The sequence below is a fragment of the Oncorhynchus clarkii genome, chromosome 13 (assembly GCF_045791955.1).
Source record: "Oncorhynchus clarkii lewisi isolate Uvic-CL-2024 chromosome 13, UVic_Ocla_1.0, whole genome shotgun sequence".
Taxonomy (NCBI): Eukaryota; Metazoa; Chordata; class Actinopteri; order Salmoniformes; family Salmonidae; genus Oncorhynchus; species Oncorhynchus clarkii.
This window is the reverse complement of record NC_092159.1, coordinates 50,510,295-50,632,793: the sequence shown is the minus strand read 5'-3', so window position 1 is coordinate 50,632,793 and position 122,499 is coordinate 50,510,295. Positions and strand designations below refer to the sequence as shown.

The window sequence follows — 122,499 nt, the reverse complement described above, 5'->3', positions numbered from 1 at the left end:
TCGCTCTCTCTCTCTCTCTCTCTCTCTCTCTCTCTCTCTCTCTCTCTCTCTCTCTCTCTCTCTCTCTTCTCTCTCTCTCTCTCTCTCTCTCTCTCTCTCTCTCTCTCTCTCTCTTCTCTCTCTCTCTCTCTCTCTCTCTCTGAGTGTTTTATTCCCAGTCTGCCAATTCCCCGTCTTTCATTCTGTCTGTCTTCCTCCACATAGCCCCCCGTTTGTTTATGTGTTCATCCCGGCCTGTTTTTCTGCCACACCTCTCATCGACAAAAACACACACGCACCCATATTCCCTGTCTTCCGTTCCCTCCCCCTGCCCTGTTGGCATTTTGTCAGGGTCTGTTTGGTTCGGTTGCCCTCAGTCTCCCCCACCACCGTATCCCCTCTTTAATCTGTTTTAGAAAAACCTCTGGAGGTTAATTCCTTTCTCAGAGCAGAGTGCTTTACTGGCATGGCAGCCAAATCCATACAGAAAGAGTGCATCAAGCTTTAAAACGGACATCTCAACAGCGGAGCAGTTTAGCCAAAGTGACGTGATATATAGAGCATACTGTATCACCGTGGAGGAAAAACGCCTCTATCAACAGAAAGACTGCTGCTGCCAATGCTACTGTGGGTGTCTCCAGGGGATGAGACGTGCGTGTAGAGAAATATGACTTTGATTACACAATCTCACAGACACACACACACCCGTCTCACCGCACATGTGCCCAGGCACACACTCACTCACACATGCAAACATCCAGGAATCTGAACCTACGATAATGAGTGTGATAATGAAGTTTAGCCATTGGTATGGAATGAGCTAAATTACAAGTTAGGAGTCTGTTCTGTCCTAAGGACTGGTCATAGAGCTTCACTGGCCTCTCTCTTGCCAGTCTTCAAACACGTCTGTCAGGGACACGTCTGTCAGGGACAGGTCTGTCAGGGACACGACTGTCAGGGACACATCTGTCAGGGACACGTCTGTCAGGGACAGGTCTGTCAGGGACAGGTCTGTCAGGGACACGTCTGTCAGGGACAGGTCTGTCAGGGACAGGTCTGTCAGGGACACGTCTGTCAGGGACACGTCTGTCAGGGACAGGTCTGTCAGGGACAGGTCTGTCAGGGACACGTCTGTCAGGGACAGGTCTGTCAGGGACACGTCTGTCAGGGACACGACTGTCAGGGACACGTCTGTCAGGGACAGGTCTGTCAGGGACAGGTCTGTCAGGGACACGTCTGTCAGGGACACGTCTGTCAGGGACACGACTGTCAGGGACACGTCTGTCAGGGACACGTCTGTCAGGGACAGGTCTGTCAGGGACACGTCTGTCAGGGACACGTCTGTCAGGGACACGTCTGTCAGGGACACGACTGTCAGGGACACGTCTGTCAGGGACACGTCTGTCAGGGACACGTCTGTCAGGGACACTGTCAGGGACACTGTCAGGGACACGACTGTCAGGGACACGTCTGTCAGGGACAGGTCTGTCAGGGACACGACTGTCAGGGACACGTCTGTCAGGGACACGTCTGTCAGGGACAGGTCTGTCAGGGACACGTCTGTCAGGGACAGGTCTGTCAGGGACACGTCTGTCAGGGACACGTCTGTCAGGGACACGTCTGTCAGGGACAGGTCTGTCAGGGACAGGTCATTTACGTTTCCTTCCATTTAACACCTTCATTTGAAAATGTACATCTATATTTGTAATGTGACTTTGATGATGACACATGACTTCTAATGACATGAAGGAATGAGAAAGTAATGACCAGGTACAGAGATGGATAGAATGGAAGGATGAAGGAAGAAAGAGGCAGAGTAAGAAGCTAAACAGGGAGAGAGAGAGTAAAGGGGGTTGACGACTAAAGAGAGAGAACATAATAGAGGGAAAGGGAGTAGGAGGCAGAGGGGGGAGTCACATCAAGGAAATGAAAAGCAAGGGAAGGAGAAAGAGAGGTGTGGGCGACTCGCCCTGAGAGACGGTAGTCATGGTAACATATGAAAATGAAGGGATGAAAGATGAATAGAGACTTTTGGTAAGAGAGGGCAAATACATAAAAACAAGCTGCTAATTAAATGTCACACTAAAAGTAAATGCAGAGCAGTTACTACACGAACACAAACTCAAAGGATGGTGAGGACTCTCCCTCTCTCCTATCTCCCTCTCTCCTATCTCTTTATATGGTGGCATGTCTGACCTGTAGTCAGCTGGGGTCACACACCATCTAGGGTCAAGGTGACAGGGTCAGGGATCAACATGACAGATCCCTCCCAAATCTTGAATATGTCAATAAACAGATCTTGAGAAAAGGAATTAACAGGAAGATCCTTAAAGACGAGTGTGTATGTGTGGGTGTGCGATCAATAAGGCCAGTATTTCATGGTAAGTGTGTGTTTGTGTGCGTGTGCTCTTAAAGGGGAAGATAAGTGTCATGTCAGTGCTTGTTCTAAAAGCGACACAGTCTCAGTTTGGACAGTGGCTGCTGCTGTAGGCCAGTCTTTTAGTTTCTCTCATCTCAATCCCATTTGCCTCTCTTCTACTCTACTTGTCCTCTTCCTATCTCACTTTTATATCCACTCTGTCTGTTTCTGACCTGTCCTTTCACATTCTGTCTCTCTCCTCCCCTCTCTCGCACTGTATCATCCCTGTCCTCTTTCATCCTCTCTCAGCCTCTCTCTCGCTCTGTGCTCTGCAGTGACAGTTAACAGAGGCAGCTGTTTACCGTCATTTATACATCAGTCATCCCTCGCTCTGGGGGTTCTCCACTCGGACACTCTCTCTCTCCGTTCCCCATCACCCTCTTTTCCTCTATGTGATCAGATGATCAGGAGAGAAGTAATTATGACTTATTATGACGGTCTGTGATCAGATGATCAGGAGAGAAGTAATTATGACTTATTATGACGGTCTGTGATCAGATGATCAGGAGAGAAGTAATTATGACTTATTATGACTGTCTGGGATCAGATGATCAGGAGAGAAGTAATTATGACTTATTATGACTGTCTGGGATCAGATGATCAGGAGAGAAGTAATTATGACTTATTATGACTGTCTGTGATCAGATGATCAGGAGAGAAGTAATTATGACTTATTATGACTGTCTGGGATCAGATGATCAGGAGAGAAGTAATTATGACTTATTATGACGGTCTGTGATCAGATGATCAGGAGAGAAGTAATTATGACTTATTATGACTGTCTGGGATCAGATGATCAGGATAGAAGTAATTATGACTTATTATGACTGTCTGGGATCAGATGATCAGGAGGGAAGTAATTATGACTTATTATGACGGTCTGTGATCACTTGGAAGTATTAATTCCACACATATAATTATGGTAGAAATGTGAGAATTGCCCTGTTAATACTAGACTATTTACTGTACATAACATAGGATATCAGTATGGCCAGTAAGACGCCATTACTCAGCTATTTTCAGCTATAGTGATCAAAGAGGGTTATCATTATCAGTGTTAGTCAAGCCAAAGTCTCTTGTCCCAAAAACAACCATTCTCATTGAGGAGTATCTACATAAAGTCATGCAGCATCATATCTCATGTCAGCCCAAGAAGTTGGCATGTACCTTCAGTCCATCATGGCTCCTGGCTGAGTATTCTGATTATTTGACCTAAAAAACATTATGTCCCTTGATAGCTTGAAATGATGAGAACTGCTTAAAATCCCTATTTGGACCGTGGGCTGGGCCATCCTAGAGGAAATCAGACCTTATATAGCCTGGCCTACACTATATTTCAACTACCTGTATAAATAATGTGTAGATACATTTATTTGAGACAGCAGGCATTGCCATCTAGGCAGCTTCTACGGCCTAGTCCAGCCAAAGGACAAGGCAGTTGTAATTTTCTACAGTAAACACATTTGCAACTGTAAATGAAATCAAGAGGAAAGGGTAATCATAAATATAATGCAGTCTACAATTAACACGGTAGGTAGTAACCCCATAATAAGCCTACCATGAATAACTTGCAAATGAGAGAGATGACTTGACTTAATACAGAACTTGAAATGGCCGGTAGCCTACGTAATGAGGCGTAGTCACTCACAGCCTCAAATTATGCGATGTCTAAACTCATTCTAGTAAAATATCATGGGCTGCCCACGGGTTGACAAAGATTAGCAATATAGGCTGCAATGGAATGCTTCCCATCACAGTTGCCAACATTGCTACAGTTTTCAATTATTTTTGTGTTGGTGTTTTGTCACGTCGTTATATATGCCTACAGTACACACATGAAGGGAAATTATATCATCACGAAACCATGATTTGATCCTAACGATGTGCTGCGCGCTATCACTCGTCCGGACACCATGGCACATACGCCGTGTCCCTTTGGCGGTGGGCCGAGACACAGTGGTCTGTCCCCATCGCACCACGCGTCTCCTCGCCTCCAGCAACACCCCCTCTCCTCCTCACACACTGCCTCTACCTTCCCCTCCCATCCCGGGCTCTGCTCGGCTCTCTCTCCCCTCTCTATCACACATATACATCAGTATGTCTTTAGCACGGGTAGCGCTATACAGTCAGCGAGCGGAGAAGCCCGTTTAGTATTCCGAGCACAGGGGAAGAGAGGGAGGGAGGGGAGAGTGAAATACAAAGAAAAAAACAGGGTGAGAAGACAGAAAACACATTCCAAGACAAGAAAATAGGAAAGGATGAGAGGGGAGCGGAGAGATACCATATTGTTCATTTCTCCCTCTCAGTCTACCCCTCCGCCTTATTCTTCAATCCCAGGTGCAGTATTTGAGCCCATTTTCCTGTCTTGGGGTAGAGGGCGGAATGTTGATTTTTAACGCGTCGCATCTGAAAAATAGGCTAGTGTTTGGATGAAAAGGGCAGGTAGGAGAAAGAGCAGTCTCGGATACAACATAGAGGTATGATGATATTTCATTGTTGTCATTTTAATACACGCCTATGTGTCGTTATATAGGTTAGGCTACTGACCATAATATCCTGTGTGATCTTGTGTCACCGTATGTGTTATAGTCTATCTATACTGTAGCTATGTGCCACCTAACTGACTGTATGTCTGTCCGGTTCAAAGATACATTTTATGCATATTTTGTGCAGTGATGTGCGAATGTAATCTATTCTAATTTAATGTATAGCCCATTGGTTCGAGCGTTATGGCATGCTTATAGTAGCCTATGTAGCCCACACTGTAGGTTATCTCTCGCGCAAGTGTGCAGTGTGCATAGCATGTATGTGGGTTTATATGTCTGTCGGGATGTAAGCCATTGCTCTCAGATAAATCCAACTTTTGAATACATGTATAGGTGTATAGGGCGAAACACACACGCAAGCACGCACACACACACACACACACACACACACACACACACACACACACACACACACACACACACACACACACACACACACACACACACGCACACACACACACACACACACACACACACACACACATCATGAATAAGACAGGGGAAACATGTAGGAGCTGAAACAAGTGTTATTCCCCTCCACCCACACCCCCTTCACCCCACCCCACCCCTCTCCCTTCTCCCCTCTCCCCCCATCAAAGGCACAGTGGCTCTGGCTTTATGAGATAGACTTCCATAATTATGCAAATATGAATACGCTCATATGTAACCAAAGTCACAAGGATATGGCTCACTGACTTTGACGTAAATGTAAGTGAAGTATGAAGCGAGGGCTATCCACGTGCACTGTGTTGCCATCTTAGTATTGGACCAGTGAGCTGCTCTGCATATATGGATGTGCAGCTTCTTCCACCGGCTCTAGTCTGCACAGGAAGAGAGCGGAACCAGTATCCCAGGGTTTCTCACTGGCCTCTCGCTCAGCTTGGTGCTCGCGCTGTGTTTCCTGTGTGATGTTATAGATAATTTAGACACTCGCCGGAGCAGGCCTGGAGCAGCAGAGAGCCCTGCATGCAGCACAGAAGACTTCAGTGTGTGTGTGTGTGTGTGTGTGTGTGTGTGTGTGTGTGTGTGTGTGTGTGTGTGTGTGTGTGTGTGTGTGTGTGTGTGTGTGTGTGTGTGTGTGTGTGTTTATGTGATGATGTATGGACATAAACAGAATATTGAAACCTCCAACGTCGGATAGTTGTACTAAAAGCTTGCCTATGGGCTGTTACAGGCCAGCCTGGAGTAACCTAAAGGCTGAGTCGCAGGCAGCAAAGCTATTACCTTTAGTCAATAGACATTAATACAAGGTCTTCAATCTTGGCCTTGTATTTCTAGTGCCATCTCACAGCCAAATACAGGAGGCAGTCCTCTTTTGTAGCGGTAAAGGTATTTGGTAGTATCTATTTACACTAGTGCATCAGTTTGACACAGTTGGATGAGCAGAGAGCACAGATGATATTGACCCAGACAGACATGACGCTGTGATGCACTGGCCTCGATAGGTAGGAAGTGATGCAAAGGTCCATGCCAGTGCTAGTGAGAAAAGGTCATGACCTCTGTGTGAGTCACGGAGGGCCCTGCATCCAGTGACTTCATCTCTTAAAGGATGAGTCTTGAGGTCGGAAGTGATAGTGCGCTTATAACACAAGTCCATGGAATACAGTAGAACAGACAGCACAGAACTGAGGAGAGGATGGTAGAGTAGAGGAGAGGATGGTAGAGTAGAGGATGGTAGAGTAGAGTAGAGGATGGTAGAGGAGAGGATGGTAGAGTAGAGTAGAGGATGGTAGAGTAGAGTAGAGGATGGTAGAGGAGAGGATGGTAGAGTAGAGTAGAGGATGGTAGAGGAGAGGATGGTAGAGTAGAGGAGAGGATGGTAGAGTAGAGTAGTGGATGGTAGAGTAGAGTAGAGGATGGTAGAGTAGAGTAGAGGATGGTAGAGTAGAGTAGAGGATGGTAGAGTAGAGGATGGTAGAGTAGAGTAGAGGATGGTAGAGTAGAGTAGAGGATGGTAGAGGAGAGGATGGTAGAGTAGAGTAGAGGATGGTAGAGGAGAGGATGGTAGAGTAGAGTAGAGGATGGTAGAGTAGAGTAGAGTAGAGGATGGTAGAGTAGAGTAGAGGATGGTAGAGTAGAGTAGAGGAGGATGGTAGAGTAGAGTAGAGGATGGTAGAGTAGAGGAGGGGAGAGTAGAGAGGATGGTAGAGGAGAGTAGAGGATGGTAGAGTAGAGGATGGTAGAGTAGAGTAGAGGATGGTAGAGTAGAGGATGGTAGAGTAGAGTAGAGGATGGTAGAGGAGAGTAGTGGATGGTAGAGGAGAGGAGAGGATGGTAGAGTAGAGTAGAGGATGGTAGAGTAGAGGAGAGGATGGTAGAGTAGAGGAGAGGATGGTAGAGTAGAGGATGGTAGAGTAGAGTAGAGGATGGTAGAGTAGAGTAGTGGATGGTAGAGGAGAGGAGAGGATGGTAGAGTAGAGGAGAGGATGGTAGAGTAGAGTAGAGGATGGTAGAGTAGAGTAGAGGATGGTAGAGTAGAGTAGAGGATGGTAGAGGAGAGGATGGTAGAGTAGAGTAGAGGATGGTAGAGTAGAGGATGGTAGAGTAGAGTAGTGGATGGTAGAGTAGAGTAGAGGATGGTAGAGTAGAGTAGAGGATGGTAGAGTAGAGTAGAGGATGGTAGAGTAGAGTAGAGGATGGTAGAGTAGAGTAGTGGATGGTAGAGTAGAGTAGAGGATGGTAGAGGAGAGGATGGTAGAGTAGAGTAGAGGATAGAGTAGAGGAGAGGATGGTAGAGTAGAGTAGAGGATGGTAGAGGAGAGGATGGTAGAGTAGAGGATGGTAGAGGAGAGGATGGTAGAGTAGAGTAGAGGATGGTAGAGGAGAGGATGGTAGAGTAGAGTAGAGGATGGTAGAGTAGAGTAGTGGATGGTAGAGTAGAGTAGAGGATGGTAGAGTAGAGTAGAGGATGGTAGAGGAGAGGATGGTAGAGTAGAGTAGAAGATGGTAGAGGAGAGGATGGTAGAGTAGAGGATGGTAGAGTAGAGTAGAGGATGGTAGAGTAGAGGATGGTAGAGTAGAGGAGAGGATGGTAGAGTAGAGTAGAGGATGGTAGAGGAGAGGATGGTAGAGTAGAGTAGAGGAGAGGATGGTAGAGAGGATGGTAGAGGAGAGGATGGTAGAGTAGAGTAGAGGATGGTAGAGTAGAGGAGAGGAGTAGTAGAGGAGAGAGTAGAGGAGGGGATGGTAGAGTAGAGTAGAGGATGGTAGAGTAGAGAGGAGTAGAGTAGAGGATGGTAGAGTAGAGTAGAGGATGGTAGAGGAGAGGATGGTAGAGTAGAGTAGAGGATGGTAGAGTAGAGTAGAGGATGGTAGAGGAGAGGATGGTAGAGTAGAGTAGAGGATGGTAGAGGAGAGGATGGTAGAGTAGAGTAGAGGATGGTAGAGTAGAGTAGAGGATGGTAGAGTAGAGTAGAGGATGGTATAGTAGAGTAGAGGAGAGGATGGTAGAGTAGAGGAGAGGATGGTAGAGTAGAGTATGGTAGATTAGAGTAGAGGAGAGGATGGTAGAGTAGAGGAGAGGATGGTAGAGTAGAGGAGAGGATGGTAGAGTAGAGTAGAGGAGAGGATGGTAGAGGAGAGGATGGTAGAGTAGAGGAGAGGATGGTAGAGTAGAGGAGAGGATGGTAGAGTAGAGTAGAGGATGGTAGAGTAGAGGAGAGGATGGTAGAGTAGAGTAGAGGAGAGGATGGTAGAGTAGAGGAGAGGATGGTAGAGTAGAGTAGAGGATGGTAGAGTAGTAGAGGATGGTAGAGTAGAGGAGAGGATGGTAGAGTAGAGGAGAGGATGGTAGAGTAGAGGAGAGGATGGTAGAGTAGAGTAGAGGAGAGGATGGTAGAGGAGAGGATGGTAGAGTAGAGGAGAGGATGGTAGAGGAGGGGATGGTAGAGGAGAGTAGAGTAGAGTAGTGGATGGTAGAGTAGAGTAGAGGAGAGGATGGTAGAGTAGAGGAGAGGATGGTAGAGTAGAGTAAAGGATGATAGAGTAGAGGAGAAGATGGTAGAGTAGAGGAGAAGATGGTAGAGTAGAGTAAAGAATGGTAGATTAGAGGAGAGGATGGTAGAGTAGAGTAAAAGATGGTAGAGTAGATGAGAGGATGGTAGAGTAGAGTAAAGGATGGTAGAGTAGAGGAGAAGATGGTAGAGTAGAGGAGAGGATGGTAGAGTAGAGTAAAGGATGGTAGAGTAGAGGAGAAGATGGGAGAGTAGAGGAGAGGATGGTAGATTAGAGGAGAGGATGGTAGAGTAGAGGAGAAGATGGTAGAGTAGAGTAGAGGATGGTAGAGTAGAGGAGAGGATGGTAGAGTAGAGTAGAGGAGAGGATGGTGGGGTACAGTAGAGGAGAGGATGGTAGAGTAGAGGAGAAGATGGTAGAGGAGAGGAGAGGATGGTAGAGTAGAGGAGAGGATGGTAGAGTAGAGTAAAGGATGGTAGAGTAGAGGAGAGGATGGTAGAGTAGAGTAGAGGATGGTAGAGTAGAGGATGGTAGAGTAGAGGAGAAGATGGTAGAGTAGAGGATGGTCGAGTAGAGGAGAGGATGGTAGAGTAGAGTAGAGGATGGTAGAGTAGAGGAGAGGATGGTAGAGTAGAGGATAGGATGGTAGAGTAGAGGAGAGGATGGTAGAGTAGAGGAGAGGATGGTAGAGTAGAGGAGAGGAGAGGATGGTAGAGTAGAGGATAGGATGGTAGAGTATGGTAGATTAGAGTAGAGGAGAGGATGGTAGAGTAGAGGAGAGGATGGTAGAGTAGAGGAGAGGATGGTAGAGTAGAGGAGAGGAGAGGATGGTAGAGGAGAGGATGGTAGAGTAGAGGAGAGGATGGTAGAGGAGGGGATGGTAGAGGAGAGTAGAGTAGAGTAGTGGATGGTAGCGTAGAGGAGAGGATGGTAGAGTAGAGGAGAGGATGGTAGAGTAGAGTAAAGGATGATAGAGTAGAGGAGAAGATGGTAGAGTAGAGGAGAAGATGGTAGAGTAGAGGAGAAGATGGTAGAGTAGAGTAAATAATGGTAGAGGAGAGGATGGTAGAGTAGAGTAGAGGATGGTAGAGTGGAGTAGAAGATGGTAGAGTAGAGGAGAGGATGGTAGAGTAGAGTAGAGGATGGTTGAGTAGAGTAGAGGATGGTAGAGTAGAGGAGAGGATGGTAGAGTAGAGGAGAGGATGGTAGATTAGAGTAGAGGAGAGGATGGTAGAGTAGAGGAGAGGATGGTAGAGTAGAGGAGAGGATGGTAGAGGAGAGGATGGTAGAGTAGAGGAGAGGATGGTAGAGGAGGGGATGGTAGAGGAGAGCAGAGTAGAGTAGTGGATGGTAGAGTAGAGGAGAGGATGGTAGAGTAGAGGAGAGGATGGTAGAGTAGAGTAAAGGATGATAGAATAGAGGAGAAGATGGTAGAGTAGAGGAGAAGATGGTAGAGTAGAGTAAAGAATGGTAGATTAGAGGAGAGGATGGTAGAGTAGAGTAAAAGATGGTAGAGTAGATGAGAGGATGGTAGAGTAGAGTAAAGGATGGTAGAGTAGAGGAGAAGATGGGAGAGTAGAGGAGAGGATGGTAGATTAGAGGAGAGGATGGTAGAGTAGAGGAGAAGATGGTAGAGTAAAGTAGAGGATGGTAGAGTAGAGGAGAGGATGGTAGAGTAGAGGAGAGGATGGTAGAGTAGAAGAGAGGGTGGTAGAGTAGAGGAGAGGATGGTAGAGTAGAGTAAAGGATGGTAGAGTAGAGGAGAAGATGGTAGAGTAGAGGAGAAGATGGTAGAGTAGAGTAAAGGATGGTAGAGTAGAGGAGAGGATGGTAGAGTAGAGGAGAAGATGGTAGATTAGATGAGAGGATGGTAGAGTAGAGTAAAGGATGGTAGAGCAGAGGAGAAGATGGTAGAGTAGAGGAGAGGATGGTAGAGTAGAGTAAAGGAGGATGATAGAGTAGAGGAGAAGATGGTAGAGTAGAGGAGAAGATGGTAGAGGAGGGGAGAGGATGGTAGAGTAGAGGAGAAGATGGTAGAGTAGAGGAGAAGATGGTAGAGTAGAGGATGGTAGAGTAGAGGAGAGGATGGTAGAGTAGAGTAGAGGATGGTAGAGTAGAGGAGAGGATGGTAGAGTAGAGGATGGTAGAGTAGAGGAGAAGATGGTAGAGTAGAGGATGGTAGAGTAGAGGAGAAGATGGTAGAGTAGAGGATGGTAGAGTAGAGGAGAAGATGGTAGAGTAGAGTAGTGGATGGTAAAGTAGAGTAGTGGATGGTAGAGTAGAGTAGAGGATGGTAGAGGAGAGGATGGTAGAGTAGAGTAGAGGATGGAAGAGGAGAGGATGGTAGAGTAGAGGAGAGGATGGTAGAGGAGAGGATGGTAGAGTAGAGGATGGTAGAGGAGAGGATGGTAGAGTAGAGTAGTGGATGGTAGAGTAGAGTAGAGGATGGTAGAGTAGAGTAGAGGATGGTAGAGTAGAGGAGAGGATGGTAGAGTAGAGTAGAGGATGGTAGAGTAGAGGAGAGGATGGTAGAGTAGAGTAGTGGATGGTAGAGTAGAGTAGAGGATGGTAGAGTAGAGGAGAGGATGGTAGAGTAGAGTAGTGGATGGTAGAGTAGAGTAGAGGATGGTAGAGTAGAGTAGAGGATGGTAGAGTAGAGTAGAGGATGGTAGAGTAGAGGATGGTAGAGTAGAGTAGAGGAGAGGAGAAGATGGTAGAGGAGAGGAGAAGATGGTAGAGTAGAGGAGAGGATGGTAGAGGAGAGGAGAAGATGGTAGAGTAGAGGAGAAGATGGTAGAGTAGAGGATGGTAGAGTAGAGGAGAGGATGGTAGAGGAGAGGAGAAGATGGTAGAGTAGAGGAGAAGATGGTAGAGTAGAGGAGAGGATGGTAGAGGAGAGGAGAAGATGGTAGAGTAGAGGAGAAGATGGTAGAGTAGAGGAGAAGATGGTAGAGTAGAGTAGAGGATGGTAGATGGTAGAGGAGTAGAGGAGAGGATGGTAGAGTAGAGGAGAGGATGGTAGAGTAGAGGAGAGGATGGTAGAGTAGAGTAAAGGATGGTAGAGTAGAGTAAAGGATGGTAGAGGAGAGGAGAAGATGGTAGAGTAGAGGAGAAGATGGTAGAGTAGAGGAGAGGATGGTAGAGTAGAGTAAAGGATGGTAGAGCAGAGGAGAAGATGGTAGAGTAGAGGATGGTAGAGTGGAGGAGAAGATGGTAGAGTAGAGGAGAGGATGGTAGAGTAGAGTAAAGGATGGTAGAGTAGAGGAGAAGATGGTAGAGCAGAGGAGAAGATGGTAGAGTAGAGTAGAGGATGGTAGAGTAGAGGAGAGGATGGTAGAGTAGAGGAGAAGATGGTAGAGTAGAGGATGGTAGAGTAGAGGAGAAGATGGTAGAGTAGAGGAGAAGATGGTAGAGTAGAGGATGGTAGAGTAGAGGAGAGGATGATGGTAGAGGAGAGGATGGTAGAGTAGAGGAGAAGATGGTAGAGTAGAGGAGAGGATGGTAGAGTAGAGGATGGTAGAGTAGAGGAGAGGATGATAGAGTAGAGGAGAAGATGGTAGAGTAGAGGAGAAGATGGTAGAGTAGAGTAGAGGAGAGGATGGTAGAGTAGAGTAGAGGATGGTAGAGTAGAGGAGAAGATGGTAGAGTAGAGGAGAGGATGGTAGAGGAGAGGATGGTAGAGTAGAGGAGAAGATGGTAGAGTAGAGGAGAAGATGGTAGAGGAGAGGAGAGGATGGTAGAGTAGAGTAGAGGATGGTAGAGTAGAGGAGAAGATGGTAGAGTAGAGGAGAAGATGGTAGAGTAGAGGATGGTAGAGTAGAGGAGAAGATGGTAGAGTAGAGGAGAAGATGGTAGAGTAGAGGAGAGGATGGTAGAGTAGAGTAAAGGATGGTAGAGTAGAGGAGAGATGGTAGAGTAGAGGAGAAGATGGTAGAGTAGAGGATGGTAGAGTAGAGGAGAAGATGGTAGAGTAGAGGATGGTAGAGTAGAGTAGAGGAGAGGATGGTAGAGTAGAGTAAAGGATGGTAGAGTAGAGGAGAGATGGTAGAGTAGAGGAGAAGATGGTAGAGTAGAGGATGGTAGAGTAGAGTAGAGGATGGTAGAGTAGAGTAGAGGATGGTAGAGTAGAGTAGAGGATGGTAGAGTAGAGTAGAGGATGGTAGAGGAGAGGAGAAGATGGTAGAGTAGAGGAGAAGATAGTAGAGTAGAGTAGAGGATGGTAGAGTAGAGTAAATGATGGTAGAGTAGAGTAGAGGATGGTAGAGTAGAGGAGAAGATGGTAGATTAGAGGAGAAGATGGTAGAAGAGAAGATGGTAGAGTAGAGGAGAAGATGGTAGAGTAGAGGAGAAGATGGTAGAGTAGAGGATGGTAGAGTAGAGGAGAAGATGGTAGAGTAGAGGATGGTAGAGTAGAGGATGGTAGAGTAGAGGAGAAGATGGTAGAGTAAAGGATGGTAGAGTAGAGGAGAAGATGGTAGAGTAGAGGAGAAGATGGTAGAAGAGAAGATGGTAGAGTAGAGGAGAAGATGGTAGAGTAGAGGAGAAGATGGTAGAGTAGAGGATGGTAGAGTAGAGGAGAAGATGGTAGAGTAGAGGATGGTAGAGTAGAGGATGGTAGAGTAGAGGAGAAGATGGTAGAGTAAAGGATGGTAGAGTAGAGGAGAAGATGGTAGAGTAGAGGAGAAGATGGTAGAGTAGAGGAGAAGATGGTAGAGTAGAGTAGAGGATGGTAGAGGAGAGGAGAAGATGGTAGAGTAGAGTAGAGAAGGGCAGTATCCTAAAGAACTCAAGAGAAGAGGACAGAGCTGTGCTTTTTAAAGTGAGGTATTGAAATAGAAAACTATATAATCATATTGTTATGAAAATGCATTATGTGAAATGAATCAAACACTCTGCATACGGTGGAATATCCTGTTGCTTTTTAAGCTACTAGATGTGTAACATCATAATAGGTCATCTTTCCTCAGGAGAAAACAAAACGTTCCTGAAAGTAATGAGAGGTAGATTTGAGATGACTCTACAGGTAAAAGAAACCAAAACGTTCCTGAAAGTAATGAGAGGTAGATTTGAGATGACTCTACAGGTAAAAGATAACAAAAAGAAGAGGGAGCTAATAGAAAATAATCCCATCAGCTTCATTGAGATGCGTCTGAAACATCCCATGTAGCTCATGGATTACCTCTCTGTCTCTTCTTGCATTGTGCAAATTTCCACCCAACCTGTCTTTGCTCATTTACATTTTCTCTATCAAACACATAGGTTGTCGTTTTTCAGACAGAGCGTTACTTCGAATAGCAAAGGAATTCTGTTCAAAGGTAACAGTTGCTGAGCCTGTAGAGTGAAAGTCAGCCGTGCAAATGAGAAGGAGACGATGAAATCTTCTAAACCCATCCAAGTGTTTGATTTGTCTCTGAAAGTAATCCAAACTGCTTCGCCCTTTGGTCGAATTCACCATTTCTGTTGCGGTGAAAGGAAAAGTGAAGTCCCTCAAGAAAGACTGACGTCTGATGTGAAATAATGTGCAATATTTCAAAGGACGTGCTGACATGACCATAATCTCTGCATAATAGTCGCTACACAGCAGGTAATGTGATATTATACTAATTTTGACATAATGCAAAGCTGTGATGTTGAACGTATTCTGTATGAGAGACATACTGTGTCAGGCTCAGGTGTGATGCCTTCCTCTGAAGAGGAAACCCAGTGAATGAGCTGAGATTTACGCTCCTATGATCCCCTGTGTGTGAAATACGTACTTTTTGGGTTTCAATGTGTCACAGTACACACCTCTCCTCCTCTTCTGCCTTTTCGGCTTTTCTTAACAAACTGGCACAACCTCAGAGATTCATCACACTCTAGAGAGAGAGAAGGCCCCGAGAGCATGCCCAGAATCAGTTGTCCCAAAGCAAATACAAGCCTCACCCATTATAGGCCCAAAGAAACATCTGGCCTAAAACCAGTGCTTAGGTGCACTTTCAGTCAACATCATTCATCACATGTTAAATGTGTTTAGCTGGAGGGGGTCTCTGATTGGACAGTGACGTTATTAACCATCTGTTTCTTGCCTTGGTTCTCCGTCTCTGACCTTAGTGGGCGCCTGCCTGGCTGCTCTCTGTTACATGATTGGACAGTGACCTTACTGGTGCCAGATTAATGTTTTGTGATTGGAACGTGACCTTCCTGGTTACCGAGTCCATGTTGGGTGTTTGAGCAGTGAATTTACTTGCAATGCAGCCACCATTTTGAGATTGGACAGTGACCTCACACCGCTTACCTATTCACTGTTGCTTGATTGGACAGTGACCTTCCTGGTTGCCTTGTCTGTCTATTGTGATTGGACAGAGCACGTCCTTGGTTTTCCAGTCTCTGTAGTGTGATTAGACAAATACCTTCCCTGCTGTCCCGTCGCTGTAGTGCGATTGGACAGTGACCTTCCTGGTTGACCGGTCTCTGTTGTTGTATTGGTTGCCTAAGGTTATTGATTTAAAACAGGGCAGCAGTCAATGGAATGTCTGTGGGAGGTTTGTGTTCCTTTGTGTCTGTGAGCGTCTCAGTATAGAGTGTTGTATGGAGGAAGAGATGAGTCTCTACGTGTCTGAAGGCATATTTATCAGTAAATAATGAGGCTCTGTAAATATTTTTATTTTAGTAAATTGCACAGCCAGACCTTGATTACTATTGTTGCTATGTCACCAACACTGCCTCCTGCTCCATTCCATTCCTTTCTACTTACCTTTCATCTCCTCCTCTCCCTCCTTTCATCTAATGTCCATATCGCTCCTTTCTCTCCCCTCTTTCTCATACCATCTCCTTCTCTCTCACAGACACATCCATACACATTCTCTTTCTCATACCATCTCATTCTCTCTCACAGACACATCCATACACATTCTCTTTCTCATACCATCTCATTCTCTCTCACAGACACATCCATACACATTCTCTTTCTCATACCATCTCATTCTCTCTCACAGACACATCCATACACATTCTCTTTCTCATACCATCTCATTCTCTTTCACAGACACATCCATACACATTCTCTTTCTCATACCATCTCATTCTCTCTCACATACACATCCATACACATTCCCTTTCTCATACCATCTCATTCTCTCTCACAGACACATCCATACACATTCTCTTTCTCATACCATCTCATTCTCTCTCACAGACACATCCATACACATTATCTTTCTCATACCATCTCATTCTCTCTCACAGACACATCCATACACATTCTCTTTCTCATACCATCTCATTCTCTCTCACATACACATCCATACACATCCTCTTTCTCATACCATCTCATTCTCTCTCACAGACACATCCATACACATTCTCTTTCTCATACCATCTCATTCTCTCTCACAGACACATCCATACACATTCTCTTTCTCATACCATCTCATTCTCTCTCACAGACACATCCATACACATTCTCTTTCTCATACCATCTCCTTCTCTTTCTCATACCATCTCATTCTCTCTCACAGACACATCCATACACATTCTCTTTCTCATACCATCTCATTCTCTTTCTCATACCATCTCATTCTCTCTCACATACACATCCATACACATTCTCTTTCTCATACCACCTCATTCTCTCTCACAGACACATCCATACACATTCTCTTTCTCATACCATCTCATTCTCTCTCACAGACACATCCATACACATTCTCTTTCTCATACCATCTCATTCTCTTTCACAGACACATCCATACACATTCTCTTTCTCATACCATCTCATTCTCTCTCACATACACATCCATACACATTCTCTTTCTCATACCATCTCATTCTCTCTCACAGACACATCCATACACATTCTCTTTCTCATACCATCTCATTCTCTCTCACAGACACATCCATACACATTATCTTTCTCATACCATCTCATTCTCTCTCACAGACACATCCATACACATTCTCTTTCTCATACCATGTCATTCTCTCTCACAGACACATCCATACACATTCTCTTTCTCATACCATCTCATTCTCTCTCACAGACACATCCATACACATTCTCTTTCTCATACCATCTCATTCTCTCTCACAGACACATCCATACACATTCTCTTTCTCATACCATCTCATTCTCTCTCACAGACACATCCATACACATTCTCTTTCTCTCCCCTCTCTTTTCCTGCCTCCCCCTGATGTTCTTGCTGCCATTTGAGAGGACCAGTTTTGTGCCAGACAGCCATTCCTCAGATTGAGATATGCTGGGTTTTAAAGTCACACTCAGAAAGATTTACTATATCAGTCTGGATGGAGGGGAGTGGAGCGGGGATACAGACTGGGGTGTTGGGTTGGGGGTAGCGTTTTAATACGCTAATCTCAGGCTCATTTTTTTACAATGGAGCGAGCTGAGATGGACAGATAAATGGACCTTGTTGAGTCTGAGATTCCTTTCTGAACCTGTTCCAGATGAATTAGCCTAATATGCCTATCAGAAGTTTTCAGATAGAGAGAAAGAGTGTGTTTGAGAGTGAGAGAGAGAGGGAGAGAGAGAGAAAGAGAAAGAGAGAAAGAGTGTGTTTGAGAGAGAGTGAGAGAGAGAGATGAGGAAGGAGAAATGGCACCAGCATGTCTTGTTCTGATTGAAATGTGTCTCTTCTTAATGCTGTGATGGATTGATGGATTGATGGCCAGGGAGATAGATGGACATATAAGCAACACTTTGCTAGGGAGGTTGTCAGTCACTGCACAAAGACTGATGCTGACATTTCACAGAACCAGAATCATCAAATGATAAATAGATGTTCCTTTGGCCGAACCGGTTCTCATTGGACAAGTGGGCCTACCTCTCGCTGATACGACGTCTCATTGGACGTTCTGGCAGCAGACACCTCTTATTACATCTTATTACAGTATGCCAGCTATTACTGTGAATGTAGACATTCATTCATTTATGTATTTTTAGACATAGTTCTACCATATATCCCTGTAGACACACAGACTGTGAGAAAGGGAGAGAGCTATAGAGAAAGAGAAAGTTGGGGCATTGACCTGCTTTTTGGAGACAGAATGAGTTCAAAACAAAGGGAGAATGTTAAGGAGCTCTGGAAATAGAGTTCTCTGAGAAAAGGACAAAGAGGACACAACGTCTGTCTGTATGTGCACTGAAACACTAACAGTCCTGGGATTTTACAGTCTGTGTACTACTGAGAGCATCCAAACAACAAGAGACAAATGCAATGTAATACCCTTGTGGAACCATTGTAATAGAATCTCTATCACAATCTCTGTGGATTTTGTTCTTGACCTCATTCAGCAATGTGTTGTCATTGTCTTTCAGGTGATGTTGGAGCCATTTTTAAGACATTCTATGAATCTAGGTTGGAGGAAAACCAGGAAAACTACTGCATTCCATTGAATCCTCTTGGAACTACATTACCCAGAGCTGAACCGTGCTCTAAATGTTGTTAGAGCTATCCCTAGCTCTGTGACATTAGAAGAAGAAGAACACAAACTAGTATAAGGTTTTGAATTTGTTGGAAGCATAACCAAGTGTTGTTCAGCTGTATCTTGGTGGAGAAGACATTTCAAACATGACAGGGACTCCTAGGCTTTACAAACAACTGTAATACAGGTATGTTGACATAAAACAGAAATAAAAATGTACCATAAACCAGGTTTCCATCCAACCATTAAACGCAGATGAATTACCTGACGTAAAAAAAAAGAAAAGGCTGATGGAAACAGGAAATGTCCGACAGACAATTTGTTCATTCGACATGTTGGGATCTTTTGTGTCTGTAAAACTAGTTATCTGAGAAATGGTAACGGGAACGTCTTCATGCACAAATATTGATATAATAACCATCATATCGAAAATAAACTTGGAGTCACACGATGACCTCCCACCACGACATGGAAGAGCAGGAAAGGTCTACAGGCAGATCATGAACTTCACATGGTGGTTAAGTGCACGTTGGTCATGCAAATTTCCAAGAAGATAAATATCGAGGGTAGGCTATTATTTGAATTCTGGGGATATGATGATCGGTGCTTGGCTGCCAATTATCATATCAGTGAACTTGTCTAGAGAGCATGCGCCAAAACCTGATTGGCCAAGAATGCTATTTATCGCAACAGTTTTTGTGACAAAACCATCGGTACCGCATTTCATTTACATGTTTTATCCGGTACATGGGAATTTAACCACAAAAGTGATTTTTACCACACACAGACGTTTATCCACAATGGGTTAGTTTGATGGAAACTCACCTCTGGTGGGAAAATGCACATATTGTTTTATGCAGATTTGAGAATATTTGCATGAAAATCTGTCACCAATTGGTACAATGATAACAGTACCTATTTATACATCGTCTTTCATCTTCTTTTTCCTAATCTTTTCCATTCATTCCTCTCAGGAAAAGACAAAGGGGTGGGTTTGGCTCACACATTTATTGGCGTGTCAGTCATGGAGGGTCTCTGCTAGACTCCGCCTAAGTAAACACCGCCTGACAGAGCCCCTCCCCTTATTCCTGGATTGGTCCAATCTCCACCGTCCCCACCCATTTCTCCAGACCATCCAAGGAACGTGGCCGGATCGAACCTCTTCTCACCCAGGTGCCGTCCGTTTGGTGAGGGCGGCGAGGGCTGTGCTGTGATTGGTTGACTGCGGGTGGGAGTGCAATGCGGATTGGAGGATGTCGGGGGACTGGGATGAAGACCACCTGTGTAAGAAGGCTCTCACTCTGGTGGAGGAGTTGTGCTTACACTCCTCAGCGAAGGACAGCCATGAAGCCAGCTGCCGAGACTTTGTCTACATGATGAGGGGACAGCAGCACGAAACAGGTAACAACATAGTTACATACACTAACATACAGGAATCATTCACATACACTAACATACAGTAACATACAGGAATCATTCACACACACTAACATACAGTAACATACAGGAATCATTAACAACACAGTAACATACAGGAATCATTCACATACACTAACATACAGTAACATACAGGAATCATTCACATACACTAACATACACTAATATACAGGAATCATTCACATACACTAACATACAGTAACATACAGGAATCATTCACATACACTAACATACACTAACATACAGTAATCGTTCACATACACTAACATACACTAACATGCAGGAATAATTCGCATACACTAGCATACAGGAATCATTCACATACACTAACATACAGTAACATACAGGAATAATTCACATACACTAACATACAGTAACATACAGGAATCATTCACACACTAACATACAGGAATCATTCACATACACTAACATACACTAACATACAGTAACATACAGGAATCATTCACATACACTAACATACAGTAACATACAGGAATCATTCACATACACTAACAAACAGGAATCATTCACATACACTAACATACAGTAACATACAGGAATCATTAACAACCCAGTAGCACACAGTAACATACACTAACATACAGGAATCATTAACAACACAGTAACAAACAGTAACATACAAGAATCATTATCAACACAGTGACATACAGAAACATACAGGAATCATTAACAACACAGTAACATACAGTAACATACAGGAATCATTAACAACACAGTAACATACAGTAACATACAAGAATCATTAATAACACAGTAACATACAGGAATCATTAATAACACAGTAACATACAGTAACATACAAGAATAATTAACAACACAGTAACATACAGGAATCATTAACAACACAGTAACATACAGTAACATACAAGAATCATTAACAACACACTAACATACAGGAATCATTATAAACACAGTAACATACAGTAACATACAAGAATCATTAACAACACAGTAACATACAGGAATCATTAACAACACAGTAACATACAGTAACATACAGGAATCATTAACAACACAGTAACATACAGTAACATACAGTAACATACAATAATCATTAATAACACACTAACATACAGGAATCATTATAAACACAGTAACATACAGTAACATACAAGAATCATTAACAACACAGTAACATACAGGAATCATTAACAACACAGTAACATACAGTAACATACAAGAATCATTAACAACACACTAACATACAAGAATCATTAACAACACAGTGACATACAGAAACATACAGGAATCATTAACAACACACTAACATACAGGAATCATTAGCCATGTATAGGACATGGAGGTGTTTCTGTCCAAGTGACATTAGCAGGAAAAAATCCCAGGAAAAACTCCTGGCCGTAGTAGTGTGTATTGCGGGATAGAGCAGAATATCCTGAAGAAGAGTTATTATCTGGGTTCTGATGCCAGGGTTGCCCTGAGGGGCTGGCTAGCACCCCCACAACAAATCAGGGCACCTCCGGAACACTTTGAAATATTCATGAGACATTTCCAAATTGATAAGGAAGGTCCAGCCCTCTGTTTATAGGGCAAACCAAAGAGTCCAAGTGCAATCCCAACCTGGCAAATGTAAATATGGAGCATCGTCCCAGATCCCTTTGAATGAATTCTACACAGCAGAGTGGATGAGTGGTGGCGCTAGCTAGCTACAGTCCCAGCAGCATTCTGGTCCTGTGTGGATTCTCATGGAGAGGTTTTGGAGCGGTGGCAGAAATGTGCAGTAGTGTAGATTAGAGGGGATGCGTGTGGATCAGTGTGCTGTAGTGTAGATTAGGCTGGATCTGCTGCATGGAGCACCTAGAGATTTGTGTGACACAGTGCAGGATGTCATCATGCAGTGGGTTTGGTGGGAGGCGTTAGCGGATAGCCTCTGGGTAATGACGTGATAAACCAAAGCAAGGGCCTCTGGGCAGTACAGGATCCGCCATCCGTCTCCTGTCTGTCAATCAATGGCTTGTGTAAGCAGGGTGGGTGTGAGCTGTTTGATGTTCTGCCTGAAAAACTCCCAGTCGGATACATCACTTACTGATTGACAGCCGGTGTCAATCTGCCCCATGCTGGGTTTCTGTCTCAGAAGAACCACCCCCGCCTGCCTCCGCCAAGCTACCCCCCTCATACACGCACGCACGCACGCACACGTTAATACTATGGGGCTGCCACACACACAAAAAAACATGCACAAACACATGTATGTAGAGACACACACACACTGTTATTCTCTCTCTCTACTGTCGTAAACCTCTCCCCTCTTTAGTTCTCTCTCTAAATCCTCGTGGTCTTGTTTGTCCTCCATCTCTCTCCATCATTCATTCTCTCGTTCTTTCTCTCTCCATCATTATCTCTTTTTGTCTTCTTCTGTGGCGTGGCATGTTGGTAGATGGTGACTATATTAACCTGGCTGTATCCTTCTGGGTGGACTGGAGGTGTAGATGGAGAGGCTGAATGTGACCAGTCAGCCAATATGTCTGTTTCAACATGGTTACCAATCTGTCTCTATCTGGCCCGCCCCTAGAGCCTCTCTCCTCTCCTCTCCCCCCTCTCTTCTCTCAGAATCTCCCTCTCTCTCTTATCATGCTCTACACCTATTCCCTCTGTCCTTATCTCTTCTTCCCTTTTTCCTTTCTCGCTCCCCCGCTCATTTTCTTTCCCACCATCTCTTTCGTTCCACCTCTCTTCTCTCCCTTAGGGCCCCTCTCCCCTTTCTCTCTCTCGCTCTCTCTCTCGCTCTCTGTCTCGCTCTCTCTCTCTCCATCTGTGTCATGTTCTCCACAGTGATATATCAATGCCCTCCCACCTCTCTCACTTTCTCTCCCTCTTGCTCTCCCCCTCTCCCTCTTTCTCTCTGATCATATCCTTTGAACAAGTGCTGATTAATGTCATACATAGACTGATGAATAATTGATGGAGGAGAGAGAGGCAATTGATGGAGGAGAGAGAGGCAAAATAAGACAGCACGGAAAAAGGAGAGCAATGGAGGATGTGAGAAGACTAAAGAAAGGGGGAAGAGATGGAGAGAGAGAGACAGAAGGAAGGCGTAGAGAATTCCAGGAGATGCACCCTAGGGGTAGAGGAGTGTCTCGCACTGGCTGCTGTTGTCTCATTTACTCATTTACTCTCAGTCTCGTTGTCAGTGAGTTATAGATATAGTTTCAATATCTTTTGAATGATTGAACAATGTTTGTGTCTTTGTCATGCCCACAAAGCCACTTCGGATTGAATCGAGGAAAGACAGAGCCAGGGAAAGGAAGGGAGAGGGTGAAGAAAAGATAGATAAACAGATACACAAAAAAGAGAGACGGAGATAGGAAGAGAGGGGGAGAGAGAGGGGTAAGGAAAGATGGGGAGACCTCGAGACCGAATGATTAAGAGGGATAAGAAGAGATAGAGAGGGTGATAGAAAGAGAGGGATGGGGAAGGAAAAATAGAGAGATGGACAGACAAAAAGAGAGAGAGCGATAGAAAGACAGATAAAGAGAGACATACTCCAGGTCCAACACTGATCGCTCTACACCCAGGCAATGGCCTCAGGTGATTGGCAGGCCTCTGGTCTGTGTATTGGATAGGGCTGGAGGAGCTGTCCACCAGACTGGTGCTGAAACCAAGCTTTTTTACTTATTTTTTTCTCACCAGGATGACTCACCCCCCCCCCGTTTCCCCTCAGACAAAATATTTTAGCCGCCAGTAATTAAAAGCTCATAACCACGAGCACAGACCTAATCACATCACAGGAAATATCATTGTGGGTGTTAGTATTTTTATTGTGGTGTTATCAGTCCACCAATGTTTGTTCATGTTTAAGCTGCCATATTCAAAATGGGGATATTAGCATTTGAAGCGGCGTATCACATTACACTCACAGTGTGTTGTCCTTCTGCTCTGATGATGTGGAATTTAGTGGATTTTGGGCTGATAGGGGCTATTTGTGATGACGAGTGGGAAAAGGAGGCTTAATTGAGAGAATAAACTATGTGAAGGATACTGATTAATGTGACATGAGGCCTTTTGGTATTTTAGATGATGAGGCTGAAGTATTGAGTCTTCATCCATCATTGCCTGAAACAAACTCACCCTCTGTCTCTCTTCTCTCCATCCTTCCCTTTCCCCTCTCGTCCTCCAGAGATCTCTGTCAGCCTGTTGTCGGTGATCGTGACGTTCTGCGGGATCGTCCTTCTCTCAGTCTCTCTCTTTGTCTCCTGGAAGCTCTGTTGGTTGCCATGGAGAGACAAGGAGGGTGGGGGCCTGAGCTTGACATCGGGGCTGATGCCCGGGGGTGTGGGTGGGATGGGCGGCAGTGGGGGGGCCTCCCTCCTACCTCCTGTCATGCAGAGGAAGGCGTCCCACTCCTCACTCTACCCCTCCCTGGCCCAGTCCCAGCAACATCACCCCCATTTCTCTGACCTGGTGGGGGTGGAGAGTGGCCAGGGGGTGGGGGGCGTGGTGGGAGGCCCGGAGCAGACCCAGGAACACTCCTACCTGGACATGGACTCCTACCCCAACAACGCTGGTGAGAAGGAACGCCTGATCTCACCCACTGATACTGAAGTGGCTTTATTATAGCATGTGTACAGAGTTTGCGTCATATAATGCCTTGGTCGATGTTTTAAGTCTTGTACTATAGCAACATATCATATTTATATCTACAAAATGTTCTGTACTATATTACATTTTAACTCCACTGACGGTATGTCTAGCCAGAGTATTATTAACACATCTTGAAATGGTGCGGCACATTGCTAAATGCACTACAACCCCCCCATAAACTGAAGAAATAAGACACAACAATCTCTTTACAGTAGAACCAGCTTCACTTTCTATACAAACACCTCTTTTCTTCTCTCTATCCCCCTTCTATTCTCTGCACTCCTTTTCCTGTATTGTCCTCTCTCTCTCTCTCTCTCTGTCTCTCTCTCTCTCTCTCTGTCTCTCTCTCTCTCTCTCTCTCTCTCTCTCTCTCTCTCTCTCTCTCTCTCTCTCTCTCTCTCTCTGTCTCTCTCTCTCTCTCTCTGTCTCTCTCTCTGTCTCTGTCTCTCTCTCTCTGTGTCTCTCTCTCTCACTCTCTCTCTCTCTCTCTCTCTCTCCCTTTCTCTCTGGTCTGTGGTCTAGGGAATCTTAAATTGAGCCAGACGTCTCCAGAGTTGCCCCCCACCACTGAGGGGGGAGCCGCCCCACCCCACAAAGACATGCCCAACGCCCACTCCCAGCAGCAGGTCACTGCACGGTCAGTACTGTACTGTGTGTGAGCGCTTGTTTGTTTGTGTGTGTTCTCTGTGTCAGTGATTACAAAGAGGTTATGGTATGCAGGATGTGATATATCTATATATAAACTCAGCAAAAAGAAAGGTCCTCTCACTGTCAACTGCGTTAATTTTCAGCAAACTTAACATGTGTAAATATTTGTATGAACATAACAAGATTCAACAACTGAGACATAAACTGAACAAGTTCCACAGACATGTAATTAACATAAATTGAATAATATGTCCCTGAACAAAGGGGGTGTGGGGGCAAAATCAAAAGTGACAGTCAGTATCTGCATTAAGTACTGCAGTGCATCTCCTCTTCATGGACTGCACCAGATTTGCCAGTTCTTGCTGTGAGATGTTACCCCACTCTTCCACCAAGGCACCTGCAAGTTCCCGGACATTTCTGGGGGAATGGCCCTAGCCCTCACCCTCTGATCCAACAGGTCCCAGACGTTCTCAATGGGATTGAGATCCGGGCTCTTCGCTGGCCATGGCAGAACACTAACATTCCTGTCTTGCAGGAAATCGCACACAAGACGAGCAGTATGGCTGGTGGCATTGTCATGCTGGAGGGTCATGTCAGGATGAGCCTGTCAGGATGAGCCTGCAGGAACGCTGTAACGCACAGCGTTGCCTGCGATGACAACAACCTCAGTCCGATGATGCTGTGACACACCGCCCCAGACCATGACGGACCCTCCCCCTCCAAATCGATCCCTCTCCAGAGTACAGGCCTCGGTGTAACGCTCATTCCTTCGACGATAAAACGCTTATCTGACCATCACCCCTGGTGAGACAAAACCGTGACTCGTCAGTGAATTGCACTTTTTTCCAGTCCTGTCTGGTCCAGTGACGGTGGGTTTGTGCCCATAGGCGACGTTATTGCCGGTGATGTCTGATGAGGACCTGCCTTACAACAGGCCTACAAGCCCTCAGTCCAGCCTCTCTCAGCCTATTGGGGACAGTCTGAGCACTGATGGAGGGATTGTGCGTTCCTGGTGTAACTCGGGCAGTTGCTGTTACCATCCTGTACCTGTCCCGCAAGTGTGATGTTCGGATATTGTCCTGGCCACATCTGCAGTCCTCATGCCTCCTTGCAGCATGCCTAAGGCACATTCACGCAGATGAGCAGGGACCCTGGGCATCTTTCTTTTGGTGTTTTTCAGAGACAGTAGAAAGGCCTCTTTAGTGTCCTAAGTTTTCAGAACTGTGACCTTAATTGCCTGTTAGTGTCTTAATGACCGTTCCACAGGTGCATGTTCATTAATTGTTTATGGTTCCTTGAACAAGCATGGGAAACAGTGTTTAAACCCTTTACAATGATGATCTGTGAATTTTTACAAAATATATTTGAAAGACAGGGTCCTGAAAAAGGGATGTTTCATTTTTTTCTGAGTTTATATCTATCTATACATTGCCTTTGGAAAGTATTCAGACCCCTTGACTTTTTCCACATTTTGTTATGCTACATCCTTATTCTAAAATGTATTAAATATTTTTTTGCCCTCATAAATCTAAACACAATTCCCCATAATGACAAAGCAAAAACAGGTTTTTAGAAATGTTTGCTAATGTTTTAAAAATAATAAACAGAAATACCTTATTTACATAAGTATTCAGACCCTTTGCTGAGCTTCGAAAATGAGATCAGGTGCATCCTGTTTCCATTGATCATCCTTGAGATGTTTCTACAACTTGATTAGAGTCCACCTGTGGTAAATTCAATTGAATGTACATGATTTGGAAAGGCACACACCTGTCTCTATAAGGTCCCACACTTGACAGTGCATGTCAGAGCAAAAACCAAACCATGAGGTCGAAGGAATTGTCTGTAGAGCTCCGAGAGCTCCGTGTCCAGGCACAGATCTGAGGAATGGTACAAAATAATTTCTGCAGCATTGAAGGTCATCAAGAACACAGTTTCCTCCATCATTTTTAATGGAAGAAGTTTGGAACCACCAAGACTCTTCCTAGAGCTGGCTTCCTGGCCAAACTGAGCAATTGGGGAAGAAGGGCCTTGGTCAGGGAGGTGATGTGGGAGAACCTTTCAGAAGGAAAACCATCTCTCCAGCACTCCACCAATCCGAGTGGCCAGACGGAAGCCACTCCTCAGTAAAAGGCACATGACAGCCCACTTGGAGTTTGCCAAAAGACACCTAAAGACTCACAGACTATGATAAACAAGATTCTCTGGTCTGGTGAAACCAAGATTGAACTCTTTGGCCTGAATGCCAAGTGTCACGTCTGAAGGAAACCTGGAACCATGTAAAGCATGGTGGTGGCAGCATCATGCTGTGGGAATGTTTTTCAGCAGCAGGGACTGGGAGACTAGTCAGGATCGAGGAAAAGATGAAGAGAGATCCTTGATGAAAACCTGCTCCAGAGCGCTCAGGACCTCAGACTGGGGCGATGGTTCACCTTCCAACCTTAAGCACACAGTCAAGACAATGCAGGAGTGGCTTCGGGACAAGTCTTTGAATGTCCTTGAGTAGCCCAGTCAGTGCCCAGACTTGAACTCGATCGAACATCTCTGGAGAGACCTGAAAATAGCTGTGCAGTAAAGCTGCCCATCCAACCTGACAGAGCTTGAGGATCTGCAGAGAAGAATGGGAGATACTCCCCAGATACAGGAGTGCCAAGCTTGTAGCATCATACCTTGGAAGACTTGAGGCTGTAATCTCTGCCAAAGATGCTTCAACAAAGTATTGAGTAAAGGGTCTGAATACTAGTTTTTCTTTTTTTATACATTTGAAAAAATGTCTAAACCTGTTTTTGCTTTCGAATTATGGGGTATTGTGTGTAGATTGATGAGGGGGGAAAAAACAATTGAATACATTTTTGAATAAGGCTGTAAAGTAACAAAATGTGGGGGAAAAATCAAGGGGTCTGAATACGTTCCGAATGCACTGTGTATACAGTACCAGTCAAATGTTTCGACACACCTACTCATTCGAGGGTTTTTCTATATTTTTACATTGTAGAATAGTAGTGAAGGCATCAAAACTATGAGATAACTCATATGGAATCATGTAGTAACCACAAATCAAAATATATTTTATATTTGATATTCGTCAAAGTAGCCACCCTTTGCCTTGATGACAGCTTTGCACACTCTTGGCATTCTCTCAATCAGATTAAAAGCTGTCAATTATATGCATAGTCGAGCATCTTTTCAAAATAACTATGATGAAACTGGCTCTCATGAGTACCGCCACAGGAAAGGAAGACCCAGAGTTACCTCTGCTGCAAAGGATAAGTTCATTAGAGTTACCAGCCTCAGAAATTGTAGCCCAAATAAACGCTTCAGAGTTCAAGTAACAGACACATTTCAACATCAACTGTTCAGAGGAGACTGTGTGAATCAGGCCTTCATGGTTGAATTGCTGCACAGAAACCACTACTAAAGGACACCAATAAGAAGAGACTTACTTGGGCCAAGAAACACGAGCAATTAGACTGGTGGAAATCTGTCCTTTGGTCTGATGAGTCCAAATTTTAGATTTTTGGTTCCAACCGCCGTGTCTTTGTGAGACGCAAAGTAGGTGAACAGATGATCTCCACATGTGTGGTTCCCAACGTGAAGCATGGAGGAGGAGTTGTGATGGTGTGGGGTGCTTTGCAGGTGACACTTGTCTGTATTTAGAATTCAAGGCACACTTAACCATGGCATGGCTACCACAGCATTCTGCAGCGATACGCCATCCCATCTGGTTTACGCTTAGTGGGACTATCATTTATTTTTCATCAGGACAATGACCCAACACAGCTCCAAGCTGTGTAAGGGCTATTTGACCAAGAAGGTGAGTGATGGAGTGCTGTATCAGATGACCTGGCCTCCACAGTCACCCGATCTCAACCCACTTGAGATGGTTTGGGATGAGTTGGACCGCAGAGTGAAGGAAAAGCAGCCAACAAGTGCTCAGCATATGTGTGAACTCCTTCAAGACTGTTGGAAAAGCATTCCTCATGAAGCTGGTTGAGAGAATGCCAAAAGTGTACAATGCTGTCATCAAGGAAAAGGGTGGCTACTTTGAAGAATCTGAAATCTAAAATATATTTTGATTTGTTAACACTTTTTTTGGTTACTACATGATTCCCTATGTGATATTCCATAGTTTTTATGTCTTCACTAGTATTCTACAATGTAGAAAATAGTACAAAATAAAGAAAAACCCTTGAATGAGTAGGTGTGTCCAAATTATCAACTGGTACTGTATATATTATTAAGTATGTGATAATTATACTATAGATTATATTATATTATTTAAAGGTCATCACATTTCCGTGATTGGTTGTCTAGTGTATACATTTTCTGAGTGTTATTCTGAGTATTAACCCTGTCTGTCTCTCCAGTGAATGTATGTCTGTGAATGAACCCTATCGATATTTTTAGTGTGTGTTAGTTTTCTTTTTTACAACCCTGTTTCTATTTTTGATGTAAATGCCATGTTATAGAAGGGTCCAGACACCTTTTTTGTGATTTCACTTGTTTTTGGGAAATTTACCCCAAACATGCAAATCACTTCCTCATCCTGGTTGTGCAGTACGGGGGCCCTGAAATACATGAAAAAAAGGCTCCAAAAACACCCAAATACATCCTTTTAGAAACGGCAAAGCTCTCAGTATAGTGATGCAGGTCTTTAGATGTGGTACACATGAAAATGGGTCTTCAAAAATGTAGATTTGGTTGTAAAAAAGAGAACTTCTCCTTTAACCCTGTCTGTCTCTCCAGTGTGTTAATGTGTCTATTAAGCCCTTCTCTCTCCCCAGGCCCAAGCCCATGACTCACCAGTTGTCCAGCCCTGATTTCCATGGTGAGGAGAAGAGCGAGCAGGTGACCAGCATTGGCCAAATCAAACCGGAACTCTACAGACTGCGTGGGGGCGACCAGGGGGAAGGGAAAACAGGGGACAATTGCGGCAAGATCAGCTTCCTCCTGCGCTACGCCTTCAAGTGAGTGAACCGATTCACTTAATTAATCCTCTTCACACCTCGGTCTGAGTGCACTGTTAAATATACATTACATTAAGGCTTAGAAAGAGGATCAACAGCTGCTCTGTCATCACAGCTGAGTTAAGGTACTTGCCCTAGAAACTCTATCATTGCAGTGTCAAGTATCACACAGTGGGCAGTTTTTATCACCCATATATATCTTTACATTATGGACTAAATAGTGTACACAAGATAGATAGATAGATAGATAGATAGATAGATAGATAGATAGATAGATAGACAGTGTTATTGTAATTGTCTAATTTTCCATACCTTGAGTGCATTAGTCATGCAGGTTTTCTGCAACACTGGCTCTGTTTATGTAAATGGTGGATGTGCCCCCCTCCGGAGGGTTGAAGATGGGAAGATGGAGGGAGAGATCAGGGGCAGTGTAGTACAGTCTGCTAGGTCTCAGTCTCAGTCTATCTGTGGCTCTGTGGCTGCCTGGTGGGGTCCTTTCTTTCTGCTGTCACACAAAGAAACATTACAATGGAGAAAGAAAGTGCTGATGTTTGAAAAACAAGGGAGAGAGAGGCAGTTAGGGTCATGAATTATATATGGTGAGCTACTTTAAACAGCAGACCCTGTCAACACATAATAACATCACACTGTTATAGCACGAATTACAGACTCACAGAATTAGAGGGAGAGGGAGGGAGGGAGGGAGGGAGGATGCTGTTGGTGTATCTCTACCTGTACCTACATGTATTTCTACCTCACGTCACAAGATCATTTGTTCTGCTCTGCTTTCTGACACACTGTGAATCCTTGTTAGAAAATCTAGAGAGAGAGGAGACAGACAGAGAGAGGGGGAGAGAGATAATGTGTCACCTTCTCTTCACACTGTTAGCACTGTGTGGGATAATTGTAATGTATTTACCATACATCAATGTTAACGTGCTAGACCCGAGCACATTTGGGGAATAGCAGTCAGGACAACAATGTCAATTTTCCCTCGGCCCTTTGGGAAATGTATTTTCTATTGACACTGTAGTTAAAAGCTGACACTAGTGCTGTGGGAATAGGGCGGTTTCCAGCCATTGAGGAATAGTATAGCGACTTTCCCTCTGACACATCAGTAATAGGTGTATTTTCTGCCGAGTGCTTCTGGGACCGTGTTAGTAGGCCGTCATTGTAAATAAGAATTTGTTCTTAACTGACTTGCCTAGTTAAATAAAGGTTGTCTTTTGTTCCTGCTTTTTGTTGTCTTGATGTTCAAACGGACATGTGAGAGTAGGAACACTACAGTGTTTGTTGTTGTAATGTGGTAATGTTGTTGAATGTGACATGCCATCAGGGCCAGCTTTTATACAGGACTCACCTGGCATTTTCAATTATGCTTTATAAAACTACACTGCTCATAGTCATAAGGACTACAGTTCCCAACACGTACTGACAGTGTGTATCGACTTCCAAGCGGAGATGATACTGGACTTAAAGTAAGTAGATAGACTTAAGAAATACTAATTGGGCATGTTTCTCTGATTAACGTGTTTATCCAATTTAAATATAACTTCCTAATTTACTAATGACGGTATTAATCTTATCCCTGATTTGATGTGATTGTAGGATTGGCATGTTTACCTGATTTCCTTAATTGGACGTGATTGCATGATAAACATGAAACCTGATTGGATGCAATCATGTCGTCAACAGGCTTATCTCAGTCCTGATTGGGCCAGATGATTAAACAGTGTGTTTGTCTGAGCTGCTATTGGCTATGGCCTGGTGGTGCTCTCTTCCCCAGAGTTCACGCTGTGCTCCTAAAGGCCCGTAATGAAGTGATGACACGCTCGTTAACGCAGAAAGACAGGGTATAATGAGGTCTGATTAAAGGCCTGCCAGCCATCTTCACTCTCTTAATTAAATCCCTCATAAGTAGTTCTGCAGACAGACCACTGGACGTAGGCGGTTTAGATGGACGTCTTCGCGTGTGTGTGTATGCATGTGTATATGTGCACGACTGTGTGTGTGTGTGTGTGTGTGTGTGTGTGTGTGTGTGTGTGTGTGTGTGTGTGTGTGTGTGTGTGTGTGTGTGTGTGTGTGTGTGTGTGTGTGTGTGTGTGTGTGTGTGTGTGTGTGTGTGTCTGTGTCTGTATCTGTGTGTGTGTGTGTGTGTGTGTGTGTGACCCAGACTGACCATAACACAGTGGAATAGCCTACTATGTGGAGTATTAATGGCTTGGCTTCTCTCCCTGGAACTGCTGGAGCCAATCTGTAGCTATGTAGCAATGGATTATGCTACTTGTAGAAGTTGCTCTCATTCACAGATCTACCTTCCTCACATTCCCCATTAGTAGGGAGTAAACCTTTAAATCAGTGTCACGGGCTGCTTCATCCTAGACCTCAATGGATCCCCATCGACCCACTCCATAGATACAACATACTCTCCTAACCACTCCACTGTCTCTCTATCTACTCTGTCGCCCTATGTCTGTCCAGCTAAGTTTGACATATAGATCGTGTTGTGTGTGTGTGTCCCAGACGGTGAGTCTAACTAACATAGATTGTATATGTGTGTCCTCGTCTGCAGTACAGAGCAGCTAGTGGTGAAGATCCTGAAGGCTGTAGACCTGGCTGCCAAGGACGCCAACGGCTTCTCAGACCCCTACGTCAAGATCTACCTTCTGCCAGACAGGAAGAAGAAGTTCCAGACCAAGGTAACACGTTTATCAAGCCTGATCCCAGATCTGTTTGTGCTGTCTTGCCAATGACCATAAATACCTTGGAAGAGTGCAAACAGATCTGGGATCAGGCTGTCATTTATTACACTTGTCAGTTTTCACACAAATTGAGCTGGTTTTCAGTCCAGTTTGAAGGCACAGTAAAATACTAACCTGCTAAATGTGTAGTTTCACTCTGATGCCAATTGAGAAATGTTCTATGTGAATCATCCATTGATGTCACTCAGAGATTTGTGTATGCATTACCACGAGAGATTTGTGCGGAGTTTCATTGCCGTTTCTCAAGTTGGGATTTTATTCTAATTTACTGTCAGTAATTTATTATAATTTATAAATGCGTAGTCTCCTCCCTTACTCATTGGAATGATCTGATTTTAGTTCAGCCTAATCTGAGTAAATATGTTAGACTGTCTAGAAGACTCTCTTGCAGACTCTCTTGCAGACTCTCTTGCAGACTCTTTTTGTCACGTTCTGACCCTAATTATTGTGTTAATTGTTTGTTTTAGTTGGTCAGGACGTGAGTTGGGTGGGCATTCTATGTTTTGTGTGTCTAGGTTGTTTTTCTGTGTTCGGCCTAGTGTGGTTCTCAATCAGAGGCAGGTGTCGTTAGGTAGCCTGGGTTTGTAAGGGTTTTCCTGTGGTGAAGGAGAAGCGGACCAAAATGCAGCGTGGTGGTTATTCATGTTTTTAATAAAGACAACTATACATGAACAGACTAAACAAAACAAGAAAAGTGAAAACCTAAACAGTCCTATCTGGTGCAAACACAGAGACAGGAACAATCACCCACAAACACACAGTGAAACCCAGGCTACCTAAGTATGATTCTCAATCAGAGACAACTAATGACACCTCTGACGCCTCTGATTGAGAACCATACTAGGCCGAAACATAGAAATACCCCAAAACATAGAAAAACAAACATAGACTGCCCACCCAACTCACGCCCTGACCATACTAACTAAATACAAAACAAAGGAAATAAAGGTCAGAACGTGACAGGGTTTCACTGTTGTTTTGTGGGTGATTGTTTCCGTGTCTGTGTTTTACACCACACGGTACTGTTTTCGGTTTAGGTTGTTCACGTTACGTTTATTGTTTTTGTATGGAGTGTTCAGTTTATGTGTTTAAGTAAACAACCATGGACACTTACCACGCCGCATATTGGTCCCCCGATCCTTCTCGCCTCTCCTCTTCAGACGAAGAGGAGGAAAACCATTACAGATTCACCCACCAAACAAGGACCAAGCGGCGTGGAAATGAGCAGCAACAGCGGCCGAAGACACAAGACTCCTGGACGTGGGTGGAAATCCTCGACGGGAGAGGACCCTGGGCAAAGCCAGGGGAGTGTCGCCGTCCCAAGGTGCACCAGGAGAAGCAGCAGCAGCAGGAGCAAAAGCAGCAGCAGGAGAAGCAACAGAAGCAGCAGAAGAAGCAGCAGCAGAAATGTCAGGATTCCAGGACATGGGAGGATGTTTTGAATGGCAAGGGTTGCTACACATGGGAGGAGATCCAGGCTGGTAGGGATTGCCTACCATGGGAACCGGTGGAGGCATTGAGGAGAGCAGAGGCAGCCGGAGAGAGGAGCCATCGATACGAGAGAACGCGACTGGCAAGGAAGCCCGAGAGGCAGCCCCAAAAATGTATTGGGGGGAGGCACTTGGAGCTGTCGGCGAAGCTGAGGGCTGAGTCTGAGAGGGTCGAGGAGTTATTGGACAGATTGGAGGAGAGTGAACGGATGAGAGATGAGGAGACACTCGAGGAATTGTTAATAGAATTGGAGGAGTGAAGAGAGAGAGCTGTTGATTTGGCGTAGTATGCAAGGCATTCGCCCTGAGGTGCGTGTCCCCAGACGAAGAGGAGGAAAACCATTACACTTTTGTTGACTCTTGTTCTCTCTCTCCCTCTCCTTCCCCTTTCTCTCCCCTTCACCTCTATACCTCTATACCGCTCTCCCTCCTCAATTCCCCCCTCTCCTCTCTCCCACAGGTCCACAGAAAGACCCTAAACCCTATCTTCAACGAGACGTTCCAGTTCGGTGTCCCCCTGGCAGAGCTGCACTCCCGGAAGCTACACTTCTCTGTCTACGACTTTGACCGCTTCTCCAGACACGACTTGATTGGCCAGGTGGTTGTGGACAACCTTCTGGACTTCAGCGAGGGCACAGGAGAAAAGCCTGTCTGGAGGGACATAGTGGAGGGCACTGCGGTGAGAGAGAGAGCCCATGCCTGACACCATAATGCCAACGCAATGCCACCACTATGTTACTATGATGACACCACTATACCACTATAGTATCACCACTATGCCACTATAATGCCACCACTATGCCACTATAATGCTACCACAATACCACCACTATGCCACAATAATGCCACCGAAATGCCACTATAATGCCACCACTATGGCACTATAATGCCACCACTATGCCACTACAATGATACCACTATACCATCACTATACCACCACTATAATGCCACTATAATGCCACCAGTACACCACCACAATGCCACTATAATGCCACTATAATGTCACCACTATACCACCACTATGCCACCAATTTACCACTATAATGTCACCACTATACCATCACTATGCCACCAATATGCCACTATAATGCCACCACTGTACCGCCACTATAATGCCTCCACTATGCCACTATAATGCCGCCACTATAATGCCTCCACTATACCACCACTATGCCACTATAATGTCACCACTATACCACCACTATGCCACTATAATGCCACTATAATGTCACCACTATACCACCACTATGCCACCAATATACCACTATAATGCCACCACTATACCACCACTATGCCACTATAATTCCACCACTATGCCATTATACTGCTACCACTATACCACCACTATGCCACTATAATGTCACTGTAATGCCACCACTATACCACCACTATGCCACTATAATGCCACCACTATGCCATTATACTGCTACCACTATACCACCACTATGCCACTATAATGCCACCACTATGCCACTATAATGCCACTATAATGTCACCACTATACCACCACTATGCCACCAATATACCACTATAATGCCACCACTATACCACCACTATACCACTATAATTCCACCACTATGCCATTATACTGCTACCACTATACCACCACTATGCCACTATAATGTCACTGTAATGCCACCACTATACCACCACTATGCCACTATAATGCCACCACTATGCCACTATACTGCTACCACTATACCACCACTATGCCACTATAATGCCACCGCTATGCCACTATAATTATACCACCACTATAATGCCACTATAATGGCACCGCTATGCCATTATAATGCCACTATAACGCAACCGCTTTGCCACTATAATGCCGCCGTTATGCCACTATAATGCCGCTGCTATGACACTATAATGCCACTGCTATGTCACCTTATGCCACCATATGACCCTATAATGCCACTATAATGCCACTTCTATGCCACTATAATGCCACTATAATGCCGCCGCTATGCCACTATAATGCCACTGCTATGCCACTATAATGCCACTGCTATGCCACTATAATGCCATTGCTATGCCACCTTATGCCACCATATGCCACTACTATCCCACTATAATGCCATTGCTATGCCACCTTATGCCACCATATGCCAATATAATGCCACTATAATGCCATTGCTATGCCACTATAATGCAACCGCTTTGCCACTATAATGCCACTGCTATGCCACTATAATGCCACCATATGACACTATAATGCCATTGCTATGCCACTATAATGCCACCGCTATGCCATTATAATGCCACTATAATGCAACCGCTATGCCACTATAATGCCACTGCTATGCCACTATAATGCCATTGCTATGCCACTATAATGCCATTGCTATGCCACCTTATGCCACTATAATGCCACTATAATGCCATTGCTATGCCACTATAATGCCACCGCTATGCCATTATAATGCAACCGCTTTGCCACTATAATGCCACCATATGACACTATAATGCCACTATAATGCCATTGCTATGCCACTATAATGCCACTGCTATGCCACTATACTGCCACCATATGACACTATAATGCCACTATAATGCCACTGCTATGCCACTATAATGCAGCTGCTATGACACTATAATGCCATTGCTATGCCACTATAATGCCACTGCTATGCCACTATAATGCCGCTGCTATGACACTATAATGCCACTGCTATGCCACTATAATGCCACTGCTATGCCACTATAATGCCACTGCTATGCCACTATAATGCCATTGCTATGCCACTATAATGCCATTGCTATGCCACTATAATGCCATTGCTATGCCACTATAATGCCATCGCTATGCCACTATAATGCCATTGCCATGCCACTATAATGCCACTGCTATGCCACCGCTATGCCACTATAATGCCACTGCTATGCCACTATGCCACCACCATGACCACTGGCTGTGCCGAGTTAGAAGGAAGCAGGAGAGAGTGTTTAAATAGCCTTTAAATCTAGCTCAATTGAACTTTTATCTTCTTGGGGACATTGAAAGATTGACATTTCATTAATGTACTGTGATGACAGTTGCCTTCAGTTTGAATATGCTGCCTGTTTAGATTGTGACACCTGTCATGTCTCTGTGGCAATTATCACTGATGCCTGCTTCATGGTTTAGCAAACCAAATGCAAGATGGTGGCCTCTTTTACAGACCCTTTGCTCTCAGCCTGTGGCTCTTTGGGTATTACTGAGTGTTTACCACACGTTTGCTGGGATCTGTGTTTGAACCCTGACCTCTGACCTCTGTGTGTTGTACAGGAGAAGGCTGACCTCGGGGAGCTGAACTTCTCTCTGTGTTACCTGCCCACGGCAGGTCGGCTCACCGCCACTGTCATCAAGGCCACCAACCTCAAAGCCATGGACCTCACCGGCTTCTCAGGTGACTTACCTATTGACCGCAGCACACTGACAACAGCACACTGATCACAGCACTGGGGGTCGTCTCTTCTGTTAGAAACAGCCTGACAAGACTCACATCACACATTTTGTATTTCAACTATTATTTGAATGCAATTAGGCTGCATAAACAGATGGAGCAAACACATCAATTGACTGAATTCATGAATATTTGAATATTGATGTTACATTCTGTAAATATTTCCCAAATAAATACTGTTCAACTGTTCCAAACATAATGAAGTGCCAACAATCTGTTTTGTGGCAATGTTGGAAACACAAGCAAATAGCAAAAATCATAAACGTTGGAGTGCTAAAAACCGCAGCCAACAAACAACCAAACGCTTTAAACACAATCATGTCCTGGCCTGATTGATGGCTGGGACTTAGGTAGCTGATGATGATTTAATTAATGAACGCCTAACGAAATTAATTGAGTTATTAATCCTGCCTGTGAGGATGTGATGATCCTGCATTACCACGGTAACAGTTACTATACTGACGAAATGACACGCTAAATTATGAGGCCACACCGTTATTATTGCTTTTATGATTAGGAGATTATTAGAATGCCTAACGAAGGTATAAAACAATCCACCATAAAATCAAATGGTAACTCTCAGTGTTCTGTAAGTGCTACAATGGACTAGAGCGGCAGTTTGCATTCTGTGGTAATTGACGTGAATCCACCCGTTTTACTTTGGCCTTAATCCGCCTCGTCCAAGGGGCCTTGATTTGGATGTCTTTTATGTGCTAAAGACAGATGCCTGGACGTGGGAGTATAATTTGTTAATAGCCTGCTCAAGGGTTGTCTCTTATCTTTGTCCCCCTCTTTCTCTTTCTTCCCTTCTCTTCCTCTATTTCTTTCTCTCTCTCTTTTTCTCTCTCCCTCCCTCTTTCTCCTTCTCTCAGACCCATACGTGAAGGCTTCTCTGATATGTGACGGCCGCAGGCTAAAGAAGAGGAAGACCTCCATTAAGAAGAATACGTTGAACCCCACCTACAACGAGGCTCTAGTCTTTGACATCCCTCATGAGGACATCGACAGGGTGTCCATCATCATCGCTGTCATGGACTATGACTGGTAAGAAGAGACCTGGGCTGTTATTACTGGACAATGGGAGTTTTATAAGTTTGTGTGGGATGTGGATGTAATTGATACCATTATAATACTGACTATGTATTTGGATGGTTGCTGCATAAAGGTATGTCTGTTGTTAATTGTTAGAAAAGGGCATGTCTGTTGTTAATTGTTAGAAAAGGGTATGTTTGTTGTTAATTGTTAGATAAGGGTAGGTCTGTTGTTAATTGTTAGATAAGGGTAGGTCTATTGTTAATTGTTAGATAAGGGTATGTCTGTTGTTAATTGTTAGATAAGGGTATGTCTGTTGTTAATTGTTAGATAAGGGCATGTCTGTTGTTAATTGTTAGATAAGGGCATGTCTGTTGTTAATTGTTAGATAAGGGTATGTCTGTTGTTAATTGTTAGATAAGGGTATGTCTGTTAATTGTTAGATAAGGGTATGTCTGTTGTTAATTGTTAGATAAGGGTATGTCTGTTGTTAATTGTTAGATAAGGGCATGTCTGTTGTTAATTGTTAGATAAGGGTATGTCTGTTAATTGTTAGATAAGGGTAGGTCTGTTGTTAATAGTTAGATAAGGGTAGGTCTGTTAATTGTTAGATCAGGGTATGTCTGTTAATTGTTAGATAAGGGTAGGTCTGTTAATTGTTAGATAAGGGTATGTCTGTTAATTGTTAGATAAGGGTAGGTCTGTTGTTAATAGTTAGATAAGGGTAGGTCTGTTAATTGTTAGATCAGGGTATGTCTGTTAATTGTTAGATCAGGGTATGTCTGTTGTTAATTGTTAGATAAGGGTAGGTCTGTTGTTAATTGTTAGATAAGGGCATGTCTGTTAATTGTTAGATAAGGGCATGTCTGTTGTTAATTGTTAGATAAGGGCATGTCTGTTAATTGTTAGATCAGGGTATGTCTGTTAATTGTTAAATAAGGGTAGGTCTGTTGTTAATTGTTAGATAAGGGCAGGTCTGTTGTTAATTGTTAGATAAGGGCATGTCTGTTGTTGTTAGATAAGGGTATGTCTGTTGTTAATTGTTAGATAAGGGCATGTCTGTTGTTGTTAGATAAGGGCATGTCTGTTGTTGTTAGATAAGGGTATGTCTGTGGTTGGTAGTTATTATTTTTATGGTGTGTAGCAAAGTTATTATAGCAAACTAAAACTAATTATGACTAATCATCACTCAAAACCATTTAGTAAATGTAATTTAAAAAAATAACCCGTTTGAAGAATTAAAACTGTACTGCCTCCAAAACTAAATAGAATAACAACCATCATGAATTATTGTAACGGTTGTCATAGGTGGAAGGTAAAGAGGACCAAGGTGCAGCGTAGTACGTGTTCATGGTAGATTTAATTAAGAAACTGAACACTAGAACAAAAAAACAACAAAGCGGAACAAACTAAACAGTTCTGTCTGGTGCAGACACACAAAGACAGAAAACAACTACCCACAAACACAGGTGGGAACAGGCTACCTAAGTAGGTTCTCAATCAGAGACAATGATTGCCAGCTGCCTCTAATTGGGAACCATACCAGGCCAAACACATAGAAATACAAAACCTAGACTACAAAACATAGAATGCCAACCCCAACTCACGCCCTGACCAAACTAAAACAGAGACATAAAAAAGGATCTAAGGTCAGGACGTGACAGTACCCCCCCCCCAAAAGGTGCTGACTCCGGCCGCAAAACCTAAACCCATAGGGGAGGGTCTGGGTGGGCATCTGTCCGCGGTGGCGGCTCTGGCGCGGGACGTGGACCACTCCACCTTAGTCTGGGCCCACTTAGGTGGCGCCTTTGGAGCGGCGACCCTCGCCGCCGACCATGGACTGGGGACCCTTTCAGCGGGCTCCGAATAGATGGGAGACTCTGACAGCGCCGGAGTGAAGGGCGACTCTGGCAGCTCCCGGAGTGAAGGGCGGCTCTGGAGCGCCTGACTGACGGGCGGCTCTGGAAGCGCCGGACAGGAGGGAGGCTCTGGAAGCGCCGGACAGGCGGGAGGCTCTGGAAGCGCCGGACAGGCGGGAGGCTCTGGAAGCGCCGGACAGGCGGGAGGCTCTGGAAGCGCCAGACAGGCGGGAGGCTCTGGAAGCGCCAGACAGGCGGGAGGCTCAGGAAGCGCCGGACAGGCGGGAGGCTCTGGAAGCGCCGGACAGGCGGGAGAAGCGCCGGACAGGCGGGAGACTCTGGAAGCGCCGGACAGGCGGGAGACTCTGGAGGGAGGAGACGGAGAGACAGACTGGTGCGTGGGGCTGCCACAGGAGGCCTGGTGTGTGGAGGAGGCACCGGATGGACCGGACTGTGGAGGCGCACTGGAGGCCTCGAGCACCGAGCCTGCACAACCTGTCCTGGCTGGATACTCCCTGTAGCCCGGCAAGTGTGGCGGGGTGGAACAGACCGCACTGGGCTGTGCTGGCGAACCGGGGACACCATGCGTAGGGCTGGTGCCATATAACCCGGGCCGAGGAGACGCACTGGAGACCAGATGCGCTGAGCCGGCTTCATTATTCCTGGCTCGATGCCCACTCTAGCCCGGCCGATACGAGGAGCTGCGATGTAGCGCAATGGGCTATGCCTGCGCACTGGGGACACCGTGCGCCTCACGGCATAAGACGGTGCCTGCCCGGTCAACCTCTCGCCACGGTAAGCACAGGGAGTTGCCTCAGGTCTCCTACCTGACTTAGCCACACTCCCCGTGTGCCCCCCCCCCCAAGACATTTTTGGGGCTGCCTCTCGGGCTTCCTTGCCAGCCGTGTTCCCTCAAAGCGCTGGCTCCCTTTACCTGCTGCCTCTGCTCTCCTGGCTGCCTCCACCTGTTCCCATGGGAGGCGATCCCTTCCAGCCAGGATCTCCTCCCATGTGTAGGAACCCTTCCAGTCCAGAATGTCCTCCCATGTCCATGAGTCCATTCCACACTGCTCCTGGTGACCACGCTGCTTGGTCCTTTTTTGGTGGATAGTTCTGTAACAGTTGTCATAGGTGGAAGAAGGTGAAGAGGAACAAGGGGCAGCGTGGTACGTGTTCATGGTAGATTTAATAAAGAAACTGAACACTAGAACAAAAAAACAACAAAGCGGAACAAACTAAACAGTTCTGTCTGGTGCAGACACACAAAGACAGAAAACAACTACCCACAAACACAGGTGGGAACAGGCTACCTAAGTATGGTTCTCAATCAGAGACAATGATTGCCAGCTGCCTCTGATTGGGAACCATACCAGGCCAAACACATAGAAACACTACAAAATACTACAAAACATAGAATGCCCACCCCAACTCACGCCCTGACCAAACTAAAACAGAGACATAAAAAAGGAGTCTACGGTCAGGACGTGACAATTATGTTTTTGGGGGGCAAAAATCGAACAGGGTTTTCAAGCTAAACTGATGATTGGTTGACAATAGGGCCTCCCACAATGCAGGTGATGACTGCAGGATGAAGTTAGTGAAGAGCAACTGCAGAAAGTTGCAGTCGACTGCAGTCAAAACTTCATGACCTTTGATCACATGATTTTTGTAAAGTTCATGTAATTGACATGTAGGCTCCCGTCTGACAGTTTTTATCACCAGAATGCAACACCTTAAAAGGCGGTGACCAACGATGGAGCTTCAACGCTCCTGGTTGTTGTGGAAATTGACCCACCACTACTGTTTACTTTGTGCATCTACGTCATCTCCCTGAGTCTACCTTTAAACCTAACCTAACCTATGACCTGACCCATCACCTTATGCATTACTGCACCACAGTGGCAAGATGTGACTTTCCAAAAAACACAAAAAACTATATGCATGTTGTTATGAAAAGTAAACTAAATAAAAAATTAGGTAAAGTAGATCTGAAAACTAACTGAAACAAAACTGAATTTCGAATAAAAATCTTAAAACTAATAGGAATATAAACAATAATAACCTTGTAGTTAGCACTCTGTTACATTGATAGACATTGTTATTGGGTTGGTATGTAGTTAGTACTGGATCATGTGTAACGTAGGTTGATGGTGGTTATTATTTGGTTGGTGTGTAGTTAGCACTGTGTGGGTCTATTACGTTGATAGATGTTGGTGTGTAGTAGGAGGGGTCATTCTGTTACCTTCAAATAACTGTCCAGTGTTAAATATGACCTATTATTACTGAAAACATGAGTGAAATAGATTTCCTTCCAATTTTTTTTAAATGATGTATGTTAAGAAGCTTTTCTGTGTTGGAATAGTGTGGGCGTACCCCAACAGAATGATGTGGGCGTATACCGGTCGTTAAAAATATCCTCCTCTAGACCGCTGATTGGCCAGCTCATCCTCCTCAGGAGTATGACACCATACTGTATGAGGAAGTAGCATGCATTTTGAAACGGTCTGTATGAGATACAAGTTTAAAGTGTTTTTTCTCCAATTCATGCTTTGGCCACTAATATGAGTACAGGATGAATAAACACAATTATTTGGGTATGAGTTAGCAGATTATGAACTTTGAAAAGTGTAATTTTCACTGGACAGTTACTTTAATAGACATTGTTGTGTACTAGCATGGGTCAGTCTAAAACATTGATAGACGTTATTTGGTTGGTGTGTAGTTAGTACTATGTGGGTCTGTACCGTTGATAGACGTTGTTATTTGGTTGGCGTGTAGCAGTGGTCTGTTGAACACATAGCTGATTGTCCCTGTGAGTCAGACTCCTGGTGGATTCCTCCTGTTTTACATGAGGATGGGCGCCTCATGAATAAACATGGTTTATGCTAATGCTAATGGAAATAGTGTCTGGTGGTGAGACACTGTGTAACCATGCCAATGTTTCTCTATCTGGCACTCACACCCTCCATCATCACACCATCGCATGGCTGGTGTGTGTTTGTGTTTTCTTTATCTATTATTAAACCCATGTTGTAGGTTATAGTATCTCTATAGTTCTGTGTGTGTGTGTGTGTGTGTGTTATTTTTTATGCATTTAAAACCCAGGTTATAGCATCTCTATAGTTCGATGCTTGTGTGTGTGTGTTTGTGTGTGTGCATGCATGCGTGTGTGTGTTTGTGTATGATAAGAATGTGCTCTCCATTTGTATTGAAACCTTTGTAATAGTCTCTGTATATTGTGCGCTCACTATTGATTATCCAATCTCTGTGGCCGCATTCATTTTCCCCGCATTCATTTTCCCCGCACTCAAGGTTGATAAATGAGGCCTACTTTGCCTGCTTGTCACAGTCTCTCTCTCTCTCTCTCTCTCTCTCTCTCTCTCTCTCTCTCTCTCTCTCTGTACCTGGCGGTGTGTTGGTCAGTATTGGTCATAATGAGGTCATAGGAATGTGTCGTGTGGGCAGTGACGTTGAGGGTCCTGGGAGGGAGCACTGGACTGCCATGTTGGCCAACCCCCGCAAGCCCATAGACCACTGGCACCAGCTCGTCGAGGTAATTATGTGCATGATGTGATGTGTCTGTGTACCGTTGAGTGTGTGTGTGTGTGAGTGAGTGCGTGACTATAGTGCTTTTTTGTGCAGGCCTGTGCTCTCATTCTATTTTCCTACTTCATGTATGTAATTGTACTTGGCCTTCTTTTCCCCTGTTCTAACTAGTCTTTGTTTTTCTATTCAGTCATTGTAAGTGACCACACATACATACAGTAGTCTGGGGGCTGTATGTATTAAGCGTCTCAGAGTAGGAGTGCTGATCAGTTTTTCCTTTTAGATCACATTGAATAAGATGACACGGACAGGGGGGACCTGATCCTAGATCAGTACTCCTACTCTGAGATGCTTGAAACATACTGTACAACAACTGGTCTGTCTATTCATCCACTCACCATATTGTTTATTAGTAATGAAATATCTATTTTAGCAGACATTTACCATTGTTATCTACAGTGTCTGTGTTGGTGATACTAACTCTGCTTTAATATATTTCTCCAGGAAAAACTTGTGGCCTCATTTGTGTCAAAGAGTCCCGCAGCCTCTCCCAAGCCTCACATCGTGGTGGACAGTCCTCACTCTGAGTAGAACTGTGAGTAGAACTCTTGGTTCAATGCTCTCACATGCAGTGCCAGGACCAGTGTTGGAGTCCTTTCCATTTCAACTCAGATAAATGAGTTGTATGATTTAGAAAACATCGTCATTACAATGGACGGGCAATTTCTGCTTCATGAATTAGATTGAATTGATTTCCTGCATTGCCTTTATTGAAGTGGACCCCAACCCTGACACACAATTGTTCAATATCCATAGCTTTTTTTGGAGGGATCTATATAACCACATCTTTGTGATTATAACCTTGGTGAATGTGATCCAGCTGAGACTCAGAGGCTGTTAGATTAACGAGCTGTGAGGCAAGAGTATCTGTACCATCTAGATGTTATGTACCTCACCCCCTGACTTACTGTACTCTAAGGCTCTGTTCTCTGTTTATGTATCTTCTCATCCGCACTGTCTCTCCTGCTTTATCTCTCTCTTTTTCCTCTTCTCCCCAGGTTATTATCATCTTTCCAGTTCCAGACTTTCCTTTCTTTCTGCTCATCTGTGAATAATTATCTCCATCAAACAAAGAGAGATAAGGAGACACATCGACTGCTATTCTACTGCTACTGCTGAATATTCCAACTCCTGTCCTGTCGCAACGAAGCAAAGGAAAACAGAATCTACATTCTATACAAGCAACACTTAGAACGCTGACACACACACACACACACACACACACACACACACACACACACACACACACACACACACACACAGTGCTTCAGGTTAGTGCCAGTAATTCATCCAGGAGGAGTGTGATGATGCACATTTCTCCCTCCAATCAAACCTGGTCCTAAGGTTTCTGCTCTGTATGGACTTCAAAAGACAAACTGTGTCAATGCTTTACTTTAGGCCATTACTATACACGTGTAGGAGTTAGGAAACATCCATGTAGTGTTTCCAGCAGGACAAACATCAGTTGTGGAGACTCTAGTGGTTTGGGCCTACCCTCTGGATCTGGGCTTTTCTGGCTTCTTTTAGCTGGAGGAAGGAACCTTTGCCGGTCGTTATTATTGATGTCAGGGGAGGGAGAAATGTGGATGAACCCATCTGCTGAGGCATGTTACGTAACCTTGAAATGTGTCCCTTCGCCTCATTATTTTGTCACCTTCTTCATGGTGCTCATTAATGTGAATTTGCTTTTATTTTTCTATTTGTTTGGTTTTGGGGGTTTGTGTAAAATAATCATCCAGAAAGGAATTTATCCATAGCATTTTTTTACGATCCACTAAGGATGTGATCGTGAGTACTTGAAGACCTGAACTATTTGAGCGCCTTGGGATGTTACAGGAATAGTGTTCCCCTGTTTGGACATACTGGCAGACTTTACCCCAGAGGACTCTACAGGGGAACTGTGATGAGGACGGACCTGCTCGGCTTGGAGTGCACTTACTGGAAATGTATCCTACAGGGAAGGATTTCACCATTATATCGATTTTTTTCTATCATTCCAAGATTTTGTTTTTCGGAAAGACATTATTTAATTTGAAAATATAAAAATTGTCTGCAGTTCATCATGTCTCCGACTGGACGACAACATTAGAAGGACACACACATTTGTGTTGCTTTGATTTGTGTGTATTTCTGTGTTTGTGTGTGTGTTTTGTATTTGTGTGCGTCTGTGTGTGTATGCCTGTATGTTTGTGTGTGTGTCACTGTGACCTTCTGTGTGACACGTTTCTGTGCTCATGACGTCCCTATCTTCTACCCGTCCTCGCGGCCCCACACCATTCCTAGCATCCACAGACTGAAACTCCTGTCTTTGAACAAAATGTGTCTTCTGTCCTGTGTGTCTTAGAGGAACCATTTGTGTGTAGGACCCATTGCACTTGGTGGGGAGTGGGAAACTAGGACCCATTGCACTTGGTGGGGAGTGGGATCCCTGATGAACAGTCGGTCTCTCACAGAGATTAGAGTGTATTGTGTGTGTTGTTTCCCAGATCAGCTGTCCGTCAATCAAAAGTGCCCCCCCCCCCTGCCTGATCTAAGTAACTGTGTTGGTTGTGTACTTCTTTTAGTAAATGTGTACTGTGTGTCTGAGGGGAAACCAGTTGGCACCGTGATGTTAGATACGTTTTGATTACTTGAGGTAGAATTTTGGGCTGAGTAATGACTCTTTTATGTCCCCTAGCAGTCCCTCCAAACGGGGAGACAGAGAGGGGGTAGTCATGTCCTTTATCTTTAGTGAAATACGATGACCCCCTGTTTACGCTCTGCACTTCCTCTTTAAGCACCATGTGGCTACTGCCATGAGAGAACCATGTCTACCACCACTTCTGCTACTATAACCTCAACTAACAGTTAGCACTACTAATGCTATGGCTGCCATTTCCCCTTAAACGCATTCAGGGGGATCCAGTTACTATTCCAACTTCAGGCCAAGGAAGTGCAGGGATGCTTACTGGTATGCTTGGAATGTACACTGATTAAAGCCGTATATCCCATATCATAGCCAGAAGTTTTCCATCTGGAACTGTGTGTCTGCTCAGGTTGTTCTGGGAGGTCATTGATCTGCCTGTATAAGTAGATACTATAGTATTGATCCATTGGCCTATCTCCAGGCTCTGTCTCTATCCCTCGCAGTCCACATGATTCTCTGCCCCATAACACTGTGGTGTTAGCACTCACTCAGCACTGGAGGTTGCTAGTGTGCTCTCAGTATTACCCTCCACCTCTCTCTCTCTCTCTCTCTCTAAATATACCTTTCTCTTGCTCCTTTATCTCTTTCTATGCCTGCCTGCCTGCCACTCTCTCTCTCTCTCTCTCTCTCTCTCTCTCTCTCTCTCTCTCTCTCTCTCTCTCTCAATATACCTTTCTCTTTCCCCTTTATCTCTTTCTATGCCTGCCTGCCGCTCTCTCTCTCTCTCTCAATATACATTTCTCTTTCCCCTTTCTCTTTCTATGCCTGCCTGCCGCTCTCTCTCTCTCTCTCTCAATATACCTTTCTCTTTCCCCTTTCTCTTTCTATGCCTGCCTGCCGCTCTCTCTCTCTCTCTCAATATACATTTCTCTTTCCCCTTTCTCTTTCTATGCCTGCCTGCCGCTCTCTCTCTCTCTCTCTCTCAATATACCTTTCTCTTTCCCCTTTATCTCTTTCTATGCCTGCCTGCCGCTCTCTCTCTCTCTCTCAATATACCTTTCTCTTTCCCCTTTATCTCTTTCTATGCCTGCCTGCCACTCTCTCTCTCTCTCTCTCTCTCTCTCTCTCTCTCTCTCTCTCTCTCTCTCTCTCTCTCTCTCTCAATATACCTTTCTCTTTCCCCTTTATCTCTTTCTATGCCTGCCTGCCACTCTCTCTCTCTCTCAATATACCTTTCTCTTTTCCCTTTATCTCTTTCTATACCTGTCTCTCGCTCTCTTTGATTGCTTGTTCTCCCACTCTATTTCTGAAAACTCCCTTTTCCCCACTTCCCTCTCTCTCCACACAGCCATTCACCCCCTCTCTCCGCCTCCCTCCATCTTGCCCGCTCTCTCTGTGTGTAGGACTCCTCTCTCCTCTGTCTCTCTCAGTGTTAGTGCAGTTCTGAATGGATATTGGGAAACATGTGTGCATGCTTATATTAACATGAATGATGTCAACTTGATGCAATGAAAATTAGATACGTGATGCTTTAAGCAAAACCTGACAATGAACTTGATATTAATACTACTAATGACGAAAATGGAGACCTAGCAATCGTTCTCTCTGTAATCAAAATAATGATGATAAATAACATTGTTTATCCTGTATATCTTCATTAAATAGTTATTCCTGATTTAATTTTTGATTCTTTAAAAAATATATAATTTCTTCAGAAGTTTACTTTTTATATGGGTTAAACGGATAAATAGACATTTGAACAGAAGTGAGACATTCAGTCTGAAATGCTTGTTTCAGCCAGAGAGCTAGGGGGAGGAGGGTGAAGAGGAAGATGATGTAGGTGAATGTGTGGGAGATGGTGTGGCTGAAGCAATGATCATGGAAATAAAGGATATGTATCATCCAGCCTCATTCTGTGTGTGTTTGTTTATTAATCACTGTGTGTGAAGTAGTTGTGTGTGCGTGCATGCCTTGTGTATTATGTATGTATACAGTAGCCTACACACACACTGGAGCTATATATATATCTGTATCCATATTGTATGGAATCTTCTTTGAACCTATAGGACTTTCCTCTCTCTCTTTCCTACTGTGTATTATCGTCTTGTGTAATTATTTAGTCACTTTGTCATGAATTCTTTGTTGTGTCCTCACTTTATCTAAATGCAAAGTGGAGTGCTGCTGCCTGCCTTGAGTGTGTATTTCTCTGGTCTGCCACCTACTGTTGCTTTGTGAGTCTTTTCTAGTAGTCATATAAATGCCAGGGAAGTCATGCAGTGATTATACCCTTATGAACTGAGCATTACAGTCATGCTCACTATCAGCACACTGAAACTCTGCTACACCAACCGAGTGGGAAGTGTGTGTGTGCGCGCTTGCATGCACGTGTGTGTGTGACACAAAGAGAGAGGAGTAGGAAAGGATTAAGAGAGTGAGGAGGAATGACACAGAGAAAGGGGAAGGCAGGGAGTGGATGAGGAGATGAATTAAAAAGACAAGGAATGGAAGCGAAAGAGTGTGTGTGTGAGAGTGAGTGTGTTTGTGTGTGAGGGAGAGGCGGAAGAGAACAGGTCTGTATATAGACACACTTGTCTAGGGGCGAACGGGGCACCTGCAGCACTTTGACAGTGTGAGCAGCATGAGAACAGTTCAGAACAACACACACACATACACACAGAAGTGCAGAAGCACCAGTTAGCACTGCTACAACACCACAAACTGCTGGGGGGGAGCTGGAGGTGGGTGAAGGGGCCGGGGGAACTGCTGTCTCCATGGCAACGTTCCCACCGTGCAAAAAAAAATATTTAGTCGGAAAGACATTTCACTCAGTTCAGTGAGCTGAAAGAAGCAGAGAGGGAGGGAGAGAGACTGGGGGAGGTGTGTGCAATACAATACATAGAACTGTTTCTATCACACTGGAGGGATTTATTAGGAAGCTGTCAGCTGCGCATTATTGCTAATATATTACTCATTACTATATATAATGGTAATGTATTCTGTTATCTCATTAAATATACATGTCATTGCTGTGGGTGAGCCTTTGGTGTTTTTGAATTTAGCAATGAAAGAAAGCAACGACACCATATAGATAAAGGGAATGTAAACCTCATGTCTATGTGACAAAAATATAAATATTCACTGTGCGGTGTAAGACTCATCATATGCAATATGGCTACACTTTTCAGTCCACTTTTATGCCTCCATAAATGTCACCCCAGAATTAGAAATAACCTCTGTGTGTGTGTGTGTGTGTGTGTGTGTGTGTGTGTGTGTGTGTGTGTGTGTGTGTGTGTGTGTGTGTGTGTGTGTGTGTGTGTGTGTGTGTGTGTGTGTGTGTGTGTGTGTGTGTGTGTGTGTGTGTGTGTGTGTGTGTGTGTGTGTGTGTGTGTGTGTTTATTTGTGTTTTGACCTAATACCGTTTTCCTAAATCAGTGTCAGTTATTTGTCGTAACCCAGTTCTGTCTGTATGTCAGTGGTGATTACCTGGTGGTGATTACCTGTTGAGAACCAGATGGTCCCCTCTCTCCCAGCTGGAGGAGCCGGTCAAAAGAGGGATCGTCTATACTACACTCCCCCCGGAACAACCAGACAGGACAATCAAAGCACCTGATAGAGAAAAATGATCAAACCCCACAGAACAGTCCCCTAAAGCAATATGCCATTTCTCATCACCAAGAGGAAGTCAAAATACAACAGTGACTAAATTTGTTTTCCAACCACATCAGGAGTTGTAAGCTTTTCTAATTGCAGGAGAACTGCCAGTTCTGCCAATTGAATTTCAAAAGCAGTGACAAACTGCACTTCCCTCAGAGCTACAAAATACATCAAAGTCCCCTAGAAAGGGATGGATACCCGGTCCCTTATACCGGAATTCATTTGGCCACTGTGCTTAAGTCAGAATGAAAGGCTGTGTGGGTTTAATGAGTTTGGGACCCAAGGATAGCCTTGGGCACACTCCTGGCCCCGCACAAACCCTGCTAAGGTCACTGGGAGCCAGCGCCCATGATGTGGCCCTCACTTGATGTTTGCCCATGGCCTAAATAGAACTGCTGCCACTTTATAACGCCTTGCACTGCTTTAAATTGGGTTAAATGGATTCAGAACATTGTTTCTGTGGGATTGAGTTTGATGAGCTCTGATGCCCTTTGCTGTTCGCTGGGCTGTGCTGACTGGCTCACAGTGCCACAGGGGAATATATTCTATGGTTGGACGAGAGAAACACAGCGCCCGTTGCGTTCCGTTCACAGGTTTCGCTCGTGGCGCAGTGTGTTGATTTGACAACAGGTTAGCTCGCTGAAGGCCACCCCAGTAATTATGTGTTTATTTCAGCACAGAGGATAGGAGGTGATCGAGACATGTCCTGGTTATAAAAATGTTACGTTGGCAACGGGGTTAGGCAGAACCTGTAGGCCCATTTCACAACCTATGTAAACGTACAGGACGTATAGGTTTATGCTTGATGTACTGGATACATGGACAAGGGGGGGCTATAATCACTGATGTATCACTTCCTTGCCTGTTGTCTCTCAAATCATGCAGCTCACTGCCTTCAAGGCCTAGTCATTTTCTAAGACTGGCAGACTGTGCTGACCTCTGGTGTAACAAGGCGGTATGGCATATATGGCAAATAAATAATATCTCATATATATTATATGTCTCTATAAATTCACTGTAAATGTCATCAATTTGGTATACATGATAGGACAGTCACTGACTGTCAGGACTGTCAGTTACCGCGTAGGTTCCTAATGACAGCCATAGAGAGGTCAATCAGTTCTTGATCAGTTGCTCGGTTGTTGATTGAGCATCCCTTATGGTCCATTTTCAAGCTCAACCAGGCCTTAGATGTCGATAACAGAACGTTTGACTAGTGGTTTGTTTTCGGCACGGCCTACTTTGTGTGTCAAAATGACAATGGTTTCGTTTTAACTGTACAATTTAAGTATTTGGCCTCGTCTAAAACACAATTATTTGGCTGACGGCTAAATACCGCCAGGTGAGTAGCCCTCTGGCTAGCTGAACGCAATTAATGAAATCCTTTGGCTAGCATTGGCTTGTGACCACCTCGCTAATGCTATAATGTCTACATGCCCACGATAAATTGAATTTCTACTTCGCTTACTAAAGCTTTTATATTAGTCTATTAAAATGTTTGACATGTTAACCACATTACTGTTAGCTGTATAACTTTATAGTGAATGTAGGAGTTGCTGGTCATTGATGTACAAAAGTTAGCGGGAGCTAAGCTAACGTTGGCTGACTGGGGGTGTGTGTTCATTACGCCGATTCTACCTTTTACTCCAAACGGAAAACGTTTTGCCACGAACAATAGTTTCTATTAGGCGAATTTAGGTAGGACCCTCCCCGTTATGTTTTGCTCCCGTTTGGTTCTTAAACGGTTTCCGTTGCAAGGCGTAAATGAATACACACACACACGTAACTTTAGGATGCTTTGACTGAGCATAATCAGTAGCCGTGGTCCATCAGTATACGTTTATTTATAGTTGTCCAGCTAAAAACGACCAAAGGAGTGTAGCTAATTATGCATTTTATGCCTGTCTAGTTCTTATCTTCTGCCTAACGCATTATGCCTGATTTGGTTATTTTTCAATATGGACAATTGATTCTGGACTGATGGACAACTTTCCATCTGCTATTCCATGCATTTCGTTTTATCAAGATCGAGTGTTCATGTGAGGTATTGTTAAATAGTTAGCTATCATAACGTAAACCTAGGTAACATATCACAGTATGTTATGCATACCTGTCACAACCAGTGATCACAGGGAGAGCAACTTTTGTTATGGCCCAGTAACTGATTCAACTAGTCAACTTTTTTCTCCATCTAGATCATGGACCTGCCCATTAAACCTGGCGCCAATCAAGTGGCAGACGTGGTGTTCGTCATCGAAGGAACTGCAAACCTCGGCCCCTATTTTGAATCCCTCAGAAAACATTACATACTACCTGCAATCGAGTAAGTGGACTTCAATTGTACTTTTTGCTTCATTGGGTATGTACAATATCGCTCTGTGGAGTCCTGACTTGGTCCCTGTCCCATCGTCACAGGTACTTCAATGGAGGCCCTCCAGCAGAGACAGACTTTGGAGGAGATGTGAGTCTCCTTTGTTTTCTCCTTACGGTTATTACTATTTATTTAGTCTTTATTTAAGAAGGTATGAGAACAACAATGCCAATTCTCTCCTCTTCTTTCAGTATGGAGGCACACAGTATGGTCTTGTTGTGTTCAACACAGTGGACTGTGCTCCTGAATCCTACGTCCAGTGTCACGCACCAACCAGCTCAGCCTTTGAGTTTGTCTCGTGGATTGACAGCATCCAGTAAGATTTGTTTTTGTCATGCTATTTAGAAGGACATGTTAAGATTCGTTAGTATTAATCTTCCTTGATCAATGTGTAACTTTGTCTCTGTCAGGTTCATGGGAGGAGGAGCAGAGAGCTGTAGTCTCATCGCAGAGGGTCTGTCTGTGGCCTTGCAGCTCTTTGATGACTTCAAAAAGATGAGGGAGCAAATGTGAGTTCTTCTTTTATTACTAAACTCAGCAAAAAAAAAGAAACGTCCTCACTGTCAACTGTGTTTATTTTTAGCAAACTTAACATGTTATGTTCATACAAATATTTACACAAGATTCAACAACTGAGACATAAACGGAACAAGTTCCACAGACGTGACTAACAGAAATGGAATAACGTGTCCCTGAACAAGGGAGGGGGGAGGAAGTCAAAATCAAAAGTAACAGTCAGTATCTGGTGTGGCCACCAGCTGCATTAAGTACTGCAGTGCATCTCCTCATGGATTGCACCAATTTGGCCAGTTCTTGCTGTGAGATGTTATCCCACTCTTCCAGCAAGGCACCTGCAAGTTCCCTGACATTTCTGGGGGGAATGGCCCTAGCCCTCACCCTCTGATTCCAGGTCCTCTCTTCGCTGGCCATGGCAGAACACTGACGTCCCTGTCTTGCAGGAAATCACACACAGAATGAGCAGTATAGCTGGTGGCATTGTCATGCTGGATGGTCATGTCAGGATGAGCCTGCAGGAAGGGTACCACATGAGGGAGGAGGATGTCTTCCCTATAACGCACAGCGTTGAGATTGCCTGCAATGACGACAAGCTCTGTCCGATGATGCTGTGACACACTGCCCCAGACCATGACGGACCCTCCCCCTCCAAATCGATCCCGCTCCAGAGTACAGGCCTCGGTGTAACCCTCATTCCTTCGACAATAAACGCGAATCCGACCATCACCCCTGGTGAGACAAAACCATGACTCGTCAGTGAAGAGCACTTTTTGCTAGTCCTGTCTGGTCCAGCGAAGGTGGGTTTGTGCCCATAAGCGATGTTGTTAACGGTGATGGGACCTGCCTTACAACAGCCCCCTGCCTATAAGCCCTCAGTCCAGCCTGTCAGCCTATTGTGGACAGTCTGAGCACTGATGGAGGGATTGTGCTTTCCTGGTGTAACTCGGGCAGTTGTTGTTGCCATCCTGTACCTGTCCCGCAGGTGTGATGTTCGGATGTATCGATCCTGTGCAGGTGTTGTCACACGTGGTCTGCCACTGCGAGGACGATCAGCTGTCCGTCCTGTCCCCCTGTAGCGCTGTTTTAGGCGTCTCACAGTACGGACATTGCAATTTATTCCCCTGGCCACATCTGCAGTCCTCATGCCTCCTTGCAGCATGCCTAAGGCACGTTCACGCAGATGAGCAGGGACCCTGGGCATCTTTCTTTTGGTGTTTTTCAGAGTCAGTAGAAAGGCCTCTTTAGTGTCCTAAGTTTTCATAACTGTGACCTTAATTGCCTACTGTCTGTAAGCTGTTAGTCTTAACGACCGTTCTACAGGTGCATGTTCATGAATTGTTTATGGTTCATTGAACAAGCATGGGAAACAGTGTTTAAACCCTTTTTTTGCTGAGTTTAGTAGACACACACACTAGCATATGTCTCTTGTCTCTATTAATCAGAGGTCAGACACACAAAGTCTGTGTTCTGCTGTGTAACTCTCCGCCATACCTGCTCCCTGCCGTGGAGAGTGTCAGCTATACGGGCTGCACTGCAGACAATCTGGTCAAGATCATCAGAGATGTAAGTAACATAGCACCTCTATCAGATAGCCTGTATAGACTACCCGCTGGGCCATTTTGGGGAATGATGTGACTTCTGTACTTATTAATGGCTGCTGATATTCCATAATAACCTTGTGCCTCTTCCTCAGAGAGGGATTCATTTTTCTGTGGTGTCGCCACGGAAACTGCCAGCGTTACGGGCGCTGTTCGACAGGGCGTCACCAGTCGGGGGACAGGTCGACCCCCACCCAGACTACAGCCAAGACCCCTTCCACATGATCCTGGTTAGGGGTATCTCACTTCCTGGTGAGGAGCAGCACTCGACATAATTGACAGAGAACAAATTGATTGAAGTCAGTATCGGCCCATCAAATTCTAAAATGTTTCTTTCTCCAGTGTCATCAGGGGGAGAATCGGGCCCTCTCAAACCAATTCTACCCCCTCAACCCCTGCCTGTCAGTCAGCCTCCTCTTGGTCCCGCCTTGCAGGCTCCTCCACCAATAAGCACGGCCCATCCATATCAGGTACTGAAGATATGTTTTAACTTGGTAGCTTTTACCAGCCCATCAACATTGGATTGACAGGCTCTTAGCTGACACAGTGTTCTCTCTCCCTCTCTTGCTGCCCTGTCAGCCCCCACCTTCCCTTAACGCGGCCCAGGCAGCTGCACAGATGGCTGTAGAGGCAGCCAACAACCAGAAGAGTCGCTGTGAGTACCAATAGCCTGCATTCTTCTATCCTCTGTCACCAGTATGGTTGATCATCAGCCCAGGTTGATTGTTAGTCTATTACAGGTAGTCTATTATAGGGGTGTTCACTTCTTACCCTACGAGGTCCGGAGCCTGCAGGTTTTCTGTTCTACCTGATAATTAAATGCACCGGGTCAAAATCAGTCCCTGATTAGAGGGTTAGAATGGGGGGGGACAGTACGGAACTGGCTTCGAATTCCAGAGTTGAATATGAGGTGTCCATTATATCTGTTACCTTGTCTTTTTCGGCATCTCCCATCTAGTCCCAGGCATGGTCAATCCTGGTCCCCCATTCAGCGGTCAGTCAACTCTCCCATCTGTAGCAGGAGTAAAGTTGGCTCCCTCCAGTCAGCCCAGCCTATCCACAGTCACCATAGTTTCCACACCCATGTTGCCTCAGCAACAAGCCCCTCCCCCGCAGCAGCAACAAGTCCAGCCGCCGGGACAACCACAGCCCAATCAGCAGCAGCCAGTGCCCCCTCAGCAGCAGCAGCAGCCCACAGCCAATCAGCAGACGCCCCCATCCTCACAGCCTGGCATGGTGAGGCCTGTCCATATGTTGCATCATCTTCCCACAATACTCCACATCAATATTAAACTTCTCTGCCTCCAGTCAAGTTGTCTTTCCCTCCATCTAACGCTTTCTCTTTCTCTCATTTTCTTCTGATAGCCTGGTGTGTCTGCAGCCCAGGCAAATCCGATTGGGGGACAGCAGCAAGGCGTTGCCAATAAGATTGTAGCATGGAGTGGGGTACTGGAGTGGCAAGAGGTGAGGGAAACTAGAACTTGGTGTAAACATGTTGCTGAAGAGGTCTATACGTCTTGTATTTGTGTGTTCAAGTCATCCTCTGACCTTGTAAAGGAATGTTATAAGGTCTGCAACAAAGCTATGCTTGGAACTGATTGAATCAACTGTCATTGATTATGACGTGAATAATCATACTATACCTTTGTGATGGATTTCACCTCAGGTCAAAGTGATGGAGTTACTTGACATGGTTGAACCTGTTGTAGGGGAACATGCATGTTAATGATCTAAAATACTAATCAACTCTGGAGATGTTTGTGTTTCCAAGCCATTTGAAAACGTGACTTGGTCAATAATCACTAAGTATTGACTGATTTGCACTACTTCTTCTGTGATACCTGTTGACCATGAAACTCTATCACACAACAATGTGCAGCAAGCCTACACACTGTAACCAACACACAGTTAGACCACAACATCCCCAAACACATAGAAAATAGACATAGTATTGCCACAGGTCACTAAAGTGCATCTGAAGTCACGTATCAATAGATGCAGCATTCAGGTTAGATTTGTATATCTTCCTTGTTCAGGTCAGGATATTGCTGGATCATATCTTAGTCTCCTCTAATCCACGAGAGTCCTCCCAAATGCTGTACAGTACACATATAAAGAACCCATACATCTGGTCTTTAATCCCAACACAATGCAGTAGTAATGGTCAACGGGGACTGCAGCAGAGCTGACCAATCTGGGATTGATTAACTATTGATCCACTATTGATCCCCTGAAGATGAACGCTGCTTATTTTCCCGTAGGATTGGCGCCATCCATCCTCTTCACAATGTTCCACTGGCAGCACTGTTTTGCATGTTGGGTCATTTCTAACATGGAGGTTTTTATTCAAACGGTGCCCCTGGGTGTAGGACCGAAGCCCCCTGGTCACTCTGTATGCTAACTTCCAAACCTCTCCTTCCATTTCTCCAAACATTCCTCTCCTCCCTCCCTACCTCCCCCACCCTCTCTCCATCCATCACTTCAGAAGCCTAAAGCCTCGTCCATGGATTCCAATACCAAACTCACTCGCTCCCTGCCCTGCCAGGTGCAAGTCAACCAAGGAGAGAACCTGTGAGTTTCAGTGAAACACTATCTTTGATATCATGCCAGTGTCAGCTGCACTGATTGTTCACTGTGTGTATTGCTATATGTATGAAGAGTTCTGATTGGTTTGTTCCCTGTTCTTCATGACAGAAATGCCGACCAGTGGCCACAGAAGCTCATCATGCAATTGATCCCACAACAGCTACTGGTGAGAGAACCCTCTCTCTCTGTGTGTGTGTGTGTGTGTGTTCAGAAATGACTCGATGACATTGAGAATACAGACATCTAAATAAAGTCTTTCTCCCTCCCCAGACAACACTCGGTCCCCTCTTCAGAAACTCTAGAATGGTTCAGTTTCTCTTCACCAACAAAGATGTGGAGTCACTAAAAGGTCTTTATCGTATCATGGCCACTGGATTTGTAAGTCCAGCTCTTCTGCTTCACATGCTCTATTTTTGCTGCCGTTTGTCCCTATCCTTTTCTGTCTCAATATTCAATACAGTGGAGTCTCAACAATAGACATCAGCAGTTCCCTCCATTGTGCACTAGATGGACTAGGCAGATATAAATAGGCTGCAGTAACACTGAGAACACTAGAGGGGGCACCATGTTCATAATTTAGTAAACGGCTACAGAGATTTTCAACGCTGTCGGGCGTCATAGAAAACCTGCATGCAGCCTGTGAGATTTACCCAGGTCCGATTGAATTCAGGTCAGGTTGACTGGTTTTGTGTCACTTGAACTATGACGAGGGCTGTGACAGACTGACAGACAGTTCTGACCTATGTCCCCCCTCTGGCTGCAGGCGGGGTGCGTCCACTTCCCCCACAGCGCCCCCTGTGAGGTGCGGGTGCTCATGCTGCTCTACTCCTCCAAGAAGAGGATTTTCATGGGCCTCATCCCCAACGACCAGAGTGGCTTCGTCAACGGCATCCGACAGGTCATCACCAACCACAAACAGGTCCAGCAGCACCGCTCGGTGAGTCATACAGACACGGGTCATCAACAACCACAAACACTGCTCGGTGCGTCAGACAGGTCCAGCAGCACCGCTCGGTGAGTCATACAGACACGGGTCATCAACAACCACAAACACTGCTCGGTGCGTCAGACAGACAGGTCCAGCAGCACCGCTCGGTGAGTCATACAGACACGGGTCATCAACAACCACAAACACTGCTCGGTGCGTCAGACAGACAGGTCCAGCAGCACCGCTCGGTGAGGCATACAGACACGGGTCATCAACAACCACAAACACTGCTCGGTGAGGCATACAGACAGGTCCAGCAGCACCGCTCGGTGAGTCATACAGACACGGGTCATCAACAACCACAAACACTGCTCGGTGCGTCAGACAGACAGGTCCAGCAGCACCGCTCGGTGAGTCATACAGACACGGGTCATCAACAACCACAAACACTGCTCGGTGCGTCAGACAGACAGGTCCAGCAGCACCGCTCGGTGAGTCATACAGACACGGGTCATCAACAACCACAAACACTGCTCGGTGCGTCAGACAGACAGGTCCAGCAGCACCGCTCGGTGAGGCATACAGACACGGGTCATCAACAACCACAAACACTGCTCGGTGAGGCATACAGACAGGTCCAGCAGCACCGCTCGGTGAGTCATACAGACACGGGTCATCAACAACCACAAACACTGCTCGGTGCGTCAGACAGACAGGTCCAGCAGCACCGCTCGGTGAGTCATACAGACACGGGTCATCAACAACCACAAACACTGCTCGGTGCGTCAGACAGACAGGTCCAGCAGCACCGCTCGGTGAGGCATACAGACACGGGTCATCAACAACCACAAACACTGCTCGGTGAGGCATACAGACAGGTCCAGCAGCACCACTGTGAGTTAGGAGGGAATGAAGGGATTTAACCTGGAGAAAAGGGGGTAGTATACGCGCTAGTAACTGGAGCTATACTAGCCAGCACAGTGGAAGGGCTTCCCAAGAGCAGTCTTGGGCCAATGAGGTGGTCAATTTATTTTATTTTAAAAATATTTACCTTTTTAACTAGACAAGTCAGTTAAGTACAAATTCCTATTTTCAATGATGGCCTAGGAACAGTGGGTTAACTGCCTTGTTCAGGGGCAGAACGACAGATTTCTACCTTGTCAGCTCGGGGATTCAATCTTGCAACCTTTCGGTTACTAGTCCAACACTCTAAGTCACTCAAACACTCAAATCCAACCTGCCTGTGGTCTACATGACTTTATATCCTCACAGCCTTTCTGCTCCCATTATAGTTGATGCCGCCTGTCTACTCATGCTGCAAATTTAAGTGAAAAACATGTTAGACCGTGTGTATTTAGAGAAGACGGAGACCTTGTGTCCCATTACATATTCAAAGCTGCATTGCTAATGGAGAATTGCTATGGCAATCTCAACACAATTAAAATGTCAATTATTTGATCGTTGTTTGGGGTATTTTTTTTCCAGACGTGGCTCTGGAATAGTGTTACTGGTGATTAGATATGATTTTATAACCGTGAAAGACCCAAATTGAATATTTTCCCTGAATATTTTCCCTGAAAGATGACTTGATGTTAAAGGTCCAATGCAGCTGTTTTTCTCTCAATATCAAATCATTTCTGGGTAACAATTAAGTACCTTACTGTGATTGTATTCAATTATAATTATGGATGGGGTTAGAAATAGTTTCACTATTCAATAGTATCATGAATATTTGTCAGATATCTGGATATTCTAAATGCATGTGGTTTTTAAACTTTAACCTGAGCAGTGCTGCCTGAAGGGGAGAGGCTGGTGCACTATGCTGCAGAGGGGGCAGTGTATGTGAGATGGGACCGGAGGGAGAGAGAGAGACGGTTATAGTTAGCTAGGCTAACAACAACCTACTTGTTGGATGCTCGTTGTAGCCTACCTCTTCTCATTTCGCTAACTTTTAATTACATAATTTTATTCCATCTCACATGTATTAGTAAACTCTCACTCCACTTTCTACAAATTGAGACTCTTCACAGCTTTGATTGGCCAACATAAATAACAAGCTACACAAGAAGGATACCTCTTTTTTCTTCTGGGGAGCACGTCATAAAAACTACATTGTAAAGTTTGTTTTATTAAAAACTATACAGAAAATGTTTTATTAATTATTTGAAATGTTACATTTAATTTAGAAAGGGCTTTTTCAGTGTTAAAATAGGCTTATGATGTTATTTGAATACATGCACATCCCTAGTTAAAATTGTAAAAAAAAATAGCTTCTTAGCAAAGCGCATTTTCTTAAGCTATGGTCTGAGTGAAGAGGGGAAAACTTAACTAGCTCTTATTGGCAGAGAGGTTTGGAACTTTTTACCGCCTGGTGATGTCACCAGGTAGGCCAAAACGCCAACCCATTTCAGAATGTCTTTTAAAACAGCTCTGACACTAAAAGAGCATTATTTTCATAGTACTATTCCAACCTCAGTGTGTAAAACACAGTAAAATGACGTTTTGACTGCACTGGGCCTTTAATGTGTGCTCTGGGTGTTTTTAGGCAGGCTGCTGAGTTAAATAGGAAGTCCACAGGGAAGAGAGAGGAGAAAATAGAGGAGACGGACAGCTTTTATCCTTATCCTAGATCAGGGGTGTCAAACTAATTTACCCCGCGGGCCACATTCTGTCTTCACTGAGGTCTGGAGGGCTGCACTTCAAATGGGTAATAATTCCTCTCTGTCAAAATGTGCAAAAATATTCCTCCATCACTTTTGGAATTTTCGATGCTCCCTGACTGTTAGCTTTCGATGACTGTTAGCAAACTGGACAGAGTGAAGAGACTATAAATGTAGATCAATTATAATTTCTACACAGTTTGATTTGGTTTTAGTCATTGCAACGTTAATTGAGATTGGTTTTCGCCTGGAAAAAAATAGCTTAAAAAAACTGCAGGCAGGATGGAATCGTCTTGTGGCCTTGAGTTTGACACATGTCGTAGATGGTGTTGTCTCATCCAGTGCCACGATTAGACAGGTTAGGATAGGCAGGAATACCATTATAAGTACAGTGGGGCAAAAAAGTATTTAGTCAGCCACCAATTGTGCAAGTTCTCCCACTTAAAAAGATGAGGCCTGTAATTTTCATCATAGGTACACTTCAACTATGACAGACAAAATGAGAATCACATTGTAGGATTTTTAATGAATTTATATGCAAATTATGGTGGAAAATAAGTATTTGGTCACCTACAAACAAGCAAGATTTCTGGCTCTCACAGACCTGTAACTTCTTCTTTAAGAGGCTCCTCTGTCCTCTACTCGTTAACTGTATTAATGGCACCTGTTTGAACTTGTTATCAGTCTAAAATACACCTGTCCACAACCTCAAACAATCACAATCCAAACTCCACTATGGTCAAGACCAAAGAGCTGTCAAAGGACACCAGAAACAAAATTGGAGACCTGCACCAGGCTGGGAAGACTGAATCTGCAATAGGTAAGCAGCTTGGTTTGAAGAAATCAACTGTGGGAGCAATTATTAGGAAATGGAAGACATACAAGACCACTGATAATCTCCCTCGATCTGGGGCTCCACGCAAGATCTCACCCCGTGGGGTCAAAATGATCACAAGAACGGTGAGCAAAAATCCCAGAACCAGCCTCCCGGGTGGCGCAGTGGTTAAGGGCGCCAGCTGTGCCATCAGAGTCCCTGGGTTCGCGCCCAGGCTCTGTCGTAACCGGCCGCGACCGGGAGGTCCGTGGGGCGACGCACAATTGGCCTAGCGTCGTCCGGGTTAGGGAGGGATTGGTCGGTAGGGATCTCCTTGTCTCATCGCGCACCAGCGACTCCTGTGGCGGGCCGGGCGCAGTGCGCGCTAGCCAAGGTGGCCAGGTGCACGGTGTAGCCTCCGACACATTGGTGCGGCTGGCTTCCGGGTTGAATGCGCGCTGTGTTAAGAAGCAGTACGGCTGGTTGGGTTGTGTATCGGAGGACGCATGACATTCAGCCTTCGTCTCTCCCGAGCCCGTACGGGAGTTGTAGCAATGAGACAAGATAGTAGCTACTACAACAATTGGATACCACGAAATTGGGGAGAAAAAGGGGTAAAAAAATAAATAAATTTAAAAAAATCCCAGAACCACATGTGGGGACCTAGTGAATGACCTGCAGAGAGCTGGGACCAAAGTAACAAAGCCTACCATCAGCAAGGGCATTGAAGATGAAACGTGGCTGAGTCTTTCAGCATGACAATGATCCCACACACACCGCCCCGGCAACAAAGGAGTGGCTTCGTCAGAAGCATTAAGGTCCTGGAGTGGCCTAGCCAGTCTCCAGATCTCAACCCCATAGAAAATCTTTGGAGGGAGTTGAAAGTCCGTGTTGCCCAGCAACATCCCCAAAACATCACTGCTCTAGAGGAGATCTGCATGGAGGAATGGGCCAAAATACCAGCAACAGTGTGTGAAAACCTTGTGAAGACTTACAGAAAACGTTTGACCTCTGTCATTGCCAACAAAGGGTATATAACAAAGTATTGAGATAAACTTTTGTTATTGACCAAATACTTATTTTCCACCATAATTTGCAAATAAATTCATTAAAAATCCTACAGTGTGATGTTCTGGATTTTTTTTCTCATTTTGTCTGTCACCTTACACTAGAAAAGTAACCTTGTTGGTTCTCTTCTCCAGATGGGTTCAGGAGGGCCGATGTCAGGGCCACCTGGCCAGGTTCAACCCAATCAGAACTTCCTCAACCGGCCGCAGGGGCCCATCCCTGTCTCCCATGGCAACGTGCAGCAGCAGGTACTGTGATTAATCCTGTGGTGTCTCAGCTTGGGCACTCCTCGTTTCCTCCCTCTCCCCTCACACACTCCTCCTGTCTGCATCTCCTGTTTCTATTGTCCCGAAATGACTGCATGTCCCGCAATGACTTTCATCTCCTCCCCTTCTGCACCTTCTCTTCCTCCTCTTCTCTCTCTCCTCTGTTCAGTCTGTGGTGGTGGGCATGCCCTCTGTTAGTCAGGTCACTCTGATGGAGGAACAGCAGAGACAGGCCAACCTGGTGAGACTCACACACATATACACAAAAACTCTCACCCAAAATGCATGTTAAAAAAATGCACTGAACTTTACCAGGCACAAACCCTCCCTGTGCTCGTTTTGGCACCTGCCTGGTTGGTGAGCAGCTCCTCTCCACTCTGCATGTGTTGGCTACTCTCTCACACTGTCTCGATGGGTGCTCACTGCTACCAATATAGCCAGCCCAGCATGTTCTGGGTTCAGCGAGTTACATTGTTACATTCGGCCTGGCTCTTTTTAAAGTAAACCCGGTACACCGTTCCAATGAATCATATGTACAGTGCCTTCAGAAAGTATTCATAGCCTTTGACTTATTTCACATTGTTTTGTTACAGCCTGAATTCAAAATGGATTCAATGCTTTTTTTCTCACCCATCTACACACAAATACCCCATAACGACAATGTGAAAATGTGTTTAAAAATGTTAGCAAATTTATTGAAAATTAAGTACAGAAATATCTCTCACCTTAGTATTCACACCCCTGATTAATACTTTGTAGAAGCACCTTTGGCAATGATTATAGCTGAGACTGTCTGGGTAACTTTCTGGATTGTACTATATTTGCCCATATTCTTCTTAAAATTCTTCAAGCTCTGTCAAGTTCATTGTTGATCATTGCTAGACAGCCATTTTCAAGTCTTGCCATAGATTTTCAAGCCAATTTAAGTCAAATCTGTAACTAGGCCACTCAGGAACATTCATTGTCGTCTTGGTAAGCAACTCCAGGGTAGATTTGCCCTTATGTTTTAGGTTATTGTCCTGCTGAAAGATGAATTCCTCACCCAGTATCTGTTGGAAAGAAGACAACCAGGTTTTCCTGTATGATTTTGACTGTGCTTATAGCTGTATTCCATTTATTTTTATCCCAAAAAACTCCATATTCCTTGCCGATGACAAGCATACACATAACATGATGCAGCCACCACCATGCTTTAAAATATGAAGAGTGGTACTCAGTCGTGTTGTGTTGTATTTGTATTTGCCCCACTTTGTTTTCAGGACAAAAAGTTCATTTTTGTCACATTTTAAGTGACTTAAGTGGCATGTTTTGGAATATATTCTGTTGGACATGAGACTGAAAAAACACCAGCAAATCAGCTCCAAGTGTTTTTAATTTTTGAAATCTCCAAACTATTCCAGTGTATAATAGAGAGATATATGTGATTGTGTATAAATGTAAGCAAGGTTTGAAATTATTATATTTGAGTCAAATACTATATCTGTTCGGGCTTCTGCGGTCAATTTGAAGTGTACAAATGATTTGTTATTATGTTCTGGCCCCCTGACCGTCTGCTGAAGAAAAAATCGTTCCGCGGCTGAATCTAGTTTGATCCCTGCTGTACAGGTTTCCGTTCTCCTATCACTACCATTCAACTTTGTAACTGTTTTAAAGTCACCATTGGCCTCATCGTGAAATCCCTGAGCAGTTTCCTTCCTCTCCGGCAAGTTAGGAAGGACACCTCTATCTTCGTAGTGACTGGGTGTATTGATACACCTTCCAAAGCCTATTTAAACCCTATTTAATAACTTCACCATGCTCAAATGGATATTCAGCGTCTGCTTTAAAAAAACAATTTAAAAATGTTTTTACACATCTACTAATCGGTGCCTTTCTTTGTGAGGCATTGAACAACCTCCTTGGTCTTTGTGGTTGAATCTGTGCTTGAAATTCACTCCTCGATTGAGGGTCCTTACAGATGGTTGTACTGTATGTGTGGGGTACAGAGATGGTCTAGTAATTCATAAATCATGTTAAACACTATTATTGCACACAGTGAGTCCATGCAACTTATTATGTGATTGGTTAAGCCAAGTTTTACTCCTGAACTTATTTAGGCTTGCTATAAAAAAAGGGGTAGAATACTTATTGACTCAATACTTTTCAGTTTAGATTTATTTATTTTTCTAAAATTTTATACAAACAAAATTATATTTTGTGTGTAGATCAGTGACACAAAATCTAAAATCAGGCTGTAACACAACAAAATATGAAAAAGGGGGAAGGGCTGTGAATACTTTCTGAAGGCACTGTATTTAAAGTCTCACTCTACTTAGTGCTCTTATCTCTCCAACCTTCTTCTAAACCTCTTTGACTCTCTGCTTCTCATCCAGATGACGATGAGAGCATCCGGCGCACCTAATCAGCAGCCACCCGTCACCGGTGCTCCGCCCAACCAGGTCGCTCAGGGTGGACAGGCCCCGCCCCAGGGTGCCATGCTCCGCCTTCCAAACCCAGGAGCCAATCCACAGCTGCGCAGTCTCCTCCTCAGCCAACAGCAGCCAGTAAGAACACAACAGTTAACTCTACCAGCCTTGACCGTCATTCATGAAATACATTTGTTGTAGTGCATCGTCTTGTAGCCAGGGCTAGATCACCACTGCACACTCTAGAAAGGCTTCTAAATATGTAATACTTGTCTCTATTGGTTAATGATAATGAAGGTCCTACCTACTGTATAATTGATGGTAACCTAGGTGTTGTGTTCCTGTCTCTCAGCAGGGTGGTGTTGGTCACATGCAGGGTATGATGCCTCACCAGGGGCTGGGAGGGCAGCTGGTCCACCCTACTCCAGGAGCGGGCCCCCAAATGCAGGCCCAGTGGAGACAGCCCCTGGCAGGTTAGCTACAGCCGTGGACCCTTTCACTCACATAGTTTGGAGCTAGACATCAGTGCAAGGATTGGCTTTAGAATGCAATCTGTCATTAGGAAGCAATTGTTTCCTAATGATTGAGCTTTTGTATGTAAACTGCTAAATTCAAAAGGGAGGGTGATTGAACATATCTCTCCCATCCGTGCCTATGGTTATCAGACTGAGACTGGGCTATGTGGCGTTGACACCAGCAGCAGGATGAATTGAGGATGTCACAGATTAGAGTGATGCTGTCTCATAGAGTATGTGCATGGTGCCTTTCACTTTGCTGCAACCTTATAGCTGAACAGTTTAGACTCGCACTTCACATTCTTGGTTTTTGCTCAAGTCTGCTCGATAATGCTGTTTACTTCGTGCGTCGCTGACTCTACCTGTAACTCAAAAGTAGTTAGTCTGTAGTTTATTACCACTGTGTTTATGATAATGTCATCAATGTACCTATTGCTGTCCCAGGTTAACTCTCTCTCTCTCTCTCAGGTCAGATGATGATGGCTGCTGGTCAGAGGGGCCCTGGAGCCCAGCCCCCCGGGATGCCCCAGGTGTCTTCCGTCATGGAGGATGAGATTCTCATGGACCTTATTTGAATTTGGACCCACAAAGACTACATCCCCCAGCAACCAGCATTTTCAGTTTCATCATGGGGGCAGACTGGGAGATGTAGTTTTCCTAGTTTCAACTCTGGCTTTTTTTCTTTTTTTATATCAAAAGTTTGTACTGTAGAGTTATTGGAGATGATGAGGGGAGGACATGCAAGCACCCACTCTCATGCATATGCATATGCACACACACAAACACACACCCTATCACACACCTAATGAAGCCAACGCAATGGGAGGACAGTGTTCATTACACTGTTGTGTGCTTGTATGGAAACCTGTTTTACATTCATTTAATTGTTTATATGAAATGTATTTTTTATTGAGGTTTAACTTTTTCTGAAGTTGTGTTTTTGAGCTATATTATGTTGTTTTATTGAGATGAAATAGATACATTTTGTCAAGGAGCCAACCAATGTGTAGAGTCCTTTTTAAAAGTGAGTACACACATAGACCAGGGCTCTCCAACCCTGTTCCTGGAGAGCTACCGTCCTGTAGGTTTTCACTACAGTCCTGTTCATGGAGAGCTACCGTCCTGTAGGTTTTCACTACAGTCCTGTTCCTGGAGAGCTACTGTCCTGTAGGTTTTCACTACAGTCCTGTAGGTTTTCACTACAGTCCTGTTCCTGGAGAGCTACTGTCCTGTAGGTTTTCACTACAGTCCTGTTCATGGAGAGCTACCGTCCTGTAGGTTTTCACTACAGTCCTGTTCCTGGAGAGCTACCGTCCTGTAGGTTTTCACTACAGTCCTGTTCCTGGAGAGCTACTGTCCTGTAGGTTTTCACTACAGTCCTAATCTAGCGCACCTGATTCTAATAATTAGCTGGAGCAAAAACTTGCAAGACTATAGCTCTCCAGGAACAGGGTTTGAGAGCCCTGACATAGATTGATCTGTGCCCGAATGCCTGTTATCCAACTCTTTCTGACAGTAGTCTGTCTGAATGTGTGTATTAACACTACAGCAGTGTGTGAGAATGACTAAAGTAGACACACCGATATATAGTTTGAAGTGTGTTTCTGCCAAATGGTGTGTGTTAATTCTAACTACTCCAATATGTTGTGGAACCGTACCGAGGCGTCCTGTGCCAAGTAGTTATACCAGATGGCGTCGCTTGGCCATGTTTTCCCTGCCATAATGCACAATCAGGCTGACCGCATGCGCACATGGCAGTGTCCACATATGTGCCCACAATGAGCTTCACATGGCTAAAAACAGACTAAACACACACACATTGCAGACACTCACATAACACTACTCCATTAAATATTGTTGGCAATTAATCCTGTAGCGTGTATTATACACAGACACCTGTACTAACTGCACACAGTCCAGTGAGCTGTATACACATGCTGCAAAACGAAACATTATGTACACTTGAACCTTATTACCCCACAGACCAACACATTGTTAGCCCTGTGCAGATGCACAGACGGGAAGTGATGTCAGTCCCTGTCACCAGGGAGATGGAGATGGTTGCTTAGATACCATGACACTGGGTTCTTGTTTCTAAGCTTTTTTCTCCACCTCTCCCTCACGTACTCACACAGACGGAAAGACAGACACTGACTAGTCCCCCAGTGGCTGGCATTCATCTCTCACCTGCCTCCCTCCTTCCATCACTGGTCGACCCTGTGAGCTGACATTCTCTCTCTCTCTTCTCCGTCTTTCTAATGGGCTGAGTTAATCTCTCCGTATTTCGACATCACTGCGTGTCCTTTAATGCCAGCTACACGTCTCTGAAATGATGCTTCTACCATATGAGCAGGGAGTAGCGGAATAGTACGCATGAGACTAAAAGTAAAGTATGATGATTTTGTTGTGATATATATTGAGTTGATAGAGCAGATGTGACAGGCTCTTTTTCCTATGTTATTGAATTGGACTGTTGACACTTTCTCTAGCTGTGGTCTGTCCGTCCTGGTTGTCAAGAGGACAGTGGGCCATTGTGTGAGCCTGGGTGTTTATAGGGCCTGGAGATGGAGTTTATTGGCCTGGAGGCAGAAGTGTTGTTGGGCCTGATGGGGTTTATGGGCTTGGGGGCAGAGTTTGTTTTATGGCATGCTGGAGGAGTGTTATCAGGCCTAGTGGTGAGTGGATGTATTTTTAAAGCCTTCTGGTACAGCTACATTTAGCTTGGAGAGGGGATGATATCATGCCTTAAATTGGATTGGTCTTTACTTTTTAGGGCCTGGTGGTAGAGCTACACTGGGCCTGGTGGTGGAGCTACACTGGGCCTGGTGGTGGAGGTCAATGCTACCTAATGGATGTGGGGTGCCAGATGGTGTTGTTTGTGATGGAGGAGGTCTATCGACTCAGTAGTGGAGATGCAGGCTTGGTTAACTCTGTGTCAGAGTGCAGCTCCTCTTTCAGAGTGTAAAGCTAAGCTTCAGAGCATGGATGGATCCTAGCCTGGCTAGTCACAAGAGATGAATGTTGAATTTAGTATGTATCACAGAGGATAGGTTGTTGTCTACTGCTGGGGTCCATGCTGTTAACCCATCAGATAAAGATCAAAGGTCTCTCAAGGCCCCCAGATGATGCAGAAAGTTCAGCTCTGAGATTCTGAGAAGGGAAACGGGGTGCCTCCCGCACGGCCGGTGTTTCTGGCTCACTTCATACCCTACAGTCTCCTTGTTGCTGCGACCCAGCAGAGTGCTAAGGTGACACAGCTCCCAACGCTAACCGCTAACGCAGTTAACGCTAACAGACACTTAACTCACATACACAGCAATATCCACACCACAGCAGCCATGAGATCTGAACATTGCAGAGGGAGCTGCAGCAGCCAAGCACATCTCAATGTGCTAACACAGCCCAAGACAGAGAGGAACAGGAACATCAACCCAGCGTAGCAGGACAGAGCTTTAACCAAAACGCAGAGCCGCAGATACTAGGTTGCAAGTGCTCTACCTCCATATGAACTGCATCCTTCCAGCGGCTCCCGCCTCTATTCATTTAACGGCTTGTGGTGTCCACTCAATCAGTCACTTATAGGCTGCCCTGACGGCCAGAACAGAACCCCCCCCAGTGCCGGGGGGGTCACTCCTGATCATACAGCCTGAGCAGACACTGCGGTACAGGGACACAAACAGGGAGTGAGAGAGAGAGAAGGAGGAGTGGATGTGTGTGTGGCTCTTTTAAATGATGAGGGTGGAGAGATGAAGAGATTGGAGGTGGAAAGAGAGCGGTCTATATCAAGGGTGAGAGAGATTGAGAGGTTCAAAGTGGAGAAAGAACAGTCAATATCAAGAGGCAGTGATAGAGATCCAGGCAGACAGACAACAGCTCTGTGTGAGAGAGAGAGAAGAAGAGCGGGAGAGGAGGAGGGAGGGATGTGGTGTGTGAGTTAGAGAAGAGGGAGGGATATCCACTGCACTGTTGTGTGACTGGAAATTTAATAGAGAAAGGGATGGAGGGAGGCATGCAGGGGAGAAGGAGGAGGGGAGAGCGATGCAATGCAAAAGCGCTGCACATTGGTATGGAATTCCAGTGGACTTCTATAGGCTGTGAACAATGACACACTGTTACTGCACAGAGAGATGGTAGGGGACAGGGAGGAGAGGGAGAAAGAAAACTAATCGTCTAGATATGTCAGTGGAGTGAGTGCTCTATTGTGTACTGCAACGAGTAGGGACTGGTGGGGTAAACGGAAGAGAGACGGTGGGGGGTAAGGGGTTGGGGGGGCAGCTTAGGCCATGTACATAATGGGGGCATTGAGTGGGCACCATTCCAAACACAGACCTTAGAGGGAGCCCCAATCACATGTAATGTACTGACTTTCATGAAATGGTCTGTTACTCACATGGAATGACAAGGAAGGTATAGGGAGATAGGACATGACGGTGAAGCGTGTGAAGAGTGTGTGTGTGTGTGTGTGTCAGAGAGAGAGAAGTGGTTGTGAAAAAGACTGATTCACCATGTCTGAATATAGAACGTTATCAATTCACCACTAATCGCCCATCTGATTATCCCCTGCCCCCCTTCTCTCCCTCTCTCTCTCTCTATTGCATAGACACAGTCTCTCATTGCAATGACCTCTCCTTCCTCTCTCAGTCCCCCAATCGCTGTCTCCCACTGACACGCCCCCTCCCATCCCTGAGTATCACAATATTGATCTCATATTTGAGAGAAATCATACTAAATAGAGAGAACACAGACCCGTTCTGAAAGATTCATAGCAATGAATGTGTGTGCTGAGGGGTGGGGCTCTAGGTACTGTATGTGCTTGATCGTTGCCAAGGGAACTTGTCAGAGCCAAACAGCAGAGAACGTTCCCTAATAAAAGCACACGTGCATCTCTACCTCCCCCCTCACACACAAACTCTCTCTATCTGTGTCTCTCACACACACTCGTTCTCTCTCTCCCAATCTCTCTATCCCCTCCTCTCTCTACCTCTCTCACACACATACACCCAAATACTATTTTTCTCTCTATTACCCTCACTTTCTCTCTCTCTCACACACACTCATATGCTCTCTTTCTATATATATCCCTTTCACTATATCCCTCTCTCTCACTCTCTCTCTCATGCACTCCCTCTCTCCCTCTTGCTCTCCCCCCCCCTCTCTCTCTCTCCCTCTCTCTCTCTCCTCTCTCTCTCTCTCTCTACCTACTCAACTTCAAACCCTGAGTATAACCTGTAGAGTAACAACTAAAAACACACAGATGCACATGTATCTTCATCAGCTTTCTGTCAGGATTATATGTATTTCACTGGAGGCTGCTGAGGGTAGGACGGCTCATAATAATGTCTGGAATGGATTCAATGGAGTGGTATCAACCACATGGAAACCATGCGTTTGATACCATTCCATTGACTCCATTCCAGCCATTACTATAGCCGTCCTCCCCTTAGCAGCCTCCACTGTTCACAACAGCAGACGCTTTTCAATCTAAATCAAATGAAAGTAAATTGTATTTGTCACATGCGCACAATACAACAGGTGTAGGTAGATCTTACAGTGAAATGCTTACTTATAAGCACTTAACCAACAATTCAGTTTTAAGAAAATACAAAAAGAAAGTAAGAGTTAAGAATAACAAATGATTAAAGAGCAGCAGTAAATAACAATAGCAGGGCTACATACAGGGGGCACCGGTACAGAGTCAATGTGGAGGCTATATACAGGGGGCACCGGTACAGAGTCAATGTGGAGGCTATATACAGGGGGCACCGGTACAGAGTCAATGTGGAGGCTATATACAGGGGGTACCGGTACAGAGTCAATGTGGAGGCTATATACAGGGGGCACCGGTACAGAGTCAATGTGGAGGCTATATACAGGGGGCACCGGTACAGAGTCAATGTGGAGGCTATATACAGGGGGCACCGGTACAGAGTCAATGTGGAGGCTATATACAGGGGGCACCGGTACAGAGTCAATGTGGAGGCTATATACAGGGGGTACCGGTACAGAGTCAATGTGGAGGCTACATACATGGGGCACCGGTACAGAGTCAATGTGGAGGCTATATATAGGGGGTACCGGTACAGAGTCAATGTGGAGGCTATATACAGGGGGTACCGGTACAGAGTCAATGTGGAGGATATATACAGGGGGTACCGGTACAGAGTCAATGTGGAGGCTATATACAGGGGGTACCGGTACAGAGTCAATGTGGAGGATATATACAGGGGGTACCGGTACAGAGTCAATGTGGAGGCTATATACAGGGGGCACCGGTACAGAGTCAATGTGGAGGCTATATACAGGGGGTACCGGTACAGAGTCAATGTGGAGGCTATATACAGGGGGTACCGGTACAGAGTCAATGTGGAGGCTATATACAGGGGGTACCGGTACAGAGTCAATGTGGAGGCTAAATACAGGGGGTACCGGTACAGAGTCAATGTGGAGGCTAAATACAGGGGGTACCGGTACAGAGTCAATGTGGAGGCTATATACAGGGGGTACCGGTACAGAGTCAATGTGGAGGCTAAATACAGGGGGTACCGGTACAGAGTCAATGTGGAGGCTACATACAGGGGGTACCGGTACAGAGTCAATGTGGAGGCTACATACAGGGGGCACCGGTACAGAGTCAATGTGGAGGCTATATACAGGGGGTCCCGGTACAGAGTCAATGTGGAGGCTATATACAGGGGGTCCCGGTACAGAGTCAATGTGCGGGGGCACCGGTGTTGAGGTAATTGAGGTAATATGTTGTACATGTAGGTAGAGTTATTAAAGTGACTATGCATAGATATAACAGACAGTAGCAGCAGCATTCCAGTGGGGAGTGGGGGGGGGGGAATTTTATTAGCTGTTTAGGAGTCTTATGGCTTGGGGGTGGAAGCTATTTAGGAGCCTCTTGGGCCTAGACTTGGCGCTCCGGTACCACTTGCCGTGTGGTAGCAGAGAGAACAGTCTATGACTAGGGTGGCTGGAGTCTTTGACAATTTTTAGGGTCTTCCTCTGACACTGCCTGGTATATCAAATTTCAAATGTATTTATATAGCCCTTCGTACATCAGCTGATATCTCAAAGTGCTGTACAGAAACCCAGCCTAAAACCCCAAACAGCAAGCAATGCAGGTGTAGAAGCACGGTATAGAGGTCCTGGATGGCAGGAAGCTTGGCCCCGGTGATGTACTGGGCCATACGCACTACCCACTGTAGTACCTTGCGGTCGGAGGCCAAGCAGTTGCCATACCAGGCAGTGATGCAACCCATCAGGTTGCTCTCAATGGTGCAGTTGTAAAACCTTTTGAGGATTGGAGGACCCATGCCAAATCTTTTCAGTCTCCTGAGGGGGATAGGTTTTGTCGTGCCCTCTTCGCGACTGTCTTGGTGTGCTTGGACCATGTTAGTTTGTTAGTGATGTGGACGCCAAGGAACTTGAAGCTCTCAACCTGCTCCACTACAGCCCCGTTGATGAGAATGGGGGTGTGCTCGGTCCTCCTTTTTCTGTAGTCCACAATCATCTCCTTTGTCTTGATCACGTTGAGGGAGAGGTTGTTGTCCTTGCACCACACAGTCAGGTCTCTGACCTCCTCCCTATAGGCTGTCTCATCGTTGTCGGTGATAGGCCTACCACTGTTGTGTCATCAGCAAACTTAATGATGGTGTTGGAGTCGTGCCTGGCCGTGCAGTCATGAGTGAACAGGGAGTACAGGAGGGGACTGAGCACGGACCCCTGAGGGGCTCCCGTGTTGAGGATCAGCGTGGCGGATGTGTTGTTACCTACACTTACCACCTGCGGGCGGCCCGTCAGAAAGTCCAAGATCCAGTTGCAGAGGGAGGTGTTTAGTTCCAGGGACCTTAGCTTAGTGATGAGCTTTGAGGGCACTATGGTGTTGAACGCTGAGCTGTAGTCAATGAATAGCATTCTCATATAGGTGTTCCTTTTGTCCAGGTGGGAAAGGGCAGTGTGGAGCACAATAGTGATTGCATCATCTGTGGATCTGTTGGTGCGGTATGCAAAATGGAGTGGATCTAGGGTTTCTGAGATAATGGTGTTGAGCCATGTCCAGCCTTTCAAAGCATTTCATGGCTACAGACGTGAGTGCTACAGGTCGGTAGTCATTTAGGCAGGTTACCTTAGTGTTCTTGGGCACAAGGACTATGGTGGTCTGCTTGAAACATGTTGATATTACAGACTCAGACAGGGAGAGGTTGAAAATATCAGTGAAGACACTTGCCAGTTGGTCAGCTCATGCTCGGAGTACACGTACTGGTAATCCATCTGGCCTTGTGAATGTTGACCTGTTTAAAGGTCTTACTCACATCAGCTGTGGAGAGCATAATCACACAGTCCTCGGGACAGCTGATGCTCTCGTGCATGTTTCAGTGTTACTTGCCTGGAAGCAAGCATAGAAGTTATTTAGCTTGTCTGGTAGGCTCTGTCACTGGACAGCTCTTGGCTGTGCTTCCCTTTGTAGTCTGTAATAGTTTGCAGGCCCTGCCACATCGGCGCCGGTAGTCCATTAAACCAAGTGAAGCAGTGAGAATATGTGTCTTGCATGATCTGCTATTTGTCACATGTGACAAATGTGTGTTCACCTTCACACACCTGCACCATAAAGCTTGGATAATATGGCCACCTTTTCAAAAACTCAATTTGTTGCGTCTTGGAGTGTGTGACTTTCATTTGCGCAACAACTTTGGGATGAATTTAATTATATTGATTGATATTGTTGCCCCAACTTTGAGAAAGTAAACTATTCAGCACAATAACAAAACGTGTTTAGGACGCTGCTGGTGTATGAATCTATATAGCAATAGTCATTGCGTCCTCGTTACATCGCAATGAGAGGAGTTGGATGTGCACTTCCAAAGCGCAATAGGGACAATAGTAAACACCTACGCGTCGGATACAGGGAATGTCAAGGTGTATCTACACAAGAGAGGTGCAGTACTTAATTTTATAACATTATATGAAAGACTAGCATACATATTGAATAAAGTTATGTAAATTATTAATCGTCCTGCCTGTCCTGCCTCTGAGACATGGGAATATAATCCTATTCAACCAGACTGGTCTCAATCAATGGGAAAAGGTGAATTTTTTGTTGTCGTTTGTTGTAAATTCTCATCCCTTCCAGCCGTGAGCGCGTGTTTATTAGTGGGCTACGCATGCCTGGAGAAACGGACATGTTTCTATTAGATGTCTATATTTATCCTCAACGATTCGTATTTACACGAAATAGTTTACCAGGCCTATGTTTCGTCATGATTTTTCCATCACCCACTTTCGGTGGTTGTATTTTTCCATCTGGCCATGTAAAATGAACGGGCTCTGCTTTCTTAGGTCGGGAAAACACGGCACTGTGGTACAAGCGCCGAAAAAGGGTGAATTAATTTGAGAGCGAGAGAGAGAGAGAGGGCGGGTTGGAGAGAGAGAAAGAACGAGAGAGGGAGAGGGGAGAGAAGACGCTGACTATAGGCTACGCCTCTGCAGTTTAAGGAATATATTAAAAGGAAAGGTAAGATTCATTAAATGGTATCAGAGTATAAGGGACGTTATTCGCGTGTCGCATGTTAAACAAATCCCGTTGTTTGACTTTGGATTCTCAGCTTTCATAAAGCAGCGTTGGGGTATGACAAGCCTATTCTTTATCTGCTAAATAGTTTTCGCTGTTCCAATATATTTAATTTGCGGTTGTTGTTAACGAATTAATGCGGCGGTGTCTGTATGTGTGGGTTTGCGTGCGTTTGGGCGCGCGTTCGTCTGCGTGCACGCAGCGACGCGCATCAATGTAAACTGATGAATGTTAAGGTTATTGCTTTAATAAGGACCGCGTTTCAGAATTGATAGGACGGAATATCAACCATGTTTCTGGAAAGAAACAAGCGGATAGCCTACATTATCGTCCTGAAATGTGAGGGGTTTCGTCGCCTTTAACCATGAATTGTGGCGAGACGATACATTTAATTTGGTGAGAGTGCGTACGAATGAAACAGGAAAGTCAAGTGATTCGTGTACTTCATACTTAATTCATAAGAATACATATGCGCGTCTCGTTAAATTGCCTGTTTCTGACATTGGTGTGGTGTCTTTGGCAAATGGCATTGATAACAATTGATAAATGGACAGGACAGTAGCCTATTTAAAAAAAAAAATATTGCCTACAATTAAAATACTTGTATTGTTATGGCTCGTATTTCACAGTTCTGCTGAGTAGGCTAATGCGTGGCTTATTAAATATTTCCTATTCAATAGGCCAATAGTTCTGAGAAAAAGTTATTAGGCTTTACCCACTGGGTATAGACGTCAATTCAACGTCTATTCCACGATGGTTCAACGTAATTTCACTGAAATAACGTGGAAACAACGTTGAGTCAACCAGTGTGTGCACAGTGGGTACTATTAAGCCACATTATTTGCGGTCGTCTGTTTCGTTTGGTTATTCTCTCTTGACAATGATTAGTGTCCCCAAATAGTGTGAATAATGCGGAGGCACCGTGCGCGGCACATGACTGAGGCATGCAAGTTAAAAGACACTACAACTGTGGCCCACAGAGGAGCCCCTCTGATTGAGAGAGAACAAGGAGCAGATAGATTAGGGTTGATGAATGAAGATCTACCGCCTCTATCTGAAACACAACGATACGGTTACGAGCGGATTGAAATGCTAATGTGCAGCAGTGTGTTTTGGGTGGACAGTCTGGCAGAATGAGATTGCTGCCTGGCACAGCAGTCAGTGGGCACAGTTTGATTTCGTGAGTTTATGATAGGGGCTAAGTTATTAATGGGGCGTTAGGGGGCAAAGTGGAGCACTGGGCAGGATTAGATTGAGGGTGAAGTGTGTTGTGCGATGGGTGGTTAGGCTAGAATGGGGGAGAGGAGAGTGCTTTAAAAGAGGCCCTTCAGGCACTGGTCCTGGGCCAGTTCTGCCTCAGCTGGTGGTGGATGGCTGAAGTTGGATTTCAGCCCCAAGCTAATTTTGGAGCAGTGCTCACAGGCATTTCTGTTTGAGATATGACTGGGGGAAAGCTGCCATTCCGAGAATGAAAAGTTATTTAATTGTGAATTGTGGAGTTGGATTTAAGGGTTAAATATATGAAATAGAGAGCAATGGACAGAAAAAGTTAATAAACCAATAAATACACAACTTTATAGAGAATATTTTCCCCAAGAAACTAAGTAGTGAGCAAAATGAAAAAAAAAAAATGAAAAACATTTTCTACATGTGTCTGACTTTACTCTCATCTCAGGTCCACTCAATCGTCCAAACCTCATCCACTGCTGGTCTTAAACATAGACCCCATAAACCAGTCTCACTGCTCTTACATCTGTGGAGATAGTGGAACTTGTTTTCATTAAACATTGGCGCCATGTCAGATTTGATGCTTGTTAGTACCTAGTGTATCACTGCTTCACTCTTAATTGCTCAGTGAATGACTGTGATGTATAACATTATAACTACAAGCCTCTGTGCTTATTCTTAACCATTTGGCTTGTAACTACAGATGTAAAAATTTAAGATGACGTTAAGTTTTTAATGTTTCTCTTATAGCAGATGTTTAAAGTGCTCAGATCAAACAGGGCCTGTTAGTACATGTGAGGTGGAGCTGTCTGGGTAATCGAAGTGCACATCCCTCTCCTCTCCACTCATAGGACCAGTACAAGTCACAGAGTGGCCCTGGGAGGAGGAGAAGAATGTCACTTTAAATATCACATTAGAGACAAGGCCTTTTAGCCAAGGGCAGGGTTTTAAAAAGATCAAGACATCTCGTAGCTGTAAAGACAAGAATAAATCTAGCTCTTCAAACACACACAAGTGGTTCTTTCCCTTCCTTCCTTCATTCATTCATTCCTTCCCTCCCTTCCCCCACCAAAGATATTCCCTAAAAATGTCCTTGAGATGAATTTAAATGGATTAAAACCAGACTGGGTCAAAAGGTGACCAATAGCAAGTGGTGGACAGTCAGAGGTAAACAAGAACATTATTTATTAAGCATTGTCCTCTATGGATTGAAGGGTTTAGACATCATTTCCTCGGGCTTCACACTCCAAGCAAATCCAGAAGCCTGCTACACTGAATTTTGTAAAGGCCTTGGAACTGTTAGGGATCTGTAATGTAGCTGTGGCCCAGGCTGCCCCATAATCCTTTTCAGTCTTGACAGTCCACAGCCATTGGCACCTCTTTACCTAATATGCGTGTTATTAAAATTAAACAATGTCATGATTCACAAGGAAAGGTTAACTCAGATTACTTAATAGCGTGCAAATGGAATATTTTATTCAAGACATAGTTGACCTGCTGTAGGACATCCCATGAATTTGAACTCAAACCCCATTCACCCAAACTGAGTTGTTGTTGTTAAGGAGCACTGCTCAGAATTGACATAATTTTGCTTATTACAGTCAGCTAGCTTTTAATATAGATCTCACTAGATTTTAATATAGAGTTTACTAGATTTTAATTTAGAGCTCACTAGATTTTAATATAGATCTCATTAGATTTTAATATAGAGATCGTTAGATTTTAATATAGATCTCACTAGATTTTAATATAGGGCTCAGCTAGATTTGAATATAGATTTGAATATAGAGCTTGCTAGATTTTAATACAGAGTTCACAAGATTTTGATATAGAGCTCAATAGATTTTAATATAGTACTCACTATACTTTAATATAGAGCTTACTAGATTTTAATATAGAGCTCACTAGATTTGAATATTGAAGTCAATAGATTTTGATAGAGCTCACTAGATTTTGATATAGAGCTCACTAGATTTTGATATAGAGCTCACTAGATTTTAATATAGAGCTCATAAGATTTTAATATAGATCTCACTAGATTTTAATATAGAGCTCATAAGATTTTAATATAGATCTCAGTAGATTTTAATATAGAACTCACTAAATTTGAATATAGAGCTCGCTAGATTTTAATATAGAGCTCACTAGATTTTAATATACAGATTGCTAGATTTTAATATGGCACTCATCTAGATTTGAATATAGATTTGAATATAGAGCTTGCTAGATTTTATTACAGAGTTCACAAGATTTTATTATAGAGCTCACTAGATTTTATTATAGAGCTCACAATATTTTAATATAGATCTCAGTAAATGTTAATATAGAGCTCACTAGATTTTAATATGGAGCTCGCTAGATTTTTATATAGAGCTCGCTAGATTTTAATATAGAGCTCACTAGATTTTGATATAGGGCTCAGCTAGATTTTAATATATAGCTCACTAGATTTTAATATAGATCTCACTAGATTTTAATATAGATATCGCTAGATTTTAAAATATAGATTGCTAGATTTTAATATAGGGCTCAGCTAGATTTTACTATAGAGCTCACTAGATTTTAATATACAGATTGCTAGATTTTAATATAGGGCTCAGCTAGATTTTAATATAGATTTGAATTATAGAGCTTGCTAGATTTTAATACAGAGTTCACAAGATTTTATTATAGAGCTCACTAGATTTTGATATAGAGCTCAATAGATTTTAATATAGAACTCACTAGACTTTAATATAGAGCTTACTAGATTTTAATATAGAGCTCACTAGATTTTAATATTGAGCTCACTAGATTTTAATATAGAGATCACTCGATTTTGATATAGATCTCACTAGATTTTGATATAGAGCTAACTAGATTTTAATATATAGCTCGCTAGATTTTTAGTTATACAGTAAAGAATAAAGGAACATCACTGTGTTAGCAAGCCCACAGAATCCACACAAGCCCCTGGTTGGCTGTTTGCCCCTATGAAGAGAAGAGCGGACAGGTCAACTATGCCCAGTTGGCAGACTAATTTGAACTGCCAAAACCAAGCTGAGAGTCATAACTTTGTTGTTGTCACAAATTAAGTGTGGGATGGGAGATCTCAGTCATATGAGAAATCAGGCCAGCCTGCACTTTCATTTCAGAGTCACATCACTGCATAACTGATGAGGCAGATGAAAACAAGCAAACAGGAACAGGGGAGATTACACCTGCACACCTAGCCAAGAGCAAAGCTGTCTGGGACTTAACCTCTCAGGGCTCTTGTCACCTGAATCAAGTTAAAATCAGACTTGAGCATTGTCAATCTGCACAGCTCTTTTCACCATTTTGGAGTGTTACGTTAGAGAGAAAATACCACAGTAAGACGTGTCTTTTACTGTATAAATGTGGTTGCGTGTATGTGTGTGTGTGGGTGGGTGTGGTTGTGTGTGTGTGTGAGAGAGAAATTTTTGACTTTTTAAAATAAAACAAGAGGGGGATATAGATGAGACTGGCACTATTCTCAATAGGGCAAGAAGTTGGCTGATCTCTATATAGGCTGGGATTGATTGATTGATAGCAGCCCAACTTGCTGGTGTCGACAGGATGGAGGGTGAAGCTGACTACTAGCATGCTGGAGATACTTGCTGATCAGCTATGATAGGCTGAATTTGTGGGAACAACCTAGGGCTGTCCCTGAATAATGCAGTGTGATGAACCGCATGGCATTAAAGCCTCTGTTATCATGTCACACATATCAGCGTTTCTCCCCTCATGTGCCTGCCTATACATTGTCCTAACCACAGGAGGGAAGGACAAATATCTAGGTTTCCTTTTGCATGATCTGGCATCACTTCAATCTTAATAACCAGAGTCTGGATATTGCATGAGCACTGACTGACCCATTCTCAGCAGAGCTGTTAAGCCGCCTGCCACTGATGACAGAGCAGATATAATTAGCTGTGATTGGTTTGATTGAGTGTCCAGCCTAGGCCTGGGTGTCGGCCCTTCTGGGGCCATGATGACTGGCATTAATAATTGAATAATAGTTGGGGAGAATGACAATGGTTAATGATATCAAATGAATACCATAATCCATTGAGTTGACATCATTAGAAATAGTGGAATTTCCCCTGGGGGGGATGTGCTCATGTCTATGTCCCTTACAGCAGGGAAGTCTGGGTAGAGACTGGGAGCCATAGATGGGTTACCTTCTTGTGTTAATGAAAGGTACTTTGGGAGTGACGGTGGTCGGCTCAACTAGACCGCTGGGTAGGGACCGCTGGGTAGAGACCGCTGGGTAGGGCCTGCTGGGTAGGGACCGCTGGGTAGAGACCGCTGGGTAGGGCCTGCTGGGTAGGGCCCGCTGGGTAGCGACCGCTGGGTAGGGCCTGCTGGGTAGGGACCGCTGGGTAGAGACCGCATGGTAGGGACCGCTGTGTATGGACCGCTGGGTAGGGACCGCTGAGTAGGGACCACTGGGTAGGGACCGCTGGGTAGGGGCCGCTGGGTAGGGACCGCTGTGTATGGACCGCTGGGTAGGGACCGCTGGGTAGGGACCACTGGGTAGGGACCGCTGGGTAGGGGCCGCTGGGTAGGGACCGCTGGGTAGGGAACGCTGTGTACGGACCGCTGTGTATGGACCGCTGGGTAGGGACCGCTGGGTAGGGAACGCTGGGTAGGGACCGCTGGGTAGGGAACGCTGGGTAGAGACCGCTGGGTAGGGTCGCTGGGTAGGGAACGCTGGGTAGAGACCGCTGGGTAGGGACCTCTGGGTAGGGAACGCTGGGTAGGGACCGCTGGGTACGGACCGCTGGGTAGGGACCGCTGGGTAGGGACCGCTGGTTAGGGACCGCTGGGTAGGGAACGCTGGGTAGGGACCGCTGGGTAGGGAACCGCTGGGTACGGACCGCTGGGTAGAGACCGCTGGGTAGGGCCTGCTGGGTAGAGACCGCTGGGTAGGGACCGCTGGGTACGGACCGATGGGTAGGGACCGCTGGGTAGAGACCGCTGGGTGGGGACTGGGGGCCATAGATGGTTTTCCTTCATGTGCTCCATGGGAGTGAGAGTGGTCGGCTATACTATAAGGTTCGACCATGTGTTAGTAAAGCCGGTCGCATAATGGAACGCGATCATGCTGCTGCTCACTCATGTGTCACATGGGTGACTGGAAGCGGGAGGGTTACGGTTGGATCGTGTTATTAAAAATTGGTTGGGTAATGAAAGCAGTCAGTTTTACATGGTTTGGTCGTATATTGGCTAAGCCGGTTGGGTGATGGTAGTGAAGTGGGGGACTTTGGTTAGGTCACGTGTTAGTAAATGTGGTGGGTAATGAAAGTGGTCAAGCTTTCAGTGACCTCTCTTCTTTGGAGCCATGGCAGCTTGGCTGCATCAAGGCACAATATCTTGAGGGAGTTTGTTTCGGGTCAGTGGCAACATAAGAGCTCAATACAGCCATGCAAAGTCAGACAAACTGAGGCTAGGGGCTTTTCCTCTGTCTGCTTGACTGGCTGTGTGTGATCAGAGAACACTATAGTTAGCGCCTGCATGCCTGCGAGGATGTTGATGATGATGTTTATTACAGTGTAATGGTGATGATGATAATGGTAGTAATGCAGCAACTAGACATTGCAATGATCTTGCCATGATTATGATGACCACAAAGCATCATGGGGTGGCAGGTAGCCTAACGGTTAACAGCATTGGGCCAGTAACCAAAAGGTCACTGGTTCAAATCCCTGAGCCAACTAGTTAAAAAATATGTTGATGTGCTCTTGAGCAAGGCACTTAACCCTAATTGCTCTGGATAAGAGAATCTGCTAAATGACTAAAAAGTGGTATTTTTGGTTGACCGTTTGGTAAGGTCACTGTTTGGTGAGGTCACTGTTTGGTGAGGTCACTCCAACAATGCTCAACAAGCTGAGTGGGAACATGACTGAGAAAGACACATAGGCAGAGGGCTACACATCCAGGCTGGTGATGTCACAGGGAGAATGTGACAGTGGGGGAGAGCAGCCCCCAGTGTCTCCTAGTAGAGCTCTCTGAAGGCCAGAGAGGAGCAGGCAGGCTGCAGTTAGTGACGTCATACATGATTACTGCGATAAATCACTGATTCTGCCCTATGGTTAGGAAGGATGATTTTTCTGAGTGCCATGGTGAACAACACGCACGCCTTTATTATTTTATCTCTTCTCAGAGGTCTGCTGGATGGGGTTATACGGAGACTGTTGACTCAGTTGTACTCATTTATTTATATATTTTGCTACTCTTGCATTTTTTTCTCTCCTAGTTTTTTACTGGGTGCAGCAGCACCAGTGAGTGAGTGCCCCAGCCCCCAGGCCAGGCCCCAGTCCTCAGTGTGAAGTGATGGAGCTGCCCCGTGTTGGGAACTGCAGAGCCAGGCGATGGACACCCCTGCTGCTGATGTGACGGAGACACGCAAGATGGTGAGTGAGCAGGTCACTATGGTAACCCGAGCCTGCGCGAGCGCTTCTATTTCGCACAGCGTGGGAGAGAGGGGTGGAGAGAGATCGTGGAGAGGGGAATGGTGTAGAAATCAGCGGAGGAGAGAGGAGAGGTGTGGAAAGAGCAGTCGGACTGAAAGAGGTGAGGAGAGAGAGACACAAGCATTATACGAAGAGAGGATTGAAAGATCAGAGGAAAAGAAGAGGGATGATAGAGGGAGTGGATGGAGTAAAACTAAGTGAGATGTGAATGATGGGGTGAGATCAAGAAGGCATGATAGAACAGTAAAGCAGAAGGAAGGGATGACAGGGACGTGTCCTGTGATAAAGAGGTGCCCTGCTGTCAGGTATTACAAGCTTGTTTCTTTCCTGTTTACTCCTCCATATTCTCAGCCAATACCTTTTTCACTCCATATAAAGTACGTTTTCCATGTTTCTCTCTCTCTCACTGTCCCTCAATTCATCCATCTATCCCTCCATCACTCTCTCTCTCTCTCTCTCCATCACTCTCTCTCTCTCTCTCTCTCTCTCTCTCTCTCTCTCCTCTCTCTCTCTCTCTCTCTCTCTCTCCATCTCTCTCTCTCTCTCTCTCTCTCTCTCTCTCTCTCTCTCTCTCTCTGTATCTGTCTCTAACTCTCGTAATGATTTGGTTGGCATGGCACTCTGCTGTGATAAAGACTGACATGGTGTCAGTCTTGGTGACTGGTCTCCATGGAGACGTCCATCAGTCAGTCGGTGTCAGTGTTTCCTAGGCGAATCCTTATCGTGTTTGTCAGTGAGTGTGTTTATCTGTCTGTGTATTAGTCAGTGTGTCAGTCATAGAGCATGCTGGGGCAAGGCCTGGATGGATGGGGGAGTGTTACTTATAACACAAAACATATACACACACACAAATACACACACTATGCTTATTTGCCAAAAATGCGCACAATCTCACAGCACTGTAGGATCTTAACGCACACACATATGAAATGTGTTATGACACATACACAAACATTCACATGCCACACACTCCCAAACACACACACTATGCCGTCACACATAAGGACATACATTTAAAAATGCACATATAGCACTGTAGACACACATAGAATGTTACACACATAGAATGTGACCCACATAGAATGTTAAACACATAGAATGTGACACACATAGAATGTTACACACATAGAATGTGACACACATAGAATGTGACACACATAGAACAAGTGAGGATAAATGCACAAACACTCACACAAGCACATTCTATGCATTCTGTAAAACACTTGCTTGCGTGCCTTTCCCCTGCAGTGGAAAAGGCAACTTGACAAACAATGTTTGACTGAAAAAATGCTAAAGCAAGTTCTCACAGAAATAGCTTGGAGCAACAAGCAGTGCTGAGCTCTGCTGTGTGAGGAGGGGGCTTTGAACAGAGCCGGTGAAAGGGTGCCGTTTACATGGCTCTGTAAATGGCTGAGAGACATTTTGATTAACGGCTGACTCCGGCTTCCCCCTCAGTGCACAGGAATTGAGTGTATCAACATGCTTAACACCCTTAAATACGGATTAATTGTTTACAAAATCGGCATCTCGCAACTAAGGCTCCGGAACAGAGCGGACAGTGATCATTTGAAGAGGAACGTTGGTTCACCTACAGTGCCTTCAGAAAGTATTCATAGCTCTTGATGTATTCCACATTTTGTTGTGTTACAACCTGAATTCAAAATGGATTAAATAGATTTTTTTGTCATCCATCTACACACAATACCCCATAATGACATAGTGAAAACATGTTTTTAGATATGTAAGCAAATTTATTGAAAATGAAATACAGAAATATCTCATTTCAAGCATTCACAGCCTTTTGCTATGACACTCCAAATTGAGTTCAATGTCCTTTGATCATCCTTGAGATGTCACAACAACTTGGAGTCCACCTGTGGCCAATTCAATTGTTTGGACATGATTTATAAAGAAACACACCTCTCTAAGGTCCCACAGTTGACAGTGCATGTCAGAGCAGAATAAATACCAGAAAGTCCAAGGAACTGTCTGTACATCTCCAAGATTGTGATGAGGCACATATCTGGGGAAGGGTATACCACAATTTGTAAAGTGTTGAAAGTTTCCAAGAGCACAGTGGTCTCCATCATTGGGTGGGTGGGGGGACTTCTTATAGCTGGCCGTCTGACCAAACTGAGCAACCGGACCAGAAGGACCTCTCTGACAGAACTACAGAGTTCCTTGGCTGAGATGGCAGAACCTGCCAGAAGGACAACAGTCTTTACAGCACTTCACCAATCTGGGCTTTATGGGAGAGTGGCCAGACGGAAGCCACTTCTGAGAGAAAGGCACATGACAGCATGCCTGGATTTGCAAAAAGGCATGTGAAACACTGATGACATAAGGCAAAAGATTGTGTGGTCTAATAAGAGAAAAATGTAACTGTCACAATCGTTATAAGGAATGGACCAAGGTGCAGCGTGGTTGGCGTACATTATCCTTTAATAAATGAACACCGAACAAAAACAACAAACTACCAAATTAAATGTGAAGCTACTGGTGTGCACACAGGAAACTAACTGTAGACAAGATCCCACAAAGCACAATGAGGCAATGGCTGCCTAAACAACGATAAACAGCCGTCTCTGATTGGGAACCAATCTCCTGAGACGGTCCGCTCTGGACCGTGGACCGTCCCAGGAGGTTCCGGACTGCAGACCGTCTCAGGAGGTTCCGGACTGCAGACCGTCTCAGGAGGTTCCGGACTGCAGACCGTCTCAGGAGGTTCCGGACTGCAGACCGTCTCAGGAGGTTCCGGACTGCAGACCGTCTCAGGAGGTTCCGGACTGCAGACCGTCTCAGGAGGTTCCGGACTGCCGACCGTCTCAGGAGGCTCTGGACCGCCGACCGTCTCAGGAGGCTCTGGACCACGGACCGTCTCAGGAGGCTGCGAAACGTTGCCGGAAGCTCCGGACTGGGAAACGTCGCCGGAAGCTCCGGACTGGGAACTGTCACCGGAAGCTCCGGACTGGGAACTGTCGCCGGAAGCTCTGGACTGTGGAGGCGCACTGGAGGCCTGATGCGTGGGACCGGTACAGGTGGCACCGGGCTGATGACACGCACATTAGGGCAAGTGCGGGGAAGAGGCACAGGATGTACTGGACTGTGAAGGCGCACTGGAAACACAGTATGTATGGCCGGCGCAGGATATACTGGGCCGTGGAGGCGCACTGGAGGTCTGGAGCGTAGAGCTGGCATAACTTGTCCTGGCTGGATGCTCACTTTAGCCCGGCAAGTGCGGGGCGCTGGCACAGGATGCACTGGGCTGTGAAGGCACACTGGCGATACAGTGCGTAGAGCCGGCGCAGGATATCCTGGACCGAGGAGACGCACTGGAGACCAGGAGCTCTGAACCGTCACAACTCATCCTGGCTGGATGCTCCCTTTCGCACGGCAAGGGTGAGGAACTGGCACTGAACGCACCGGGCTGTGGATGCGCACTGGAGACACATTGCGTATCTCCGCAAAACATGGTGCCAGACTAGTCCCACGCTCCTCACGGCGACTGTCTTGCTCCAGACACCAAAACATCCACACATTTTTTGGGGGGTTGCAACTCGGGCTTCCGTCGTGGTCGTGAACTTTGGAGTCGCCGTTGATCCTCCTTCGCTGCCTCTGCCTGCTTCCATGGCAGGGTCTTGTCCCCTGCCATAACCTCCTCCCATGTCCATGATGTCCTCCACTCCCTTTTCTCCCGGGCCCAGGATCCCTGCTCCTCCTGGCCACGCTGCTTGGTCCTTTGGTGGTGGGATCTTCTGTCACGATCGTTATTAGGAATGGACCAAGGTGCAGCGTGGTAGGCGTACATTATCCTTTAATAAATGAACACCGAACAAAAACAACAAACTACCAACAAAACGTGAAGCTACTGGTGTTTACACAGGCAACTTACTGTAGACAAGATCCCACAAAGCACAATGAGGAAATGGCTGCCTAAATATGATCCCCAATCAGAGACAACGATAAACAGCTGTCTCTGATTGGGAACCTAGATGATCACCTAGATGGCCCACTCTAGTCAATATCATGCCCCAACCAACAGAGAATAAACAACTCTCTATGGTCAGGGCGTGACAGTAACTCTTTAGCCTGAATGCAAAGCGCTATGTCTGGAGAAAGCCAGGCACTGCTCATATACCTTGAAGCATGGTGGTGGCAGCATCATGCTATGGGGATGCTTTTCATCGCCAGGGAGACTGGTAAGGATAGAGGGAACAATGAATGGAGCCAAATCCTTAACACCATGAAGTCCAAGGAACTGTCCGTACTTCTCCAAAATAGAATTGTGATGAGGTATATATCTGGGGAAGGGTATAAAACAATTTCTAGCATGCTTCAGAGTGCAAACGACCAGATCAAATCAAATCAAACAACCATAGACTGGGGCGAAGATTTATGTTCCAACAGGAGAAGGACCCCAAGCATACAACCAAAGCAACGCTGGAATGGCTTCAGAACAAGAATCTGAAAGTCCTTGAGTGGCCCAGCCAAAGCCCAGACTTGAATCCCATTGAAAATCTGTGGAAAGACATCTGCAAGGAAGAATGGGTGAAAATCCCCAAATCCAGATGTGCAAAGCTGATACAGACATACCCAAGATGACTCAAAGCTTTAATTGGTGATTCTTCATTGACTCAGGGGTATGAACACTTTTGTAAATTAGATATGTCTGTATTTCATTTTCAATACATTTGCAAAACTTTCTAAAAACATGTTTTCACACTAGTCATTATGGATTAGTGTGTGTAGGTGGGTGAGATTTTTTTATTTTTGAATTCCGGCAGCAACACAACAGAATGTGGAATAAATTAAGGGGTATGAATACTTTTTGAAGGCATCTAGTGAATGTTAGAGTTAAGATGTTAACATTGAAAGGTCTTTCATCCCGGCATGCAATGATGAGTCGTATGAAGCTTGCAGTGAGGGATTTGAACATGTGGGGAAGGTAATGTAATGTGTGCTAATGGGAGTGCTTTAGAAGGGTGATGAACACACTGACTTTTAATCTGCTGCTCATGGCCCTCTCTCTGAAGGAGAGGAGGGCTAGCTCTCTCTCTCTCTCTGTCTCTCTCTCTCTCTCTCTCTCTCTCTGTCTCTCTCTGTCTCTGTCTTTGTCCAGTATGAGCAATTCTGAATAGATCAGGCCTTCACTTTGCATCCTGAATTCTAATGAAGCCCACAGACTGTGTGTGCATTGAGAGAGACTGCTTGATGTGTCTACGTATAGAGTGAATGTGTGTGTGTAGAGTCCAGTGAATGTGTCTCAACAAATAAAGTATTGCTTTACAATTTATCCCGGCTATTTTGAAGGTGTTAAGGTTTGTCTCATCATTTATAAATCGAGAACTCTGCAATATTTATTCAATGACTATACATTATGTTGTATCGTAATTTGCATAAATATGGATTACCAACCGTCAAAAACGGATGTTGCCTCTGACATACAAAAATGTGCTTTATAGAAACCTGTGTGTGTAAAAAAAATGCGGGATGATGGTTGAAATCAATATGCAGCACAATAGTAGTGTTTTCAGCTGAATCTGGTAGCTGACCTCCTGTGCCTTTAGCCCAGGTAGGGTATTGACTGCCACCATTGATTTACCTGTACTAATATCCCCACTCGAACCCTGTGCACAATATTTCAATAACCTGGGGGCTTCCTCCCCTGAGATCCACATAAATCAGGTATTACTGAGCCAACACAAAGCAGGAAGTTAGCACACTGTTAGTCACGCTGCTTATAGCACACCCTGAATTATGTGTGTGTGTGTGTGTGTGTGTATGTGTGGGCATGTGATGTCAGCTGTCATTCAACAATAAGGCCAGTGCTCCTCCTGCAGATTACACTGGAAGATGGGTATCAGGGTAGGGCTAGAGCAGAGTTGAGGTGGAGGAGTATCAGGGTAGGGGTGGAGAAGAGTTGGGGTAGGGGTGGAGGCGTATCAGGGTAGAGGTAGAGGTGTATCAGGGTAGGGGTGGAGGAGAGTTGAGGTGGAGGCGTATCAGGGTAGGGTTGGAGGAGAGTTGAGGTGGAGGTGTATCAGGGTAGGGTTGGAGGAGAGTTGAGGTGGAGGTGTATCAGGGTAGGGGTGGAGGAGAGTTGAAGTGGAGATGGAGGCGTATCAGGGTAGGGGTGGAAGAAAGTTGAGGTGGAGGTGTATCAGGGTAGGGGTGGAGGTGTATCAGGGTAGGGGTGGAGGAGAGTTGGAGTGTAGGTGGAGGTGTATAAGGGTAGGTAGGGGTGGAGGTGTATCAGGTTAGGGATGGAGGAGAGTTGGGGTGGAGAGTAATGATGTACACAGAGTTGGGAAGCAAATTCAGGGAGTGAATACATTTAATAAATAAATGAACAAAACAAGAAACGCAAACAGTGTACCAACATGAAACAGAAACAATGACGACTGGGGAAGAAACCAAAGGAAGTGACATAAAAAGGGCAGGTAATCAAGGAGGTGATGGAGTCCAGGTGAATGTCATTATGCTGGTGACAGGTGTGCGCCCTAACAAGCAGCCTGGTGTTGTATCGTTGGGATGCAGGTGGAGGCGTATCAGGGTATGGGTGAAGGAGGGGTGGAGGAGTGGTAGGTTTGGGATGCAGGTGGAGGCGTATCAGTGTAGGGGTGAAGGTGGAGTGGTAGGGTTGGGTGCAGGTGGAGGTGTATTAGGGTAGGGGTGGAGGAGTGGTAGGGTTGGGATGCAGGTGGAGGTGTATCAGGGGAGGGGTGGAGGAGTGGTTGGGATGCAGGTGGAGGTGTATCAGGGTAGGGGTGAAGGAGGGGTGGAGGAGTGGTAGGGTTGGGATGCAGTTGGAGGTGTATTAGGGTAGGGGTGAAGGAGGGGTGGAGGAATGGTAGGGTTGGGATGCAGGTAGAGGTGTATCAGGGTAGAGGTGAAGGAGGGGTGGAGGAGTGGTAGGGTTGGGATGCAGTTGGAGGTGTATTAGGGTAGGGGTGAAGGAGGGGTGGAGGAGTGGTAGGGTTGGGATGCAGGTAGAGGTGTATCAGGGTAGAGGTGCCAGACAGACAGACAGACAGACAGACAGACATCTCCAGTGGTGCTCTGCCATCCTAACAATAACAATACTCAATAATGAGTGTGCAGACACCACGATGTCAGCTCAGTAGACAGAGCCCAGGCACCCAGTAGACAGACAGGGGTGAAGGAGGGGTGGAGGAATGGTAGGGTTGGGATGCAGGTAGAGGTGTATCAGGGTAGGGGTGGAGGAGTGGTAGGATTGGGATGCAGGTGGAGGTGTATTAGGGTAGGGGTGAAGGAGGGGTGGAGGAATGGTAGGGTTGGGATGCAGGTAGAGGTGTATCAGGGTAGAGGTGCCAGCCAGACAGACAGACAGACAGACAGACATCTCCAGTGGTGTTCTGCCATCCTAACAATAACAATACTCAATAATGAGTGTGCAGACACCACGATGTCAGCTCAGTAGACAGAGCCCAGGCACCCAGTAGACAGACAGAGCTCCTATCTATTCTACTATCTGTATGTAGAGAGGAGACCCCTGACCTATCTGATCAGACTGACACCTAGGGCTCCGTTCAGTCCCGATCACTGAAGCGTTACAGATTGCACGATAGAAATGTTAATGCCATTTAGATTGAGCCGACACATGCAGCGTTTACCATGAATGCAGTCTCCGTTAACACGGGAACATTGCCTTTACATTTCAATCACGCTGTAACGCTGTCCGCAATACAGATTGAGTCCCTGGCCAGGCTTAGAACACCCAAGATGGTGACAGATCACAGGCCTTCTTCTTCTTGACCTCTCCTGTTACCAACAATAAGTTCATTGCTAATGTTTACAAACTCATTTTTCAAGAGCTCGAGTGTCATGAAACTGTTGAAAGTTACTGCAGAGAGGTCTATCATTTCCCCGCCCAACTTCCACAGTGAGCCCGCTCTCTGTTATCATGTGATCTACACTGAACAGCTCACAGCGGAGAAGTGTAAGATATGATAAATCAGCACTAATATGATTACCCTGTGTGTCTGCTGGTTAACGTTGGCTGTTTTTTACTCTCCCCAACCCACAATCTCTCTCTGTTTATCCCTTCTAGTGGAAAAGCAGCTCATGCAGGATAATACTCAAAAGCCAACCCCAAAATAAAACCATGCCACCGAAGAAAAACTAAATCCCTTGATACAGTATTTTTTTGAAACAACTATGTTGAGAACATTTCAATTGCTGTAACTTTAAGCTACTGGTTTGTTGGCAGATATTAGCAGCAGTCTTCTTGTTTTGTTCTTACAGTAGTTCACAGCCATAGAGGTGCTTGGTTCACGTTATTCTACATATTAAACTTCTGTGTAATCCAATAGAACGACAACACACAATCTAGCCTAAAATGTTGGGCTGATGTACTCATCCTACTTCATTTTACTCTCACATTCGACAACTCACTGGGTAGTCTACCAGACCCCAAGCATACTCTATACAGAGCCACTTGTAAATGTTTAAAGCATTTGAATAACAGCCAAGTGAAATTTACTCTGGGACCAAAGACCAGGAGCTTTTACATAAATGAAAAGGAGAATACTGCATCATGACACAGTCCCCGATTTAATGGAAAACAAAAACATGGTTTTATTCTGCAGGAGGAACACAGTCACGCACAGACTAGTGGAGGGAAACCAACGGACAACACACACACACACACACACACACGTCTATTATTTTCTACTAAGCTCTATGATCACATTCCTATCTATTATTATTTCTTATTGTTGTTGCTTTGTCCAGAAGGAACCTGCAAGTCAGCATTTTGTTAGACGGTGTACATGTGTATCCTGTACATACTGTCTGACTAATACAACTTCAAACTTGAAAAAACACACACATTCACACAGACACAGACACACACACACACACACACACACACACACACACACACACACACACACACACACACACACACACACACACACACACACACACACACACACACAGTCTGTGTGACTGAACACCTTTTCAATAGGCAAAACAAAGCTACACTGAGAGGAAGCCTATAGGAAGCCTCCTCCACCTTCACCCCTACGCCTCTCCACCTGCATCCCAACCCTATCACTCCTCCACCCCTCCTTCACCCCTACCCTGACACGCCTCCACCTGCACCCCAACCCTACCACTCCTCCACCCCTCCTTCACCCCTACCCTGATACGCCTCCACCTGCATCCCAAACCTACCACCCTACCACTCCTCCACCCCTCCTTCACCCCTACGCCTCCACCTGATACACCTCCACCTACGCCTCCACCTGCATCCCAAACCCCAACCCTACTGATACACCTCCACCTGCACCCCAACCCTACCACCTCCTTCACCCCTACCCTGATACACCTCCACCTGCATCCAACCCTACCACTCCTCCTTCCCCCCTACCCTGATACACCTCCACCTGCATCCCAACCACTCCTCCACCCCTCTTTCACCCCTACCCTGATACACCTCCACCTGCATCCCAATCCTACCACTCCTCCACCCCTCCTTCACCCCTACCCTAATACACCTCCAACTGCATCCCAACCCTACCACTCCTCCACCCCTTCTTCACCCCTACCCTGATACACCTCCACCTGCATCCCAACCCTACCACTCCTCCACCCCTCCTTCACCCCTACCCTGATACACCTCCACCTCTATCCCAACCCTACCACTCCTCCACCCCTCCTTCACCCCTACCCTGATACACCTCCACCTGCATCCCAACCACTCCTCCACCCCTCTTTCACCCCTACCCTGATACACCTCCACCTGCATCCCAATCCTACCACTCCTCCACCCCTCCTTCAACCCTACCCTAATACACCTCCAACTGCATCCCAACCCTACCACTCCTCCACCCCTCCTTCACCCCTACCCTGATACACCTCCACCTGCATCCCAACCCTACCACTCCTCCACCCCTCCTTCACCCCTACCCTGATACGCCTCCACCTGCACCCCAACCCTACCACTCCTCCACCCCTCCTTCACCTCTACCCTGATACACCTCTACCTGCATCCCAAACCTACCACTCCTCCACCCCTCCTTCATCCCTACCCTGATACACCTCCACCTGCATCCCAACCCTACCACTCCTCCACCCCTCCTTCACCCCTACCCTGATACACCTCCACCTGCATCCCAACCCTACCACTCCTCCACCCCTCCTTCACCCCTACCCTGATACACCTCCACCTGCATCCCAACCCTACCACTCCTCCTTCCCCCCTACCCTGATACACCTCCACCTGCATCCCAACCACTCCTCCACCCCTCCTTCACCCCTACCCTGATACACCTCCACCTGCATCCCAACCCTACCACTCCTCCACCCCTCCTTCACCCCTACCCTGATACGCCTCCACCTGCACCCCAACCCTACCACTCCTCCACCCCTCCTTCACCCCTACCCTGATACACCTCCACCTGCATTCAACCCTACCACTCCTCCTTCCCCCCTACCCTGATACACCTCCACCTGCATCTCAACCACTCCTCCACCCCTCCTTCACCCCTACCCTGATACACCTCCACCTGCATCCCAACCCTACCACTCCTCCACCCCTCCTTCACCCCTACCCTGATACGCCTCCACCTGCACCCCAACCCTACCACTCCTCCACCCCTCCTTCACCCCTACCCTGATACACCTCCACCTGCATCCAACCCTACCACTCCTCCTTCCCCCCTACCCTGATACACCTCCACCTGCATTCCACCCCTCCTTCACCCCTACCCTGATACACCTCCACCTGCATCCCAACCCTACCACTCCTCCACCCCTCCTTCACCCCTACCCTAATACACCTCCACCTCTATCCCAAACCTACCACTCCACCACCCCTCCTTCACCCCTACCCTGATACACCTCCACCTCTATCCCAACCCTACCACTCCTCCACCCCTCCTTCACCCCTACCCTGATACACCTCCACCTGCATCCCAACCACTCCTCCACCCCTCTTTCACCCCTACCCTGATACACCTCCACCTGCATCCCAATCCTACCACTCCTCCACCCCTCCTTCACCCCTACCCTAATACACCTCCAACTGCATCCCAACCCTACCACTCCTCCACCCCTCCTTCACCCCTACCCTGATACACCTCCACCTGCATCCCAACCCTACCACTCCTCCACCCCTCCTTCACCCCTACCCTGATACGCCTCCACCTGCACCCCAACCCTACCACTCCTCCACCCCTCCTTCACCTCTACCCTGATACACCTCTACCTGCATCCCAACCCTACCACTCCTCCACCCCTCCTTCACCCCTGCCCTAATACACCTCCAACTGCATCCCAACCCTACCACTCCTCCACCCCTCCTTCACCCCTACCCTGATACACCTCCACCTGCATCCCAACCCTACCACTCCTCCTTCACCCCTACCCTGATACACCTCCACCTGCATCCCAACTCTACCACTCCTCCACCCCTCCTTCACCCCTACCCTGATACACCTCCACCTGCATCCCAACCCTACCACTCCTCCTTCCCCCCTACCCTGATACACCTCCACCTGCATCCCAACCACTCCTCCACCCCTCCTTCAACCCTACCCTGATACACCTGCATCCCAACCCTACCACTCCTCCACCCCCATTTCACCCCTACCCTGATACGCCTCCACCTGCACCCCAACCCTACCACTCCTCCACCCCTCCTTCACCCCTACACTGATACGCCTCCACCTGCATCCCAAACCTACCACTCCTCCTTCACCCCTATCCTGATACACCTCCACCTGCACCCCAACCCTACCACTTCTCCACACCTCCTTCACCCCTACCCTGATACACCTCCACCTGCATCCAACCCTACCACTCCTCCTTCCCCCCTACCCTGATACACCTCCACCTGCATCCCAACCACTCCTCCACCCCTCTTTCACCCCTACCCTGATACACCTCCACCTGCATCCCAATCCTACCACTCCTCCACCCCTCCTTCAACCCTACCCTAATACACCTCCAACTGCATCCCAACCCTACCACTCCTCCACCCCTCCTTCACCCCTACCCTGATACACCTCCACCTGCATCCCAACCCTACCACTCCTCCACCCCTCCTTCACCCCTACCCTGATACACCTCCACCTCTATCCCAACCCTACCACTCCTCCACCCCTCCTTCACCCCTACCCTGATACACCTCCACCTGCATCCCAACCACTCCTCCACCCCTCTTTCACCCCTACCCTGATACACCTCCACCTGCATCCCAATCCTACCACTCCTCCACCCCTCCTTCAACCCTACCCTAATACACCTCCAACTGCATCCCAACCCTACCACTCCTCCACCCCTCCTTCACCCCTACCCTGATACACCTCCACCTGCATCCCAACCCTACCACTCCTCCACCCCTCCTTCACCCCTACCCTGATACGCCTCCACCTGCACCCCAACCCTACCACTCCTCCACCCCTCCTTCACCCCTACCCTGATACACCTCTACCTGCATCCCAACCCTACCACTCCTCCACCCCTCCTTCATCCCTACCCTGATACACCTCCACCTGCATCCCAACCCTACCACTCCTCCACCCCTCCTTCACCCCTACCCTGATACACCTCCACCTGCATCCCAACCCTACCACTCCTCCACCCCTCCTTCACCCCTACCCTGATACACCTCCACCTGCATCCCAACCCTACCACTCCTCCTTCCCCCCTACCCTGATACACCTCCACCTGCATCCCAACCACTCCTCCACCCCTCCTTCACCCCTACCCTGATACACCTCCACCTGCATCCCAACCCTACCACTCCTCCACCCCTCCTTCACCCCTACCCTGATACTCCTCCACCTGCACCCCAACCCTACCACTCCTCCACCCCTCCTTCACCCCTACCCTGATACACCTCCACCTGCATCCAACCCTACCACTCCTCCTTCCCCCCTACCCTGATACACCTCCACCTGCATCTCAACCACTCCTCCACCCCTCCTTCACCCCTACCCTGATACACCTCCACCTGCATCCCAACCCTACCACTCCTCCACCCCTCCTTCACCCCTACCCTGATACGCCTCCACCTGCACCCCAACCCTACCACTCCTCCACCCCTCCTTCACCCCTACCCTGATACACCTCCACCTGCATCCAACCCTACCACTCCTCCTTCCCCCCTACCCTGATACACCTCCACCTGCATTCCACCCCTCCTTCACCCCTACCCTGATACACCTCCACCTGCATCCCAACCCTACCACTCCTCCACCCCTCCTTCACCCCTACCCTAATACACCTCCACCTCTATCCCAAACCTACCACTCCACCACCCCTCCTTCACCCCTACCCTGATACACCTCCACCTCTATCCCAACCCTACCACTCCTCCACCCCTCCTTCACCCCTACCCTGATACACCTCCACCTGCATCCCAACCACTCCTCCACCCCTCTTTCACCCCTACCCTGATACACCTCCACCTGCATCCCAATCCTACCACTCCTCCACCCCTCCTTCACCCCTACCCTAATACACCTCCAACTGCATCCCAACCCTACCACTCCTCCACCCCTCCTTCACCCCTACCCTGATACACCTCCACCTGCATCCCAACCCTACCACTCCTCCACCCCTCCTTCACCCCTACCCTGATACGCCTCCACCTGCACCCCAACCCTACCACTCCTCCACCCCTCCTTCACCTCTACCCTGATACACCTCTACCTGCATCCCAACCCTACCACTCCTCCACCCCTCCTTCACCCCTGCCCTAATACACCTCCAACTGCATCCCAACCCTACCACTCCTCCACCCCTCCTTCACCCCTACCCTGATACACCTCCACCTGCATCCCAACCCTACCACTCCTCCTTCACCCCTACCCTGATACACCTCCACCTGCATCCCAACTCTACCACTCCTCCACCCCTCCTTCACCCCTACCCTGATACACCTCCACCTGCATCCCAACCCTACCACTCCTCCTTCACCCCTACCCTGATACACCTCCACCTGCATCCCAACCACTCATCTACCCCTCCTTCACCCCTACCCTGATACACCTCCACCTGCATCCCAACCCTACCACTCCTCCACCCCTCCTTCACCCCTACCCTAATACACCTCCACCTCTATCCCAACCCTACCACTCCTCCACCCCTCCTTCACCCCTACCCTGATACACCTCCACCTGCATCCCAACCACTCCTCCACCCCTCTTTCACCCCTACCCTGATACACCTCCACCTGCATCCCAATCCTACCACTCCTCCACCCCTACCCTAATACACCTCCAACTGCATCCCAACCCTACCACTCCTCCACCCCTCCTTCACCCCTGTCTGTCTACTGGGTGCCTGGGCTCTGTCTACTGAGCTGACATCGTGGTGTCTGCACACTCATTATTGAGTATTGTTATTGTTAGGATGGCAGAGCACCACTGGAGATGTCTGTCTGTCTGTCTGTCTGTCTGTCTGTCTGGCTGGCTGGCTGGCTGGCTGGCTGAGTGTTAGTATCTTTCTTTGTGAATATGTGATTATGGGTGTGCCTGTGTATACCTTCAAAAAATGCTGATTTTTAATGAGTGGCAGAAGGGAGGGGCATGTGGAAAGGGTGGGATACAGCTGAAGAGGGAGAAAGGGGCAGAGTGTGGTGAATAGGTAACCATGGTTACTCTCTTGGTTAAGATTTGAATTGAGAGAGAGTGAGAAAACGGGGGGGGGGGGGGGGGGATTGAAGCGACAGTGATCTCCTGCGAGGCAGACTGAGAACTGAGATCAAAGGGTTAATATGTGTCAGTGTAGCAGGTTAATCGTTCATCAAACTGAGAGGTCAATGCAGTATTTCCACAGCCACTGGACACAGCAGCAACACATGGGGAGAGAGGAGAGAAAAATAGGAGGGGAGGAGAGAGAGAGAGAGAGAGCAGAAAGAGAGTGACCTAGAGAGAGATGGAGACAGGCAGAGGCCACTAAAATGTTGATGGTGACAGCGATTCGACAACAGTGAAGCAGACGCCAACTCCAACTACTTCCAGTTTCTCGATGGACTCCACTCCACTCCCCACTAACCAACCAAACTATCTCAGCCTGCATCTCTCTCTCAGCCTCACATCTCATCCCATCTCCCTCGGCTCCCTTTGATTTGGATCAGCTGTCGTCTCCCCAAAATAACTGCCGTACTTACACATCAGTCCTAATGGTGGCTAAAATTAAACATAGAGGTGGCTGTCATTTCAAGGGTAATGCCTGCAGTCTGTTGTTATGTTACATATGCTGGGATGCACATAATAGCCACGATAGAGAAGAGAAACACCGGGGATTTGTTTTTCAGAACATTAAATGCAGATTTAAATGATTCTTTCCCCCTGTGAGATTGGCACTGAAATACTATATTTAAATGAAACTGTCATGGGGATGATGTATATGATGATGTCACAGCATATGATGTGGAGGTATGCTTCTAAGAGATTTGCCTCAAAGTTTCACGCAAACGCAGGGAGGTACGAAATCTGAGGTATTCTGGGTATATCATTCTGTTTGCGCTAACATCCCACTCCTTGCCATCCTTGTCTTGCCAAACATGTTTTTGTCATGACAAGGAGTGTCGTTTTATCTGTATTTAACATTGTGAGAAGCTTGCCGTATAAGGGTCCAGTGTTATGTCCATAGTGACTACTGGTTCTGGTCTAGAGCTGTGACTGTCCCAGTACCCTACTGGTTCTGGTCTAGAGCTGTGACTGTCCCAGTACCCTACTGGTTCTGGTCTAGAGCTGTGACTGTCCCAGTATCCTACTGGTTCTGGTCTAGAGCTGTGACTGTCCCAGTACCCTACTGGTTCTGGTCTAGAGCTGTGACTGTCCCAGTATCCTACTGGTTCTGGTCTAGAGCTGTGACTGTCCCAGTACCCTACTGGTTCTGGTCTAGAGCTGTGACTGTCCCAGTACCCTACTGGTTCTGGTCTAGAGCTGTGACTGTCCCAGTATCCTACTGGTTCTGGTCTAGAGCTGTGACTGTCCCAGTACCCTACTGGTTCTGGTCTAGAGCTGTGACTGTCCCAGTACCCTACTGGTTCTGGTCTAGAACTGTGACTCTCCCAGTATCCTACTGGTTCTGGTCTAGAGCTGTGACTGTCCCAGTATCCTACTGGTTATGGTCTAGAGCTGTGACTGTCCCAGTATCCTACTAGTTCTGGTCTAGAGCTGTGACTGTCCCAGTATCCTACTGGTTCTGGTCTAGAGCTGTGGCTGTCCCAGTACCCTACTGGTTCTGGTCTAGAGCTGTGACTGTCCCAGTATCCTACTGGTTCTGGTCTAGAGCTGTGACTGTCCCAGTACCTTACTGGTTCTGGTCTAGAGCTGTGACTGTCCCAGTATCCTACTGGTTCTGGTCTAGAGCTGTGACTGTCCCAGTACCCTACTGGTTCTGGTCTAGAGCTGTGACTGTCCCAGTATCCTACTGGCTCTGGTCTAGAGCTGTGACTGTCCCAGTATCCTACTGGTTCTGGTCTAGAGCTGTGACTGTCCCAGTACCCTACTGGTTCTGGTCTAGAGCTGTGACTGTCCCAGTATCCTACTGGCTCTGGTCTAGAGCTGTGACTGTCCCAGTACCCTACTGGTTCTGGTCTAGAGCTGTGACTGTCCCAGTACCCTACTGGTTCTGGTCTAGAGCTGGTACTGTCCCAGTACCCTACTGGCTCTGGTCTAGAGCTGTGACTGTCCCAGTACCCTACTGGTTCTGGTCTAGAGCTGTGACTGTCCCAGTACCCTACTGGCTCTGGTCTAGAGCTGTGACTGTCCCAGTACCCTACTGGTTCTGGTCTAGAGCTGTGACTGTCCCAGTACCCTACTGGTTCTGGTCTAGAGCTGTGACTGTCCCAGTACCCTACTGGTTCTGGTCTAGAGCTGTGACTGTCCCAGTATCCTACTGGCTCTGGTCTAGAGCTGTGACTGTCCCAGTACCCTACTGGTTCTGGTCTAGAGCTGTGACTGTCCCAGTACCCTACTGGTTCTGGTCTAGAGCTGTGACTGTCCCAGTATCCTACTGGCTCTGGTCTAGAGCTGTGACTGTCCCAGTACCCTACTGGTTCTGGTCTAGAGCTGTGACTGTCCCAGTACCCTACTGGTTCTGGTCTAGAGCTGGTACTGTCCCAGTACCCTACTGGCTCTGGTCTAGAGCTGTGACTGTCCCAGTACCCTACTGGTTCTGGTCTAGAGCTGTGACTGTCCCAGTACCCTACTGGCTCTGGTCTAGAGCTGTGACTGTCCCAGTATCCTACTGGTTCTGGTCTAGAGCTGTGACTGTCCCAGTATCCTACTGGTTCTGGTCTAGAGCTGTGACTGTCCCAGTACCCTACTGGTTCTGGTCTAGAGCTGTGACTGTCCCAGTATCCTACTAGTTCTGGTCTAGAGCTGTGACTGTCCCAGTATCCTACTGGTTCTGGTCTAGAGCTGTGACTGTCCCAGTACCCTACTGGTTCTGGTCTAGAACTGTGACTCTCCCAGTATCCTACTGGTTCTGGTCTAGAGTTGTGACTGTCCCAGTATCCTACTGGTTCTGGTCTAGAGCTGTGACTGTCCCAGTATCCTACTGGTTCTGGTCTAGAGCTGTGACTGTCCCAGTGTCCTACTGGTTCTAGTCTAGAGCTGTGACTGACGGTTCCAGTACACAGTATCTGATCTAGAGCTGTGACTGTCCCAGTATCCTACTGTTTCTGGTCTAGAGCTGTGACTGTCCCAGTACCCTATTAGTTCTGGTCTAGAGCTGTGACTGTCCCAGTATTCTACTAGTTCTGGTCTAGAGCTGTGACTGTCCCAGTATCCTACTAGTTCTGGTCTAGAGCTGTGACTGTCCCAGTATCCTACTGGTTCTGGTCTAGAGCTGTGACTGTCCCAGTATCCTACTAGTTCTGGTCTAAAGCTTTGACTGTCCCAGTATCCTACTAGTTCTGGTCTAGAGCTGTGACTGTCCCAGTACCCTACTGGTTCTGGTCTAGAGCTATGACTGTCCCAGTATCCTACTAGTTCTGGTCTAGAGCTGGTACTGTCCCAGTACCCTACTGGCTCTGGTCTAGAGCTGTGACTGTCCCAGTACACTACTGGTTCTGGTCTAGAGCTGTGACTGTCCCAGTACCCTACTGGCTCTGGTCTAGAGCTGTGACTGTCCCAGTACCCTACTGGTTCTGGTCTAGAGCTGTGACTGTCCCAGTACCCTACTGGTTCTGGTCTAGAGCTGTGACTGTCCCAGTATCCTACTGGCTCTGGTCTAGAGCTGTGACTGTCCCAGTACCCTACTGGTTCTGGTCTAGAGCTGTGACTGTCCCAGTACCCTACTGGCTCTGGTCTAGAGCTGTGACTGTCCCAGTATCCTACTGGTTCTGGTCTGACTGTCCCAGTATCCTACTGGTTCTGGTCTAGAGCTGTGACTGTCCCAGTACCCTACTGGTTCTGGTCTAGAGCTGTGACTGTCCCAGTATCCTACTAGTTCTGGTCTAGAGCTGTGACTGTCCCAGTATCCTACTGGTTCTGGTCTAGAGCTGTGACTGTCCCAGTACCCTACTGGTTCTGGTCTAGAACTGTGACTCTCCCAGTATCCTACTGGTTCTGGTCTAGAGTTGTGACTGTCCCAGTATCCTACTGGTTCTGGTCTAGAGCTGTGACTGTCCCAGTATCCTACTGGTTCTGGTCTAGAGCTGTGACTGTCCCAGTGTCCTACTGGTTCTAGTCTAGAGCTGTGACTGACGGTTCCAGTACACAGTATCTGATCTAGAGCTGTGACTGTCCCAGTATCCTACTGTTTCTGGTCTAGAGCTGTGACTGTCCCAGTACCCTATTAGTTCTGGTCTAGAGCTGTGACTGTCCCAGTATCCTACTAGTTCTGGTCTAGAGCTGTGACTGTCCCAGTATCCTACTAGTTCTGGTCTAGAGCTGTGACTGTCCCAGTATCCTACTGGTTCTGGTCTAGAGCTGTGACTGTCCCAGTATCCTACTGTTTCTGGTCTAGAGCTGTGACTGTCCCAGTACCCTACTAGTTCTGGTCTAGAGCTGTGACTGTCCCAGTATCCTACTGGTTCTGTGACTGTGGTCTAGAGCTGTGACTGTCCCAGTATCCTACTGGTTCTGGTCTAGAGCTGTGACTGTCCCAGTACCCTACTGGTTCTGGTCTAGAGCTGTGACTGTCCCAGTATCCTACTAGTTCTGGTCTAAAGCTTTGACTGTCCCAGTATCCTACTAGTTCTGGTCTAGAGCTGTGACTGACGGTTCCAGTACACAGTATCTGGTTCTAGAACTGTGACTGTCCCAGCAGCAGCAGGTCAGAACCGGACCTGTGTCCTGTTCACTTCTATGACACAGAGATGGTGCTGGAGATATGATTTATCACGGTGTCCTTGTTTGTGTTTTAATGTCATTGCACTCTGCGTACAAATTATTGATCAATCTCACCCCTCTTTTGCTCCCTCTCTCTTTCTCCTTCTCTCTTTCCCTACTCATCTACCTTCCAGTGAGATAAATCTCTTCTGTGCACCCATCTCCATCTTTTTAAAATTCATTCTTCTGTATTGTCTTTCCCCTCCATCTCTCCATTGCTCTCTCTGTTGTATATGCATCTCTGTGTCGTTCCCCTCCCTCCATCTCTGTCTACTTTATATTCATCTCTCTATTGAGTCTTTCCCCTACCTCTCTCCTCTCTAATCTTCATTACTCCATCTTTTTCTCTCTCTACGACCATTCTCTTTTTCATTCCCCCAACTATTTCTCTCTCTCCTCTGCTTCTGTCCCTCTAGCATCCCTCTCACTCCCTCTACTCCATCCATCTATCTTTATCTCGCTCTATCCCCAATATCTTGTTCTTTCTCTACCCCCGCCCCCCTCTCTCTCCTCTGCTTCTGTCCCTCTAGCATCCCTCTCACTCCCTCCACTCCATCCATCTATCTTTATCTCCCTCTCTTTCTCCCTCTATCCAAAATCTCTTGCTCTCTCTGTCTCTTTCTCTCTCGCTCTCTCTTGCCTTCTCTCCCTCTCTCCCCAATATCTTGTTCTTTCTCTACCCTCTCTCATCTCTCTCTCTGTTTCACTATCTCTCTCTCCCACTTTGCCCAACCTCTTGTTCTTTCTCTCTCCCTCTCTCTCTCTTCTCTCTCTTTCGCTCTTTCACTTCCCCCCCTCCTTCGCTCTCCCATTGCCTCTGCAACTGTTCAGTTTTCATCTATTACTGTAGTGTTGATAATTCCCTTCTCTTCCTTCAGCTGTACAGTCATCTATCAGATTAATAATCCCTCACTCTCCCTTCAGCTGTACAGTCATCTATCAGATTAATAATCCCTCTCTCTCCCTTTCTCTCTCTCAATCTCTCCTCTTGTTTTTTTCCCTGAGCCAAGTGTGAATGCCAAGCGTGTGAAATGTATTTGCGTGTCAGAGTCCCATCATTACAGCCATCATCATTAATAATAGTGGACTGTATGCCCTTATTTAAGGTTATTCAGGTCTAAATGACCTGCAGAGGGAGAGCAATTCTCCTTCGCTGGCTCCAGGAGCCTGGGTAGAGTTAACCATCTATCAGTGTTAAGGAAGACTGCACTCTTCACCGCCATTCTGTGACCCCTAGAGCATGTAATGCAGAGCCAGTATGGAAAAAGAATTAGTACTGTCAACCCAATACCCGTGCAATGCTAATAGAGAGAGGATTTGGGTTGAAGTCACAACTCAGTGTTTGGACACTGGGATTTAAAGACATGCTCCGGAACTTTGGCGAATACTAAGTATTTTTTAAATCTCCCGCTTTAGCTTGATGTGTCAATGTGTAGTTCATATATGCATATTATATGAGAAGAATTACTGTCTTACCTCAATTAGCTACGAAATCCCTAGTTTGAAAGCTGTGCTGCGCCATTTCCTACATTTTCCCCCTTGTGGGCCAGCCCCCTAGCATTTTCAGTTCTAGCCAATGAGCTTCAGCCCCTCGCCATTTGAGTGACAGCTAGCAAGAGGCAGAGAGAGGCAGAGAGAGGCAGAGAGAGGCAGAGAGAGGCAGAGAGAGAGAGAAAGAGAGTGACATGGTGCACATATCTGCTCAAACAATATGTGACGTAGTATGTCATTTTCAGGGACCTCGTTTAGATCGTGAGCTTTACTTTCAAAACTACTGGCTAAAAAGTATTCAAAAGTATCAGAGAATCTCTTTAAACAATATTATTGGTATTGTACTGTCGTCCTGAGAACTGTTGTCTTGAACGCGTGAGTGCATATACTGTAGAACCAATTCATGAATAACATAGTCATGAGTGTTAGCATTACAATATTACTTTTCATTCCAAGGGCGGACAGTAACCTGAAATGCATGATCCAGAGTTGCAATATTGTAAAGATGTCTATTGTATGATGACACTGCTGTTCACTATAGTGATTTGCTGTAAAACTTGACCTTCACTAATGAGCAATGACACGCACCTTTTAAGGCTTCTCAAGTTATGCACAGGATCCACAGTCCTTTCAGAATAACTTATACCTGGAAGAATATAGACTTTTCCATCAGTTCTGCTCAGTGTAAATGTTTCTAAACAATTGGACGAGCATAGTATACTGTACTATTTCTAATGTCTCTGTCTCTCTCTCTCTCTCTCTGTCTCTCTCTCTCTCTCTCACAGTAACTCGTGGATTCTTCTCAAAGGCCCCACTCAAATCCCTAGACGACAGAAAAAAAGGAGTAACATCTGTTTATGCACATATTTCTGTTAAACCCCCCCTGGAAAAAACAGAGATAGACGGAAGATAAAACACCTTTAAAAATGAAACATTAAAAGGAACAAATTGCCACTGGAGAAACTAAGCAAAGTCAACCTGGTTGAGGAATCCATCATCTTAGGATCAACATCTTCGGAGAAAGGACAGGGTCATGTCCCAGTTGCCATGCGCATCACCACGGTGACCTGCCTTCCCTGCCCCTCTCCCCTCCTCCTCCTATTGGTCCAGCTGCTACTGCGGCTCCTCCTCTATGGGCCAGAATTTGTAGAGGCCGCCTCCCCCTGTCCCACCCACTGCAGCTGCTCCAATCAGGCCAGTCGAGTCATCTGTACAAGACAGAGTCTGGATGGGGTGCCTGAGAGCATATCAGTCAACACACGATACCTCAACCTGCAGGAGAATTCAATAGAGGTAAATATGGACTGTACTGAGCATTATCCACTATGTTAATTTCTTTTGTTTGACTGTGTGTGTGTGTGTGTTTGTGTGCATGCATGCCCATGCATGAGTGTGTGCGTGTGCGTGTACTGTATGTTGGTAAGCATTATGTAAATGCCTGTTTTTATTTACTTGTTTCAATGTAATTACCTGTCATTCATTTATAATTACCATGGAATAATGCCTATGTTCTACAAGTGTTCCCCAACCGTTTTGCAATTGAAATGGAGGTTATGTTAATATGTAAATCAAACAGTAACACAGCAAACAGCAAAAAAACAGGAACACATGTGTTAGCAGATTGTATGTCAGAACCCCAAGGTAGTTGTTGTGGTTTTACAGCTGCACTGGGACACTCCATTTAACCCCAGCTTCCCAATGTGAAAGTCCTCAGCATGTCAGCCGTGTAATAGAAGACATATTCCCGCTGTTTTCAGTTTATGTATTTAGGAACTTTGCGCTCAGAAATGTGCTGCACTCTAGAAATGTCTAGACAACTTCACAGACACAGGTTGCTGAATACGCTAATGTGCTGCATTCTAGAAATTTCTAGACAACTTCACAGACACACAGACACAGGTTGCTGAATAATGTGCTGCACTCTAGAAATGTGACAACTTCACAGACACAGGTTGCTGAATACGCTAATGTGCTGCACTCTTTCTAGACAACTTCACAGACACGAGGTTGCTGAATACGCTAATGTGCTGCACTCTAGAAATGTCTAGACACGAGGTTGCTGAATACTCTAATGTGCTGCGCTCTAGAAATGACTAGACAACTTCACAGACACGAGGTTGCTGAATACGCTAGTGTGCTGCACTCTAGAAATGTCTAGACAACTTCACAGACACGAGGTTGCTGAATACGCTAATGTGCTGCACTCTAGAAATGTCTAGACAACTTCACAGACACGAGGTTGCTGAATACGCTAATGTGCTGCACTCTAGAAATGTCTAGACAACTTCACAGACACGAGGTTGCTGAATACGCTAATGTGCTGCACTCTAGAAATGTCTAGACAACTTCACAGACACAAGGTTGCTGAATACGCTAATGTGCTGCACTCTAGAAATGTCTAGACACGAGGTTGCTGAATACTCTAATGTGCTGCGCTCTAGAAATGACTAGACAACTTTACAGACACGAGGTTGCTGAATACGCTAGTGTGCTGCACTCTAGAAATGTCTAGACAACTTCACAGACACGAGGTTGCTGAATACGCTAATGTGCTGCACTCTAGAAACTCTGAAATGTCTAGACAACTTCACAGACACGAGGTTGCTGAATACGCTAATGTGCTGCACTCTAGAAATGTCTAGACAACTTCACAGACACGAGGTTGCTGAATACGCTAATGTGCTGCACTCTAGAAATGTCTAGACAACTTCACAGACACGAGGTTGCTGAATACGCTAAGTCCATTTGTGAATTTGGATACAGAGTGTTTTAGGCTAATGCTCATTAGTTTTGGCACAGGTTGTGGCAAATCAGTAAAGTGACTGCAGAGAGAGGAAGTGGACAAACAGCCATTCTATCCCACTCAGAAAGGCAGATGATTGAACTGTATATGATGGCTACAGAAGAAAAAGGGAACATCAACTCTCATGGTTTTGTCTTACGAGTTACAGAGATGCAGCTTGTTAAGATATGAAATAAAGAAATAATAACACTATTCATTACACTTCCCTCTTAGCCAACGGATTCTTATTGGATTTGTTGTATCCCGAAGCCCCACTTGAAATGATTAAAAATCTAAAAATATTGTAACACCTGGAGGCATCCTAGATTCTCTGGTTGATTTTTTCTCTTCTCTCCCCCAAGTACCCTGAGAGTAAAGCTTTGACAGCTCCCACTCCCCTCTTAAACACCCCCACCCTCCCTATCACCCTCCCCCCTCCTGCTCCACATAAGGAGGATGCAGTGGCCTGGCTCCAGGAGCTTCTCACTGCCTCCCTCACTGAGAGCATTGCCCACACATATCTCACACAGCCATAGATGACTTAAATAAAGGTTAAATAAAATAATAAAACAATTAAAATAGATTTAAAGGGATTTTAGTCCTGCTCACTAGCTGTGTGTCTGATGCCTGGCCAAATGAGCTCCGTTTGGACAGCCAAAATGCTGGTGTGGGGCGTCCAGGGGCCCACCCAGTCCAAGTGCACCTTGAGAAAAACAACCATGTCTGTTGTCTGTTCATTTACCAAAACGGATACACCACAATTAATCATTTCAGCTTCTGTGTTTTTTTTTGTAGTGTTGTAAATTTTAATTTGCCTCATATCAGTGATTTTTGTTTTTGTTTTCTCTCGCTGTAAGATTTGAGTTGATGTTCATGTTTGTAAAACATTAGGGTAATGTTCCGATAGTGTCCCTGCATTCACACCTGTGCTATTGCTTTCACACTCTACCCAGCTGTCACAGCCACTGGAGCTGCACCCTGTTTACACAGTCTAGTCACTCTTCATGTTGTGAGATATTAACATTCTCCCTCTCTCCCCACCAGGTTATCAAGTCAGACACCTTCAAGCACTTGAGGCACCTTGAGATCCTGCAGTTGTCTAAGAACAAAATCAGTCAGATTGAGGTGGGAGCATTCAATGGCCTGCCCAACCTCAATACGCTGGAGCTGTTCGACAACCGCCTCACCCTGGTCCCCTCACAGGCCTTCGAGTACCTCAGCAAGCTGCGGGAGCTGTGGTTACGGAACAACCCCATCGAGACGCTGCCGGGCTACGCCTTCCACCGCGTGCCCTCGCTGCGCCGGCTGGACCTGGGAGAGCTCAAGAAGCTGGACTACATCTCAGACGCCGCCTTCGTCGGCCTGGTCAACCTGCGCTACCTGAACCTGGGCATGTGTGGTCTGAAGGACATCCCCAACCTGACGGCCCTGGTGCGTCTGGAGGAGCTGGAGCTGTCTGGGAACCGTCTGGAGATCATCCGGCCTGGCTCCTTCCAGGGCCTGGTGTCGCTCCGTAAGCTGTGGCTCATGCACTCGCAAGTGAAGGTCATCGAGCGCAACGCCTTTGACGACCTGAAGAACCTGGAGGAGCTCAACCTTTCACACAACTCCCTGCACTCGCTGCCCCATGACCTCTTCACCCCGCTGCACCAGCTGGAGCGGGTGCACCTCAACCACAACCCCTGGGTGTGCAACTGTGACGTGCTGTGGCTCAGCTGGTGGCTGAAGGAGACGGTGCCCAGTAACACTACGTGCTGCGCCCGCTGCCACGCTCCCCCCGGCCTGAAGGGCAGGTACATCGGGGAGCTGGACCAGAGCCACTTCACCTGCTACGCTCCCGTCATCGTGGAGCCACCCACCGACCTCAACGTTACCGAGGGCATGGCTGCAGAGCTGAAGTGTCGCACGGGCACCACCATGACCTCGGTCAACTGGCTCACGCCCAACGGCACCCTGATGACCCACGGCTCCTACCGGGTCCGGATCTCCGTGTTGCACGACGGTACGCTCAACTTTACCAACGTCACGCTGAGGGACACGGGTCAGTACACCTGCATGGTGACCAACTCGGCTGGCAACACCACGGCAACCGCCGTGCTTAATGTCACTGCCGCCGACGTTGGCGTCAGCTACTTCACTACTGTCACCGTGGAGACGGTGGAGCCCAACGAGGGCCCGACAGTCTACGCGGGCGTCATGAACAGCCACAACGAGTCATACGTCATTACCCCTTCTGGCCACCAGTGGAGGGGGGGGCTCCCTACTACCGCCTCCTCCCTGTCAGCCTGGTCCTTGTCCTCGTCCCGGGCCACCCGGCCCACCTTTACTGTGCCCATCACTGCCGAAACGGGCTATTCTGGCCTTGATGACGTGATGAAGACCACCAAGATCATCATTGGCTGCTTTGTGGCCATTACCTTCATGGCAGCCGTGATGCTGGTGGTCTTCTACAAGCTGAGGAAGCAGCACCAGCTGCACAAGCACCACGGCCCCGCCCGCGCCATCGAGATCATCAACGTAGAGGACGAGATTGGCGCAGGTGCTGGTGGACGCGGGAGCGGTATCTCAGGGGGCGGCACCGTCTCTCGGGATGGAGGTGGAGGGGGAGGAGTAGGAGGAGGGCAGAGCCTGAGGATGCATCACCCGGAGATGGTCAACCTGCCCAACCTGGCCAGACAGGAGCACCTCAACCACTACTACAAGGCCCACCACTTCAACAACAACATGATGGGCCTGGGCATGGGCCTCAACAACAACAACAACCCCTCCCTCTCCCCCTGTTCCCAGAACCAGAGCACCCCCAACTCCTGCGCACAGGGACCCACCTCCACCAGTGGTGGCACCCCCACGGGTGGCTCGCTGCCCTCCCCTGTGCTCCTGCCCCAGCTGGGCATCCACAGCTCTCTGAAGGGGCTCATGGGGAAAGGCCAGAACCCTCAGATCGAGCCTCTGCTCTTCAAGAGTGGCTCCAAGGAGAATGTGCAAGAGACTCAGATCTGAGAGAAAGAGAGAGACAGATGGAAAAAGAGAGAGAGATGAAGAGACAGAAAAACAGGGAGATGGAAGGAGAGAGAGGAGTCTGATTGTACTATCCCCATGGCCATATTTCGATAGAAAGTGTAGGCAGGCAGAATATGAAATATTACATAGACACTGCTTTGTATGGTTAGTGCATAGAGAGAGAGAGCGAGAGAGAGGAGAGATTGTTCTCACACCTCTACTGTGTCTGCTCAACACCCGTCCAAGCATTAACATCTTCTGAGACACTCCAAGACACACACAGCCCGACACAAGGACAGGAACATTCTATCAGCTAACACATGCACAGTGCATTATAAGATTGGCAACTATGTGCCAAACTTGCGCATGTCTGTGCCAAAGTAAAAGCCCTCGCAATCTATATATCCATCCGCAGCATTCCCAGACTGAATCAGGTGACCAGGTTCAATACCCAGACACAATAAGAATCACCACGGTTATAACTAAATACAGATCACCTCGTATATTACCAGATACAATCCAAGTCACCATGTATATATAGAGATAAGATCTGAGTCACTATGTTGAAGTAGGCGGATAAGTGTTTGGGACTGTGTCAGAGCAGTACAGGGCTGCCCCTACGCACTCTGTGGAACAGGACAGAAAGTAAACCATTGAGCAGAACACAGTTTAGTGTCGGACAACAAGCAATGTGTAGGAAGAGGAAACAACATCAACAACAGTTGTGTTTTACTTAGTGGGCTCAATCTCACTTTCTCCCCTCTTTCACACCTGACTGGCTACTCTCTTTAAAGGAGAGGAAGGTATATGGAGTGAATCGTCGTAAAAAAATAATGTAATAGCAAAAAGGACTACGAAAGATACAAATAAACTGTGAAAGTACATATTATATATAAATATATTTTCATTCGAATAAATAAATTATGAAGAATCTTTACCAAGTTTCTGACTAAATAGCCACAGCTTCTGAAGAATATATGAACTGCTGTCATAGCGGTCATCACTATGAAAACTTTGTTTGGCTAGAAACAAGATGGCCGACATTCTGTGCTGGAAAGGGACATATTGTAGTGGAGGCTATGGATGAGCAAGAGCTAAAATTGGAAACTGGTACAGTGTTTGATTGAATTTATTTTGGCTTCAATTTTTGTAGCATCACAAAGCGTTCCCTCTCATGCGACATTTACATAAACAGGGTAATTGGAGAAGGGGGATCTTTACTCTCCATTTAATGAGAACATATGAAATATGATTACAAAACTTCACCCTTTGATACAAACAATATGGATATTGTAATGATGATAATTATAATAATTCAGTAAATGCTTATCAACCGTATACTGTAGATAGCTCTTAAAAGCAGATATAGGTTTAGCATGCTCTGATTCAAGTGGTAATATCTAAAATTGCAATGTGATCGGTTTCAACTGTTTCAACTGTTTCAGTATATCTGTATGCAATATATCATGATATTGAGAAATGATTATTATAATTATCATCATTATTACTATTATTATTGTTATTATTATCATACACTGAGTGTACAAAACATTAGGAACACCTTCCTAATATTGAGTTGAAGCCCATTTTGCCCTCAGAACAGCCTCAATTGGTCAGGGAATGGACTGCAAGGTATTAAAAGCGTTCCACAGGGATGCTGGGCCATGTTGACTACATTGCATCCCACAGTTGTCAGGTTGGGTGGTGGACCATTCTTGATACACACGGGAAACTGTTGAGCTTGAAAAACCCGGCAGTGTTGCAGCTATTGACACACTCAAACCGGTGCGCCTGGCACCTGCTACCATACCCCGTTCAAATTCACCTTCTGAATGGCACACATACACAATCCATGTCTCAATTGTCTTGAGGCTTAAAAATCTGTCTTTAAACTGACTCTGCCCCTTCATCTACACTGATTGAAGTGAATTTAACAGGTGATATCAATAAGGGATCATAGTCTACACCTGGTCAGTCTGTCATGGAAAAAGCAGGTGTTCCTAATGTTTTGTACAGTCAGTGTATAGGTGGCAGAGCAGCCTAGTACGTCCTTTTGAAAGTTATGTTTATAATTGATTCAGTGGGGAATGATTTGATTACACATGGAACGATGATGATCCCTTCAACCACCATATTGACTCCAACAATAGGGGATGGTCTGTGTTCCACCAAACACCAACCTGCAGAAACAGGAAATACATGGTACTCAAAATGGCTGCTCCCACATGGCATCCTCACAGCCCATGCCTCCTCAGAAACTCCTCTGTTTTGTACAACAACACCAGTCTCAGCCGATCAGGACCCCTCGTTTTATTCTGCTGTGTAAAAGACAGGACATGAACCTTTGACGAAGACTGCTCGTTTGCAGAGGATTATATCAGAACTCAGTGTTCTCATGTGTGAATGGAATTCATGGCAGCAGGGAACTAAAGGAGGACAGCATTTTGAAGCGTTTGAAAGGTAAGAGAAACCTATTCAATGAAAGAGACAGAAAGCCTAGATGAATCATGTGGTGATGGGTGATTTTTTTTTTTTAAGGAAAAGGACAAATAAATGAAAAATATAGAAACGTATAGATCTCTTTAAAAAAAGCTATTATAAGTGTTTTTTCATTTTGTTTTTTTATCTAGTTTGATTATTTCCTTTTTATCTTTTTTTAAATCAAGTGTTATCTCAATTGTAATATTGTTATTGTTGTTATAATTCGCTAATTACACTGGTTACAATTCTGAAAGATGTTCTGTCAGCAGAAGTCACATTGAAAAATTAAAATACCTGGCACACAAAATGGCAGTTGAACTCTGTGAAACTTGGTGGCATTAGTTTTTTTGTGTTTTTTTTTCTCCATTTAATTGAAATATCCCTGTTTGTGTGTATCCCTTTGGCTAATACAGCTGTGCTTGAAATGAGACACACAGAATGTGAAATGGCCGGCGAGGGGTCTTTTCCTGCACAAGGAGGACAGGATAGATCCTGCTTTGATTTACAAGCTTGCTCACGCTCTCTCTCGCTCTGTGATTTTCAGAATGTCATAGCTGTCAGTGCTCCGAGTGTGATTTCGCTAAGTCAACACCCTGTTTCCATGACTACCTACCCTCAGAATAATGCGCCAAACAGCGTCACAGCTTGCACCTCATATGGTGCCCGATGCCCCCTGTCAATCATGTTCCTTTAAGACAGCATATCCCTCTACAAGCCGGCCAGTGTTCTTCCAACAGTAGCACATCACCTTTCACAGTGTGCCCATATCCTAACACAATGTCCCTACAGGTTCCTACCACCAGGTTTCCCTGGCAACTGTTGCAGCTGCGACAGTCCTCATCATAGCATCTTGATTTGGGTTTCTGATGCAAATAGGAGGGAACAGACAGTATAGAAGGCTATTAACATATCCATGGTCCTCACAATAGATATTTATATTTTTTCACTGCGCTTACGCAAGTGATTTACACATTCATGTTGCTCATGGAAATAATGAACATATTCCATTGGTTTATTCCAGTGACTTACATGCTGTATCTATATCATCTACACACACTTTTGATTTACTTATGCAGTGATTTACATCGTCTATATCACTTCTACATGTCAGTTGCATATTCCTACACCAGTGTTGAACGTATTCATGTACCTTGCACTTGTGATTAACACTCATATCCCATGCACCAGTTATTAACATATTTATTTTCCCAACACCAGGGATTTTTAATCCCCTCACTAGTTATTTACATATGTGTGTGTGTGTGTGTGTGTGTGTGTTGTGGTTTTGACAACAACTATTCCCCCAGTACTCTGGATGTGACTCCCTGCCTGTCTTGTCACCTCAGAAGGCATTATGAAGCCTTATGAAGCTCTTATGAAGTGTCACAGAGAAGAGCCAAGCTAGAAAGGCTTAGTGGCAGAACAAGTTTTGCCAGTGCCCCACAGTCCCAGGAACATCACTGCAGTGACTGAGTCACACAGCACTGAACACACACTTAACACTAATGGAAACGCTGTGTTTACTGTGCAGGAAGAGACCCGTTCGCTCAACCATTCAGGGAATAAGTCATGTGTGTGCGTTCAGTTACGGTACCTACAGTAGTATTTTCGATTACTATGGCAACTTGATATTGTTTCCATTATTTAGTTTGTAGCTATATCAGTGTGTGTGTGCACGCGCCTGCTAGGTGAGTGTATGTAATGTGTGGGTTGTGTAAGGAAGATGCAGAGAGAGGGTGAGAGGGAGGGAGGGAGGGGGCCAGTCAGACCTCCATTTTAAATCCCCAGTTTAAAGCAGTTCTCTGTCTGTTTCCCTCTGCTCCAGGCTGTTCTATGATCCTCTCACTGACACTTTAAGTAAAAACGGGATTTCTAGTTAAGCAGGGTTTTCCCCCCCTCTCCCCTCTGCCTATTGGGATAAGCCCAAGAGATCAAAGGTCTGCTCTATCACGGCCAGTCTCTTTAGCATTCCACTGGCCTCTGCCTCGCTCAACTCGTAGTCAATCTGAGGTTACGGGCTTGTGGTCAAGTTGTGTGTCACACTGCCCTAGTTATCCTCACTGTTAAACCAGCCAATCAAGGCTATAGTGTTTCCTAATTGGACAGGGGCCGATGGCCTCGGTTATCTTGACATGTTTGGCTGTTCTAGCTCAGGTCCTGGTCTAATGAGACAATATTAATCAGGCTTTTGATATATTTAGGATGTGATCTTAATTATCTTAATTGGTAGAACCTGCTGTGTTCTGATCAGAGCAGCTTTTTTTTATGTCACCTTTATTTAAGCAGGTAGGCCAGTTGAGAACAAGTTCTCATTTACAACTGCGACCTGGCCAAGATAAAGCAAAGCAGTGCGACACAAAGAGCTAAAGAGTTGGGAGGGGATCTTTGTGTTTCAGGGGCCTTATTTGTGCTTGAGGTGAGCATAGCCTTGTTTAGGTGAGACAACACCTTTAGGGAACCAGCCAGGTCCACCATTGGAGCTGGACCCATATGTGGGTGGTGAACAGATGTAAGCCATAGAATTAGTAAATTGTTGTTATCTTCCCTCGTAGAGTTTCATTTAATTCTGTCACCCAACCATTTAAAAATAGTTGTGAAACGACAGTGGAGCCGCTACATTATTGATACTCATAGTGTCAATGATGCATACGCTCCAGCGCCAAATGCAAATGCTCCTCCCAGTTGTCAAGGCCAGAAGTGTCAAACCGCTTAAATTTATAAGCATTATTATTGCTATCATATTTTTTAATGGCCATCAGATGGCCTATGAATACAGACCCGGAGAAACCTTGCAGCTTCTATTGTCACACATCATGATGATGATGATGAGGATGATGGCGACTGAGACGGGGGATCTGTGTGTCTGTAGTCTCTAGTCTCCTAGTTTAACTTTACGTCATTGTCAGACTAGTAGTCAGTGGGTGATTTTATTACTATGACGCAGTCGGTCTTTAGATGGGTTTCAACCACGTCTACATCTACGAGGCTGGTCTTTAGATGGGTTTCAACCACGTCTACATCTACGAGGCTGGTGTTTAGATGGGTTTCAAGCACATCTACATCTACGAGGCTGGTGTTTAGATGGGTTTTAAGCACGTCTACATCTACGAGGCTGGTGTTTAGATGGGTTTCAACCACGTCTACATCTACGAGGCCGGTGTTTAGATGGGTTTCAAGCACGTCTACATCTACGAGGCTGGTGTTTAGATGGGTTTCAACCACGTCTACATCTACGAGGCTGGTGTTTAGATGGGTTTCAAGCACGTCTACATCTACGAGGCTGGTGTTTAGATGGGTTTCAACCACGTCTACATCTACGAGGCTGGTGTTTAGATGGGTTTCAAGCACGTCTACATCTACGAGGCTGGTGTTTAGATGGGTTACAACCACGTCTACATCTACGAGGCTGGTGTTTAGATGGGTTACAACCACGTCTACATCTACGAGGCTGGTGTTTAAATGGGTTTCAACCACGTCTACATCTACGAGGCTGGTGTTTAGATGGGTTTCAACCACGTCTACATCTACCAGGCTGGTGTTTAGATGGGTTTCAACCACGTCTACATCTACCAGGCTGGTGTTTAGATGGGTTTCAACCACGTCTACATCTACGAGGCTGGTGTTTAGATGGGTTTCAACCACGTCTACATCTACCAGGCTGGTGTTTAGATGGGTTTCAACCACGTCTACATCTACGAGGCTGGTGTTTAGATGGGTTTTAACCACGTCTACATCTACGAGGCTGGTGTTTAGATGGGTTTTAACCACGTCTACATCTACGAGGCTGGTGTTTAGATGGGTTTTAAGCACGTCTACATCTACCAGGCTGGTGTTTAGATGCTCTCATGGTTATTCTGCTTGTGCGTGTGGTGCTGGCTCAGAGTATTTCCTGTCCATATTCTCCCTGTGAGGTTTTGTGGAGGTTGAGATCAGATGCTCATGGACGTCAGTCTGTGCCATCCGTGTGATTTGTACAAGAGCCTGCAGCCACTTATCAAACAGGCCTCCCTGTTGCCTATGCACATACGTAGGAGCACACATACACACGCACAAGCACATATAGGCATGAGCGCACACACATTTGCGGATTGACTGACTGACTGACATTGACTGACTGATTGATTGTGAATGATTGATTGAAAGGGGCTTTCTTAATGATGTGTGTCTTTGTGCGGTGGGCTTAACACAAACCTCTCGCCAGCTCCCAGCAGGGCTGCGGTTCAGAGGCCGGGGCTTTGTGTTCTGTGAAGGTGTCCTTAATTTGAGAACAGAGAGACATTAACATATGGCTTATTTCATTGTTTCCTTGGCAACCATGTCCTCTGTCACAAGATGTCCGTTTTGGTTGACTTGGGCGGCTGACATGAGTGTTAGCGTGCCGTGACGCCATGGAGATTAGCGGTGTCTCATCGTGGATGACTTCATCTTCTGTCAATGACTGTGCTGTGCTAGAGGTCAGGCAACCTCAGGTGGAGAGGTTCATATGAGGGGAAGTTTTATTTTTACTAAATCTACTATTATTTAGATTTCACTTGTCTTTGGAAAACTTACCCCAACCAGTGATTTACTTCCTCATCCCCGTAAGGGGGCTCTGAAAAAGCATGAACAAGTTCTCCAAAAACACCCATATATTTTATTTTAGGAACGGCAAAGCTCAGTATATAACATCTAAAGACCTGCATCACTATTTTGAGAGCTTATCCGTTTCCGCAAACTTCTATAACATGCCATTTACATCAAAAATAGAGATTTGGTTGCAAAAAAGCTAAATTCTCCATTAACAGGGAGCAGCCATCACTGTTACTCTAATGGGACATGCTGAAAAGCCTCTAATTGTGGGATCCAGCATAATGGATCTGGTCATCAGGCTAGGTCTTCCTGAGCACACCGTAGCTGTGGTATTCAGCTGGGACACTGTTCTTCATGTCTTTGAACACCCTGTTCTGAGAAGGAACATTATGGAACACTTCATTCTGAAGGTTCTAGAACATTAAGATCCTTGTTTTTGGAAGTTCTAGATGAGAGAAATTGACTCCTCTAATCCAGTGTTCCAGACTTGATAATTGGAACCGTTTATGACAGATGTTGTAGAACACTCTGACGTCCCCTGCAATGCTCGGGAACCTTCCCTGTTGTTCGGGGATGTGTTGTGGAGTTGTTGGATTCATATCGGAATGTCCTGAACCATCGGCGACTATTAAAGGATGTGCCGAGCCAGCAGCTGTGCTCCTCTCCTCTCAGAGGACAAGCTCGCAGTCAAGTCTCCCAACAGCAACACACATTCACCCCCCTCTGCTACTCTGCTCTCCTCTCCTCCACAGCAACACAGCACACAGATTTACAGTTTATGGGCGCCTTGGCTCGCCATCATATTCACACTCTACTGTGTCTGATGTTTGTTTGAAGCTGGGCGGCGGCCATAGCGCACATTCGAAAGCTTTGAAGTGCAAATGGCGGTCTGCTCCTCTGCACCCTATGGAGGGCCAGTGTAGAATAACCACGGTGTGAGAGGAATACGCAGCCAGGGGATCATGTGTTGATAGTCGTTTCCTTGTGTGGGGATAGAGCGGCGCCAGCAACCCAGTGTGATGCAGGGTCAAGTTCAATCCAGACCCCAACACTGGTGGTCAGAACCTCCCTAGTCAGCCAGGCAGCAGAGTAGAGCTGGAGGAGGAGTCAGGGCTCTGAGGGCTGACCTGACTAAGTCGCTTAAAAGCGTTTGCTAAATGGCACAGAATTGTTCTATTATATTACCTCCAGAATCAATACAATGAACCAACTTGAAAGGGAGAAGCAGAGTAGCAGTAAACATTCATCAATATGAAATCAAGTTTAATGGGGCAACCCTCAGTTCTAACAAAGCACCTCCCCGCCATTGTTTCGGTAAAAGACTGAGGGATTGGGCAATGTAACCACTCTCAAATTCATAGGCAATGTAACCACTCTCAAATTCATAGGCAATATAACCACTCTCAAGTGCATTGACAGAGCTATGGATGGAAGTACTGACCTCGCATCCATGATATCAACACTCTAGCTCTAACTATGTTTTAATACAGTGTTTGTTTACATTTACTTTGTTTACAAACATTGGAGTAAAACAAGCTAATAGTTTGGAGTTGAACTAAGCCCATGAGGCATTTAGATTCTTCAAGAATCAATGCGTATATTGAATGAATACATCTATTGATGCTCATGGACACATCATCAGTGATGCAACCTGAGGTCATTTGGTGTTTGGGGTCTTTCAACATGAATTTATAAGGCCCTTTAACTGGAGATATTGATTTTGTCTTTTAACTTTTACATTTTTTAAAACCTTGTTGTCTCCCCCTGTCAGTTTTGGAGGTGTGCTGCTGTCCTCATTGGTGCTGATGTATTTATTCAGGCAGGTCTCCTTCAACCTCCGTCTCTGACACCCCCCCCTTTGATACTTTATTTTCACCCCGCTCCACACCATCAGCCACCAGCTGGCAGAGTGTGGCTTCTAATGCGCTCAAACCCTGGTGTTACTTAACACGTTTACCTCGTGTTTACCATACATTTACCTCACAGGAGGTTGGTGGCATCTTAAATGGGGAGGACTGGCTCATGGTAATGGCTGGAGTGGAATCAGGGAATTGGTATCAAATACATCAAACACGTGGTTTCCATGTGTTTGATGACATTCCATTTGCTCCGTTCCAGCCATTATTATGAGTCGTCCTCCCCTCAGCAACTTCCTGTGCTTTACCTCATATATCCAACATGGTCACCCACAGTGTATACCTCACTCACCACAGAACAACCCTTTCCCCCTCAGGCAGACAACTCCCTCTCACAGAGAGAGAGACAGAGAGACAGAGAAGCAGGAGGAATGAGCGATGAGGTTGACTGTCAGAGGACACTGAGACTTCCTGTCACTCCTTATCCTGTCTGGGTACTGGCCTGGGTATGCTACACTGTATCTGTGTGTATATACACTGTATTTGTGTATATCTGTGTGTGTACGAGTGTGTGTGCCTGTCTATATGTGTGTGTGCATTCCCATGTGCTTGTGCACAGTTGTGTGTTTATGAGTGTGTACGGTGTGCTTGGGTATAAGTGTGTGTGTGTGTGTGTGTGTGTGTGTGTGTGTGTGTGTGTGTGTGTGTGTGTGTGAAGAAGAGAGAGGGACATGAGGGGGAACGCTGCGGTGCTTATATGTCAACCAGTGCTGGAGGGGCCGATGACTCCAATCCTCACCCACGGGAAGTGAAGGAGCATGGCTGACTTACCCCCTTTCTCCTTGTCTCCCTTTTCTCACCCTGTCCCTCAGAAATGTAGATAAAGCATCAGTCCCTGCCTTGCTCTGAGTCTCACACACACACACACACACACACACACACACACACACACGCGCATTACTTCAACCCTAACCCTCTCTCAGGAAAAAAGGGAAAATTAACACTACAACAAGCCAACACTTGAGATATTTCCTTCCCTCTGTTTAATTAAACATAGACTCCATCTGCTCTTTTGGTTCGCTTCTTCTTTTCTTCTGCAATATTGACTATGGTTGTTCTCGTGATTGTTTCTTATGACTCTGTTCTAGCCTGTTCTAACCATGGGTGTGTGTATTAACACTGGAAACATGTCACGTGTGTGTGGAGGAGGGGTCATTTGTTCTGCTTAAAGGTTCCGTGCCAAATCTTTTTCAGACCATTCAACCTCTGTTCATGTGCCATACTGAGACATTAATGGAATAAAAAATCTGTTGTTTTTTCACATAATCCCCATTGAGATGCTGGTCGTTATTTTGAGTGACAAGTGAAGCTTGAATGTCTCAGAGAGAGTACAATTGAAGTCGGAAGTTTACATACACTTAGGTTGGAGTCATTAAAACTTGTTTTTCAACCACTCCACAAATTTCTTGTTAACAAACTATAGTTTTGGCAAGTCGTTCAGGACATCTACTTTGCGCATGACACAAGTAATTTTTCCAACAATTGTTGACAGACAGATTATGTCATTTATAATTCATTGTATCACAATTCCAGTGGGTCAGAAGTTTACATACACTAAGTTGACTGTGCCTTTAAACAGCTTGGCTTTAGAAGCTTCTGATAGGCTAATTTACATTATTTGAGTCAATTGGAGGTGTACTTGTGGATGTATTTCAAGGCCTAACTTCTAACTCAGTGCCTCTTTGCTTGACATCATGGGAAAATCCAAATAAAACAGCCAAGACCTCTGCAAGTCTGGTTCGTCCTTAGTACGCAAGTATAAACACCATGGGACCACCCAGCCGTCATACCGCTGAGGAAGGAAACGTGTTCTGTCTCCTAGAGATGAACGTACCTTGCTGCGAAAAGTGCAAATCAATCCCAGAACAACAGCAAAGGACCTTGTGAAGATACAGGTACAAAAGTATCTATATCCATATTAAAACGAGTTCTATATCGACATAACCTGAAAGGCCGCTCAGCAAGGAAGAAGCCACTGCCACAAAACAGCCACAAAAAAGCCAGACTACGGTTTGCAACTGCACATGGGGACAAAGATCATACTTTTTGGAGAAATGTTCTCTGGTCTGATGAAACAAAAATAGAACTGTTTGGCCATAATGACCGTCGTTATGTTTGGAGGGAAAAGGGGAAGGTTTGTAAGCCGAAGAACACCATCCCAACCTTGAAGCACGGGGGTGGTAGCATCATGTTGTGGGGGTGCTTTGCTGCAGGAGGGACTGGTGCACTTCACAAAATAGATTACATCATGAGATAGGAAAATTATGTGGATATATTGAAGCAACATCTCAAGACATCAGTCAGGAAGTTAAAGCTTGGTCTCAAATGTGTCTTCCAAATGAACAATGACCACAAGCATACTTCCAAAGTTGTGGCAAAATGGCTTAAGGACAACAAAGTCAAGGAGTGGCCATCACAAAGCCCTGATCTCAATCCTATAGAAAATTTGTGGGCAGAGCTGAAAAAGCGTGTGCGAGCAAGGAGGTCTACAAACCTAACTCAGTTACACCAGCTCTGTCACGAGGAATGGGACAAAATTCAACCAACCTATTGTGGAAAGCTTGTGGAAGGCTACCCAAAATGTTTGACCCAAGTTAGACAATTTAAAGGCAATGCTACCAAATACTAATTGAGTGTATGTAAACTTCTGACCCACTGGGGATGTGATGAAAGAAATAAAAGCTGAAATACTAGTATTATTACTATTATTCTGACATTTCACATTCTTAAAATAAAGTGTTGATCCTAACTGACCTAAAACAGGGAATTTTTACTAGGATTAAATGTCAGGAATTGTAGAAAAACTGAGTTTAAATGTATTTGGCTAAGGTGTATGTAAACTTCCAACTTCAGCTGTATCTGATTGAGTGTGTATAATATCAGTGTATAGAAATTTGAAATGTAAGATTTAAATATGTGTGGGCTTTTTGTTTGAACTATGTAATTCTTCAATGCATATGTCAAATATTTGTTGTTTTCCTTTTGAGTGCATCTGTTTTTTAGTGTGTACCATAGTGTGTGTGTGTGTGTGTGTGTGTGTGTGTCTACCATAGTGTGTGTGTACCAGTGTGTGTGTGTGTGTGTGTGTGTGTGTGTGTGTGTGTGTACCTGTGTGTGTGTGTGTGTGTCTACCATAGTGTGTGTGTACCAGTGTGTGTGTGTGTGTGTGTGTGTTTGTACCAGTGTGTGTGTGTGTGTGTGTGTGTGTGTGTGTGTGTGTGTACCAGTGTGTGTGTGTGTGTACCAGTGTGTGTGTGTGTGTGTGTGTACCAGTGTGTGTGTGTGTGTGTGTGTGTGTGTGTGTGTGTGTGTGTGTGTGTGTGTGTGTGTGTGTGTGTTTAAAAGGCAAGGTGTTATGTCAGTGTGTTAAAGCTGATTTGACATTACAGTATGGCTGCGGACTGGCTGGCTGCGGGGTGTGTATTTTGACCCTAATGACTGACCACCGCCTGCGCCCGCCTGACATCTG

The 122,499-nt window shown here is 45.9% G+C and overlaps 3 protein-coding genes across 10 annotated transcripts; all 3 read left to right on the top strand.

Moving 5' to 3' along the window:
• Positions 1–19,433: 19,433 nt before the first annotated feature.
• Positions 19,434–47,465, top strand: LOC139424027 (synaptotagmin-C-like). The gene is made up of 11 exons (XM_071175712.1): positions 19,434–19,719; positions 23,912–24,298; positions 24,898–25,012; positions 29,808–29,990; positions 32,563–32,689; positions 34,703–34,921; positions 37,511–37,631; positions 38,561–38,732; positions 44,003–44,132; positions 44,630–44,720; positions 45,184–47,465. Exons 1-10 carry the CDS (start codon positions 19,572–19,574, stop codon positions 44,714–44,716), a joined length of 1,689 nt encoding a protein of 562 aa, XP_071031813.1. The 5' UTR covers positions 19,434–19,571; the 3' UTR covers positions 44,717–44,720; positions 45,184–47,465.
• A 4,184-nt stretch (positions 47,466–51,649) lies between these two features.
• On the top strand, positions 51,650–67,191 carry LOC139365039 (mediator of RNA polymerase II transcription subunit 25-like). 7 transcript variants are annotated; one of them, XM_071102366.1, is made up of 20 exons: positions 51,650–51,807; positions 52,661–52,788; positions 52,881–52,926; positions 53,028–53,152; positions 53,247–53,345; positions 54,795–54,915; positions 55,046–55,202; positions 55,293–55,420; positions 55,530–55,605; positions 55,909–56,186; positions 56,316–56,414; positions 57,436–57,521; positions 57,645–57,702; positions 57,807–57,914; positions 58,300–58,473; positions 63,141–63,254; positions 63,442–63,513; positions 65,645–65,815; positions 66,030–66,150; positions 66,661–67,189. In XM_071102366.1, the coding sequence occupies exons 2-20, from the start codon at positions 52,664–52,666 to the stop codon at positions 66,765–66,767; spliced, it is 2,265 nt and encodes a 754-aa protein (XP_070958467.1). In that variant the 5' UTR covers positions 51,650–51,807; positions 52,661–52,663; the 3' UTR covers positions 66,768–67,189. The 7 variants fall into 7 exon arrangements, with proteins under 7 accessions (XP_070958467.1, XP_070958471.1, XP_070958472.1 ...); XM_071102367.1 differs by having other exon boundaries at positions 51,663–51,807; positions 57,439–57,521; positions 66,661–67,191; XM_071102368.1 differs by having other exon boundaries at positions 51,663–51,807; positions 55,557–55,605.
• An 8,338-nt stretch (positions 67,192–75,529) lies between these two features.
• On the top strand, positions 75,530–112,877 carry LOC139364996 (leucine-rich repeat-containing protein 4B-like). Of its 2 annotated transcripts, none has more exons than XM_071102292.1 (4): positions 75,530–75,706; positions 83,250–83,406; positions 105,068–105,575; positions 108,109–112,877. In XM_071102292.1, exons 3-4 carry the CDS (start codon positions 105,330–105,332, stop codon positions 110,062–110,064), a joined length of 2,202 nt encoding a protein of 733 aa, XP_070958393.1. In that variant the 5' UTR covers positions 75,530–75,706; positions 83,250–83,406; positions 105,068–105,329; the 3' UTR covers positions 110,065–112,877. The 2 variants fall into 2 exon arrangements, with proteins under 2 accessions (XP_070958393.1, XP_070958395.1); XM_071102294.1 differs by lacking the exon at positions 75,530–75,706 and adding an exon at positions 75,719–75,818 and having other exon boundaries at positions 108,109–110,895.
• The last annotated feature ends 9,622 nt before the right edge of the window (positions 112,878–122,499 follow it).

What these genes read in the sequence shown, in the direction of transcription:
- LOC139424027 (XM_071175712.1), top strand. Translation starts at nt 19,572, where the DNA reads ATGTCGGGGGACTGGGATGAAGACCACCTGTGTAAGAAGGCTCTCACT. An exon ending in CAGCAGCAGGTCACTGCACG is followed by an intron (nt 25,013 to 29,807) that starts GTCAGTACTGTA and finishes CTCTCTCCCCAG; the next exon opens with GCCCAAGCCCATGACTCACC. An exon ending in AGAAGAAGTTCCAGACCAAG is followed by an intron (nt 32,690 to 34,702) that starts GTAACACGTTTA and finishes TCTCTCCCACAG; the next exon opens with GTCCACAGAAAGACCCTAAA.
- LOC139364996 (XM_071102292.1), top strand. Translation starts at nt 105,330, where the DNA reads ATGCGCATCACCACGGTGACCTGCCTTCCCTGCCCCTCTCCCCTCCTC. An exon ending in TGCAGGAGAATTCAATAGAG is followed by an intron (nt 105,576 to 108,108) that starts GTAAATATGGAC and finishes TCTCCCCACCAG; the next exon opens with GTTATCAAGTCAGACACCTT.
- LOC139365039 (XM_071102366.1), top strand. Translation starts at nt 52,664, where the DNA reads ATGGACCTGCCCATTAAACCTGGCGCCAATCAAGTGGCAGACGTGGTG. An exon ending in TACATACTACCTGCAATCGA is followed by an intron (nt 52,789 to 52,880) that starts GTAAGTGGACTT and finishes CCATCGTCACAG; the next exon opens with GTACTTCAATGGAGGCCCTC. An exon ending in AGGTCCAGCAGCACCGCTCG is followed by an intron (nt 58,474 to 63,140) that starts GTGAGTCATACA and finishes TCTCTTCTCCAG; the next exon opens with ATGGGTTCAGGAGGGCCGAT.